Genomic DNA, 144,179 nt, shown 5'->3' on the forward strand with positions numbered 1-144,179 from the left:
GACTCTTGGTGGGTTGGGAGACGCTAGGTAGCATCAAGATAGAAGCTGGTCACCAGAAAAACCAGCCAAGGTGATTATAGAGTTGGAACTTTCAGGGCCTATCCCCCAATTTCCAGGGAGGGGAGAGGGACTAAAGATTTTCAATTAAATAGCCAATGATTTAATCAATCATGCCTACTCAATGAAATCCCATAAAAAATCTTGAAACAACCAGGCTCAAGAAGCTTCCAGGTTGGTGAACACACCAATGTGCTGAGAGGGTGGCACACCCAGGCAGGCCATGGAAGCTCTGCACTCCCTGCGTCCCATACTTTGCCCCTTTATAATAAAGCTTGAGTAGGTAGCATAGCGCTTTCCTGAGTCCAGTCAGTCATGCTAGAGAATTATCACACCTGGGGGTGGTGGTGAGCAGTCATGGGAATCCCTGAATTTGGAGTCAGCGGGGTAGAAGTGTAGGTAGCTTTGGGATACTTTAAACTCCTGGCTGGCATCTGTTGTGGAGGCAGTCTTGTGGGGCTAAGCCCTTGACCTATGTGTCTGCTCTAACTCTAGGTGTCAAATTATAGGACATCCAATTGCTGTCACAGAATTGCTGTTGGAATTACATATCTTTAAATGGTGTGTGTGTGTGTGTGTGTGTGTGTGTGTGTGTGCGCAGACAGAAGTGCACATGCATCATACACACTCTTTTCTCTTACTGTATATTGTATATTTAATAAGGAAAAATTCAACTACTGTGTATTTAAAGTTAAAGAAAAAAAATATGAAGTAAAAAAATAGGCATGTCATATATACCTTTAACCATAGGGAACAGTCTTAAGTACTGAAAGAGCCAGAATTGCCTGTATTTGGAAATTTATCTTTCAGTCTAATAAGAATGTCTTAGTTAATTTTATACACAAAACATTATCAATCTGGGCATTTTCTGGCATATTTCCCAAGAACTTATTTAGAATCTGGCACCCTCAAAATTGAACTTCATTGCTATTTGCCTCAGTCCTGAAAGAAAACACTGATCAAACTTATTCACAGGTGGCATTATAATGACAACCATTTGATTTCCTCAAGTTCAGAATTCAAGACTTTAATAATAACTCATACAGAAGGTACAATTCATGCAAAAAAACCCCACAGAAGCTATAATGCTAATTTCATACATACGTGAACAAAATGTACATTTAATATAGTCTCAAAATAATCCTTGTCTGAAATATTTACTAAATAATAAGAATGAAATAATTTTTGAACCAAAAAAAATGGTCTTTTAACTTCCTTGCTAAGTAGAGCACTCATTTAAATACATTTACCTGAAACTGTTCTTAAATATTTTAAATTAAAGCTAGCATTATCTATTAAATCAGCTTTTAATCATGATCATAGTTTATCCTACAGAAAAAGGTATTATTTATAAGGTCACTTTAATATGACATAAATATATGTGTATGTATGTATGTGTGTGTGTATACTATAAATTAATTTATTTATATCATATATATATTTAGAATCCTAGCTGTTTTTCCTCTAAATTATACAAGTCCTTAAAGTTTTCAATCTGGTAAATTTTTAAATGATATACTCACTCCCTGTGAATGTTAATAAAAACTGGCAAAACTTCTGGAATACTTTCAAGAAGAAAGTAAAATAATTAAAATAACGTGAAATGTCGCTGTCTTCATCTTCCTTCTGTTTGGTTAAAGAAATAATAAACTGCTGCAAATTCTATTTCTCACTCCGCTGCAGGTTCATATTTACACACCATCATAGCATATTTAAGGCATAAACAAATGCCTCTTGAAAAAATGTTTTATTGACAACCAGAAATACAAAACAAATCCTTCACAAGCTACATTGATAAAAGACTTTACTTCTAGCACTAACCTAAGATTCTCGGTAACATGAATAATTGTTCATTAAACTAAAATCTTCACTCTTTAATGACTCTTAATCATCTATCCAGAAGAATAAATTGTTGAGAATAGACTTGAGTAATCATTCACCCATGTCTCCTGTTTTTGAGTTACTGCTGTCATGGAGCAAGGCAGCATAGATTTTAAAATATCACATAAGATTCTTTTGATTCTTCTCTACATCCTTGAATCTACCGAGAAACATGTATCAAAGGCACAGTTCAGTTAAAAACAACAACAGCACTGGTCTGAATTCAACACTGCCTTTTACAATTGACCCTTCCCATTACACAGCAATTTCTTTTTGACATATATGTTATCATTCTAACTCCTATTCTCAAACTGTTCAGGATTTTGCTTAGAAATTTTCTGGTCTATCAAAAAACATCCCCCCAATCACTTTCTAGTTCCTCCTAATCCACCTAAAAATAAGCAATACCTCTCATACGCTGCTGATGGGAGTGCAGAATGGACCACTCTTTAAAGGCCAACTGTCAATATTTATCACACTTACAAAAACATTTCCTCTTTAAACCGGCAATTCTCTTCAGAGAATCTAAGAGTTACCCCTGCAAATGTAAGAAATGACATTTATTCATTAAAGCATTGTTCCTAATATCCAAAGGCTGGAAACAACACAAGTGTCCATCTATAGGAGACTGGCTACAAATCTGAGTATATCCACAAAACGGAATATATGACAGCTGAAAGAAAAAAAATAAAGAATGCGTTAAGTTTAATTAAATAGTGATAAGAAGGAATATCCAGAATATACTGTTAAGTGAAGGAAAAAAGTGCAGAACAATGCAGAGCATATGGAAGAATCTTTTTGAAATCCTGCAGGTAAAAAAGGTAGTAGCTTGGGACTTCCCCGGTGGCGCAGTGGTTAAGAATCTGTCTGCCAACGCAGGGGACACGGGTTCAATCTCTGATCTGGGAAGATCCCACATGCCACGGAGCAATGAAGCCCGTGCACTACAACTACTGAGCCTGCGCTCTAGAGCCTGTGAGCCACAACTACTGAGCCCTCATGCCACAACTACTGAAGCCCAGATGCCTAGAGCCCATGCTCTGAAACAAGAGAAGCCACCGCAATGAGAAGCACGTCCACTGCAACGAAGAGTAGCCCCTACTTGCTGCAACTAGAGAAAGCCCGTGTGCAGCAAAAAAGACCCAGTGCAGCCATAAATAAATAAATAAATAAATAAATAAATAATTTTAAACAAAAAGGTAGTAGCTTGAGGCAAAGAAATGCTTTTTGATTTTGTCAAAGTCATGTAAAGTCTTAGAGTTGAAATTAAAACTATTGTATTTAACTCTTTTTCTATTTCTGAAACTAAATTATAATAAAAGGCTAGAAATACAGGTTTTCCCCCATATCTGAAAGTAGAATGTTTCTATGAAACCTTTCGTAAGCCAAAATGGTATAAAGTGAAGAAGCAATTACCATGAATTTATATGGGGAAAGTTTGAGCATTTCCAGACTCAAAAAATAACCTACCAAATCATACCAAATAACACATAAAACCTAAAATAACACTAGCATATAGTAAAAGCAGGTATGATATGATAAACACACTGCCTGGATAAAGTAGAAATAATGTCTGTTCAGTATAGTTTCACTTACCAGAATCGAGAGGACAGCCAGCAACACACTGGAAGGCTGAGAGGTGGTGATGATGGTGTGTTAGGCTGAGATGTGGGAGGCTGTGGTGGGGGCGTGTGGAGATGGGGATGTAGGAGACAGAGGAAGGGGGTCACCCATTAACATCTCACCGTTGTTTGAATCTGTCAGGGCAAGCAGGTCACTAATGTCTTCACCTTCTTCTATAACTGCCTGCCTCAGCGTCAAATGTTGAGGTTCATCGTCGGCTGTGGCTGATGTGGAAGGCTTGAAACATGACAGTATGCTTGACTGCTTATCCTCATGCATTTTTCTATCATGCAGTTGTTTGTAGGCACTCAGAACATCCTGCAAACTTGCCCTAAACCTACATGCCCTTTCAAAATTAAAGTCATACCTTCTCTGCTATCATTGCAGCACTGTCAATTACAGTGAAAATCTCATGCAAGTGCTTCATGTTGAGTTCCTGGAGGGCTTTACTTTTAGGCTGTTCACTACTGTGTTCCGTTTCAATTAGTATTCGAATAGTATCCTTTCCTCTTGCAATGGCATCAGCTCTTCATCTGTCAGTTCTTAGTCATGGGATGCCAAAACCTCTTCAACATCATCTTCAGGGTCAAACACTTATATGAATAACCACCTCCTGTAATTATTTTCTTCAGTTCCGGGAACTTTTTGGCAGCTTCAGTAACAGCAGAAGCACTCTCTCCAGTAACTTTTAAGGTAAGAACCTGCCCTCACCAATCAAACCATCCATGACTACCTTCAAATTCTACTGTTGCAACACTTTCATCACCGTGGTCCAAGTGCTTTCTGTTTCAGCTTATTAGAAAGACTGACCGATTTCTCCTTAAGTATAAGATAACTTAAACACCTCGCTTTGTACACCCATCAGTCCGCTCAAGCAATAGACTTTCCAGTTTACCCACTGCTGGATGCCAACTGAGACCACTTTGCTACTAACAGAAGCAATAGTAACTTTGGCAGCTTTCAAGATTCTTTCTCTCTGCCTGGAAATAGTGGACCCAAGCAAGTTCAACTCACACACAATGCCCAGTTCGTTCACCCCAATCAAAACACTTAAAATTACATCTGGTTTTATGTTAACCTTTTCTGATACTTTAGGACACTTGCTGACGAATGCACAAAATAAACCGAGATGCAGCACAGATGCTCACAGGCACAGTTCCAAGCTATGGGGGCTAGATGCTGAGATGCTGAGTGTATTTCCAGGGAAGGAGCCTGGCTGTGCCACTCAGGCTGCTGCGTCTGCGCGCTGCCTCGGTAAAGGCTCCCTGCAAAAAAAAAAAACGCTGAAGGCTAAGCATACCAAGTACTATCGCTTTTCGCCGTTTTTTTGTAAAAGTGAAAACCCTCCAGATTTCCTTCAGTTATGAAAACACGTACTAATACAATACAGGTCTTTTCTAAAAGCGAAGTGGCCTAAATTGAATTTTTGAAAAGTGGGGGACACCTGGATATTAACCTGAAAAATAGTTTGGAACAAAAATGAACTTCTTTGCACTGACTTACTTTGTTCCTAAGAAACGTGTTTTGTTAAAATCATTACAGGGCAGAAATACAAATATATATATATATTTAATATACATTTTATATCTATTAAATGAAATGCACATTTATGTTAAAAATCGGTGAACTTCTAACTTAGAGACACAAATCTACTATGATTATAAAGAACAATATGGTTCTCTAAATAAGTAAACAAGGTAAATGATAGCAGAATTGAAAAAAATCTCTGTAATTCCCTTACAAAGACTGACAAATTAACGTGCTAACTGGTGTACCAGCGGGGCGGCAAGGGGTGGCGGGGATCGCCGAGCCGTAGGTGCGGCTCAGCGCCACCACCAGCTTCGCCCGGTTCTGATGCGGCTCCTGCGCCAGCTGGAAGGCCTCCTTAATCGGCAGCAGAACCCGGCAGCAGAACCCCATGGCGCCAGAACCCGGCCGGTAAGAATCTGTCGGCTCTCAGCCGTATCTGGCTCGACTGACCACGGCCAGATTTTCTGCAGACAAAATTCAGACTTCGGTCAGCCGGCCGCGGACAGCCGAGGGCGTGGTTACCGCCAGAAAGCTCAAATAACTCCCGCGGGAAAAGGCAATACCGCGAGAAGAACGCGAGGGCAGGGGCGACTCTTAGCTCCGCGCATGCGCAGAGGGCCGAGCCATCCTTTTTCCGGCTGGAAGTGTGATTTCTGTGAGTGTTGAGGTTAGATGGGAAGTGGTGTTGTGTAGAGAATGGGGGGCGAGGCGCACCGCGAGTCGGCAGGCGAGGCGCGAGGCTCGCGGCGCTCGGCTGGAGGTGAGAAGGAAGAAAGGCAACCTCTGGTGGGAGTGGTCCGGAGTCTGCTAAAGGGAGACATTCTGGGGTTCGTTGGCGGGAGGCACGTTTTGCTTTTGCTCAAGGGGCGAATGGACATCTACCGGGGGAAGGGGTCAGCGATCCGGGATCCGAGGGAAGATGTTCTCGGGCCACATGAAGGGGTCAGGCTGAGGTTCTTAGGCCTAGTTAGGTCCCTAGAGAACTGGAGCAAACGGGAGTCTCCTGGGAAGAGGGTTACATTCTAATCTACTTAAAGCTCGTACCTGCAAGTTCCTACTCTTGAGGCCTAAGTATTACTGATGTGTGCACAATGGCAATACAGGAAACAAAGGATAATATCAGAGACGGAAAGAAGGTAATTTTAAGTTACTGGTTATGGGACAGGTTTGCAATGCCTTCAGGAAGGAATCAAGCTTTAAACATCCCTTTTAAAAATAGAATATCTTTAGACAGACAAAAAGTTGAAATAAAACTATAACTAATACATATGTACTTGACACCCAACTGGAGAAATAGTTATTATATAACTGGAGTCCTTTGTCTGCTCCACCCAGTCCCGTTATGTTCCCTCTTGACCAAGGTAACCACGCTTTTAATTTTGGATTACATATAGTGCTGTTTTGCATAGTTTTAACAAGCAGAAATGTGTATATCCTTTGGCAGCTTTCTTTAACTTAATATAAGATTTGTCCGTGTTATGTAACTCTAGTTCATTCCTTGTAACAGCTGAACAGGTGTTCCCTTATATGCATATATCACTATCCATTTTCTTGCTTTGTATCCCCAGGACCTGGCACATCGTAAATACTTACATTTTAGTTGATTGGATGAATGCTGTAGCATTTGAGCTAAATCATGAAGAATGAATAGGATTTCAGATGACTTAAGGCAAGGGGAATACCAGCCAGAGCGAAAGCAGAAGCATGAAAGTGCATGAGGTATTTCAAGAACTACCATAGTCTTAGAGCTTCAAGTGTAGAATAGTATGGAGATATGGGATGAAGGAGAAACCTAGAGAGATAGGATGAGGCTTTAAGAGGTAAAAATTCATGGCAGGGAATTAAAGACCACACCTGTCAAGCATCATAACAATAATGATCATTGCATTAAGCATGTAAGGCAATCATGCAGACCTGCTTAAAATCCTAACACATTTTCCTAGTCCATTCGTAGCACCACTTTTGTAAACAACTATTTCATACCTTATTCTGTCAAACTTGCAACATTTTCTGCTTCTGACTCCCATTTAGCTGTTACCTTGCATCCTCTTTCAGTTAGAAAAGGACTTCCCCATGCTTTCATCCCCACATCTATCAGGTCTATACCCTAATATATTATGTCTGCTATTATTGTAGGTGTATTGTCTGCTTGAGGAGAGAGAGTAAGCCCTTTAAGAATACTTTTTGGATATAACAGTCTGAAGCATAGCTGATTATGAACTCCCACAGAGAACTGGATTGAAATGAGAATAGTAAAAATATAAAAGAACAGAATGATTTAAAGACAACTGTTTTTGTCTAAAAGAATAATTACTTATTGTAATATAAATGAGATATTAGGGTTTTTTTTAATGTGTTTCTTATTTTCAGGTAGATTTAAGTGTTAGGCTTTATAAGATAAATCTGAATATAGTTTACATTTATGTTTTTATAAGACCATTGTTTCTAGTATCTAACGTTATAAGCAGTTTATTTTGAAATAGAATATCGTTGATCCAATTTTAAAGAATAGGTCATACTAACCTTTGCCTTACATATTACCAAATTGTTCAAATATAGTTTGGTAACTTATTTTTCATTGATTAATAAAAACAATGTACATGGTACAGTTTGCTACAGGTGTCATTCTCTCATTTAATCTTTCAAATACATTTACTGAGTACCTACCATTACAACAAACACTGTTCTAGGAACAGGTCATTATTATTGCACCTTGGTATATAAGAAACTTTCAGCTACAAGTATTTGGTCACCTTAATTGAAATTCTCTCCTAAAGAATGGCTAAGATAGATGCACACCCAATTAAAGAGCATTATTGCTCTGAAATATGGTTATATATCCACAACAGTCAGCCTCAACACACACATCTTAAGCATCAGTGCACACATCTATAGATTTTTGAAGTTTTGGCCAGAAAGGACCTGTCCCAGCAGAACCCATCTGGCTTATGGAATCACACATGTAGTTATTCATGCTAATGTATGTATATGCTCTGATTTACATTGAGTTCTAATTGAGAATATCTCTGTTTAAAGTTCCAAAACTTACGGTTAGACCAAAACCCTGAGGTTTGAACCTGTCCCTCCAAATTCCTATGACTTGCCATTAAGGCACCTTTCAGAGACATAGATAAAGAAAAGAGAGGGCAAACAAAAGACTTTGGAGAACGTTTTAACACTGTTTTTCTTTATAAGGTAAATGTCTATAAAATATCTGGGGAGAGGTGGCATACAGGATAAAATTGTAGTGGTTTGAAATTCATGTGGAGAGAAGGAACATTAAAAACAAGTGAGCATCCTTCAGTATGACAGGAAGAATCAATAAATGTTCTATTTCAGCTGTTAAGGGCAGTTATATATCTGAGTCAGATTGCTTCAAGGCTGTTGTGAATTGCTCTCCAGCTCTTTTTATTCATCAAAGAGATTTAGATGCAGTTGCTTTTTCAGCAGTTTAGTTCTGATTTAATATATTGATGCTGTCCACCATGCTGTGACATCCAGTAGGCGTCTGCCATAAACTCTTTAGTCCTACTAACTACCTTGGCAGACAGGACATAAGACCTCCAAAGAAAAGCTTTGCCTGTTTCTCACACCAGGCCCTGAATTCCCCCATATGTACTCTTTTTAAAGTGTAATCAGGTACCATATACATTAGATCTCTAGCAACTTGTCCTAGTTAAAGCATTCATAATATAATAACTAATCAAGTTGATATTTCCAAGCCCCTCCTAAGGCAACCAACACCTAAAAATGCCACCATCCTAATAAACCCTGACCTTTGCCCCTATTTGTAGGTCTTCCTGTTGACACTAATGCTTTATATTACTAAACACAGAAAACTATGCCAAGAGACTGCTAGCCTAGAGACAAGGTTATACATTTTGATCTCTTGCATATTACAACTTAACCCTACTCCCTATAGCAAAGTTTTCTCAGATGACTCCTGCTGCCACCTTCCTGAAGCTGCATTCCAACAACGTTGTTCTAGAATGCCATTTAAAGCTTTTCGTCTCATATAAAATATCTGCTCCTAAATTCAAGATTTAGTATTTGTCCAGTGCCAAACTGACCAAATAGTCTTATCTTGACAGCTCCCCACGTCACTTTTCTCACTGAATTATACTAAATTGTGTAACCCATCTCACCAGCCACCTTTACCCCTCAGTTCTGACTTGGTTCTATTTATTGGCAGTTCATATCAGAGACATCAACAGAATAACTCAGTACCAGAGTAGGCCATCACAGCTCAGGAAATCCTAGAGCAGTCCCTTTGGCATTATTTGAAGTCTGTCAGCATGTGTGAATTACGTTAACAAAAGCTGGCACCATTGCAAAAAAAAAAAAAGTTGAGCAACATCTATGCTTTATCTATAAAGCATAATCTGTGCCCACAATATTGACAAGCTCCAGCAACAAAAGGATACACAACCTTTGCCGGGATCCTCTTTAAAAATGTACTTGTACATACGATGCAGCAGTCAGGTTCCTTAGTATCTACCCAAAGGAGTTGAAAACTTTTGTCCACACAAAAACCTACAACCAATGTTTATAGCAGCTTTATTCATAGTTGCCAAAATTTGGAAGCAACTAAGATGTTTTTCAGTAGGTGAATGGATAAATAAACTGTTATAGCCAGACAATGAAGTATTTTTCAGTGCTAAAAAGAAATAAGCTATCAAGTCATGAAAATACATGGAGGAACCTTAAATGCATATTACTAAGTGAAAGAAGCCAATCTGAAAAGTCTATATACATATAATTCCAACGGTATGGCACTCTGGAAAAGGCAAGACTGTGGAGCTGAGCTGGTAAAAAAAAAAAAAAAAAAATTCGGTGACTATTAGAGATTGGTGGCAGTGGGAGTGGGGATAGGAAAGAAGGGAGGCAGAGGCACGGGATTTTTAGGGCAGTGAAAATACTCTGTATGAAACCATAACGATGGATACATGTCATACATTTGTCAAAATTCATAGAGTGTACAACACGAAGAGTGAACCTTATGTAAAGGGTGGACTTCGGGTGATTATGATGTGACACTGTAGGTCTATCAGCTGTAACAAGTACCACTCCGGTGGGGGATGTTGGTGATGGCGAAGACTGTGCATAGGTGGGGGCAGGAAATATATGGGAAATCCCTACCTTTTGCTCAGTTTTGCTGTGAACCTGAAGTTGCTCTTAAAAAAAATAAAGCTTATTAAAATTTTAAAAAGTGCAGTATACATGACATACTGTAAGTCCCCTTCAAGTTTACTGTTAAAAATAAGTAATGAAGTCTCAGGGAAGAATCTCACTAAGGCCTTCTCCATCTGGCAGCGTCTTTCTTGTTTCAAGGTCACCATCCACTCTGATGCCTCTTTCAAAGCTGGCTTTATTAAAAGATTAGGCCACCACATAAATACAGTGGTGACAGGCTGATGAAAATCGATGGCATTCAGATAATTTGTAGCACATTTTGCGTGCTGCCTGGTATTCCTGAAACCTATACCTTACTTGTGTACTGTATGATACCGTTTCACTCACAGGTGAAGGATGGGTGATAGCTAGAATGACAAATATTTAGTGTGTCCCCAAAACTGAAGGATTCCAATCTTCCTCTCAAGTGATTGGGGGAATCCATTCACCAGGCAAGTAATAAAAGTTATCTCGAGATACGGGTGTTTCAGCTTTAACACTATGACTTAGAAGAACTCGTGGAATGCAAAATTTATGCTAAAATATAACAGACATTATGTGGAAAATAGATTAGGGCCAAACTATGCAACTTTATAACCAGAACCAAGATGAAGTAAAAATGATCTACCTATGATTTGTTTTAATCAGGTATGATAAGGCAAACAGACACAGAAATGGCTGTCATGAAGTAGGTAGTTTTTATACAGATCCCTAGAAACAGGAGGTAGGGCATGCCGAGCCATGCCATACAGGGCGGCCACATGGGAAGCACCAGGATTGGGCAGGAGGGAGAGGGGGTGGAAGGGGAAATGTGGAAAAGCCTGTACTGTGGTTTTCTCAGGAAGGAATTGGTCAAGCAGGGTAAGCAGGTTTCAGATTGGCTTTCTTAACAGTTTCACCAGGATTCAGGGCATGGGGGCTGTCCGTAGTTCATGGTTACCTGGCCCTGGGGTAGTTAGGGCAGGGGAGTATCTGGAGAATAAGAACCTGATTTGGGAGGGTGGGAAAGTGTGGGTAGGGCTGGCTCTGGACTGGTTAGTTTGCATATGAAAGTTGTGTTCCTGGGTTGAGCTATCAGTCAAGTTGTTTGCTATCTCTAGGAATTACCCAACCCTGGGAGGATTAGTTCCCTCTATGATTAGTGAGACCCCACATGCCAGAGCATCAAGAATTACAGAAAATAAGAAAATCTAGTTAATGCAAACAATCCTGATAAAACTATTAACACTTAAAATGTTTAATTTCTAATAAACACTACAGTAAATGTAAGACTTTACCCTTCCTCCCCCCCCCCCCCCCACAAAGTGGCATTACTTGATGGAGAGCTTTGTAAGGAAGTGCTGTATTATGCTGATAAGACCCAAATATCCTAAGTTCAAAGAGAGCAGTGCGGGAAGTACTTACAAGATGGGCATGGCCAAACTGAGCTAAGAGGAAATATATATAGTGAATGAGCTGTGCTCCTCCATGGTTTCCTGTGTTTAGCTTTGTCAATGTACTTTGCATCTCCTGATGCGACTCCCAGGTCTTACATCATTTTTTCTATCTCCCAATCTTGGTTGAGGTGGTTTGCCTTACAGAAAAAGGCCTAAGCCTATATAACATTGTGTTGAGAGCTACCAGCTTTTTGCTTCAGCACCCATGACCTTGGATTCTGTAAAGGTCCCTATAGCTGGCAACACTATTTCTCTGTATTGTAATGCTTAATGTCATATCTCTGGTCTTATTGCCAGGTCAGGGATGCATTCCAAGACAGTTCTAAAAATATGTCACCAACTCCAACCTTACAGTTGACCTAGCCATGGAAAACCTCATTGGAACCTCATGAGATCAGACAATACTGGCACTCTTAAAAACCCTTCCCATCAAAAAGTATCAGGAATGAAAATCAGGAATGATATATACCTACCACTTCAAGAAAGTCTCTGTATCAGCCAGCAGTTTAGCAGATCAGCTAGTTTCTTTGGTCATCAAGCAGACATAGTCAAGCCACTAACACAAAAGAGGAAAACGTCTCTATGTCAGTGTTTTTCACATTATGCATGTGACCCATTTAGTAGGTCATGAAATCAATTTTGTGAGTCATGACGAACATTTTTAAAAACAAAATAAAATATAAAATATCAGAGTGGTTTGCATGAATCCTTTGCCAGAATTATACACCTTGCAAGGAATACTAAGGTCATAAGTTTCAATATGTGGAAAGATATTTGATGGAGGGGATATGATGAATAGAATGTACATTGATTGCCTAAGAAATGGTTTTTCAATCATTTTCCAATGATGTCTTATTTGGTTTTCATAATAACAAGGTTGATCTGCAGTCTAGTTGTATATTACCATGACTTGCAATTGTATATAAAGTCTGAGATGTTCCACTGAGATTCATTTGCAAACTGCAATTTTGGAAAGATGTTATCTAGGCTGTAAAAAAAAATATATATATATATACACATATACATATTAGTGGCAATTATAGTTAGTGGCAATTATATTTTATTCAAAATTGCTTTTAAAATGGATCATTTCTTTTTTAAAAGAAAGAGGAATAATGAAGCAAAATATGCAGAAGCATGTTCAAGTTCTACTGCTGGATCTGGAAGTATGAATAGTGACAATATTGATAAAACTATTGACTCTAATCTGCAAACACCAACTTCATTTGAGCCATGTTTCAAAAAGAAAAAAGTAACTGCAAGGCGTTATAATGAAGATTATTTAAAATATGGTTTTATCAAATGTGAAAAACCCTTTGAAAATGACAGACCTCAGTGTCTTATTTGTAATAATATTCTTGCAAATGAAAGCTTAAAACCTTCAAAATTAAAAAGGCACTTAGAAACACAGCATGCTGAACTTATTGATAAGCCTCTTGAATATTTTCAAAGAAAGAAAATAGATGTAAAGTCATCAACACAATTTCTTAGCTGCTCTACTACTGTTAGTGAGAAAACCTTATTATCATCATATTTAGTTGCATATCGTGTGGCAAAAGAGAAAATGGCTCACACAGCTGCTGAAAAAATTATTCTTCCAGCATGTTTGGATACGGTGCGTACAATTTTTGATGATAAATCTGCTGATAAATTAAAAACGATTCCTAGTAATAACACAATATCTCTTCGAATTTGTACAATTGCTGAACATTTAGGGGCAATGCTTATTACTGGGTTACAGTCGGGAATGGATTTTGCAATCCAGCTTGATGAAAGCACAGATACTGGAAGCTGCACAGCACTTTTAGTCTATGTCAGATATGCGTGGCAAGGCGATTTTATGGAGGATTTTTTGTGTTGTTTAAACTTAACCTCACACCTAAGTGGATTAGATATTTTCACAGAATTATAAAAGTGCATTGTTGGTCAGTATAAATTAAACTGGAAAAACTGCAAAGGAATTACAAGTGACGGAACAGCAAACATCACTGGAAAACAGAGCAGAGTAATTAAAAAATTGCTAGAAGTTACTAGTGGTGCGTGGAATCATTGTTTTATACATCATGAAGCATTAGCATCCAGAGAGATTCCACAGGAGCTCATGGAAGTATTGAAAAAGGCAGTGAAAGTTGTTAACTTTATTAAAGGAAGCTCATTAAACAGCCGACTTCTTGAAACGTTTTGTTCGGAGATTGGAGCTAATTATACCCACTTACTGTTTCACACCAAAGTTCGTTGGTTGTCTCAAGGGAAAATACTGAGCAGGGTTTACGAACTTAGGAATGAGATCCACGTTTTTCTTACTGAAAAGAAGTCTCATTTGGCAACTATTTTTGAGGATGATATTTGGGTAACGAAACTGGCATATTTAACTGATATTTTTGGCATCCTTAATGAACTACGTTTAAAACTACAGGGGAAAAACAGTGACATATTCCAACAGGCCGAATGTATCCAAGGATTCCAGAAGGCGTTACTGTTGTGGCAAGCGAAGCTTAAAAGCAATCGTCCTAGCTACTACATGTTTCCAAGGTTTTTGCAGCACATTGAAGAGAATGTTATCAATGAAAACATTTTGGAAGAAATAAAACTAGAGATATTGTTGCACCTCACTTCTCTCTGTCAAACCTTTAACCATTTATTCCCAGAAGAGAAATTTGAAACATTAAGACAGAATTGTTGGGTAAAAGATCCGTTTGCTTTTCGAAACCCAGAATCAATAATTGAGTTAAACTTGGTGCCTGAAGAAGAAAATGAATTATTGCAGCTCAGTTCTTCATATACATCGAAGAATGATTATGAAACACTAAGTTTATCAGCATTTTGGATTAAGATAAAGGAAGACTTTCCTTTGATAAGTCAAAAGAGTATCCTGCTAGTATTACCATTCACAGCAACTAGTTTGTGTGAAATAGGATTTTCGGTCTTAACCCAGTTAAAAGCAAAGGAAAGGACCGGATTAAATGGCGCAGCAGATATGCGACTAGCATTATCCTCCTGTGTTCCAGACTGGAATGAACTTATGAATGGGCAAGCACACCTACCACGTTAAATAAATCTTTTTTTTTTAATTGGAGTATAGTCACTTTACAATGTTGTGTAAACAAATCTTACCTGGTTTTTGTTTCTGCAGTTCTCATTTTGTGATTTTTTTATCTGTTGTATTTAAATGTTAATATAGCAGTGTATGTGATAACTTTGTTTTTATTTTTGTTATATTTTAATACTAATAAAATCAGTGTAATTTTATGTTCATTGAACAAAAATTTAATGAACTTCTATTAGAGGTCAGGTACCGTTCTAGGCACATTTGGGATACGAAATGAAGAAAACAGAGACCATTCTCTAGTGGAGCTTATGTTCTGGCAAGGAGAGAGAGAGACAATAAACATAATAAATAACCTTTATAATATTTAGACTTTAATAAGTGCTATAGAAAGTAATAAGAAAGGAAGTCAGGGAACTATTTGGGCACCAAATCATGAAGGGCTCTAGACCACTTTAGGGGCTCTGGATTTTTGTCAGTGAAATGGAGAGCAGTTGGGTTCTGTGGAGGAAAGACATGATGTGAATTAGGTTTTAAAAAACTCACTAAGTAGGCTTCCCTGGTGGCGCAGTGGTTGGGAGTCCGCGTGCCGATGCAGGGGACGCGGGTTCGTGCCCTGGTCCGGGAAGATCCCACATGCCGCGGAGCGGCTGGGCCCGTGAGCCATGGCCGCTGAGCCTGCGCGTCCGGAGCCTGTGCTCCGCAACGGGAGAGGCCACAACAGTGAGAGGCCCGCGTACCGCAAAAAAAAAAAAAAAAAAAAAAAAGAGGTAAAAAACTCACTCTGACTTCTATTTTGAGAATAGATTGAATTATATGTTACCTCTTTAAAGAGGTCTTTCCTAACCACTTTAGTTTGGGTACATCCTTCTTTATTCTTCCTTTTATTTCTTTGTTTTCTTGGTAGTATGTAATTTGTAATAGTTGTATTTATTTATGTGATTACTAGTTCTGTCAACCTCACCTTGAAATGCATGCTCTATAGGAGCAGAGATCGTGTCATCTTGCATGATACATAGTAAATGGACATTCCATTTACATTTGTTGGAGAAAAAAATCAATAACATCTAATACCTGTAACATGAGGTCATAGTCCCAGGAATAATAATTAAATGTATGGCAAATTTCTTTGCCATTTTTACGTTAAAAAATCTGATTTTGTCAGATAATCTCTATAAGCATCCCCAAACGGCATTGATTGATGTTGCTTCCTCACATCATTGCTGGAAATTAAGCAATTTAATTGCTTAATATGTCTTCCTCAAACTAATTTCAACTTCTGCCTCTCTTTACATATTTCCTGACCCCACTGGGTGATGTTTCTTTGGGCGTGGTCTTTCTCTAAAATCATATAGGTTAGCAGCTCCTTTCCATCAGCCACTCTTGGCATTATTGAAACATTTGATTTTTCAGATTTTCTATTCTATTAAAGGTAATAGATTTTCCCCCCTTATTCATGCTTAAAATACAGTTGGAAGACAGTTTTCCATGAATAGCTCACATTTCTGCACAGTCTGGATCCTCTGAATGAAAGTATTTCTGTTTAAGTTAAGAACACTTGTGTAAGGAGACATTCCAGAATGGTGAAACTAGAGACATCTTCCCAAGAAACATCCCAGGGAAGTAAATATAAAGCCTTTTCCTACCTCCCTGGAGACATTTGCGTGCATTCCAGAAGTAATGAGTGATCTCCCTGTAGGGAAGGGTGAGAGGATATACCAGCAGCCCCCACTGTGTGCAGAGCTAACACCTGTGGGAATTGGGGCATGGGAAACCAACCCACGATGCTGATCTGGCTCCTTTTTTTTTTTTTTTTTGCTATGAGTGACAAATTGTATCTCTGACCCAAAGGTCTTGTGTCTTTATGTCAGTATATGTCACTTCTACAAAATCCCTTTTACTATGTACAACATATTCACAGGTTCCAGGGATTAAGACTTGGCTATCTTTACGGGGGACCATTATTCAGCTTATCACAGTCCACTGCCAGTCTGCGAAGACTCATACATCCCACATGAGAAATACCTTCACCCATTCCAAGGCCCCCCAGAGTCTCAGCCCATTACAGTATCAACTCAAGTCTAAAATCTCATATCTAATCATCTAAATTATGGGTGCAGTTCTGATATAATGTGTCCTGGGGCAAAATCCTCTACCTGTGGAGCTGTGAAACTAGAAAGCATGTTTGTGCTCTAGAAATACAGTGGTGGGACAGGCATAGAGTAACAGATCCATTCTCATTCAAGAAGGGAGAAAATGAAGAAAAAGAGTCAGTTAATTACTTTTGAAGTCCACCTAGGCAAACTCCATTAAGTTTCAAAGCCTGGAAATAAACTTACACGGCTCATGCCTCTGCCCTCTGGACCCCTGACTCCACTCTTTGGAGCTTTCCACCCTTGGAATCATCCTTTTTCATGAAGAGTAACACATGTCTGCCACTGGGTGGTTTTTCTCAGCATGTTTTCTGCCTGTAGAATTTTGAGAGTCTTTTCATTTTTGCCCTCTGTCGCTCTTAGTCCAACTTGACAATGTTTCTGTTGGTATAGCCTTCTCAAAAACTTTGTGGGTCACGGAGATTCACTTTACTAAAAAACAGGCTACTCCACAGATCTTTCCTGAATAATTTCATCTGTTTTTGGCTTCTGAGTCTTACACCTCTTCAGAGAGCCCTCTATGTACTTGAATGTACTAACCTTTTGTACTTTCCAAGTACTAGCAAAAGTCTATCCACACTTAAAAATGGTTAAGATGATAACTTTTATGCATATTTTACTACAATTTAAAACATTTTTAATCAAAAAAGAAAAAGCTGTGCAACTACATCATTGGCTTACTCTGCAGAGCATGCTTTCTTGGCAGTGGATCTCTTAACTTCAGCATTGTTTGCAATCTGTGTAGGCTGAGAATTTCCCAAATCAAATTCTGCTTCCTTTTTGTAACAGTTCTCTCTGCTCCTCTCTCACATTTTACTAAAAGCAACCAAGAAGAAACCAGGTCACACCTTCAATATTTTCCTTGGAAATCTCAACCAAATACCCAAATTCATTGCTTAAAAGTTCTGTTTTCTGTATAATTATAGGACACAATCTAAGCTTTCTACCATTATATAATAGATCCCCTTCCCTCCAGTTTCCCAAATCACATTCCTCATTTCCTCTGAGACCTCACCAGCAGTCTTTAACACCCATATTTCTACTAACAGTCTGTTCAAGGCAATCTAGGACTTTTCCATCATGTTCCTCAAAATTCTTCCAACTTCTACCCATTACCCACTTCCAAACCACTTTCATATTTTTAGTATTTGTCACAGTAGAGTTGCCATAGTTTGGAGCTAGAAAAACATCTTTTTTCTGATGACTGAACTCACCTCACCCCTTCGCCAATCTCTCTTCTTCTTTGGGGCAGCCTCCTTGCAGACTCTGGCCAAGACTAGCCAAGAGTAATAATCCTGTGCTAATGATGTCCCAAGCTCAGTCTTGGAACTGAGGACAAAGGGAGGCAGAAAGAGGGATACTTTCAGATACCAAAATCTGTACTCATTTCCTACGGCTGCTGTAACAAATTACCACAATATTAATGGCTTAAAACAACACGAATTTATTCTCTTTTGGAGGTCAGAAGTACAATGATAGTCTCATTAGACTAAAGTCAAGGTGTCAGCAGGGTTTGTTCCTTCTGGAGACTCTGGGGAAGAATCTGTTTCCGTACTTTTTCAAGCTTCTAGAGTCTGCCTGCATTCCCTGCCTCACATCTTCAAAGCCAGCAGCAAATCACCTTCAAATATCTCTCTGCTTCCATCATCACATTGCCTTCTCTGTACGATCACCTCTCTGGGTGATTGCCCTTCTCTTATGATTACATTGGACCCATCCAGACAATCTACTGTAATCTCTCCATCTCAAGATCCTTAAATTAATCGCATTTGCAAAGTCCCTTTTACTATGTAAGGTAATGTATTCAGAGGTTCTGGGGACTAGGACACGGACATCTTTGTGGGGCCATTACTCAGCTTACCACAACCCAAAATAAACAAGGAACAAATAAGCTATTAATAAGTATTTGAAACATTCCTTGAGGGGACACTATGAAACACTGTTCTAAAAACTTCAAATTCATGATATCTCTTGCTTCATCCTCAAGCAACCAAAAATGCCAACTAATAAACAAGACAAAATTTTAAATAAGGAAGTTCAGAAAGTATTGAAAGCTCTTGATGTTCAAGAGCACAAATTTCAGAGAGCACTGAAATCACAACTAACTGCTGAACAATCATTGACAGAAAGACACCGGAACTCACCAAAAAAGATACCCCACATCCAAAGACAAAGGAGAGGTGACAAAGAGATGGTAGGAGGGGTGCAATCACAATAAAATCAAATCCCATAGCTGCTGGATGGGTGACTCACAAATTGGAGAACACTTATACCACAGAAGTCCACCCACTGGAATGAAGGTTCTGAGCCCCACGTCAGGCTTCCCAACCTGCGGGTCTAGTAACAGGAGGAGGAATTCCTAGAGAATCAGACTTTGAAGGCTAGCAGGATTTGATTGCAGGACTTTGACAGGACTGGGAGAAACAGAAACTGCACTCTTGGAGGGCACACACAAAGTAGTGTGCGCATCGGGACCCAGGGGAAGGAGCAGTGACCCCGTAGGAGACTGAATTAGACCTACCTGCTAGTATTAGAGGGTCTCCTGCAGAGACGGGCGGTGGCTGTGGTTCACTGTGGGGACAAGGATGCTGGCAGTGGAAGTTCTGGGAAGTACTCTTTGGCGTGAGCACTCCCAGAGTCCGCCATTAGCCCCACCAAAGAGCCAGGTAGGCCCCAGTGTTGGGTCGCCTCAGGCCAAAAAACCAACAGGGAGGGAACCCAGCCTCACCCATCAGCAGACAAGCAGATTAAAGTTTTACTGAGCACTGCTCACCACAGCAACAGCCAGCTCTACCCACCAACAGTCCCTCCCATCAGGAAACTTGCACAAGCCTCTTAGATAGACAGAGGGCAGACAGCAGAAGCAAGAAGAACTACAATCCTGCAGCCTGTGGAAGGAAACCACATTCACAGAAATATACACAAAATGAAAAGGCAGAGGACTTTGTACCAGATGAAGGAACAAGATAAAACCCCAGAAAAACAACTAAATGAAGTGGAGATAGGCAAACTTCCAGAAAAAGAATTAGAATAATCATAGTGAAGATGATCCAGGACCTTGGAAAAAGATTGGAGGCAAAGCTCGAGAAGATGCAAGAATGTTTAACAAAGACATTAGAAGAATTAAGAACAAACACCTAGAAGAATTAAATAACAAACAAACAGAAATGAACAATAAAATAATTGAAATGAAAAATACACTAGAAGGAATCAATAGCAGAATAACTGAGGCAGAAGAACACATAAGTGACCTGGAAGACAGAATGGTGGAATTCACTGCCATGGAACAGAATAAAGAAAAAGAATGAAAAGAAATGAAAACAGCCTAAGAGACAACTGGGACAACATGAAACACAACAACATTCACATTATAGGGGTCTCAGAAGGAGAAGGGAGAGAGAAAGGACCCGAGAAAATATTTGAAGAGATTATAATCAAAAACTTCCCTAACATGGAAAAGGAACTAGCCACCCAAGTCCAGGAAGCGCAGAGACTCCCAGGCAGGATAAACCCAAGGAGAAACATGACGAGACACATAGTAAACAAATTGGGAAAAATTAAAGACAAAGAAAATTGCTCAATGCAGCAAGGGAAAAACTACAAATAACATACAAGGGAACTCCCATAAGGTTAACAGCTGATTTCTCAGCAAAAACTCTACAAGCCTGAAGGGAGTGGCATGATATACTTAAAGTGATGAAAGGGAAGAACCTACAACCAAGATTACTCTACCTGGCAAGGATCTCATTCAGATTTGACAGAGAAATCAAAAGCTTTACAGACAAGCAAAAGCTAAGAGAATTCAGCACAACCAAACCAGCTCTACAGCAAATGCTAAAGGAACTTCTTTACATGGGAAACACAAGAGAAGAAAAGGACCTAAAAAAACAAACCGAAAACTATTAAGAAAATGGTAATAGGAACATACATATTGATAATTACCTTAAACGTGAATGGATTAAATGCTACAACCAAAAGACACAGTCTCGCTGAATGGATACAAAAACAAGACCCATATATGTGCTGTCTACAAGAGACCCACTTCAGACCTAGGGACACATACTGACTGAAAGTGAGGGGATGGAAAAAGATTTTCCATGCAAATGGAAATCAAAAGAAAGCTGGAGTAGCAATTTCTTATCAGATAAAGGAGACTTTAAAATAAAGAATGTTACAAGAGACAAGGAAGGACACTACATAATGATCAAGGGATCAATCCAAGAAGAAGATATAACAATTATAAATATATATGCACTCAAAATAGGAGCACCTCAATACATAAGACAAATGTTAACAGCTATAACAGAGGAAATCAACAGTAACACAATAATAGTGAGGGACTTTAACACCTCACTTACACCAATGGACAGATCATCCAGACAGAAAATTAATAAGGAAACACAAGCTTTAAGTGACACAATAGACCAGATAGATTTAATTGATATTTATATGACATTCCAGTCAAAAACAGCAGATTACACTTTCTTTTCAAGTGCACATGGAACATTCTCCAGGATAGATCACATCTTGGGTCACAAATCAGGCCTCAGTAAATTTAAGAAAATTGAAATCATATCAAGCATTGTTTCTGACCACAGTGCTATGAGATTAGAAATCAATTACAGGGAAATAAATGTAAAAAACACAAACACATGGAGGCTAAACAATACGTTACTAAGTAACCAAGAGATCACTGAAGAAATCAAAGAGGAAATCAAAAAATGCCTAGAGACAAATTACAATGAAAACACGATGATCCAAAACTTATTGGATGCAGTAAAAACAGTTCTAAGAGGGAATTTTATAGCAATACAAGCCTACCTCAAGGAACAAGAAAAATCTCAAATAAACAATCTAACCTTACACCTAAAGGAACTAGAGAAAGAAGAACAAACAAAACCCAAAGTTAGTAGAAGGAAAGAAATCATAGAGATCAGAGCAGAACTAAATGAAATAGAAACAAAGAAAATAATAGCAAAGATCAATAAAACTAATAGCTGGTTCTTTCAGAAGGTAAACAAAATTGACAAACCATTAGCCAGACTCATCAAGAAAAAGAGGGAGAGGACTCAAATCAATAAAATTAGAAATGAAATAGGAAAAGTTACAACAGACACCACAGAAATACAAAGGATTCTAAGAGACTACTATAAGCAAATCTATGCCAATAAAATGGACAATCTGGAAGAAATGGACAAATTCTTAGGAAGGTATAGCCTTCCAAGACTGAACCAGGAAGAAATAGAAAATATGAACAGACAAATCACAAGTAATGAAATTGAAACTGTGATTAAAAATCTTCCAAGAGGAACTTCCCTGGTGGCACAGTGGTTGAGAATCTGCCTGCTAATGCAGGGGACACGGGTTCGAGCCCTGGTCTGGGAGGCTCCCACATGCCACGGAGCAACTAGGCCTGTGAGCCACAACTACTGAGCCTGTGTGTCTGGAGCCTGTGCTCCGCAACAAGAGAGGCGGAGATAGTGAGAGGCCCGCGCACCACGATGTAAAGTGGCCCCCGCTTGCCACAACTAGAGAAAGCCCTCACACAGAAACGAAGACCCAACACAGCCAAAAATAAATAAATTAATTAATTAATTAAAAAAAAATCTTCTAGCAAACAAAAGTCCAGGACCAGATGGCTTCACAGGTGAATTCTATCAAACATTTAGAGAAGAGCTAACACCCATCCTTCTCAAACTCTTTCAAAAAGTTACAGAGGAAGGACCACTCCCAAAGTCATTCTACGAAGCCACCATTACCCTGATATCAAAACCAGACAAAGATATAACAAAAAAAGAAAATTAGAGAAAAATATCACTGATGAATATTAATGCAAAAATCCTCAACAAAATACTAGCGAACAGAATCCAACAACATATTAAAAAGATCATACACCATGATCAAGTGGGATTTATCCCAGGGATGCAAGGATTCTTCAATATACACAAATCAGTCCATGTGATACACCATATTAACAAATTGAAGAAGAAAAAGCATATGATCATCTCAATAGATGCAGAAAAAGGTTTTGACAAAATTCAACACCCATTTATGGTAAAAACTCTCCAGAAAGTTGGCATAGAGGGAACCTACCTCAACATAATAAAGGCCATATATGACAAGCCCACAGCAAAATGGTGAAAAACTGAAAGCATTTCCTCTAACACCAGGAACAAGACAAGGATGTCCACTCTCACCACTGTTATTCAGCATCGTTTTGGAAGTCCTAGCCATGGCAATCAGAGAAGAAAAGAGAAGTAAAAGGAATCCAAATTGGAAAAGAAGCAGTAAAAATGTCACTGTTTGCAGATGACATGATACCATACATAGAGAATCCTAAAGATGCCACCAGAAAACTACTAGAGCTAATCAATGAATTTGGTAAATTTGAAGGATACAAAATTAATGCACAGAAATCTCTTGCATTCACATACACTAATGATGAAAAATCTGAAAGAGAAATTAAGGAAACACTTCCATTGACCACTGCAACAACAACAACAAAAATACCTAGGAATAAACCTACCTAACGAGACAAATGACCTGTATGCAGAAAACTGTAAGACACTGATGAAAGAAATTAAAGATGATACAAACAGATGGAGAGATATACCATGTTCTTGGATTGGAAGAATCAATATTGTGAAAATGACTATACTACCCAAAGCAATCTACAGATTCAAAGCAATCCCTATCAAATTACCAATGGCATTTTTTATAGGACTAGAACAAAAAATCTTAAAATTATTATGGAGACACAAAAGACCCTGAATAACCAAAGTAGTCTTGAGGGAAAAAAACAGAGCTGGACTAATCAGACTCCCTGACTTCAGACTATACTACAAAGCTACAGTAAAAAAGACAATATGGTACTGGCACAAAAACAGAAATATAGATCGATGGAACAGGATAGAAAGCCCAGAAATAAACCCACACATCTATGGTCAACTTAGCTATGACAAGGGAGGCAAGGATATACAATGGACAAAAGCCAGCCTCTTCAATAAATGGTGCTGAGAAAACTGGACAGCTACATGTAAAAGAATGAAATTAGAACACTCCCTAACACCGTACACAAAAATAAACTCAAAATGGATTAGAGACCTAAATGTAAGACTGTACACTATAAAACTCCTAGAGGAAAACATAGGAAGAACACACTCTGACATAAATCACAGCAAGATGGTTTTTTGATCCACCTCCTAGAGTAATGGAAATAAAATAAAAAATAAACAAATGGGACCTAATGAAACTTAAAAGCTTTTGCAAAGCAAAAGAAACTACAAACAAGGTGAAAATGCAACCCTCAGAATGGGAGAAAATATTGGCAAACGAATCAACGGACAAAGGATTAATATCCAAAATATATAAACAGCTCATGCAGCTCAATATTAAACAAACAACCCAATCAAAAAAATGTGCAGAAGACCTAAATAGACATTTCTCCAAAGAAGACATACAGATGGCCAAAAGGCACATGAAAAGCTGCTCAACATCACTAATTATTAGAGAAATGCAAATCAAAACTACAATGAGGTATCACCTCACACCAGTTAGATTGGCCATCATCAGAAAATCTAGAAACAACAAATGCTGGAGTGGGTGTGAAGAAAAGGGAACCCTCTTGCACTGTTAGTGGGAATGTGAATTGATACAGCCACTATGGAGCAGTATGGAGATTCCTTAAAGAACTAAAAATAGAATTACCATATGACCCAGCAATCCCACTACTGGGCACATACCCAGAGAAAACCATAATTCAAAAAGACATGTGCACCCCAATATTCATTGTAGCACTATTTACAGTAGCCAGGTCATGGAAGCAACCAAAATGCCCATCGACAGACAAATGGATAAAGGAGATGTGATACACAGATACAATGGAATATTACTCAGCCATAAAAAGGAACGAAACTGGGTCATTTGTAGAGACGTGGATGTTTCCAGAGACTGTCATAGAGAGTGAAGTAAGTCAGAAAGAGAAAAACAAATATTGAATATTAACACATATATGTGGAACCTAGAAAAATGGTACAGATGAACCGGTTTTCAGGGCAGAAATAGTGACACAGATGTAGAGAACCAATGTATGGACACCAAGGGGAGAAAGTGGCAGGGGGAGGGGGTGGTGGTATGATGAATTGCAAGATTGGGATTGACATGTATACACTAATATGTATAAAATGGATAACTAATAAGAACTTGCTGTATAAAAAATATATAAAATAAAATTCAAAAAAAAAGAAAAAGAGCACAAAGTTCAAACTATTATTGTGTCCAAGGTCTTTAAGATATAATATATGGGAGTGGGATAGAGAAGGTGGGAGGGAGACGGAAGAGGGAGGAGATGTGGTGATATATGTATATATATAGCTGATTCACTTTGTTATAAAGCAGAAACTAACGCACCATTGTAAAGCAATTATACTCCGATAAAGATGATAAAAAAAAGAAAAAGAAAAAATGATATAGGACCCTAGGAATTCCCTGGAGGTCCACTGGTTAGGACTTCGTGCTTTCACTGCCAATGGTATGGGTTCAATCCTGTGTCAGGGGACTCAGATCCTGCAAGCTGCTAGGCGTGGGAAAAAAAAAAAAGGTATGACCTTAACTTATTTTGTCAAGTCTCAACCTGTACCCTATTTATCAGTCAAAATAAAACTTTACCTTTTTCAGGAGAAGCCCCATGCTTTCCCGTTATTCTGTATTTGCTCAGGCAGTTGGGTCCATCTGAAATCTCTTTTCCCCCAATTCTGTATATCAGCATCCTATTCCTTCTAGAACTTCATGTACGGAGAATAAAAAAGTGTGTATTATTTTATATCTAGCTTCTTTCATTTAGCATATACATTTTTTTACATTCTTCAGTGTATCAGTAGTTCATTCCTTTGCACTGCTTAGTAGTATTTTATTGTAGCCTATATCACAATTTGTTTATTCTTCTCTTGTTGGGTATTTGCGTTGTTTAGGGGTTACTATGAATTAAGCTGCTGTGAACATTTCATGTATAAATCTTTGGGCAGGCATATTTTCATTTTCTCTTTGGTACATACCTAGTAGTGGAATGTCTTTTGGTGAGGTATCTGCTCAACTATTTTAAAAGCAGATACCATTTAAAAATTTGGGTTGTTTTTCTTATTTTTGAGTTGTCAAATTCTTTCTATTTTCTGGATATAAATGTTAAAGCATTAATTGAAACCGTGCACCTCAGATTGCGACTTGAACCCATGCGGCCGGGACTTGAATATGGCCAAAACCCTGCTTGGGACTCGAACTCACGGTGTTTTAATTAGAATCACTCACCTGGTGTCTGGACTTACTGAGGCTCATGTTCTTTGTGTCTCAGCGTGGAAAGAATTCAGTGAGAGACAGAGTGATAGGTAAGAAGCAGATTTATTTAGAGTGAAACACACTCCACAGACAGAGTGTGGGCCATCTCAGAAGGTGAGAAAGGCACCAAGGTATGAGGTTGTCAGTTTTTATAGGGGTGGGTAATTTCATAGCCTAATGAGTGGGAGGAGTATTCCAACTGGTTCAGGAAGGGATGGTGGTTTCCAGGAATTGGGCCACCGCCCACTTTTTGATCCTTATGGTTGGCCTTGGAACTGTCATGGCACCTGTAGGTGTGTCATTTAGCTTGCTGATGTGTTACAGTGAGCATATACTGAGGCTCAGGGTCTAGTGGAATTTGACTTATCTGCCATCTTGGACCCATTTGGTTCTAATCAGTTTATGTCTCATCCTCTGGCTATGTCATTGTTTCAAAGGTTGTGCCCTGCCGCCTTCCCTCCTGTTTCATAATCAGCATTTACTTTATTATGACTTGTGAATATTATTCATGGCTGAGCTTAGAGAATTATATGACTATATATTTTTTTCTTATAAACTTGCTTAACTAGAGGTAGTAATCGTCTCCCTCCCCCTCCCCACCAGCTTATTTGTTTGATTGGTATTCTACATACATTTATGATTATGGTTAAATTCTCTGCAAGACATATAAATCTCACAATGCATTCAAAAGCATCAGTCAATACTTCAGGTGGTGTGTGTGTGATTTCTTTCCCTCTGTCTCTCTCTCTCTTTTTTTTTTTTGTTTCTTGGAAACATCCTTCCTAGAGCTGTCAGCACAATGAATGGAAATTACTTGCTCTCAAGTTCATCTCTGAAATTTCATACTCTTGAGATTTATCTTAAAAACTTCCAGAGAGAAGGTCAAATAAACAGGATTAGGAAAAGGGCTCTAGATTTTTCAATAGTAACATAGAAATCAGAGAACAGTGGAGCGCTGCCTTCAAAATTTTGAGGGAAAATGATTTGCAACTTAAAATTCTCTCTAACCAAACTCTCAATCAAGCATGAGGGTAGAATAATGACATTTTACATTATTATGCAAAAGTCAAAAAATTTAGCCCCTATGGCATCTTCTCAAGAAGCTATTGGAAGGTGTGCTTTAGACAAGGGATCTAGGAAACAGGGCATCAATCCAGGAGGGACAAGAACAGGCATCTTCCTGGGCCACTGCAAGACAACTATGCAGCAAGTTGAGAGCAGTAAGCTCAGACTGGGACAGTAAACTGGACAAAAAAGGGTGTTTCCAAGAAACAAAAAGAAAAGAGAGAGAGAGAAAGAAATCACACACACCACCTGAAATATTGACTGATGCTTTTAAATGCATTGAAAGATTTACATGCCTTGTAGAGAATTTGACCATAATCATAAGTGTACATATAATATCACAAACAAACAAATAAGCCAGTGGTTGGGGATGGTGGGAGGGAGACTATTATTACCTCTAGGGTAAGCACGAAGTTCACAAGAAAGGAAACAGAATCATAGAATACTACAACTCAGCCATGAATAATATTCACAAGTCATAATAACATAAATGCTGATTACTGAGTTAAAGCTTTGGATAAAAAGACTTGGACAATGAAGGGTGCAGAAGGATGCCTTTTGAGGATGTGTGGGGTTAAAGATAGAATTTCCTTTGACGTGGTGGGATGTCATAGAATACCATCCAAAATGGAAACATCAAGAAACAGCATACAGGCATATTATTTGGAAATGTGGAAGTAAATGCCAGGAAAACAAAAACAAAATACCTGTTGAAATAATTTAAAATGCTTATATCTGGAAAGTGGACTCGAGTTAGGGAGGGGCTGGACAGGACAATGAGAGTTTGGGTAATAAACTTTAAAAATAGAAAAGAGAGATTAAAATAAAATATTCCAGAACCCTCCACCCTACCTCTCACGGGTCTCCCACATTTATCACGTCTGCCAGGCACATAGCTATCATTACCGTAGGAATTGAGGACTTGGCCCTCCAGTGAGTTCTGTTAATCTCAAATCTCTACACTGATTGTCTCTGGAATTTTGCATCTATCTGGAAGGGAGATTGCGACCTCCGACAAGCTACTTAACTTCCCTGAATTCACTCACCTGTAAATGGGAGTGATGAACCTAGCTTGGAGGGATATTGTGAAAAGGCAATGAAAATTATGCTTGCAAAGTGGTTGGCACATAGTAACAGCTCAATAAATATTAGCTTTTGTGGTTATTATTTCCTGAAAACAAACACCGTCCACTCATCATTAGTCAGTGAGAAAGAGGGTGTCTGTGAAAGTTGTCATTGTTTGAAGCCAGAAAAATCTTCCTTCGGGAGGCCGAACTCGCCTCACCCCTTCTCCAACCTTGCTTCTTCTTTGGGCCTCCCACCTCGTGGACTCTGGCCGAGATTAGGCAAGGGCAATACTCCTGCCCCCGGAAATATCCCAACTCAGTTCCGGAGCTGAAGCAGAAAGAGAGACAACAAGTGAGCGCCGGTTCCGTTAGGGCTCGGGGAGCCACCTCAGCGCGACGGGAGGAGGCGAGTCTGGGAGGCACCCCCAAAGTGACTGCGATGGAAGCCCGGGGGTGCGCGCGGTCCCGGCGGCCGCTGCCGGCGCTGCTGCTGATCCTGCTGCTGCCGCCGGCCGCGGGCGCTGCGGACGCGCGCTGGAGCGGGCAGGGCACCACCCTGTACCTGCAGAGCATCTTCCTGGGCCGCTGCGCGGAGTACATTGCGGTGCTGAGCCCCGAGCTGCGGTGAGCGCGGCGGCTGGCGAGGGAGCCGGAGAGGGAGAGGAAGGGAGGGGGAGAGGAAGGGGAGGAGGAGGGGGGAGAGGGAAGGAGGATGGGGAATCTACTGGGGAGGGTGCACTGGGTGGGGTCTGGAGGGTGTGTGTGTGTGTGTGTGTGTGTGTGTGTGTGTGTGTGTGTGTGTGTGTGTGTGTGTGTGTGTGTGTGTGTAAAAATGAAGCGGGTGTTGGGGAGCCGGAGAGGGAGAGGAAGGGAGGGGGAGAGGAAGGGGAGGAGGAGGGGGGAGAGGGAAGGAGGATGGGGAATCTACTGGGGAGGGTGCACTGGGTGGGGTCTGGAGGGTGTGTGTGTGTGTGTGTGTGTGTGCGTGTGTGTGTGTGTGTGTGTGTGTGTGTGTGTGTGTGTGTAAAAATGAAGCGGGTGTTGGGGAGCCGGAGAGGGAGAGGAAGGGAGGGGGAGAAGAAGGGGAGGAGGAGGGGGGAGAGGGAAGGAGGATGGGGAATCTACTGGGGAGGGTGCACTGGGTGGGGTCTGGAGGTGTGTGTGTGTGTGTGTGTGTGTGTGTGTGTGTGTGTGTGTGTGTGTGTGTGTGTGTGTGTGTGTGTGTGTGTGTGTGAGAAAATGAAGCGGGTGTTGGGGAGTGGATGAGGATTAGGTAGTGGTGACTTTGGACGACAGCCAGCGTAAGGTTAACCAGAACCCATGACCCAGGAATATGGTCTCCAGCTGGAATTCCCCGAGTCCAGGTACTTTGGGAATTCAAATTTCAGGTCTTCTAATTTAGAGGACTTTTAAAGTTTGAGTCTCTCTTGCCAGCACTGTGCTTCTTACTAATTTTTGCTCCTTCCTTGGACACATGTTTTCTGTTTTCATGAAGTCCCTCTCTTGTGCCAGTTGTTTTTATTGTGACAGATTTTAGGCCAATAAAAAAGAATGGAAAAAAATGGGAACACCCATGGAACACCATGTTACCACCCAGCATAAGAAATAAGTTACAAATGCGGTGGGAAATGGTTTTGGAAAGCTAGGTTGGACTTAAGGAGTTGCAGCGGACACTGGAAGTCATACTTTCTGCCTTAGCAGGAGGTGGAACAGTCTTTTTCCACACTCTGTGCTCACTCCTGATTTTACAAGGTCGCATGTCTGCCTGATCTCACCTGGCCCCCAACCCCAGGATGGACCTGTGTCTAAATGAAGGGGCACCTGAAGCTGGCAGCCCATGTGGTTTATTGGAATCGTCACCTTCTGGCTCTGTGCATTTTCTGCTGTCTCTGTGAGCCTGTTCTAAGTTCTAAGAAATGTGTGTTGAACCTCTGAAAGACACTTCCACTGTCAGATTGCTAAATCCATCACCAAAGTTATTTTTCTTCCTCTTCTGAATTGGGGTTAATGCAAGAGTTATGACAATTTCCTGTCTTTTTTGTATGCCCAGTTCTGCAGAGTTGATATTTGACAAAATCACTAGTAAAAAACTTGGAGAGAGAAACGGAAATATATCACACTGGAATGTGGTCTTTTGTTTTGTTTCTTCTTTTTCTTTTTTAAACTTGTACTTTTCTGCAGGGACAAGAACTGCACAGCGATCTGGGAAGCCTTTAAACTGGTGCTGGATAAGGATCCCTGTTCTGTGCTTCCCTCAGATTACGACCTTTTTATTAACCTCTCCAGGCACTCCATTCCCAGAGACAAGGTAACTCTACTTTCGCCTCGGTAAAGCGTTGCTCTGTCTCTATAGAGACAGTGTCCAGGCCAAGCAGCCAACTCACAATGTGCGCCAGGCTCTCTGGTGGGAAAGTGGCTCTGTCTTCAACGGTGCTCCTGGGTCTCCTGCCTGTCCTGGGCAGAAGGAACTTTCCTAAGTCAAGAAGTCAGTGCAAAAACCACAAGAACATCAGGGCGTCACCACACCTTTCCCACGGGGCCTCTGCACCTGGCTAGTTCTGAACAATCTCCATCCTAACTGGCTCGAAAGACCTGAACCTTGAGTACTTCAGAAAACCCTCTATGTCAGTATCCTCCCGGGAGACCAATCCCTCCTCTTAACGGGTCTTAAGATTATATCCATTCAGGACCAGTTTCTTGAAGAAACTGGTTAACATATAATCATGTGGTTTACATGTCTGTATTCTGTCTGCACTCTAAGCACTAATACAGTGAAAGTAAATGAGAACATCTATGTAAATTGCTTATTTAGAACAGTATCTTGAGTTTAAAGAAAGTTAGATATCATTTTTATTTCTCTGACATAAATTTTTTTTTTCTTAATGAAGGACATATTTTTGACATAAATTTTTTTTAAACGTCTTTATTGGAGTATAATTGCTTTACAATGGTGTGTTAGTTTCTGCTTTATAACAAAGTGAATCAGCTATACATATACATACATCACCATATCCCCTCCCTCTTGCGTCTCCCTCCCACCCTCCCTATCCCACCCCTCTAGGTGGTCACAAAGCACTGAGCTGATCTCTCTGTGCTATGTGGCTGCTTCCCACTAGCCATCTATTTTACATTTGGTAGTGTATATATGTTCATGCCACTCTCTCACTTCATCCCAGCTTACCGTTCCCCCTCCCCGTGTCCTCAAGTCCATTCACTACGTCTGCGTCTTTATTCCTGTCCTGCCCCTAGGTTCTTCAGAACCATTTTTTTTTTTTAGATTCCATATATATGTGTTAGTGTACGGTATTTGTTTTTCTCTTTCTCACTTACTTCACTCTGTATGACAGACTCTAGGTTGATTCACCTCACTACAAATAACTCAATTCCGATTCTTTTTATGGCTGAGTAATATTCCATTGTATATATGTGTCACATCTTCTTTATCCATTCATCTGTTGATGGACACTTAGGTTGCTTCCGTGTCCTGGCTATTGTAAATAGGTTGACACAAATTCTTAACTTGATTTTTTTCATTGTAAAGCCATGTAACATTGATGTTTACAAATGAAAACATCTTAACATTGATTTTTTTCATTTGTAAAGGCAGGTAAATGGAGTTGGGAGGTTCAAACACATAATAGGCTGAAAACATGATTTTTGAGTATATGTTGCCTTTGAACCTTGCAGCCTCTTGGTCAGTAAAAAGGGGAGCTGTTATTTTTGTTCTCCTTCCTCATGGACTTTGGTTGATAAACTCAGTAAATACTGAGCTAATTCCACGTACCAGGTGTTGTTCTCAGAGTTTCAGATGCAACAGGGAACAAAACAGCCTCTGCCCTCGGGAAGCATCCAGTCTAGACAGAGATTGCTGGTTGGAATACTGAGGATCTGATGGCATGATGAGGGGGATATTGTTATTTGTATTATTATTATGTGAAAACATTGTAACTTCATAGTAATGTATTTTTGAGGCACTTTACCCTTTAGGAATTCAATTTGTGATTGCATATCATCCTAACCACAGCTCTGGGAGAAGAGAAAGGGTTCATACTCCCCATTTTCCACATGTGGAAACTGAGGCACAGGGAGATTACATGGCTTGTTCAAGAGCGCACATTTAGTATGTGACAGACCCAAAATTTGAACACAGGTCCCTTGATTTAAAAAAAAATCGATCTATAATTTTTTAACTACTAGGAAAAATATATATGTATGTATGTATCTATATTTTTTCTCTGCTGGGAAAATATTTCATTAACATTTGCATGATACCCTTGGAATAAAGAAAAGAGGGCTGGTAGCACCCTCTGAATGGGTAACTAAAGACAAAAACAAAGAAGGTTCAGTTGTTGTGAGGCAAGTCCCAGGTGAATGAGAAATGGTTGGCCTGACTTGTCTTGATGATACTGTGCCTGAAGAAATCTGTTTTGATTTCATTTTGTGTTGGTTTTTCCTTAGTCCCTATTCTGGGAAAACAACCACCTCCTTGTCACCAGCTATGCGGAGAACGGCCGCCGCTTTATGCCACTGTGCAATGTTCTGTATGGCATGGTTGGAGATTTCTTGAGCTGGTGTCGACAGAAAAATGCCTCTGGTAAGACTTCTGCACAAATCACAAGAAAAGTCAGGGTTCCTATTTACTATGCATATGCCATTTGTGCTAAGTGCTTTCATATGCATTTTTATCTCTTTGGATTCCGCCCCCCTCAAATCCTCTCAGGTAAAGTCATAATAATAATTAAATAATAACAATGATAATAGAGGAAGAGAATCTATCTTTTGCTAGGTACTGTTCTAAGCACTTTATGGGTATTAACTCATTTAATCCCTGCAACAGCCCCATGGGATAGGTCCTATCCTGATTCCTATTTTGACAAACGAGAAAAGTGAGGCACAACAAGATTGAGAAACTTGCTTAGGATTGCATAGTGCGTAAACAGCAAAGTCAGAGTCTGACTCAGAGTCCTGCATGACTCTGCCTCACTATCCCCATTTTCCAGAGGCGGAAACTGAGGCTTTGGGAGGTTAAATGACTTGAAGTACTAGGGCCAGGATTCTCCCCTCTTCTCACTGATTCTGAAGCTGCTCCAGGCCACCAGCAGATATTTTGAGATTCAAATTATTGACTTAAAAAAAAAAAAAGCACAACGTGAAAGCTGAGAGTTAAGCTTTATTTAGGGCAAAATGAGGACTATAGCCCATTAGACAGCACTTCAGATAGCTCTGAGAAACTGCTCCAAAGATGTAGGGGGGAAGATGTTATGTACGATTTTAATGAAGGGGGTGGGTGTGTGACGTCAGGCACACATTTTGGCAAAGACCTGCTGCTAGTCACAAGGAACAGATGTCACCGTTAATAATTTTAGTACTTTCCTAGATATGAGGAGATGCAAGACTTGGGCTCATAAAATCTTCTCCTGAAACTATTTAACTATCTAAAGACCTGTTTTGCAAGCTTTTCCCACAGCACAGAGTGCCTCATTCCTGATCTCCACCCTGAACTCCTCTCAGGGGGTGTTGAAGGTCAGCGGCTGCAGCGGCTCATGATTTAATACTTGGTAGAGGTAGATGGCAAGTGGCAATTTTGTAGTTGGCAAAATCACAGTGAAAGTTAAAGTCACAGGGGCTGGCCTGATGGTAAGGAAAACGCTCTTCATTCATCAACTCCCACGCTAGGAGCTGGTGATGCAGCGGTCTCTGCCCTCAGGAAACATGTAGTTTTGTGAGTGCAGAGAGGTGTGCTCTGAGGCGGGAATGACCCAGAGCTAGGGAGTAGCAGAGGGAGACATAGACCAGAGCCTCGGGAAGCTTCCTGGCAGCTCCATTCATTCATCCATCTATAAAGTTTGTAGAGTGCCTCCTCCTTGCCAGTCCTTGCTCTTCTAGGCACTGGGAACACAGCAGAGAATAAACCAGGAAAGTAATACCTCATCCTTACTTTATAGGGGCAGGGGTGGAGGTAAGATCATCAACAGGCAAGTAAAAACATGTACGTATAGTTCGCCTTAAGATTATAAAGGTTCCAGAGAAAAACAAAACAGGGAAAAGTGGGTAGGGAGTGCTGGCTGGTAAGGAGGGGAGAGGGAAGCATTGCAGTTTTACACAGGCCCGGTGAAGGCCTCACTGAGAAGCTGATGTTTGAGCAAAGACCTAAAGGACTTGAGGAAGAGCATTTCCTGATAGAGGGAACAGCACGTGCAAAGGCCTTGAGGTGGGAGTGTGTATGGCATATTTAAGGAACAGAAAGGTAGGCAGTAAGTGAAGAGACAGGTAGTAGACTGTGAGGCTAGAGGAATAAGGGAGGGCCAGACAGCACAGGACATCGTGAGGCTGCGGACTTTCACTTTGCGTGAGGCGGGAAGCATGGCAGGGTGCAGATCAAATGGACATGGCCATTCTTCCAGTGGACTGTGACCAGGAAGCCTCAGTTTGATGATCCTACAGAGGGTGAGGGAGCATGGAGGAGGGGTGAGATGGAACGATCATGAAGGGAGGGAGACGGTGGTATACTACAAATTAATAGCTGGTCTTGGACCCCCTGGTTCCTGGCGCACAGCTCCTGAAACCCTTGGGCTCTGAGGAGTGATGAGTGTCTTTTGTATGGTAATGGGATGACTGGTGGTTGGGAGTCCCTAGATAGCTTCAGATGTGGGCTGGTCACCAAAAAGATAGAGGCATCATTAGAGAGTTGGGACTTTCAGCCCCATCCTCTGTCCTCTGGGAAGGGGCGGGGGACTGGAGATTGAGTTAATCACCAATGGTTTAATCAATCTACTAATGGTTAATCAGTCTACTTAATGAAATCTCCATAAAAACCCCTCTCTGATGGGGTTTGGGGAGCCTCCAAGTTGGTGAGCACATCGAGATGCTGGTGCTCCCAGAGGGAGCAAGGACGCTCCGTGTGTTTCCCTTCAAGAAGTTCACATTTTGCCCTGCTTTGTTCTCCCTGGAACGAATTGTCAGTTAGCACTTTCTCCTTTTGTTATAGAGTAAATGGGGAACAAATCCCATTATATATCTGCTGAATTTTGTCTTTAAAATTTTTTTTAATGTAATACATTTTAACATTTTCTATATTTTAAATGTTATAAAATTTCTATTTTCTGATTAAGGACTGTTACTTTCTTGGTCTATTTTTCTTGTATTTACTTCTAAGACCTGGGTTAATTGGAGAAGGCATTTCTCCCAACAATGCAAAAAAAAAGTTATATATGTAATAAATATACTTTTTAATATGGACATAATATTATTATATATATTTCTTGGATATATGTGTGTATATATATATATATATATCACTTGCTAGAGCTCCAGTAGAGAATTAACCCAGCTGTTTAGTTCTCTGCTTTCCTCACATTTGTGCCGAGCACAATGACAAATGTCTGCGGGCAGAGCTATGAATGTTAAGCCCATACACATTATGTAGAATGAGTTTCAGTATATTTTGCGGAGCCAGCAAATATTTTCAATTAATTCTTCCTTGATATAATCTTTGAAATAAAATGTGTTTGTCTGTTTTCCCTGTAGGACTCGACTACCAATCCTGCCCTACATCTGAAGATTGTGAAAACAATCCTGTGGATTCTTACTGGAAAAGTGCCTCCATCCAGGTAATCCTGGGATGGCTGGCTGGGTGACTGAGCAGGTGCGGGATCTGTGAACAGGGGACAGAAGGGTTCAGAGGCTGGGCCATTGGGTCATTACTAAACTTCTCTGAGTCTCGGTTTCTACCTTTGCAACATTCTGATTCACGCTCTCTGCTCCATAAAGGGGTGAGGATTTAAGAAGCTAAAATGCTTAATGCAATGCCTGGTACAGAGAAAAAATTCTGAATGTTAGCTCCAGAAGAAGGTGTTAAACAGTCATTATTACTCTGGTGTTGTGGTGGTTGTTAGTAGTTCAAATCAATGTGATTTTGATTGAGGTGTGAAGTGGGGTAACCCCTGCTTTATAGGAGAGCCTGGGACCCCTAAGATCTAGATGTGGGCATCAGAGATGTGCACAAGGTTGATATTAACTGAAGAGGAGGCAATAGGAGACCAGGGATAAGCTGGAGACAAAGAAATGGTCCCCTAAATGTGGGTCTGTTTCTCAGAGGATATTGTCACCAGAGTTGATGATAGCTATCGGTAGCTATAACATGCCAGTGACTTACATTTTCTGTCACCAGTGTTAGACCAAACATTCCAAATAAAGAGGGTGCAGTCCTTAGCTCAAGTACTGAGCAAAGCAGTCAGCTGTATTGACTAGGAGGCTGGTGGATGTGAAGTCCTTCTACCCACTGCCACCAAGCTCCTTTCAGGGCTCTCTGTGTCTCTTCTGGTCCTACTTCCTGCTCTGGACCACCAGGTGTCCGCTGGGTCCACTGTTAATCAGGGTGAGCGAGACTTTGGTCAAATCCTCCACCACAGCTGCAGTTTGGAACTAAGCAGAGGGCCTGCTCCAGACAGAAGCATTCTTATTCCTGTGCTCTCCTGCCAGCTCCGGTCGGAGCCCTCCATCCATGCCCACTCCCCACAGGTTCTGCTTGGACTGCAGGCTCCAGGCAGCTGGCAGTGAATTGCCCGAGCCCCTCAGTGAGGAGTGGGAGGTGGTGGATGCATCATCACTTGAACGTGGGATCATAACGACAACTTGGGGGTGATGTCAACATTATATGTTAAAAAAAACAAACCATATTCTCCCCAGCAGATCTGCCCAACTTCAAAGTGTGCTGGAAGCCACCATCTTATACTTCCTTCAACTCTAGAATGGGAATCTAATAATCATGCCCACATTTTATGAGCCCTTAGAATACGCTGGATGGTCTGAACATGAGGAGAGGTAGTCTAGTATAGTGATGAGGAGAGGGTCTGAACTATAGCAAATAAGTATTCCATAAATGTTAAGTATTATTTTAAGTGATTTGATCTTTACAATCCTATGGGGTAGGGACTCTTATTACCCTTGTTTTACAGATAGGAAAAATGAGGCACAGAGAGGCCAAGAAACTTGATCAGACTTATTACCCAGCTACTAAGTGCAGCAGCCAGAAACCACATTTTCGACCATGACTTCATAGAGCCTCACTGTATCTGCACGCATGTTTTTAATGAAAAACAATTTTTATCATCAATGTAATAACTGCTCAGGATAGAGAATGACAAATTATAGAAAGTATAAATAAGAAAACTAATCATCCATATTCATGCTACCTAAGGGCAAATAGTGGTCATCAGACCTTGACATTTGCAGATTGAACTGAGACTGTTAGCCTACTTGGAAGCAATCTGAGACAGGCGTGGCACGGAGTACATTGTTGCTTTGTTGCGGCTGGCATTCGGCGTGGCTCTGCCGGGCATGTGTCACAGAGCTGCGTGATACCCCCTGCCATCGCCCCCACCCGGCTTCACACTAGAATAAACGTTTTATCAGGGAAATTATATGCTCCAGTAGTGTTCTCAGCTGGAGATTTGGGAACTTCTCTGGACCTGTCTGTCCCTTGGGAATCTCAGGGACAGACAGGTCCAGAGAATATTGACTAGTATTCCCAGACTTCTGCCTATTTATTTATTTATTTATTTATTTATTTATTTTTGCTGTACTCGGGCCTCTCACTGTTGTGGCCTCTCCCGTTGCGGAGCACAGGCTCCGGACGCGCAGGCTCAGCGGCCATGGCTCATGGGCCCAGCCGCTCCGCGGCATGTGGGATCTTCCCGGACCGGGGCACGAACCCGCGTCCCCCGCATCGGCAGGCAGACTCTCAACCACTGCGCCACCAGGGAAGCCATGCCTATTTATTTTTAACAGAGTGGAGCACATGCTCTGTCCACCTAGTCTTGCTTTTTGCTTTGAATGTAAGCACTTTCTATGTCATTGCATATCTTTTGTAGACTTTTATTAATGGCTGGGTAATATTTCAGACATGAAAGGGCCATAATTGACTTATCCTTCCCTGTTGTTGACTGTTTTAGACTGGTTACAAACCATGCTGCAATATACATCTTTGTGCACATCTCTGTGCACCAGGTGATCCTTCGTGCTGTTTACCAAGTATTTCTGGCTCATCTTCTGAGCATGTGGTTTGCACTCATTCTGTCTCTTGAAGTTACTTACGTGTGACTTACACTGGCCAATAGGATGTGAGTAGGAATGACTGTGTGACATCTGGGTGGAAACCTTTAAGAACTGGTCTGTGATTTGCCACTTTCTTCTCCCTTTCCTGATAACCAGTGACTCTGCATTTGTGGAAACTGCATCAGCTTGGGTCCCAGAGCAAGGACATATGGAGCAAAACCCAAACCCCAAATCCAAACACTTGTGATAAACATGTAGTGTGTGCATGAAATAAATCTTTCTTGTTTAAAGCCACTGTGATTTTGAGGTTGCTTGTAATGCCAGCATAAGTTAGTGTACACCAGCTGAAACAATGCTGGAATCTGATACTGGTTTGCATTATTTTATAATGGTAGATTCCCGGGCATGGAATTACTGCGTTTTTGACATTTCAAAGCAATTTGCTTTCCAAGATATGCCAGTTTGCATCCCTCTGGCTCTATGAAATACCAAATTTATCCCATCCTTGCCAGTATTGAAAATTGTCAATTTAAAAAACAATTGACCATTTCATAGCTTAAAAATGACAGCTTACTCAAAATGCTTGTTTCTTTTTGCAGTATGCAAAGGATAGTTCTGGGGTGATCAATGTCATGCTGAATGGTTCAGAGCCAACAGGAGCCTATCCTGTAAAAGGGTAAGAATGCAGCACCAACATGTAAGACAAAGATGCCAAAATGTGTTTTTAGTTGTTTTCAGCGGAGGCTTAAGAGAATCATTCACATCCCCAGTCTAATGCTTGCTTCTGTAAGATCAGGTAGAGAAAAACAATTGAATGACCTGGAGATCAGAACTATGTCCATACATTTATAAAACAACTAACAGCTGATGAATGCCTGAATGAAATAAGTAACCTAAAAATTAAAGCTAAAAAGTGCCTCCCGCAAAGCTTTAAAACAAAAGTAATGTGTAAGTCAACTAACATTGATATGGGAACAGTATCATATTGCTTTAGGACTTTAAGAAATGTCTTTCCTGTTTCTCAGGTTTTTTGCAGATTTTGAAATTCCCCACTTACAGAAGGATAAAATCACACGCATTGAGATCTGGGTTATGCATGAAATCGGGGGAACCAATGTGTAAGTTATGATGCTACTGATCTTTGTGCAAACCTGCTTTTCTTGGATGTAATATGATCCAGTCTGATTTACATTTACATTTCTGGGGAATCAATGGTCTTCTCTGTTTCTAATGTGGTGGGCAGAGAAAGGCAAAGGCTTGACTTTCTGGAAATGCCATGAGTCAGTCCTGAGCCCAGAGAGAAAACCTCCTTTATCCAGATACTCTTCTCAGCCTTTCTGAGTAGGTCATTTGTGTAGGTCAAAGCCAGTTTTTCTCCCTGGTCATTTAAAGCTCAAAAGCCTCACTGGGAGTTCACAGAATGGACTCATGGATCATGTAATGAAGACGTTCTTCTCAGAGAACAACCAGTTTCGCAGCTGGGTCTCAGGTAACTGGCCAAGGAAATACTTATGATCCATATTTTTCTCGGAAGCCGCTAACTCAAGTGGTTATATCAACTCAGATATCAAACAAACTTGAACTCATCCTTCTCATCAACAAAGGGCAGTGCTGGCAAAACTAAAGATAAAAAACGTAAAGCCAGTTGGCTCAGAGACAAGCCAATAAGGCCAAGCCTGGTAAAAGCTGTGCAGCCGTGATGGTGCTTCAGAAGCAGCTGGGGCCCTGTCCTTCAGAGCATTGAATCTACATTGGGGAAAGCGTTGAGTGGATGTGTTATTGAAAGAATGTTCTGGAAGAATCTTAGCAAATTCCCCATTTCAGGCCGCCAGGACCCCCTAAGACTCACCATATAATGAGTGATATTTTTTTTTCTCTTGGGCAGAAGATTAAATTTGCAAATGACTTATTACATAGTCATACCAGAATCTGCTCCTCTCTTCCCAGAAGACAACTTATACCTATTGTTGCATGAAAAACAATGTGTATTGTTTTTCTTGTTGCTGTGAGAAGTTGCTTTTTGTCTAGATATTATGCTTGCTTGTTGTTTTAAGGTATCTATCAGAGAAAGATTGTCCTTTGAATCTTTTTTTTTTAAAAAACATCTTTATTGGAGTATAATTGCTTTACATTGCTGTGTTAGTTTCTGCTGTATAACAAAGTGAATCAGCTATAGGTATACATATATCCCCATATCCCTTCCCTCTTGCGTCTCCCTCCCACCCTCCCTATTCCACCCCCTTAGGAGGTCACAAAGCATGGAGCTGATCTCCCTGTGCTATGTGGCTGCTTCCCACTAGCTATCTATTTGACATTTGGTAGTGTATATATGTCAATACCACTCTCTCACTTCTTCCCAGCTCATCCTTCCCTCTCCCCATGTCCTCAAGTCCATTCTCTACATCTGCATCTTTATTCCTGTCCTGCCCCTAGGTTCTTCAGAACTATTTTTTTTTAGGTTCTATATATACATGTTTGCATACGGTACTTGTTTTTCTCTTTCTGACTTACTTCACTCTGTATGACAGACTCTAGGTCCATCCACCTCACTACAAATAACTCAATTTCGTTTCTTTTTATGGCTGAGTAATATTCCATTGTATATATGTGCCACATCTTCTTTATCCATTCATCTGTTGATGGACACTTAGGTTGCTTCTATGTCCTGGCTATTGTAAATAGTGCTGCAATGAACATTGTGGTACATGACTCTTTTTGAATTATGGTTTTCTCAGGGTATATGCCCAGTGGTGGAATTGCTGGGTCATGTGATAGTTCTATTTTTAGCTTTTTTTTTTTTTTGCGGTATGCGGGCCTCTCACTGTTGTGGCCTCTCCTGTTGCGGAGCACAGGCTCCGGACGCGCAGGCTCAGCGGCCATGGCTAACGGGCCTAGCCACTCCACGGCACGTGGGATCTTCCCGGACCAGGGTACAAACCCGTGTCCCCTGCATCAGCAGGTGGACTCTCAACCACTGCGCCACCAGGAAAGCCCTATTTTTAGCTTTTTAAGGAACCTCCATACTGGTCTCCATAGTGGCTGTATCAATTTACATTCCCACCAAAGTGCAAGAGGGTTCCCTCTTCTCAACACCCACTCCAGCATTTATTGTTTCTAGATATTTTGATGATGGCCATTCTGACCAGTGTGAGATGATATCTCATTGTAGTTTTGATTTGCATTTCTCTAATGATTAGTGATGTTGAGCATCCTTTCATGTGTTTGTTGGCAATCTGTATATCTTCTTTGGAGAAATGTCTATTTAGATCTTCTGCCCATTTTTGGACTGGGTTTTTTGTTTTTTTGATATTGAGCTGCATGAGCTGCTTGTATATTTTGGAGATTAATCCTTTGTAGTTGCTTTGTTTGCAAATATTTTCTCCCATTCTGAGGGTTGTCTTTTTGTCTTGCTTATGGTTTCCTTTGCTGTGCAAAAGCTTTTAAGTTTCATTAGGTCACATTTGTTTATTTTGGTTTTCTTTGAATCTGTTTTTAATGAGATAAGGAAATTGCAATTCATTGTCATCTCAGCACATTATTCCTGTGTCAGGAGAGATAATAAAGGGGTAAGAACACCTGGTTGTCCACATCTGTGCCACAGGATCGAGGTGCAGGTCATGAGCTAAGAAAATGGGGGTCCCAAACTGCTCAGATTTTAGGGGAAAAAATCATAGAGAGTGAAAAATCACATGGCTGATAGCTAGTTGTGTTTAACACTGCTTTGATTTCTTTTATTAAAAAAAAAAAAAGGTTAAATAACCCATTGACTGAGCTCTGTGTCTAGGTGTCCTGAAACCTCCATGTCATTGCTTACCAAAAAGTTCTAAGTAGTGAACTTGGCCCAGAGAAGGACATAGTCCCAGATTTTGGCAAGGTTCTAAAACATGATGTCACTCAACACCTTACCCTCTTCATTCCCGTAATGCCTAGAATTCCACTTCTGTGAAAACTTCCTCCAATGGCTCATTTCCTCCCTGTACACTCCCTCTCTGTTAATTTTATAGTGGGGAGGCTGTTCACCTTCCCACTCCAGGTAAACTGAGGCCGGATCCTGTCTGCAACGTGAATAACATACCTACTCATCACAGCTGGCCGTGTTGTACCCACCTCTCTTTGCCTTTATCAATCCGCCTGCTTAACTCTGACCGTCGAGAGGGCAAGAATCCTTGTTGATGAGAACGTGGGGAGATAGACATCTTATACTCTGTTGGGGTGGTCAACGTGGGGTTCAGTGTGGCAGTGCTACCAAGAGCCTGAAAATGCATTCAAAACCTCGGTGACAGAAAACCTACTTCCAGGAATGTATGCTAAGGAAACAAATAATTAAGCATGTGTATGAAAATGAAACTTCAACAAGGTTTTTTTGTAGTGTCAATGACATTGCAATATAGGAATGAACCTTGGTCTTTAACAAGAGGCGACTGCTTTTTTGAACTGTGTTCTGATTATGTAAGGTAGACCAGGCAGGAATTAAGAATAATGGCAGAGAGGTATATATGTATAGACACAGACATGGGCAAATGCATATTACAAAATGCGCTGGGCAACAGAATCACATTGAAATATTTTAAAAGTCTTGTGGGAATAAATATACTGTAAAAGTCTAGAATGATGTACACCAAAGTGTTAGCAGCAGTTATCTCTAGTGATGTGAGATTTGGGTTTTTTTCCCTTTTGTTGAGTTGAGTTTTCTAGTATTTTTTGACACGTATGTTTTTGTTTCCATTTGAAGCTTAACTTAATACACTCTGGGTTGAACAGGCTGGCACTCGCCTTTGGTCAGGCTCGGCGCACAAGCACAGTGCTGCGTTGACGGGTGGGGCTACGATGAGCCCTGTGGAGCACCGCGCATGCGCCGGCAGAAACCCTCCGAAGGCGTGTGACTCGCAAAACTTCGGGCAGGTTTGAAGGCTCAGAGCACCCCGTCCTGGGCACCCGCGGCTTGACTGCCGGCAGCCTTTTTGGGTCCAGAGAATTTGCCACGTATTTCTCCAGAGAGGAGAACATCTAGGGAGCACACGGTCAAAATATTTTTTGATTAACACAGAAACAGCTCCCCCCATCCTCTTCTCCTTCTATTTTGATAGTTTTTATGTTTTTGTGTTTCAGGGAATCCTGTGGAGAAGGCAGTGTGAAAATCCTGGAAGAGAGACTGGAGAAAATGGGTTTCCAGTATAGCTGTATCAATGGCTACAAGTAGGTGGCATATTATAGTCAGTGTATATATTCAAAGGAGGAGCAGAGGGTTGCCGAAAAGGTTTTTCAGAGATCAGCTCCAAAGGCCGTGGAACTGTGCCTTCTGGGTTGTCACTGGGTGTGGGGACTGGGAGGGCCTTCTGGCCAGGGTTCCACGTGGCCCCCGCCCACTTCTGTCCAGAGTCCTTTTTAATGACGCTAAAGGACAGACAGCAGCCCTTTGTCATTTGTGTATGTCTAGTTTTCTCTTCACTCGCTTACTGCATGTGCGTCATCTGAGAACAGGGACTATGGTCCCTGCATCTCTGGATGCCACACTGCGCATGACATGTGCTAAGGTGGAGTTTGAGATACTTACAGAGAGATGCATGGTGACTGTGGACCAACAGGAAAAGCATCATAGCTACCATTTATTGAGCACGTTATGGGCCAGGCACTTTATATACGTATAATCAGAGATCGTTTCAGGGCATTCCTGATACTTGGAAATGTAGGTAAATTTGGCTCAAACCCTGCAACGGTTGAAAGCCCTCCCCTGGACTGGGAATTACTCACCTTGCTGCTTCCTTCTTCTCTCTGTGTCGGCACCTGAGTCTGCAGGCCTGTTTGTCTCCTTAGGGGCTAGAGTCCAACACCGCAAGGACTTAGTGGCTTTCCCGAACGTTTGTGGGTATGGCAGGGTGCACATTACATCTGCAGTCTTTGCCAGTGTCCGTGACCGTCCAGGCGGCCCTGTTGCCCTCTGCTGTCTCAAAAGTTCCATGGACCTGGTAACTGTCCCACCTGAGCAAAGCCCCTGGAAGTATGGGTCTCCCCCTACTCTGGACTCCCCAGGAGAACAAGCCCCTCAAAGCTGTTCTTCCACAGCTTAAGGCTGTACCATTTTCCTCATCTATTATTGCTAATGCTCTCAGGAATCTCTCAAGTTAGGTGTTGTTATCACCCTCTTTTGAAAACAAAGTGAAGCACATACTCTTTTTTGGAAATATAATCTGTGTACAGAAAAAATGCAGAAACCGTAAGTATACAGGTGGATGAATTTTCACCAGTTCAACATACACATGTACCCAGCATGTAGATCAAGAAACAGGGCACAACCAGCACCCCTAGTCTCCCTTTGGCTTCCCTTTCAGGATCCCCACCTGCCTACAATAGTAACCACTCTCTCGACTTGTAAGAGCATAGGTTAGTTTTGTCTGTTTTTTCAATATTTTATTTTTATTTACTTTTGGCTGTGTTGAGTCTTCGTTGCTATGCGCGGGCTTCCTCTAGTTGAGGCAAGCGAGAGCTATTCTTTGTTGTGGTGGGCAGGCTTCTCACCGCGGTGGCTTCTCTTGTTGTGGAGCACGGGCCATAGGCGTGCGGGCTTCAGTAGTTGTGGCACGTGGGCTCAGTAGTTGTGGCTCGCGGGCTCTAGAGTGCAGGCTCAGTAGTTGTGGCTCACGGGCTTAGTTGCTCCGCAGCATGTGGGATCCTCCCAGACCAGGGCTTGAACCCATGTCCCCTGCATTGGCAGGTGGATTCTTAACCACTGTGCCACCAGGGAAGCCCTAGTTTTGTCTATTTTTAAGGTTTATATAAATATCCGCTTTTCATGGATGGGTAAATTAAGTGTTAAGAGAGGTTGAGCAAGTTCCCAAAGGTCTCCACTCAGTGACAGAGCTGAATTTTGAATCCAGCATTGTGTGGCCCTGAAGATTCCTCTTTTCTTTCTACTATAGAACTCTAATTCTTAATCAAGGCATCAGATTTTAGTAAATTAAATAAAAGGTAATTCTTATCCTAAAACAGCTCAATGATAGAGAAAAATATGGCTAAAAATTCCACAGTTATGACCCCTTTGCTTTGGTCCAGGACCTCCCCCAAGGAAGCTGTCTTTTTATAAGTCATCAGGTCAAGTGTGGGAGCCCAGCCAGGGTCTCATTCCTGACTCACGGCTGTGAGCCTCAGGGTCTCAGCCTGCTTTTACTGGCTCGAGTTTACCCTACCAAAGCTGGTTTCAGGGCTCCTCCCTTGCCTGGCTCAGCCTCCCAACTCCCATTTTTGTACTGCTCGTGGGCTCTTTCTGTGTTAAGGTAGGGTTTTTATTGCTCCTGGGAGCCCAGAGGCGATAACAACAGGCTTAACATGGGAGAGCGAACAAGGTTAAAAAATCAGACTCAAGCTAGATGCCTCTCAAAATTCAGGTGACATTGACCTCTGTCCTGTGGCAGTTGAAAGTTCTCCCCAGAATTCCTGCAAATTTTGGCGATGTCTTTCTTCAGAGCCTCTCTTGTCTCTTGATTGTTTTCTGCTTAGTGCTGTATTGATCCAGACTCAGTGAAACTCAGTGCATCTTTTTGGGGGGACATAACACAGCAATAACAAACTACTCTTGTAAAAAATATCTGAATAGGGCTTCCCTGGTGGCGCAGTGGTTGAGAGTCCACCTGCCAATGCAGGGGACACGGGTTCGTGCCCCGGTCCAGGAAGATCCCACATGCCGCGGAGCGGCTGCGCCCATGAGCCATAGCTGCTGAGCCTGCGCGTCCGCAGCCTGTGCTCCGCAGTGGAAGAGGCCACAACAGTGAGAGGCCCGGTAACACACACACACACACACACAAAATCTGAATAGTGTAGACTGAGAAGTAGGGAGTCCTACGGAGGGGTCACATAGCGTGCCATAGACCGAACCTGTTTCCTGTTCTTCCAGAGTCCCCTCTGGTCCCCCTACCCAGAGATCCTTCCTTGGCCTTCCTCCCACTGTTACCTGGATCCTGTCTTCACTGCTGCTTTCCCTTCCCTCCTGGCTGCCTGGACCCCACATCTTCTACCTCTACTGTACAAGCAATTTAACTTTCTTCACTGAAGCCTGCGCACCAGCCATCACCTGTGTGCTTCGAGTCCAACCTGCCCAAAATTCTTATCAAGAGGTTTTTCCAAGCAAAATCATACATCCTTAACAGAAGTGGTTCCATGCTCGGGCTCTGGAGTGGAGGTTCAAGTTCAGCTCCACAGCTTGCTACTGTGAGAACTTGGGCAAGTTCCTCTGGGCAGCTTTCTCAACTGTAGATTGGAGATGATAATAGTACCTGCTTTGTTTGGCTGTTGTGAGGATTAAATGACATAATCTATGTAAAATATGTAATCAGATTTCTTGGTACATAGTAAGTGCTCAATAAATGCTGGCTAATATTTTTAAAAAGAAACTATGCTCTTTGAGGTCAAAGACTTTGTATCTCCAGTACCTTGCAGGCCCCCCCATAAATGTTTGATGAATGAAAGTCGTTAAAATAATCCCTTAAATATTACTTCTTTTCATTTTATAGACCAGTGAAGCTCTTACAGTGTGTGCAACACAGCAGTCATCCTGACTGTGCCTAAATTCGTAAGTGAATGTCTTAACCCAACTTCCGTGCTTCCCCAAAATAATCAGTCCGTACTATTTACAGAATGCTGGTGGATTGCAATATCATTTTACACCCACCCCCTAAAACGTCTGGCTGCAGTGTAAGACTGGTACTTCTACACTGCACTTCTCTTCATATCTGAGCTGCTGGGTTGGTGCAGGTTTGCTGAACATCTGTGCAGCTGAGCTGAATGAACCCCTGCCATGTACCACAGAGCAGAGTCTGCCCTGATGCCTCAGCTTCAGCACAAAGGCTGGGAATGGGGTGGCAGGAGGACCTATTAAAACTTATTTCTGTTGCCCTTAGAGATGACAGTTATTTTACCAGCAAAATGGGTTTATTTGGGAATAGCAGAGGAACTGCAGTTCGGGACAAGCAGGCTAGAGCAAAAGCCATAGACAAGTCCAATAAATGAAGGAGAGGAACTTTATTTTATAGAGAAAAAGGAGGAAGTAGGGAGAGGGTGTTTTGAATGAAAGTCCGTCAGAGAAAAGTGAGAATTCAAGGTGATGACAGTTTCTCATTGGCTGAGTTGCTGGGGTGGTCGATTTCTTACGGAAGATGCAGTGTACATCTCTCCTGCTGTGGCCTGTTGATGATTGATGATTGTTCCTGTGGATGATTCTGTTGGGGTCTGTAATCAACAATTCTTCCTATAGTTGATGAGTGGCACTGCATGAGAGCTCCCCCTTCTGACCTCCTGACTCCATTTAAGTGGTAAGGTTTACATTTCTCAATCCTAATGTATCTATTTTTAAAAATTAATTAATTTATTTGCTTTTATTTTTGGCTGTGTTGGGTCTTCATTGCTGTGCATGGGCTTTTTCTCGTTGAGGCAAGCGGGGGCTACTCTTTGTTGTGGTGCACGGGCTTCTCATTGTCGTGGCTTCTCTTGTTGCAGAGCATGGGCTCTAGAGTACGGGCTCTAGAGCGCAGGCTCAGTAGTTGTGGCGCATGGGCTTAGTTGCTCCGCAGCATGTGGGATCTTCCCGGGCCAGGGATCGAACTCGTGTCCCCTGCATTGGCAGGCGGATTCTTAACCACTGTGCCACCAGGGAAGCCCTATACTATTAGTATAAATGATAGTATACATAGGATTCTGCAATGTGCTTTTTTCGCATAATAGTGTCTTGGTGTTGTTTTCCTATCTGTGGTGTTCTGTTGTGTGCGCACGTCATGATTTATTTAACCCATTGCCCATAGGTGGACATTTAGATTGTTTCCAGTATTTAGCTATCATCAACAGTGAATAAGATGAAGCCTTTTCCCTCTACTTCCATTTCCTCAGAGTAATTTCTTTCAACATTTTGGTCCATCTCTCCCATACATCCCAGTACACACACATACACATATGTTACCAGGCAGAGATGTTCATCTATTTGTTTTTGGTTTGGTCTTACTTTCATTTATTTACTTGCCTCTGTTTTTGTACAAAGAGCAGTCATGCTGGACAGACTGTTCTGCTGTGGCCCCTTTTCACTTAACGATATAAGGACGTCATCCTTTTCTGTCTGTGCGTACTTTCTGACTCCGTCTTTTAGTGGCTGCGGAGTGTTCTGTAGGATGGCCACTCGCCATTTATGTAACCATTTTTCAGTCATAGGCTGACTTCATTGTAGGTTGTGGTTGTAGTTGTTTATTATTATAAACAATGCTGAAATATAATCCTTGATTGCATGCCTTGAGCTCTTGTTCAAGTGTCTGCGTAGGAAAGATTACCAGAAAGGGAGTTGCTGGGTCAAAGGATGTATTTTTAGTTTGAATTTTGATATGTTTCAACAAAGCTGCCCCAGTGTGCGCTCCCACCAACAGTACATGGCAGGTGCCCCTTTCTCCCCTTCTTCACTAACCCTGGGTATTATCTGTACTTGTACCTGTATCTATACCTAATTTTAGTCAGTCTTCTGGATAAAACATGATGCTTTATTGTTGTTCTTTTGGTTTTTTTTTTTTTTTTTTTTTTTTTTTGTGGTACGCGGGCCTCTCACTGTTGTGGCCTCTCCCGTTGCAGAGCACAGGCTCCGGACTTGCAGGCCCAGCGGCCATGGCTCACGGGCATAGCCGCTCCGCGGCATGTGGGATCTTCCCGGACTGGGTCACGAACCCGTATCCCCTGCATCAGCAGGCGGACTCTCAACCACTGCGCCACCAGGGAAGCCCTGTATTGTTGTTTTGATTTGTGTTGGCAGGAAGATTTCATATGCCAACACCTGAGTTCTCTTCCCTTCCTTTCCTATCTGCTAAAATTGTATGTACCTTTAAGGACCCAACTCCAAATGTCCCTTTGTCTGTAAGGCTTTCCTAATTCTGTAGGTGGATGTAAGAACTCCCTTCTCTGTGCTCCATTGACTTTGTGCACAACCCAACTACAGCACTTCCCTCTCTCCAGTCATGTTGTAATTCATTCCTCACCATCTGTCTCCAACACTTGACGTAGAGATTGCATGAACTTCCTCTTTGTGTGTCTCATCACAATTGCACAGAGTAGGTCCTCCATAAATGTCTGTAGGGTCCATTTTTCCATCTAGAAGGAGAAGAGAACTAATCTGGGCTGGACATCGACTGTATGCCAGGGGCTGTGCTGTGTGCATTGCATAGAACATTCTGTTCATCCTTCTAACTAGTTCATTAGATAGACACAGAGCGGGGAGAGAAAGACAGACAGACAGACAGACAGGCAGGCAGAGAGACTGCTCATCATCCCCATATAGCTCTTCTTCCCATCTTCATTTAGTAATAGAACCCTTGAATGTTAGTTGGCCTCATGGTGGCCAAGAATAACAATTGTACTTCCCAGCCTCTCTTTCCTCTGGGGCCGAGTGATGTGGGTGACTTGAAAGGAAAGAACATTCATTCCCTCCCCCTTTGTTGGCTGGTGTATGGACCCAGAAGGTGTGGTGATGGGCCATCTTCGCTGGGCATGGCAGAGCAAGCCATAGACGGAGGCTGGGTGCCCCCTGCCATGGAAACACAGATCAGCCTGCACAGTTACAGAGAGAGAGACAAACATCTGTCTTGTCTAAGCCCCTGGGATTTGGGGTCCTTTCAACAGTAACCAAACCTATATCTGAACCGATACAGATAGGTTCTGTTACCCTCATTTCAGGGGTGTAGAAACTCTGGCTTAGGGAAGATAATGAAGGATTTGCCCAAGAAAAGACTACCCAGCCAGTGAGTGGGTCTGAAGCGAGTCTATGAGGTTTCCAGAATTCACCCTGGCGACTGTTAGGCTCTTTTGACTAGAAATTGGGATAAGAGAGCCACCAACACCAGCATGTGTCCCAGGGTGGCTGGCGAGGTTAAGTCCTCTCCCACTCTCTGCTGTTCACTGTCTGTGAATTAGGCACGCATGTTTTTGAGTCCTCTCACAGGAAGTAAAGAACAGTCTGTGTACCTGGGTCTTCACTTTCCTCACCTGAGAATGAAATCCACTCTCCTGTCCCTTCTGCTCAGAAACATTCAACGTTCCCTGCTACCGAGTCTGAACTTCTGGCTTGGCCTTCCTGGTTATAAGAACCTCCTTCTAAACACACCACCCACTGCTCCCCACTAGAAACTTTCACTGCAAGCTTGGATCCACTTCCCTGAAGACACCCTGTGCTTTCCTGCCCACAGTCCTGTGGACACTGACCCTTCTGGCCATGGTGAGAGCAATGCAGTTGGAGTCAGATGACCTGAATTTGACATTTTTCTCATCTACAAAACTGAAATAATGGGAACTGCCACATGGGTTTGTTGTGAAGACGGCGCCCAACCTCCCTTCTAGACAGGATACTAGAAAGACTCCCCGGAGCCTGGACCCAGGCGCAGGCTTCAGGTTCCTAAAGTTCAAGTAAGGAGCACATTGGTCGAAACTCATAATCACAAAGCATCGCACACCAGATCCAGGTAGCTCAGCAGAAATGGGATGTGTTGAAGGATATTGGGTCACTCAGAGTCTTCCTGGGAGAGCCAGAGGAGCAGGGCTGGAGGCTATGCCAAAGTCCCACCCAGAACTGCCCTGGGGGAGATCCCCCTGCAGCCTGTTGGGCACAGACACCGTAGAGAGTTCCTATGATGCGCGTGCCTGGATGCTCCTTCTAGAATGTCTGCCACGGCTGCCTCGGAGAGCTGGTGCCAGGGCACCCCCGGCGACAATGAACCCTCGGTGGCATCCGATGTTTCAATCTACTCTGCCCACAGCTATACCCAGATGTGGGTACATCTGGTTGGCAGAGTTTTGGGCACGTGTTTGTGCTCTAACTCCAGGGAGGTTGGGAAATTGCATCTCTGCTTTAAATCCAGTCTCACGGCTTTAAATCTCATCTGTATGCTGGTGACTCCAAAATGAGTATTTCTATAGTCCAGGCCCTGTACTGAGCGCCACACTTGTATATTCAGCAGTTTACTCTGATGTCTAATAGATATTTCAGATGCAACACATCCCAAACCGGACTGAATTGACCCAGGGTGGTAGGCTGAGTCATGGCATCCAAAGATAGGCAGGTCCTAATTCCTGGAATGAGTGGATTTTACTTTATATTACAAGGGGCTTTGCAGATACGATGAAGTTAACGATCTTGAGGTGGGGAGATTATTCTGGACTATCCTGGTGGGCTGTGCATGTAATGTAAGTGTCCTCATAAGAACAAGGCAGAGGGAGATTTGGTTCAAGAGGAGGGGAAGGCAGTGTGGTGATGGAAGCAGAGATTAGAATGATATACTTTAAAGATAGATAAAGGTCAAGGACACAGAGTCTCCCCTCAGGAGATTTTCCAAAAGGAAGCAGCCCCACTGACACCTCGACTAACCCTGGAAACTGGTTTCAGACTCTTGACCTCCAGAACTGTAAGAGAATAAATAAAACTGTGGTGTTTTGAGCCACTGAGTTTATTACAGCAGCAACGGGAAACTAATACACCCCTCAGTTGGTCTACCCATACATCCCTGTCTCAATTGATGGTAACGACCCACCTTTCCAAAAATCTCCAAGCGCCTGTTCCTAAAATCTTAGCGCCATTCTTGATGCCTTCCCTTCTTTCACCCTTCGGCAAAAAATCCTGTTGATTCAACTTACAAATTTAATGGAAAATCCCATCATCTACTGTGACCAGCCTGGTCTGAGCCACTGGGCCTCTTTGAAACCCAGCTACTAAGAAGTTAGCCTTTTATTTTTATTGTTTATTAGGGAAATCTCAAACATGCACATAGTATAAGGAATAGTCCTTTAAAAATTCAGTCATGTCACTCATCTGCTCACAGCCCTGCAGTCAGTCCCACATCACTCAGAGTTAATGCCAAACAGCCTTCCCAGGAACCCCAGCCCCACTTGTCTCCAACTTTTTTCTTCCTCCCCTTCCCTCACTGGGCCTCAGCCACAGTCACCTCCTGGGACTTGACAGCACATTCCCACTACAGGGTCTTGGTCGCTGTTTTCTCTGCCCGGAAGTCCTTCCCCATGTGGCCAGCTCACTCACTTACTGTGTTTGCTCACATCTCAGCTCCCTGAGGCAACCTTGACCTCTGTGTTTAAAGCTGCAGCCTGCACCGTCAGCTCTGGCTCTGCAAACCCCCTCATGTTGCTCTACTTTTCTTTTCTATAGTGTTTGTTTATCATCTTCTGACTTATTTGCTTGTTAAGTTTGTTTTTTATTACCTGTTTCCCATCTGTTAGAACATCAACTCCAGGAGGACAGGGGCTTTTCCTTGTTCTGTTCGCTGATGAATGTGACTCAAGAACCTAGGAGGGAGCCTGCAGCCTGGTAGGCACTGAGGAACGAATGAATGAGTGAACAAATGATTGATTTTTCTACCCTGGGGAGGCATAGATTTGAGACAAAGGATGTTGAAAGGGGCTGGGCAACTGAAGGGAATGACACGGGTCCTGTGAGAGTTTGTCCTATAAGAAGTGAGCAGGGGCAGCATGTGTAGAAGTAACAGATTTTGATTGTAAGAAACAGAATCCAGCTGTGGCTCATGTAGGTGGAAAAAAGGGGAATAAAGTTGTTGGGGGGATTTAATAGAAGAGACTCTCCAGTGAGCAGGGGGCCTCATAAGGTCTGGAGAGGTAAATGTCCTTATTGTTACTGTGTAACTTAGGTCTTTCTGGTTTTACTCTGTCTCCTTAAACACACTTTAAACTTTATGCAGATACAGATGGTGTAAAGTTCCTTCGTGTAAAACCTGTTGCACCCTACACTGCCATTCCCAAAATAGGCAAGTGGGGCCACCCTGGCACTGGTGCCTGCTTTTCCCTCCCCTGCTGCAGACTCTGTACGGTGAATGAGGGCAGCTCTCCTCACCAGTCTTCAGGTCTTTCTGAGCACTTTGCCCATGTCAGCCTGTCAACCTGGTCTTCGGAGTCATCATCTCATTACATCCAACCACATTCTTGGAAGGTGGGCAGTTTGATCACCATTAGTGATGCTGAGGTTCAGAGAGGTTAAGTGACCCCTTAAAGTCACTCAGGACTGGCTAGAGGCAGAAGTGGCACCCAGGTCTGTCGGTGTGTAAAGTCCTTGCTCTTCCCACTGAACCACACTGCCTCCAGATGTTTCTGGGGTTCACACCACAGCAGAGAAGTAAGAGGTTTATAGTTCCTGACCTGTTCTTTCCTTCTTTGGGCATTCTTTCAGTGACTGTTGAACAGATTTATTTATGACAGTTCTTTCCCAAGTCCATTGAACGTCAAGAATAAAACCCTCTTCCACGCTTTGCTGAGGTTTTCTCCACTTTCATTACTTTGGAAGGAATTTTACTAATCTCCTTTAAAAGTGATTTAGCAAAGAATACTGGTAGATAATTTACAGAAGAGGAACCATCAGTGGCAAATATGAAACATTATTTTATTGATCTAATAATAATGAACTACACATTCAATAATGGACAATTTCCATCTCAACTTCTTTAACATACCGTGACAAAAAATAGCAGAAAAAATATATATATATATTTTTTGCGGTACGCGGGCCTCTCACTGTTGTGGCCTCTTCTGTTGCGGGGCCCAGGCTCTGGACACGCAGGCTCAGCGGCCATGGCTCACGAGCCCAGCCGCTCCGCGGCACGTGGGATCTTCCCGGACCGGGGCACGAACCCGCATCCCCTGCATCAGCAGGCGGACTCTCAACTACTGCGCCACCAGGGAAGCCCAGCAGAAAAATATTTTAAAGATGTTATTCAATGCTTGATGGCATTGTAAGTTGCTAAAATGCTTTGGGAGAACAACTTGATAATATGTATCAAGAATTATAAAAATATTCATAATCTTTGACCTAAGTCAGACTTTAGGTACCCTATTCTAAAGACATGATTCAAAATACAGATTCATTCTACATGCTCACAGATGTTCACAAACAATTCTTTTTAATGCAGTATCAGAAGTGCAAACATTGAGAGCTGGAGCTAAGTATTCAAGGGTATGAGAATGGTTACATCAAAGGGTTATACTTACTACATGGAATAGAATGTAGCCATTAAAAACAATCGTAGGTGGTTTATGTCAGTTATATCTCCATAAAGCTGGGGGTGAAAGTGAAACAACCGTAATCACGATAATCATGCAGCAATATGGAAAAATTCTCACAAACAATTAAAGTGAAAAACATGTAGAAAACAACTTTATATGCTTACAGGTTATAATATTGGCCAAAAATTCAGTAGATGGATAATCTACAGGATTGGTGAGGATATGAGACAACAGACGTACTCATGTTACTGACATAGGGTTCGCTGTGTCAGTCAGGGTCAAGGGAAAACATCAGATTTCCCATCTTGCCCTGAATTCTTTCTCCAAAATGTGTTCCCCCACTGTGCCCTGGCCCTAGGCCACAGAAGTGGGATGGCAAATTTCACTTGCTTAGGAATAATGGGGTAAAAGACTTTGAACCTGCAAAAGTTTAGGATCCAAATCGCAAGTTTAGGTACAATCTGTACCTAAGGTACAGGTAAGTTTAGGAACAATCTGTATTTTTTGATATTTAATTTATTTACATCATTTTAATTTATTTACAACATTTTAGAGAGTTTATCATTTAAGAATAGCTCTTGGAATAGCCCTGTGATTCCAATATAAGTGTAACTATTAAATAACTGATTTAAAAAAAACAAAAAAACTTATTTCAGACTTAGGATTTTTAGTTGAAAGTTATAAGAGAATTTTACTAAGTTTTTAATCAGTACTGGAATGTTTAAGAGAATTAAGATTAAATTTTATACATTTATTAGATTTACTAGAATTAAGTATTCGAGAAGGTTTTGCTCACTTAAAGTCATTTAAACTATTTTATAAAGAAAATGTAATGTGTTAAAATGTAAGTTTAAAATAATTTAACCTAAAATAACTTGAGTTTAAAATATTCAGGAAATTGGAATAATTGTGAAGCCCCCTTAAAAGTTATTATCAGAGTTGACTAGGCTTTTAAATTAGAAGAATACTATTCATAAATTAACTAGAAAAGTGTATGGGAAAGTCAAGCTTTTGAATTTATAAATTTAATAGTTAGAATTAATTTTTAAAACCAAAGTAACTGCAAATAATGTGCTTTTTCTCTTCATAAACACCACCCTCAAGCAAAGCCTCACAGTGACATGAAAAGCTTAAGCTAAAATGTGACAAGTGGACCCATGCATCTAAAGTGAAAGAAAACAAAACTATATTCTGTTTGTGCATGATAATAGATGTAAATGATAGAAATAGATCTAAGATAAACTCCCAATGGCTAGGGAAGGGAGTGAGAACTGGAAAAAGACGAAGGGAGACTCATTATTACTGTTTAGTTCTGTATTATTTTATTTTCTTAAAAAGTAAAAGTAAATTTGTCTTTGTCTTAATTGGTTAATTATTTAACAGCAAAAACACTAATCAATTTTGAATGAACTGTCTGGAACATTAACTGAATTAGAAGTGCAATTATAGAAAATATCCAGCAGGAGGAGCCCTAGTACAAATTTGTGGGCTGCTCGAGATTCCTTTAGCAAAAAAGGGGCGAATAGCACTCATATGGAGTAAGCAGCTTTCAAGGACCCCAGCCACTAGTCAGGATCCAGGGAATAAAAACCTCAGATTGTTTCATAATTTTAAAAGTTTGTTTTTTAATTGTTTTCAAAGAATTCAGTAATTTCTGTTTTTAAAAATCTGGTGGTCAGACCCTATTTGCTATGACCAGAGTCCCTATTTTGGCCAGATCCTTTCTCAGTGTCTTTATGTCATGGCTGGTTTTTCCTCACCAGTTAAACTGTGATGATGTAATGTCCATCAGTAGGGAAGTTGGGGAACTTTATGGTACATCCATACAATCAGAATTCACCCATGAGGAAGAATGAATAAACTCCACGTGTACCGATATGGAAGTATGTGCAAGATGTGCTGTTGGGTGAAAAAACAAGTTGTAGATTCCACCTGTACTTAGATAAAAGGATATGTGAGTCTGTGTGTGTGTGTGTGCGTGGGAGTGTGTGTGCACATGTGTGTGGGGGCGGGGAGTGTGTATCGCATTCCTGGAAGGACAAATCAAAACTATCAAGGATGATTCTCTATGGAAAGTGGGAATAGGGAAGCTAAGGAGCTTTTACTTTTCACTTTGTAACTTTCTGTACTAGTTATTTTATTTATCTATTTATTTATTTATTTTTGGCTGCATTGGATCTTCATTGCTGCGCGTGGGCTTTTCTCTAGCTGTGGCGAGCCGGGGTCACTCTTTGTTGCAGTGCGCGGACTTCTCACTGCAGTGGCTTCTCTTGTTGCAGAGCATGGGCTCTAGGCGTGTGGGCTTCAGTAGTTGTGGCATGCGGGCTCAGTAGTTGTGGCTCGCGGGCTGTAGAGTGCAGGCTCAGTAGTTGTGGTGCACGGGCTTAGTTGCTCCGCAGCATGTGGGATCTTCCGGGACCAGAGATCAAACCGGTGTTCCCTGCACTGGCAGGCAGATTCTTAACCACTGCGCTGCCAGGGAAGTCCCATGTACTATTTAAATTTTCTGCAGTGTGCATATATGTTTTTGAAAGTAGGTGTCATCCACCAATACTGACATGTTTTCTATTTCCTTTTTAATTTGCAGGGCAGCAACCTCTACTCAAAGAGAAGCCCTGTCCCTTTATGCAGAACGAAGTGCCAGCTTTGTCTTTCCTCTCTTAGTGGCTTTGGCTTCAGTTGCTCAGATGTAATAACTAGAAACTCAGCTATGTTGCGCTAAGCAGCCTGCAGTCCTGAAACCTGCCCTTGCCCAGTCATCCTTCTTGTTCTGTGTACGCCAGGTGACTCCATTGTCTAAAGAAGCTTCCTGCTGGGAAAACAATGTCCTGAAATGGGTTTTGAATGATATACACGGTCAGGATTTCAGAAATTAAGCTAGTTCTATTTCACCGGTTAAAACTACTGCATTAACAATTTGATTGACATATATACACTACTATGTATAAAATAGATAACTAATGAAAACCGATTGTACAGCACAGAGAAAAAGAACTACTGCATTAGAATTAAAGCTAGTTATTATTTTCTTATTTTCATAATGATACAACATATTGAGGCTCAGACTGTTTGTTATATAAGCAAACATTTTAAGAAAATTTTGGTAGAATTGTATGTATATATATTTATATTTTCTTATACAACCAGCAGGGCACACTGCATGTTTGTTGATAGCTTCAAATATATGTATACTATATAAGTGTATTCATACATGCTTGGTAGGCAAAGAGTTATGTATAATGACATCCATTTAAGGCTTATTTATAATGAGGGGGAACTAAACATTCTACTAATAGGGAACTCTTTGCATATGTTTGGTATATCTGTAGGATGGAATATTATTCAAATAGGAAAAGTTATGTTTACCAGCCCAAATGTCCTTCATCTGGTGAATGGATAAACTAACCTTGGTATATCTATACAGTGGAATACTACTCAGCAATAAAAAGTAACTAACTATGGATAAATGCAGCAGTGTGGGCGAGGCTCAGTTGCAGCATGCCAAGTGAAAGAAGCCAGACCAGAAGGCTACATACCGTATAATTCTGTTTACAGGACATTCTGGAAAAGGTGAAACTATAGGAATGGAGAACTTTTTGGTTTCAGGGTTAAGACTAGGGGGAGGGGCTAACTGAAAAGGAGCATCCTGAGGGAATTTGAGGGGAGTGACAAGACTGTTCTGGATCACTGGCTATGGTGGTGGCGACAGGAATCTATATTTGCCAACACTCAGAACTGTATGCCATAAAGTCATTTCACTGTTTGTAAATTAAAAATTTTCAAAGAACATTTCGTGACATAGAAAAATGCCAGCGATCGGTGTAAGACATAGGACATAAAACTGTTTATATGATCTAATTGTCTAAAATATAATACAAATGTAACATTGTGGATGTATGTTTGTATTATACGCATATTGTAAATGAATGAAAGGAAAAGAAATAAGCCCAAAAGTGGAGCAGTGATCTCTGGAGAATGTTCTTATTAGTGATCCCTATTCTTGACTTTTGACTTTTTGTGTTTTCCAAATTTTCTCTAATGAGCATGCATTACTTTTCTAATCAGAAAAAGAGAAATAAACACATACATCATCTACGTGTGGTAATTTGACACAACACAAAACATTTCCAGAAGAGGAAAAGAAAACCAAAACTCCTCACAGACACTTCCTGTTCTTACTCCCTTTTTCACCTAAAGTGAGCATGGGAGCTTTAGATGTGAGAACTCGCAGATTCTCGTGCCCCAGCGGCCAGCAACTGGGAGTGAGAGCTCTCACATTCTGTCGTTTCCTGTAAACCTCTGGAGAGAAAAAGAATTGCCCATTGCGGGCAGAGCCATTCCTCAAACCTGCTGCCCTGACTGCAGAGCTCTTTCTTCCTCCTGACAGAGCCTCTACTCCATTTTATGTAACCACTTGCCCAAGTGTTCACTGTAAAGCTGGGAATCCTCACAGCTTGACTGTTTTATATAACACACATTTACAATTCAATCTCGTGCGTTTTTAGAGATCACTTCAGACACTGCGCTGGGCAGGGAATCTCACTGGGAATGATTGCACAGGTCTCCCAACTAGCTCCCTGTGCCTCCAATCTCTCTCTTGGTTCCTTCTTATCTCCCATCACTACCCCTTTCTTGTGGGGTCTACACACCCAGCCGCCCCACACCATGGTGCTCATTCCAGGGTTCGGGAGAGGGCAGGTCCCTTGACCATCACCATCAGTCACCTTCATCATCTCCATCATCTTAACAGTCATCATCACCACCATCATTATCACCATCATCATCACCATGCCTAGTATTTATTGAGTTCTTACCATGAACCGGTCACTGTTTCAATTTTTAATCATTCTTTGAATTCTCATTACTATCCTTATTTTGCAGATGAGAAAACTGAGGCTTGACAAGGTTAAATCACTTCTGCAAGGTCACCCAGTTAGTAATGGAGGAGAAGTGTTACAACCAGGTGGACTGACTCCATCATTGAGGTGCTTTTCTCCATCTGCTGCACTAAATAAGGCCCCAGGAATGTTAACAACACTTGGATTCTGCTCCAGAACCCTCCGAACTCACTTCCCCCTTCCTCTTTCTATTTCCTCAGTCTTCTTAGATCTCCAACCCCACACTCCACCTACCATTTATGTCTTTGCTTTTCTTTTGCACTTTGACACCAGTCTCTCTTGTCCCAAACTGAACTCCCATCTTTTCTACACCTGCATCTCTCCTCCTCACCTCAGCACATTTAAGGACACTTGTCAGGGTGACATGCCTTCTACCTCACCTTCCCAGAGCTGACATTGTCAGATCCCTATTCAGACCGCCTGAGCATTGTAGGTGGGCATTAGACTTAGAGCTAGAATCCTTCCAGGTGTGCAGATGAGCATGAGGTATTACCAGTGTCAAGATTTTTTTTTTTTGTAGCTGAGGCCCATGGGTTTTGGAGAAGCCTGGTATGGATGGTTGAAACTTGGGATTTTTTTTTTTCTTTTTATATAAATGCTGAACACGTGTATCCTTTGTCATGAAATACCAGGTTATGGATGTCTTACCTTAGCTTCAGAGAATACATGTGACCAAGGTTTCTAGAAGAAAGAAGGAAAGAAAGAAAGGAAAGAAAGAAAGAAAGAAAAAAGAAAACCTTCTCTGTAATGTTTCACAACGCTGTCCCAGTTCACTCACCATAACAACCCATGTGCCATGACAAGAAGTAGAGCATTATAAAGAGAGGCAGGATGAACAAGCTTGCCAAAGCAACTTTTGTTCTCAATTCAGCCTTGGAATTCATCATTTCTTCTTCTTTGTGTAGGTTCCAGAATTTTATGATACCTCTCCCCCTACCCAATGAGCTCTAATAGGTTTCCAGAGGGATCCAGACCTTACCATGTATCTTATTATTGAGGATATCACTTGAGTTAGCGCCTCTTCCCACCATGTCTAGCAACAGTAGATTAGACAAGTGTCCAAACGACATAAATCCTACTGGCCAACCGGAAGAAAAAGGAGGTAGAGCCAGCTTCAAGGGTTGTGATCTGTGCAGTTACACAGGGACCCATGCTCAGAGGGACCCATGCTTGGTTTACTGTTCTTCTGTCTCTGTCTTTAAATTTTTAATTTTTGAACAAGGAGCACAGCATTTTCGTTTTTCACTGGGACCTGTAAATTATGTAGCTGGTCCTGAGTGGAAGTAAAGCATTCCAAAGCAAAGGGAGCCTTATTCTGTCGAAGGTGGCCCTGTTATATATATAAGAAATAGGTGATGGAGGCCCTGACTGTGCCCAATCTTGATCACAGGCTTTCAGCGCTTAATGGGAGCTGAAAACACCCCTGTTGGCTCCTCTTCAGCGTATTTCATATACCTGGGGAATTTTTTATCTTCTAAGTCCCGCTTCCCCAAGAAGGAAGCTAGCAGCATGCTTTCCCAGTCTTCTTTGAAGCTAGGGTGCAGACATGTGACCTGTACTTCGCTGGTCAGGTGCTCATGCAGGAGACTTCCCTTCAGGGGAAAGAGAGGTGAACATGGAGATGCCTCCAGGATTTGGCCTGATCAGAGGGGAAAGGCATGAAGAGTGGGGTGTTATTGGTGCCTTGACTGGTGCAGGCTGAGGCGACCGTGCCCAGCGGTCACTGGGCTCAGAATCTCTGCTGGGTGGATGGACGTTGTTAATTTGGGTGTGGTTTCAGGTTTCATAGTCTGGAAGTTTCATTCCCTGACTCTCCTGGAGATTCTATGAGTGCTTTCTGCTTACACTGGCTGGAGTGGATTCTGTTGTTTGCAACTGATAAGCTTCTGACTCTAACTGAAGCCCTCTCCAGCTCAAGGTGAAGGTTAGAGATGACTTGCTCAGCCATGTCTCCATATTTTGGGAGCTTATGAGGTTTTTCACTGATGAAGAGGAGCATCCCTATGTGAAATGGCAGTGGTTGCCAGTGTGCGTGTCTGGGCTTGCCAATTTCCTGTGGTTTCTGGTGCCCTTGTGGTATACTTTCTTTCTAACTTGCAGTGGTGGACAGAAGTGCTGAGTGTCCATCACTTTACACTTCTGCTGCTGAGGTCTGAGCCACCATCTCTTCTTGTATGAATCTCAACAACTCCCCTGCTGCCCCTCCCCAAAAAAGGATACTGTCTTAGTCCACTTCGGCTGCTGCTATAATAAAATACTACAGACTGGGTAGCTTAAAAACAGTAGAAATGTATTTCTCACAGTTCTGGAGGCTGAGAAGTCCAAGATCAAGTTACCAGCAAGGTCATGTTCTGGTGAGGACCCTCCTCTTGATACGTAAGCAGGGGCATTCTTGCTGTGTCCTTACATGGAAGAATGAACTAGGGGTCTCTCTGGAGCCTCTTTGTAAAGGCACTCATCTCGTTCATGAGGGCTCCACCTTCAAGGCTTAAGCACCTCCCCAAACCATCACTTCAGCCATTAGGATTTCAACATTTTGGGGATGAGTTTTGGGAGGACCACAAACATTTAGACCATAACAAGCACTGATGCCCAAGCCAACTCAGAACTCTTCATAGCTCATCCATCTTGCACTCCACCCCTTCACCTTAGAGGGTTCAACCAAACTCTATCCACAAAGCCATCTGGCTCTCCCTGTGTGCTCAGAATGCTCTAACCTTCTGTTCCACCCACTACATCTCTGCCAGTTATCTCCTGCTCATCATTTAGATCTCAGCTCAAGGGTCTCTTCCTCCATGAAGCTTTCCCTGACCACCATTCCCACTCTAGGTCAGATTCAAAGTTCTTTTCCTTATTTCGGTTTGTAATTGTACGTTTGTTAATATGAATATTGATTAACATCTGTACCTGCCCACTTACAACAAGGCCAGGGACCAGAGGTAGCATTAAAAATAACCATCACTAAAAAAAAAAAAATAAAAAATAACCATCACTGTGGCACAGGCCTGACCAATCAGAGCAGACACTAAATGTCCTAATCAGGAAGGCCACTAGCTTTAACAACTGGTCAGCCATGGTGAGGGTACCAGTAGCAGCCACAGCAGGGATGGGATTAACTCTCCTCATTGTATCTTCAGCCCCTGGCCCAGTGCATGGCACATAAAAAAATGCTCAATAAATATCCCTGTGAATAAATGATTGTTCTCTGTTGTTGATCCTAGATTTGCTCCAAAGCAATTCTCGGACCTAATGTGTTGGACCTTTTGTGACTGCCTAGCCTGCCCTTACTCAGGACGTGGACACCAGTTAGCCCTGCTCCCTGAAGCTACTGGTCATGCTTTCCAGCTTCCATATAGAGCAGACACTCAGGTACCTGGTAGAAGAGTAGATTCCTCCCTCCAAGCCAGGACACTCGGGGGACCACGGTGTGGTAGGACACTGGCTACACAGGGAGTGGATGGGGCTGGGAACCAGGTCAAGCTCAGAATGGGCTAAGTAAACAGGGTATGGGAAGAAAGACGGTAGAGGAACGAAATCCAAGAAGAGCTGGCATGATGTAGAATGTTCATTGGTGTGGCTACTGCTGTGAACTGTGAGTGGTGTCAGCATCTTAGAGAGGCTGTACCCAGCTGGGCACTGTCAAACCAAGTAGCTTGCCATAACCCAGATGTGTCCTGCTTTCCCACTCCTTGGGGTCTTGAATGCGATGGTCTCTCTGCACTGATTTCCCTTCCTGCTCTGCCATCCATTTGTCAGATTTTGAGGCCCATCTTAAGCATCACCTTGTAAGGGAGTAAAATTTTCCACCCCAGAATATCTCTTTGGCATGTGGATTACCTTGAGCTGAAAATAACCAAGGCCCAAAAGACTCAGGAAGAAACTTTGAAATTCCCCCTAACTGCCTAAAAGAATTAAGAAAGAGGGCCAGTTCCCTAGAATAGAGCTATCACCAGAGATACCTGCAAAGATATGGGCTCAGTGTGGAGGGGGAAACTCAGCAGGGCTTAGAGAAAAGACAATGGGTCCACTCTGTGACCCGTTGTCTCTGCATGACCCAGCAAACATTTATTTACCAGACATTTGCTTTACTATCTTCATGTGAATTGCATTTTTACCCTTTGAAGTCCCCAACCACTACCCTCAATGTCCTCTTTCATCTTTAGCTGAAGGTAGTATTTAAGGTGAAGACTTCAGTCATTTTGGTGAGTTGCTCCGTTTATCTGGGTCTCTCCCATGTATACGTTATTAAACTCCTTTTTGATTTCTCCTGCTAATCCATCTCATGTCAATTCAATTCTTAGGCCAGAAGCACCTAGAAGGGTAGAGGAAAATTTCTTCCTCCCCGACAGCCTCCTGCGTCCTCTGGTACCTCTACCACCAGAGCCTTGGCTGTTCTTTGCTCCTTTGCTGCCTCAGCCCCTGTGCATTCCCCTAAGGTGGTCCATCTTCACTGTCTTGTCATCGTTGGGACTGTGGTTTTTTGAAGACTTACTCATCATTTCCTCCCTGGCCTGACCTTGCCTGGATAAAGTGGACATTCCACATGTGGCTTTAACGAGAGAATGGATATGTGAATGAACTGGGTTTCAGAGAAGAAAACATAGGGTGGGTGATTCTTTAATTTTCTTTTAATGTAAGTTTTGTTGAAGGAGGTCAGGGATGGTACAAGGGAAGATTAAAAGCATCACATGTCAGGCTTCCCTGGTGGCAAATTCGTTGAGAGTCCGCCTGCCAATGCAAGGGACACGGATTCGTGCCCCGGTCTGGGAAGATCCCACATGCCGCGGAGCGGCTGTGCCCGTGAGCCACGGTCGCTGAGCCTGCGCGTTCGGAGCCTGTGCTCCGCAACGGGAGAGGCCACAACAGTGAGAGGCCCGTGTACTGTAAAAAAAAAAAAAAAAAAGCATCACATGTCATACTTTTCTGTATTTATGCTATACTTCAATAAAACATGTGAAATATATGATATATTCTAGTGTGGGTGAGGGGAGTAGAAGGGAGGATGACAAGTGGCATAAGAACTTGGGATTCCTAGAAAGGAAGAGAAAGGTCCCTACTGACTTCCAGTTCAGCTTGTCTCAGGGTCAGCTGGCTCCTCAGGCTAATCCCATGGAAGCCCCAGCCAAGGGCATCTCTCAGGCCAGGCTTGGAGAACACAGTGTCCACTGCCTTTGGGTTGCCTGGGTTACCAGTGGATTTACACAGTCATTCACAGCACACCGGCCTGTGACTTAATTAGATGCTGTCATTTTGAGCTCCGCGGAAAAGAAAGTGTTTTATTTTTTAAAAAATAAAAATAACTTTACATTTTTAATGACATCTGATCACTTGGAAAACTTTAAACAATACAGAAAAATTAAGGGAGAAGGCGATAAATATCCTCTATCATCCTATATGCAACGTAGCAGATTTTTCTCTATATACATTCAAACACATACTCGTGTTTTTTGAACACATGAAGCTATGTTTGATATCAGGAATACAACTGAGAGCAGAATCGTTCAACTGCAAGTTCTAGGCTTTTTACACATTAACAGGCTGATTTCAAACATTTCCTGATCTGTTTCCTCTCCAGCCTAACTTCTACAGTGCTCCCAGAGCAAGCACCCTAAGTGAGGGTCCTGACCGAATGATCTGATCCCCTACTTAAGATGTCGTAGGAAAATGGGGTGCGAGAGGATGGTCACATCCCAGGTCTCCAGTGAGTCCCTGGGACTGGCCGCCAAATGAGGGTCCTTGGCTTCATGCAGGAAAGAATTGCAGAGCGAGCTGAAGTAGAGTGAAAGCAGATTTAAAGCAGAAATACACCCTCTACAGACAGAGTGTGGGCCATCTCAGAAGATGAGAGGCCCTGAAATATGGGGTTGTTAGTGTTTATGGGCTGGGTATTTTCATAGCCTAACCAGTGGGAGGATTACTCCAACTATTTTGGAGAAGGGACAGGGATTTCAAGGAATTGGGCCACTGCTCACTTTTGGCCTTTTATGGTCAGCCTCAGAACTGTCGTGGCACCTGTGGGTGTGTCATTTACATGCTAATGCATTACCATGAGCATATGATGAGGCTCAAGGTCCCCTGGAAGTTGAATCTCCTGCCACCTGGGCCTAGTTGGTTCTAACCAGTTTATGTCATGTCCTCAGCGGCTGTGTCCTTCTTTTAAAGGTTGTGCCGTGCCCCCTTCCCTCCTGTCTCACAAACTCACCAGTGCAAAATAAAATCCATAGTTTTAAATCTAAGATTCAAGGTCTTTCCACTTGCCCCCAAACTGCCTTCCTCACCTTGTGTCCCCAGAGACCCTCCATGCTCTGCAGCCGCCTATTCTCAGTTCCCCATTCTCAACAAAACCCTCATATCCGGTCCCTTCACTCACCTCCTCCTTGAAGCCTCACTTTGTTCCAGTTTCAGATACATTTGTTTTTAATGTCTCTCTGAAGGACGGTGACTTCATCCATTGTCTTTGTGTCTGTCAGAAGGCTTCACCCTGAACTATGATGACCCAGTGAGCATTTGATATGTGAAGGAATCAATACTGAATTTGCATTTAAGATTGAGCAAGATGATCAGGTTTGGGGAATATGAAGAAAAATCCTACACTACTCATGGGGCTTCCCTGGTGGCGCAGTGGTTGAGAATCTGCCTGCTAATTCAGGGGACACGGGTTTGAGCCCTGGTCTGGGAGGATCCCACATGCCGCGGAGCAACTAGGCCCGTGAGCCACAACTACTGAGCCTGCGCATCTGGAGCCTGTGCTCCGCAACGAGAGGCCACGATAGTGAGAGGCCCGCGCACCGCGATGAAGAGTGGCCCCCGCTTGCCACCACTAGAGAAAGCCCTCGCACAGAAACGAAGACCCAACACAGCAAAAATAAATAAATTAATTAATAAACTCCTACCCCCAACATCTTAAAAAAAAAAAAAATCCTACACTACTCTTGTTGACCGCAAGTTCACGTGTCCGAAGCACAGTGAGGCCAAATGAAAGGAAACATCGGAGTTTGGAGCAGGGAAAGGTTTATTGCAGGACCGAGCAAGGAGAATGGGTGACTCATGCTCAAATACCCCAGACTCCTCAATGGGTTTGGGGGAATAGGTTTTATAGGCAAAATTTGGGGTGAGGGATGCAGGGTGTGTGACTTTCCTCTGATTGGTTGGTGATGAGATAACAGGATGGTGTTCCAAGAATCTCAATCATCAGCCTTCTGGTTCCAACCAGTCTGCGGTCTCAGTGTGTAGTTACCACCCAAGTGGAGGGTTCCTGTAGAAGAGCTCAAAGATGTATTGTCATGTATGTCCCCTGGGGAGGAACTAGGTCTCTGTTTTATTGCCAAACTATTGTTTCTTAACGGATTTTCCTTTGTTTCTATAACACATTCTCTCACTTCCCAGATTAGCAACTGTTGAAATCTGCCCTTTGGTTCAGGGAAGGTCTAGGGGGCTGAAGACTTTTTCCTGCAAATAAGAAATGGGGACACAGAAAGGATTTTGTACCCAGGAGGGCCCCACAGTGTCCTGCTCCATTTCACTACTCCTCCTGGGTTTCCCCTTTACTAGCCACACAGAACACCTCACTTCTGACACTTCTGGTTGCCAGATATGTGGGGTTTTTCCCACATCAAGGAATTCTCTGACACCAGCCGCGTGTCCTACATTTCAGCTTGATTCAGATGCTATCTACCTGGAGACAGCGTTAGATTCCACAGGTTAAGGGCTCAGTCCCACAAGACTGCCCCTCCCCTCCTCCACCAAGCCAGTTGTCAGCCCATGTTTGTTACTGAACCAAACTTGGGTCTGGTGGTCCATGCACACTAAAGCCAATCTACTGACACTGGGTCGTGGTAAAGCAAAGTGCAGCGTGTATTGTAAGATGCCATACAAGGAGTCCAGAACAGCTAGTGCTCAAAAAAGCCCGAACTCCCTGATGCGGTTCAGCAAAGCAGTGTTAAAGGCCAGGTAAGGGAGGGGAGTTGCAGGGTATATGGTCAGCTCGTGCACAATTCTCTGATTGGTTGAAGGTGAGGTAACAGGGCAGTGTCATAATGATAACTAACATGATCAATCCTCAGGCTCCAAGAAGTCTGGGGGCTACGTGCTCATGGTCATCAAGTAGTCAACATCTTCCATTTGCTGGGGGTTTTAGCATCTGAAAAAACAACTCAAGAAATGTGCATCAGATACTGTTAACTAGGTACTTCAGAGAGGAGCTGCGGCAGAGGATATGGGGGTGGGGTCTGTCCTGGGAAAACCCCATAGTGTCCTGCTCCTTTACAGGTTGTCACCTGTGCTTCTGACTGACCAGCTATAGACCAGCGGTTCCTATGACCTCCTCTTTGTGTTTGATTCATGTGCTGAAGTGGGTCACATGACTCAGGTCACATAACTCTAGTGTTTACTCACTAGATTACCATTTAATACAAAGTATGTAACTTAGGAACAGACAGATGGAAGAGATGCAGAGGACAAGGTACGGGGAAAGGGCACAGAGCTTCCACGCCCTCTGCAAGCCCCACTTCTGCCACCTCTCTGTGGATTCACAAACCTGGAAGCTCTCCTATGGAGCCTTCCTTACACAGGCATGATTGATTAAATCATTGGCCATTGGTGATTGGACTCAAACTCCAGCCCTTCTTCCCTCCCCTGAGGTCAAGGGGGTGAAATTGAAAGTTCCAATCCTCTAGTCATGTGGTTGGTTCCCCTGACAAGCAGCCTCCATTCTTACCTGTTGGCTTTCCAAAATTTCACTCATTAAGATAACAAAGACACATTTACTGCCCTCCTCAGGAAATTCCAAGGTTTTTAGGAGCTCTGTGCCAGGAGCAGGGATGAAGACCAAACCTATATTTCTTATTATAAATCACAATATTACAGGGAACCAAATGGGGTTGCAGCCCAACATTGTGGCTAAGAGCAGATTCTGTTAGGTGTGAATGAAAAATATTGCCCCGCCGTATCAGTAAACAAAGGATGTTGCAGCCTTCAAGCCATCAGCCACTGCAGTCACCTTCCAACGATGCGCCTTGAGGAGACTCAGGTCGAGACAGCACAAGATACTGGCCGCAGACGGCTGAGGTGCATATCAAAAGAAGATTTCAGTGAACCCAGACTCTTGCATCTTCCCATATATAGAAAAGCGCTAAATTCCTTAACTCAAGATATCTGGATTTTTTAAATTAACAGTAATCTTTTGATGTTCCACTACCTGGTCTTTGCTGCGGAAACTCCTCTGTATCCTGGCTCCTCCCTTACCTCTTTGGAGCAGTCCCTCAGAGCTATTTGAGATGCTGCATTCTGGGCTTAAGTCCTCAGTTTTGTCTGCCGAATGAAACATAATTCTCAACTTTTACGTCGTGCATTTTTTTCAGTCGACATAGGTCTGGCCAGTCCTGCCTCTATCACTTGCTAGCTGTGTGGCCCCGGGCAGATCATGTATGTCTCCAAGTTGCATCACCTTGTTGTAAATAGGGATTACAAGTACTCAGAATGAAATTGGTCCATGTGCATAAAGAACCCAGGACAGTGCCAGGCCTGTGATAAGTGAGCACTGTGTCAGTGTTAGTTGCTAATATTGTTATTGAGACAGGAGGGAAGGGGGTAGGGCACAACCTTTTAAAAGAATGACATAGCCATTGAGGCTATGACATAAACTGGTTAGAACCAATTATGCCCACGACGGTGGGAGATTTGACTTCCAGTAGAACGTGAGCCTCATTATACGCTCACTGTAATGCGGTAGCATGCTATATGACACACCCACAAGCGCCATGACAGTTTCGAGGCCAACCATGAAAGGCCAAAAAGGGGGCTGTGGCCCAATTCCTGGAAATCTCTGCCCCTTCCCCAAATAGTTGGAATAAGCCTCCCACTTAGCTTATAGAATTGCCCAGCCCATAGAAACTAACCACCCCGTATTTCAGGGCTTCTCGCCTTCTAAGATGGCCAACACTCTGTCTATGGAGTGTGTATCTCCCTAAATAAACCGGCTTTCCCACTTAATTCTTGGGGCAGAGTCCCCTGCCTGCCCTCTTGTATCTCTCACAAGGGTCCTGTATTAATAAATCTACTTCTTGCCTATCCCTCTGCCTCTCGCTGAATTCCTTCTGCGTTGAGACATAAAGAACATGAGCTTCAGTAAGTCCTGATACCAGGTGAGTGATTTTAATTAAAAGACAGAGGGTTTGACCCCCGGCCCGTGGGTTCAAGTTCTAATCTGAGTTTTGGCTGGTTTCAAGTGCCAGTCTGAGGTGTGCGCTTTCATTATTACTACTAGAGATGTTTGATACTTATCTAAACACTATCTACCAATACAGTACTTTCTAGTGCAGTCCAGAGATTACTGTGCAGCAGGCACTGTGCCAAGTACCTTCATAGGTGCCCTTTTTAGTCCTCACCGCCCCATGAGATCAGTTCTATTATATCCTGTTTTACGAGGAGAAACTGTAGAAGGAGAGAGTTTCATTACATGGCTAAGATCACACAACTCCAGCATCTCTGAGAGTTCCTCCTGCCCTGGGCAGGGATGGTGGCAGCCAGCCTTAGCAGAAGTAGTGATATACCAGCTCTGCTTCTTCATGAACTGACATCCAGTGCTAGCACCAAGCCTGGCACTTAGTAGGTACTTAATGCATATCTTCTGAGTGACTGAATAATGATTGGCATTTGACCACAAACGAAATGCTTACGAAAGGCCCCAGAGCACAAGAGAGAGAGCTGGGCAGGCAGGTTGAGGAACTGAGTACTAGTCTATTCTGTTCTGTTCTGGGTCTCCTTGGTAGCCACCCTAAAAATTGGTCATTTTCCCTCTAGCACGACATACTTTATAACAAGTGACTTTCGGAACCTGAAGAGGAATGGTAGAAACTATGATGGTGAAGATGGTTAACTTAAAATGATAAAATTTGCAGTTACTTTACCAGCAAAATGGGTTTATCTGGGAGCAGCAAAGAATTGCAATTCAGGACAGGCAAGTATGGCAACCATATGCAAGTCCAGTAGAGCAAAAGAGAGGGAACTATTTTATAGAGGAATAGGGGAAGTTAAGACGGGCTGTTATAAACAAAAAGTCCACTGGAGGAAACTGGGAGTTCGAAGTATGGTGGCTTTTCATTGGCTGAGTTGTGACAGTCTCTCATTGGCTGAGTTGTTGCCAGGCGAGGAGAAAAATTTTCTCCCTTCTGCTGGCAGTAGTAAAGTAGTGTCATTTCCTGTAGGAGATGCAAGATACATCTCTTCCTTTTGGGATCTGTATTGACTTAGAGTGGTACCTGCATGAGAATTCCCCTTCAGCCCTCCTGACTCCGTTTTAGTGAGGTTTCCCTTTATTAATTTTGACATGATACTGACAGCTCAGCAAGTCTCAAATGCCTTTGACTCCCACAGAAAGGAAGCCAAAATCTCCAGCGACCCTGGCTGAGGTCGGTCCGTGTCAACGTCCCTCAAAAACTTCAGAAGCAACAGGACAAAATAGAAACCCAATTTGAAAAGGAATTTCAGACCTTTGAGATAAAGTGTAATGTTTATGAGCCTTTCCTTGCTAAGATATTCACTCTGTATGGTGCACGTATTAATGTAGTGGAGGGACGTGCACAAAGATGAGAAAATGTGATGTTAAAGAGGGAGGACCTGGATTCTGAGGCATCTGAGGTAAATTAAAAAGAAAAAGAATGGTAAAAAATCCTAAAAACATTCCTGCATATTGATTGATTTAACAAATATTTTGGAAGGCACAGGACTTTGATCAAAAAATGAGGTGACCCTCTCCTGGTGATCTTCAGAGACGTGTAGTGGGAGTGAGCACATCTTGGCCGGCTGATCAGTTACATGTCTGAAATTCCCCTTGAACACAAATGTTGCGGACTAAATTGGGTTCCTCCCCGGTTCATGTTTTGTTATGGCAGCCCCAACAAACTAATACAACAATGAATATTTCAAAAGTAAGATGTAGAGGCAGACCTGTGCTGAAGTGAAAACCAGCTTTCTCAACTCCTTCTTCTGTGAGATAATGAAAATTGAGGTTTGCAAGAGTGCTAAATAGATACGGTGAATAAAGAGTGTCACTTAGAGAAGAATTCGTGGCCTCACTCCATGTGGGACAGTCCAAAGCAGAGCTGAACCAGCCCTGAATGGTATTCTTCCACTTATTTAGTCTTTCCAAAATTCCTCAGTGCCCGAAAGTGGAACTCATGAAAACGAAACTTCACTGAAGACTTTGCAATTGCTAGAACTTCATTTATAGGCTTTTGAAACACAGAGCACAGTTTTACACTTTACACAAGGAGACTTGTGGCACCAAAGAAAAGGGTAAACTCAAACACTTTACTGGCCAGCAGGGCTCAACTATTGTTGAGACTGGGAAGCTGTCTTTTTAAGACCTGGCCAGGGTTCTGAACATCCACATTAATAACCAATGAAGCAGGTGGCAGGATCTGCACTATGCTAATTTCAACACAACTATTCATTACTTATAGCCTTATGTTTCTGTGTTTTCTTGGTAGAGTCTATCCCCAAATTCGTCCCAATAATAAGAAGTGTGTATGTATGAAATCGCTTTACTTAGAATTTTAGGAATATAGTTTTTTTTCCCCCAAAAGATGTGGATTGAAGCAGATTCCCCAAATCATATTTTCATTGTTATGTTATTTTCGTCCTTTCAAATTCCCATTGTCATGTAGCTGTTAAAGGGTCGCTGTCAAAACTACCCAAAGTCTTCACTCAAATGATTTATTTACTTGAGAAAAATGCATGTCAAAAAGCCATTCCAAGTGTGTGTGTTTCTGACCTGTGCGGAAATAGAAAGGGTTTAATTTGACTTGTATCAGCTGCACCTGCATGATTTTGTGATAGAAATGTGACGTGATAATTCTAAGATGCGGCTTGTAAAATTTTGCTATTTGGGAATAGCTGGCACATAGTTAAAATCTCTTGGAAGAACACATTAAGCTTGTTTGGACTGGATTCTGTGTGACACAGTGATCTGCACAGAATTATAATCAGAATGGAGTTCTTGTTTACCACTGCTGTTGTTAGTAGAATTTAGGAGGGTTAGAGAGAGGTGGGGAGGGAGAGAGACTCTCCTGACCCTGATAATTAAACTAGGAATTGCTCTCTATTTTTATGTGTGTGATGGAGACACAGGGTGCTTTGGGATGGCAGAGTGGGGACCTAACTCGATGTAACATCAGGGAAGGAAGGCTTCCTAGAGGAAGTGACCTCTAAGTGGAGATGGGAAAGATAAGGGCTATTCAGCCAGATGAGAGGTGGGGGCATGAGGAGGTGCGTTGAAAGTATTTCCAGGCATAGAGACTAATATGTACAAAGGTTTATGTCCTCAACTTCTTGAGCCTGTCTTAAATGTTTGCACTTTGTTTATTTAACACGTTTATACTACTCAGCCGATAGTTGTTGGTTATCTTGATTAGGAGTCCTGGGAGAGGTAGTGACTGTTGGAGGTGTCATATCCAAGAACCCAGGACTGTTTGAATCTCTCCCCTCTCCTCCAGTGGAGTTGCCAAACAAGCTACAGGCAAGCCCAAGCACAGATTGGAAACTGACAATTATTATTTAACCACTCGATTGTCAGGCTGCTGATTAGGGACAACCCTGGCTAAGCTGAGTGAATGTGCCCCAGAGCACATCACTCTCATGATGTGGTCACCTCGCCCACGAGTAAAAGTGGCTCAAGAATTCCTTGCTCCCAGAAATCATATCAGGATCTGCTCCTTCCTGAAAGGGGGTGACAGGGCATTGGGGTGTGGAAAGAGGTGAGGCTAGGCAGATTAAGTAGGGAGAAATGCTGAAACGTTCTGTCTGTACCCTCGATAATCTTCATGAAAAGTCACAGTGATAGACATGGAAGCAACCTAAATGTTCATTGACAGATGAATGTGTAAAGAAGATGTGGTGCATATATACAATGGACTATTACTTAGCCATAAAAAAATGAAATTATGCCTTTTGCAGCAAGATGGATGGACCTGGAGATTATTATACTAAGTGAAGAAAGCCAGACAGAGAAAGATGAATATTATATGACATCACTTATATGTGGGATCTAAAAAAATGATACAAATGAACTTATTTACAAAACAGAAACAGACTCTCAGTCTTCAAAAAAAAACTTATGGTTACCAAAAGGGAAAGGTAGGTGGGGGAGGGATAAACTGAGAGTTTGGGAATAACATATACACACTACTATATATAAAATAGATAATCAACAAGGACCCACTGTATGGCACAGGGAACTCTACTCAATATTCTGTAATAAACTATATGGGAAAAAAATCTGAAAAAGAATGGATATATGTATATGAATAAGTGAATCATTTTGCTGTACACCTGAAACTAACACAACATTGTCAATCAACTATACTCTAATATAAAATAAAAACTAAACAAAAAAAAAGGTCACAGTGATAGATGCCCAGAAGCTCTCAGACTTCAAAGGGGCTCACAACGTAGTTGAGGAGGGGTACAACTGACAGCATTATTGAGAGTATGTTTGTCAATGGTCCACAGGGGCCACATTTGACCCATCACTTGCTTTTGTACAACCCAAAAGCCATGAGGGGGTTTTACATTTTTAAATAGTTGAAAAAAGCAAAAGAAGAACCGTATTTCATGACGTGGAAATGACATGAAGTTCAAATTTCAGTGTCCGGAAGTAAAGTTTTATTGGAACCCAGCCACGTTCACTTGTTTACATATTGTCTGTGGCTGCTTCTGAGATACAGTAGCAGAATTGAGTAGTTGCAACAGAGATTGTATGACCAGCAAAGTTGAAAGTACTTATTATTGGGCCCTTTAAAGAAAATGCGAACTGACCTACGACCTAAAAGTCTGAGGCGGGCTTCCCTGGTGGCGCAGTGGTTGAGAGTCCGCCTAACGATGCAGGGGACACGGGTTCGTGCCCCGGTCCGGGAAGATCTCACATGCCGCGGAGCGGCTGGGCCCGTGAGCCATGGCCGCTGAGCCTGTGCGTCCGGAGCCTGTGCTCCACAATGGGAGAGGCCACAACAGTGAGAGGCCTGCGTACTGCAAAAAAATAAAAAATAAAAAAGTCTGAGGAAGTCAGTAGCCCCCAGCCCAGTTGCTACACTGGGAGAAGCATGGACAGTCTGGTTGGTGCCTCATGGCTCCACTCTCTCCTTCCTTCAGACACGTGATGCAAACCAATAATATTACCTTTCCTCCTAACATTCTCAGCTCTGCTGTCACAGCTGTGACAAGCCCGTGACAAGCAGTTTCTCAGCAAGAAGGAGGAGAAGGTCTTTTTTCCCCAGGCTTTTGTTGAGCTGTTTTCCCTGGAGAGCTTGAGAATAAAGGAATCTCTTTTATTAATTGTGCCAGATTAAGATGTTGACTGACTTAACGACTTAGTCAGAAGTTATACTGACTTTCCTCAAAAGCAGACCCGGTGACAGAAAATAAGTCCAAGTAAATTCCAAGTCAGTTTGGGAAGTGCTCCCAAGAAACGCTGGTGAGGGAGTGGAAAGTGAGTCAGGGAGGGCAGCAAGGCAATCCAGGTTATCAGGGGAGCAACTGTAGACAGTGTAGAACATACTTCAGAGTTTCTGCACCTGAGAATGGGAGGAGGTTGAGATATTTTTCTACCCATCAGTCATGGATGGAGGACGGCTCCCACGAGGACCTCTGGTCTACACCATAGTGGCAACCGCCAGCAGGAGCAGAGATGGGACACCAATGGTGGCAGTGTGATGCCATTTGCTCTTTTGTCCCCGAGCCTGTGCCTGTGGCAGTTGCACAAATCTCTGGCCTGAGATCTGTGACAGAAATTGCCAGTCATAAAGGATATCGGTAAATTATTACAAAACAAAAGTATACGCATGGGCATCGCAACAAAGCACGTCAGGGATTATTGGAATTTTTCTAAGAATCTAGAGTCTCTGGTTTTGAAAACTGCTGCAACATTCCAAAGCAAATATCCACAGGCTTAGAGATAAAGCTAAATGTAAAGATCGATGCAATGGACAGAAAATAAACGGTATGTTCACATGAAGCTCTAGATGAACTAATGATTAATGAGAAACCATTTTAAAGAGGGTTTTCCCCTGTAATTTAAGGTACAGTGAAAGAATGAATAAAGAAGCACTTAGAATTATGTACAAATCATGAAGCCACTTCCGGTTTGTTACACAAGTTACAGAAACCATCAGAGGAAGCATCAAAATGCTATCGTATAGCTTAACACTTGAAACCGAATTCAGACTTACACGGAAGTTCCTTGAGAAACAGCCAGTACAAGAGGAACACTCTGACCGTCCTCTGTCCTCCTGCAAGCAGGAGTTAAATCTCCCACATGAAAGGTACCCTCCCTGTCCCAAGAGGTTAGAAGGCATCCTTATCACCAGAAATAGAAAATTTGGACTAAGCAGGCTGTATAAACAAAGCCTGTTACTTCTTCACTAATTTACTACTCTAAACCCAAAACCCTTTTTCTTGTTAGTTCTTTACAAATTACTGTGTCTACAAGGTATAAAAGCTTTCTGCTTTGGTCACTTCTTTGTGTCTCATAATTTAATGGGGCTCCTGTATGTATGAAATTAAATTTGTTTTTCTCCTGTTAATCTATCTTATGTTCATTTAATTATTAGACCAGCCAAAGAATCTAGAACGGAGGAAGGGCAAAATTTCCACCCTTACAGTGCCCTCTTGTTATTAGAGACATTAAAAGTCAAAAGCGTTCCAAGTTATACAGTTAATGGATCCAAGCCATATACCCAAGGGTGGTTTGTGCTGTTTTCAACATCCACTGAAGTCTTCCAAGGGGCATACTTCTTTCATAGCCATAGGAGGTGCAAGATGTAAGATGTTCTTTATTTTGTAGGGCACATCTTGACATGCCCCAGACCACTGGCTCACTCTAACTTTACTGCTGAATCTTTATAGGGTTGTTTTATCTCCCACATTCTAGCTTGCATGTGTTTTACCAGGGCATCTAGGAGACTTTCTACTTCATACTACTAGTTTTAGCCAGCATGATATCAATATAAGGGGCCAGACTGTTGTTAGACAGAATGTTTAGACAATCAAGATCTTTTTAGACTGTCCAGGGATCTAGAGCAGTAGAGCTACCATAGCCCTTGGGCAAGATGGTGAGCCCCTGCATGTTCCAGGTGAGCGTGAACTGCTTCTGGTCCTTCTTACCAAAGGAGATTGAAAATAAGGCATTCGAAGCATACCAAGTGCCCAAATCTGCGATAATTTACTCTAATAAAGATACTACCGGGCTTCCCTGGTGGCGCAGTGGTTGAGGGTCCGCCTGCCGATGCAGGGGACACAGGTTCGTGCCCCGGTCCGGGAGGATCCCACATGCCGCGGAGCGGCTGGGCCCGTGAGCCATGGCCGCTGAGCCTGCGCGTCCGGAGCCTGTGCTCCGCAACGGGAGAGGCCACAGCAGTGAGAGGCCCGCGTACAGCAAAAAAAAAAAAAAAAAAAAGATACTACCTTCCGGCATTGCAACTACGAATTGGGATTATCACTTGATTAAATATATAATAGCCTGCTGCCTTCTGACATAATCCATCTAGTGTTTGGTTTTTGCAGGGTCTAGACTGAATTAAATGAGGATATGGTGGAATAATCCACCCTACTTTATTTTTTTGAGACTTTGAGGGTGGTCTTAAGCTCTTGCATTGCACCTGGGATGTGGTCCTGCTTCTGGAATGGAGGTCAGTTTCAGAGGCTTCCATTTGGTCTTTCCTACTGTAATAGCTATTACAGGTCAAGGAACCAATGTGAGAAGGGCTAGGGAAATGACCACTGGATGGGTCCCTGGACAATGGGACCCACTGTGATAAACTTTGGCCAGGAGTCCATTAGTTACCTGGCCTCAGTAAGCCCTTATTTAACTAAGGGGGGGCCGTGACTGTGTTTTGGGTCTTGTAGCTGTGACAGTTCAAATTTTATAGTCAGTGGTCATAAGAAGGTCAGAATATTTCCATTCTTCTAATGTGCAGTAACTCAGATAAATGGCCATAGGTCATTTTGAAGGAAAGGTTGAGAGAATCACTATTTTATATACTTGCTGTGGCATTGCAGGACACTTCCTCCCCCTTAAATAATTGGATCTGGGTCTGAGGTTCCAGATACAGGTCTGGGGATTGGGTGAATAATTGCGATCCCCCACTGTAATAGCGGACATCAGCCTTTGGCTCATTTGCTCTATATCACTCTTTTTTTTTTTTTTTTTTTTGTGGTACGCGGGCCTCTCACTGTTGTGGCCTCTCCCGTTGTGGAGCACAGGCTCCGGTTGCGCAGGCTCAGTGGCCATGGCCCACGGGCCCAGCCGCTCCGCAGCATGTGGAATCTTCCCAGACCGGGGCACGAACCCATGTCCCCTGCATTGGCAGGCGAACTCTCAACCACTGCGCCACCAGGGAAGCCCTATATCACTCTTGATTGTAAAGGTCAAGCAACATTCTCATTGATTGCCCACAGCTATATCTTGTTCTAAGGAGCTATAGGATCTATTAGCCTCTGTGGCAGATTCCTTCCTGCCAGGCCCCCATTTGCCATGTCAACTCATTGCCACATGGCAGTCATATCTGCCTTGCCTATGCCAGTTAAGTGTTGCCTCCCAGTCTCTGCAATTCTGGACTCCTGTTTTTCCTCCTGGCGCTAGGAAGCACAATCCCATGGCAACATCACTACCACCATCCCTGGCCTTCAGAACACAGGCACTTATGAGCTTCTCCGTGAGGACAGTACCCCCATCACTAGCACATTCTTTATTGTTTTAACAAAGAGCATCTCTGGGCGCTCTGAGGGAACATAGTCAGCTGGATGTGTTATATATTCTTTCCAGCATGCCCATCTCTCTGAGCCTTTAACCCCTTTCTTACTACTCTGCCAAAGTAAAATAATAAATAAATCTTATCTCATTTACTTCAGGGCATCTTTTATTCCAGATTTCAATGAACCATTCCAACAATGTTATTAGGACTAGGTCCTAGGTGTCCTTGTCAGATTGTTAAATTTTGAATTATGGGAGAGCGTCCCCTTATCAATACATTTTGTTTTCTTTTTTAATTAATTAATTAATTAATTTTATTTGTTTTCAGCTGTGTTGGGTCTTCGTTGCTGCGCATGGGCTTTCTCTAGTTGCATTGAGCAGGGGCTACTCTGTGTTGTGGTGCACAGGCATCTCACTGCAGTGGCTTCCCTTGTTGCAGAGCACGGGCTCTAGGGAGCGTGGGCTTCAGCAGTTGTGGCACACGGGCTCAGCAGTTGTGGCTCACAGTCTCCAGAGTGTAGGCTCAGTAGTTGTGGCGCACGGGCTTATTTGCTCCGCGGCATGTGGGATCTTCCCGGACCAGGGCTCCAACCCGTGTCCCCTGCATTGGCAGGTGTATTCTTAACCCCTGTGCCACCAGGGAAGCCCCGAACCTAGTTATGATCTAAAAGCAACGAAGGGAGTCAGGTCCTGAAGAGGGCAAGAATCACCCTGCCATGTGAAGCCTGTGCACATCTTCAGAAAGGAAGAGAAAGTCAGTCCTACCAACTCTGGGGGTTCAAGGTTTTCAATCACATATACAAAGATGTGCCCATCCTGAGTCTCAGGGTCTCACTCCTTGCCTGGAAGGGATGTAGACCTACCAGGGCTATGAATTCAGATTTCTTGTCACTCTGCTCTGCTCACGGTGAACATAGTGGGCTCACATGATGTTCAGCACAGTCTGCCCTGCAGCTGCAGGAGGTGAGTGTCTCCTTAAATGCACCATAGAGGTCTTCTAGCCTCCCACCATACCTTAGTTGATAGCTGGCTGACCTGATTCTATCATTTTCTTCCCTTAGCACTTTGGGGGTAGCAGAAAGCAATCTCCACATTCCTTATAATACTATTTTCCTTACATCTCTCAGTGGCTCAGATAGTATATAAATGGATGCATCCATTTCACTGAGCCCATGAGCTTCCCTCCTGTGATGGTCCTAGTGATTGTAATGCCACTGCATGTCAGGGGAGGGGTACATTGAGACCAGGGAGGGAAGAAGCCAATAAAGGATGGATTTCCAGGCAAATTGTCACTGAGGGCAACTGGAACTTGATCCTGCAGGCAGCTTTGGGCTGACAGGGTAGAACACTTCAGAGACACATGTGAGCTGAGGTCTTTATTCTTCATTCCAGTCAGTCATTGGTTGAGGGCTGCTCCCAGGGAGGGTGTGAATTCCTGGGCACTTTCAAGCTACCCTGTGTGTGGATAGAGCAGGTATTGGAAGTCAGAGAAAGCTCCCAGACAAAGAGTTGCAGGTGCCTCCCCTGGGCAGCTGGACAAGTGCCCAGAAACTGCCCAAGTGGGTAAGCATCACACACCAGCATTATCTGCTATGGTTGGTTTCTTTCTCACTTGATTTAAATACTTCCCAGTTGAGATAAGGGAGTTTATTTAGGGATTCTCTCTGGGATCCTTTCAATTTTGCCTCTGCCTCAAAATCCCTTCTTGCTGCAGTACTGCCTAATTCATGGCAGACTTCCTACTCTATCACTTTCCTGGTCACTTTCTTATTTTTCAAAGCAAAGGATACCTTTGAAAATAAAGGTATTTATTTCATTAAAATGATGGAGCTTCCTTGTTTAAAATGATAACAAACCCAAAATGTAGCAGATGTGGCTTTCTCTAGCAAATGACAGTGAGGAATAGTTAGGAATCCATTCCTACCCCTTCAGGTGGAAGAATTTTAATATGTATCTCTGCTCAAAACTAGAGAGAGGTTCATTAATTATTTGTAAAAGATAGCAGGATGAAGAAGATACAGATCTTAAACCTCAAGGAACTACTATTCAGAACTGTGCTGTCCACTATGGTAGCCACTAGCCCCTTGTGTCTACTGAGCATCCCAACTGAGATGTCTTATAAATATAAAATAAACACCATATGTCAGAAACTTAGTACAAAGAAAAAAGAATGTAAGCAATCACATTAATAATTCTTATATTCACTGTATGTTGAAATGATGTTTTGGATTGGTTGGGTTAAATAAAATATATTATTAAAATTAATTATGCCTGTTTCTTTTTGCTTTTTTAAAAAAAATATGGCTACTGGAAAAATTAAAATTACATCTATGGCTCACATTATATTTCTACTGGACAGTGCTGATCTAGAAAGAATTATCACATGGCCCGCCATGAACTACAATGTGAGTCAAAAGTCCACAAATTTGAGCCCTCAGGACAGTTAAGCTATTTCTGAATTCTTGAAGAGGGAACAATTAATTAAAAAATGAAACCATTGTGCACTTCTCACCAATTTACCTGTCACAGTAAATTATTTCATTCACCAATTAGAGCAAGTCATGTAATCTCACCAAATCTGTGTCCTAACTGAAAGGGAACAAAATCCAGTATTAAAGATTGGTGACATGTTGATAACTGTTTAAGTCAGATGAAAGGTGTAGCGGGGTTCATTTCTGGTCTCTCTACTTTTGTGTGTTTGAAAAGCTATGTAAAATCTAAAAAGAAGCAAACAAACAAAACAAAACACTAAAACAAAATGAAACAACAACATAAAACCCCAGCAGAGTATTAATTACCATCCTAAGAGCTCCAGTTATATTGCTATAAAAATCCCAGCCCTATATCCTAAAGGTTTTGTGAATAAGCTAGAAGACCAGAAATGACTGGACAATATTAGCTAACAATGATGACATATTTGCTGTGTGTCTGGAGCAGTTCTAAGTGTTTTCCATGCAGTACCTCTTTTGAGCCTCGCACTGCAATTTATAGTTAATAATATCCCCCCTCCCCCTTTTTAAGGTGAGAAAACTCAGGAGCGTAGAGCAGGAAAATAAGTCAGCGAGATACCACATCTAGGAAATTACAGAGCCAGGTCTCAAACCCAGCGAAGTAATTCTAGAACTTGTACTCTTAACAACTATGTTGGATCATCCATGTAGTTACTATTTGCCAGAATCATCCTCATCATTATCAACTTCTATCTACAGGCTCTAATTAATGTATTTCTTTAATTGCCAAAAAATTAAGAAATGTATTAAGTGAAAGTACCTTTGCCACATTTCATTCACTAGAGATAACTGATCTGAGTGTAGTGGATACTTTTCCAAATTTTTCCTATTTACACATAGCTTATATTAGAGTGCTTGCTTCGTGCCAGGCAGAGTTCTAACTGCTTTACATGTATTAATTCATTAATCCCCACATACATGTTGATTTCAGGGGCGAAGGTCTGAGACTTTCGTTACTGACCAGTTAGTATGAACCCTGGCTGCAAGATTCCAGAAACCTGTACTGGAGCTCAAGTGCTGCCCTGCAGCCCTGGTCTGCTCCCTCTTGGTGTGGACTCTCAGGGATGGGCTGAGGTCCAGGGAGAACAGTCCCAGCATCCCCCACAGCCCCTCCCAGGGCTCCAGGAGACCAAGCAGTCCCATGTCCTCAGCTTTAGGTCCCCGATTTCAGGAGCTTCCTTCCAAGCAGTGAGACTGAGTTCACATGGTGAATAACTTGCCTGTGAAACCACATGGCTTATTTCCTCCTGCTGACCCTGCCCAGAGACTCTGGGAGAAGTATCTGACCAGTGACAAAGATTCTCCTTGACCTCACTCTAGTCAGGCTCCTCTAAACTCTCAAGACCCTGACCTGGGGCTCTGATCTTGAACTCTGTTCAGTCCAGTTTTAGCAAAGACTCTTGCTAAAGCAGAATGCCGCTGGGTCAGTTTAGCCAAAGTCCCCCACCTTTGATGGATGGTCAAGTTCATCGCCTCCCACCCTCAAAATCTTATCACCCTACCCTGTGAAGGGGAGTAGAATATGTCACCCCAAAATGTGCCTCTTGGGCCAAAGGATTACTTTGAGCTGATTAAGAAACAGCAGACACTTGAGAAGCTCAAAAACTGAGGATTAATTACCCTTTTGTAAGGGAAATTTACATTTATAAAGGAAATCTCCATTTGTAAGGGTGTCTCCCACTCTGTACCAGGAAGAGAAAAGCTATATCTTTGGTTTAAGAGAAAAAGGATTAAAAAAAAGAAGAGTTGAATACCACCAGGAATATTTGCTATTTGTTCCAGCTGAAATCTGATAATAAGATATTTGAAAGAATTTTTTAAAATAGCTCTATGGTCAGAAGTTAGCCACATTGGCAGTTGATATTCAGAGGCTGATCGGAGCTATTTTTAAAAGGTCTCTGTTCTGTCTGTTTTATTTGATGCTGCTCCTCCCATGGGAACTTCTCAGTCGGAACCCCCTTCTCAAACTCCTGCTGACTCTATGCTCTGTCAACTCTGCCCATCTCATTGTTAGCGTGATTTTGCTGAGGATAATTTGGAACTTCCTTGGCCTCTTTGGGAAATGGAAGTGCTCCCCAGAGTGGCTCCTCTAAACATCCTTCCTCCTCATGTCACCTTCTGTCTTCCATCCAGCTCCCTTGAGTCCTTTGATACAGGTCTGTTCAAGTGAGGCAGGAGATAGATGGGCCTCTGGCTGATCAGCTGGAGTCTGTCCCCTGCGGACAGATACTCCAAGATAAAGATAATGGCCGGAGCAAGGAGGAGCTGAGTCCTCCCCAGATAAGAGATAAAGAGTCCAAATATTTCTCACTCTTGAGGTCAAGGAGACCTCCCAAACTACGCAGGCACAGAAAGGTTCCTCAGAGATCAGAGAAGGGATGTGTGTGTGTGCCAGACCATAATATGTTCTGTCAACTTCCCAGAAACCCTTGCACTGAATCCATCTTGGCTAAGCGATGTGCGTGCCCACGGGGGAGGACCCTGAGTCAGACCAAAAATGGACTCAGAGTCAGACAAAGCAAGATGATTGGCCAGAGGAAACCCAGAAGAGCTGCCCCCGTATAAGTGATTTAAACAACTCTCTCTCTGAGACTGATCGTGTGTGTCTCTCCACACATACTTTTTTCCCCCAATGAACATTTTACTTGTTTCACTACTTTCCGTCTCTTTGTTGAAACTCCTTTCTCCAAAGTCGACGAGCCAGGGCCTTGTTGCTGGCCACCGGTCCTTTTGTCTAGTGGTTAGGATTAGGTGCCCTCACTGCTTCAGACTGGCTTCAACCTCAGGTCAGGGAACTGAGATACTGCTTCAAGCCGCTACAGGCCAAGGCCACCAAAAATCACAGCCTCTTCCATCCTTCTGTCCATGCCTCCCAGACTTTTCCTTCTCCCGCCCCTCAATTCCTACAGTCACTTGAACTTTGGCCCCCCTTCTCCACTGGGGGCTCTCCAGGGACTCAAGCAACCCCAAAAGCAACTACCTGAGCTATTTGGAAAAAAGCAAATGAAACATCTTAAAAATTGAACCCACCAGCTTGGCTTAGCTAGGTCACATTGTCCGAGAAAATGGGACCTGGAGTTGTTTAAGGAAATCCCTGACCTCCTAGCCAATCATGCCCCGTTTCCTTGTTACCTCTTCTAATATTGTATAAAACTTCCTCTTGCCCAAGATCTTTGGAGAAGATTGCTCCACAGCTTGTGAGGCACAGCAGTCTCCCAATCCATGGCTTGTCTTCCCTTGATAAAAAGACATCAAACTCCTTACTAAAGTGTATTATTTTTGTTATTTGACAAGGTCTTCGCCACAAATATTAGTTAAAAGTTTTGGCCATCTGAGTGGGTAAACTTAACATAGTCCATCTGCCAGAATCACAGTTTGGATCTAACTGTTCTTTTATAAATCGGTGACTTTTGTATCATTGTACCTGTCTCATGACCAAAATTTTAGAACGAAAGCTGTAATATCTCTGTGTCTGCCTTTACATGAATGTTATAGACGCGTGGTGTTTTTCTACCTCTAGGTGATGTTGCTGGTTCTTTAATGGTTTGTTTTACAGATTTAAGGAAACATTTTTCTCTTTTCTCTTAAGCTATCTATAACTTACATTAACTTGGTAAATCGTACCTCTGTAAAAAGAAACAGAAAGCAGAAAAGTGGTTGCCAGGGGCTGGGGGGAGGGGAAAACAGGAAGAGGTTTGTAAAGGGGTACAAATTTTCAGTTTTAGGATGACTATGATCTGAGGTGACTATAGCTGATAACACTGTATTGAATAATTAAAATTTGCTAAAAGAATGGATCTTAAATGTTCTCACTGGAAAAAAAAAGTTAAATTTGTGAGGAAATTGTGTGTTTAACTTGATGGGGGGAATCCCAAGTATATCAAATTTTCAGGTTGTACACTTTAAATATCTTACAATTTGTCAATTATGCCTCAGTATAGCTGAAAACAAAATCACAAGAGAATCTTATCAGTGGAGAAGGCACTCACTTAAATCTGCATAACAAACGTTGCCCTTGTTTACCATGTTTTTCCTGATAACCTCCCAGAACTGTCTTCCCCCCACTCCCCTTTCCCTATTAAGGTGGAATTTAATTCTGAATGCTAAGCCACCTCAGGGAGTTACTCATTTTTTTCCCTGGGTATCTCCCATGTATGCATGAGGTATACATGTGAATACATCTGTTTGTTTTTCTCTGTCTTTTATTACAGGGCCCTTGGCCAAAAACGTAAAGGGGTAGAGGCAAAATTATTCTTTCCTCCTCTGTACCTGCCTTTAGCAAAACCCCTAAAGTCAGTTTAGCCATAACCTTCCCTATTCTTGATGTCTTTTGTTGGTAATTTTCCACCCACTGACCTCCCCCTATGCCTTGGCTATAAGTCTCTACTTGTCCATGTTCTATTCAGATTGGAGTCAGCTCTATACCAAGCTCTCTTTTTCCCATATTATAATAGTTCCTGAATAAAATTTGCCATTGCTGTTTTAACTTCTGTCTGGTTTTCTTTGAACCCAGTAACATCTGGAAGTACTCTCTTTCCTTCTCCCCAAGATCCACTGACAGTCTTTTTTTCTCCTGAATTTACTCATTGAACTTTTTCTATTTCCAACTGTGCTGTTTCCCCTCACTCATTCAGCAAATATTTTCTTTTTAATTTTTATTGGAGTATAGTTGATTTACAATGTTGTGTTAGTTTCAGGTATACAGCAAAGTGAATCAGTTATACATATATCCACTCTTTTTTAGATTCTTTTCCCATATAGGTCATTATAGAGTATTAAGTAGAGTTCCCTGTGCTATACAGTAGGTCCTTATTAGTTATCTATTTTATATATGGTAGTGTGTATATGTCAATCCCTAGCTCCCAATTTATCCCTTCCTCCCTTTCCCCCCTGGTAACCATAAGTTTATTTTTTCTACATCTGTGACTCTATTTCTGTTTTGCAAACAAGTTAATTTGTACCATTATTTTAGATTCCACATGTAATATTTTTAGATTCCACATATAATATTTCCTATTCAGAAGAGAAAAAGCAATGCTTTAGAAGAAAGGTCGTGCTGGTCCAGGAAGGGAGGAGTGCTGAGTAGGCTAAATAATACATGGACCATTTCCGTGTATTATTATGTATATAATGGTGAGTACTATAAATAATACTCACCATTTCCTTAGTCATGTTATGTTTACATCCTTGCTTCTCTTTTCTCAACACAACACTGAAAACCCAGAATTTCTCATTTTTCACAGATCATCCTAGTTCTTCTCTTACAACAACTCATGGCAATAGGGGAGGGAGGCTTGTATAAGACCAGAAGGTGAATTGCTGCCAGTTTACAAGTATGCTAAAAAGCCTTAGTTTTTTTTTTTTTTTTTTTTTTTTTTTGCGGTACGCGGGCCTCTCACTGTTGTGGCCTCTCCCGTTGCGGAGCACAGGCTCCAGACACGCAGGCTCAGCGGCCATGACTCACAAGGCCCAGCCGCTCCGCGGCATGTGGGATCTTCCCGGACCGGGGCACGAACCCGTGTCCCCTGCATCGGCAGGTGGACTCTCAACCACTGCGCCACCAAGGAAGCCCTAAAAAGCTTTAGTTTTGTCCTTAGAGAAATGTGGAACTATTGAAGACTAAAAAACTTGGACAAGGGAGACGGATGATCAGATCTGTGCTCTAATCATTAACTCATCCAACAAATATTGTGTGTCTATAAGTTCCAAGCACTAACTGCTAGGATTACTTCAGTGAGCAGACAAAAATCCGTGCCTTCTTGGAGTGCGTATTCTAGTATGTGGGGGAGATGAACAATAAGCAGTCTTTATAAAGAAGTAAATTGTATTTTAGAAGGTGATGCATGCTATCAAGAAAAACATAGCAGAGAAGGATGATAGAAAGTGTTGGGCTGGGGGTTACTGTTTTATATAAGGAGGTCTGGAAAAACATCCCTGAGAAGATGATGTTTGAACAAAGATTTGAAGGAGTGGAGGGATTAAGCCAAGCTGATCTCTGTGGAAAGAACATTTCAGGCAAGAGCCTCAGGAGCAAAGGCCCTGGGGGGCTGTGTGTCTGAATTATTGGAGGAAATGCAAGGAGACCAGGATAGTGGGATCAGTGTGACAGAGGGAAAGAAGACAAATCGGGTTGGATCTTGCAGGCCATTTTGCAGACTTTTCTCTGAATATGATGGAAAGCCATTGGAGGCCTGTTGGAAGGAGCCTTCTGGCCACAGCATACTGATGCCCCCAAATACTGGTTGAGGATATCAATCAAATACCGATCCCTAAGGAGGTGAAGTACTATTCTGGTAGAGTTTCATCTGACAATGGATTACTCTCTACCTCTATGTCTTTGAAATAATGTCATATCTAAAATACAAGACACTCTACTCTTCTTCTAAAATGTCAGATTACATGTTTTTGAGCTTTTGTCAAAGCTGTGTCTATCCCTGGGGTTCAGAAAGGTCTGGGCTGATGGCATGGGGCTTTTGGAAATCCATTGTGGGAGGGGTTATCAGATAACAAAGGAATTCTGGAAAGTGGAGAAGAATTAGAAGGTTATCATTATATCTGTAGTAGAGATTTGTTGTGTGTGTGTGTGTGTGTGTGTGTGTGGACATCATACATCCTGTTTGGCCCATAGTGCCAATTGGTTTCCTTTGTCCCCGTGTAATTATTTAACAGCATCTCTCTCTGGGAGGGAGAGCCTTAGGGACAGGACACAGAGCCACGAATAGCATCGTGGGGGGACCGAGCTACCAAAGAGTGACCCAACTACGGCATAGATGCAGGTTCCCAGTGAGAGAGGTCATCAAAAGCAATGATGGGGCAAAATCAAACTGCTTTGCAGGCAGGGCCAGTCTACTCCCTCAGGGTCCTAGCAGGACCCAGATGACACACTCAAATTTGGATAATTTGAAGAAGATTTAACAAAGGACCATTTACAAAGATATTGAGAGTGTGCAGAAACACTGCCTAAAGGGACCAGCGGATGAGGTGGCCACAAGAATCTGGAAGGAAAGAGTCCCATGGAGAGGTCACCTTGAGAGCAGCAGTGACCTTCTGTCAATGAATCCGGCAGGTGGGAGGCCACCCTGCAAGGAGGGAGCCAGCCGGGGCAATGGCTGTGGTCTGAATGTTTGTGTGCCCCCAATTCATATGTGGAAATCCTAACCCCCAAAGTTGGTAGTAATAGGAGGTGGGGCTGGTGGGAGGTGCTTAACCATGAAGGTGGAGCCTGATGAATGGGATCAGTGCCTTATGAAAAGGAACCCACAGAGGTCTCTCTCCCCTTCTGCCATGTAAGGACACAGCAAGAAGGTGCCATCTGTGAACCAGGAGGAGGGACCTCACCTGAACACGGCCATGCGGGTGCCTTGATCTTGGACTTCCCAGCCTCCAGAACTGAGAAAGAAATTTCTGTTGTTTAGAAGCTACCTGGTCTTTGTGTTTTGTTATAGTAGCCAAATGAACTAAGACAGGAAATACATAGCTTTCTCCTTCCTCCCTCTGGGAGAGCCTGCTGGGGTAGGATGGGGGCAGAGAGCCAAATGGAAGTGGGTGGAGAAACTGGAGGATCAAGTGGGAGGTGTCCAGCCCTCAGCCTTTTCAGTACATGTCACCAGTGGGGGCTGAGCAAGAAAGGAAAATCCTGACAGAAGCCACCAGCCATAGGCAGACATTGTGACCGGAGATGCAATACTCCCCATGAGGACCCATAGAGAGAGTGAGGTGGAGACTCTTGGAAAGGAGGTGATATTCTACAAAATACATGGAGGCTTCAAAAGGCACTGAGATAGAGGTTCTTAGGGTTACAGTGACCCCAGTGTGAACTCTGGCCTCAAGAGACCCAGGGAAACAGTCATGTGTAGCTTGGAAAGATTTCTGAATTTCCAAATAGTCTTTTAGTCATGCACACATCTACCAGGGCTGCTCTCTCAGAGCATTTCCGGTCTGCTGGCTCTGTTCTCAGGGTCCCTGGGGTGGGTGTGGAGGGGCCAATGCCTAGAGGAAGGATGTTGTCATTTACTCTGTGTGGTTCTGAGTCATATGAAGAAACAACAAAGGATGCAGCTGCCTACACAATTTTGTTGATTTCTCCACTGGAGGGTGATTTGATAAGCATGCTTGATGAGAAACACATGCTGCCTCAAGGGTCCATTTTTCTAATATATTACAAGTTGTTTTAGATTACATTGGGTGATTTTTATGTTATCCCTGAAAAGGCAATACTTACTCATAGTTCAAAAGTAAAAACAACGTAAAAGACCTCACTCCCACCCTTGTCACCTGTTTTGTCCCCTTCCTTTCACTCTGATAACCACTTGTTTCTTTGTGAAAATACAAGAACATATGAATGAATATTATTACTCTCTACCTTTTCTTACACAGAAGGGAGTGTTCCATAAATAATACCTTGTATCTTGTGTTTTTCTGCTTACTAATGTATCCTAGAGATTACTTTGTATCAGCACATACAGCAATTCCTCACTATTTTTTTTTACAGCTACATAATATTCCATGGGAGAGATGTTTCATAATTTATTTAACCCATCCCCTGTTGGGGACATCATTTGGTTTGTTTGCAGTCATTTCTCTTATTAACAGTGTTTCAATGAGTAATTTGGTATACCCATCATTTCTTTTGTGGGCAGGGATATTTGCAAGATAAATTCCTAGATATGGAGTCAGTGGGTCAAGGAGTAAATGCATTTGTAAGACTGATGTATTGGTATATTAATTCTTTGCTGGCTATGGTGTAGCAGTGAATTGAACAACCACATATTATTTCCAAATGAAAAGCTCCAAAGATGAAACTAAATGCTGAGTCCAGATAGAAACTTCAGTCAGTGTAGAGTGCTGCTTCTTAAGAAGGATGAACATCTTGGAGTGTTTATGTATCCCTGAATGCAAACTTGATGTGTACTCCGAGAATCCAATTTGAAGAAAATCTAGACATTTGGTTATTACTGCAGATAAACACTACACCCCACCTCCAAAGAAACAAATTTCTTAATTATTTAAAAGACTTCAGGGCTTCCCTGGTGGCGCAGTGGTTGAGAGTCCGCCTGCCGATGCAGGGGCACGGGTTCGTGCCCCAGTCCGGGAGGATCCCACATGCCACGGAGTGGCTGGGCCCGTGAGCCATGGCCGCTGAGCCTGCGCGTCTGGAGCCTGTGCTCCGCAACGGGAGAGGCCATAACAGCTAGAGGCCCGAGTACCGCAAAAAAAAAAAAAAAAAAAAAAAGACTCCAGCTTTTAATTTCAATGGTCTAGAGGTTTCAGGGGACAAAGGTAAGGTAATCTGAGAGCTGGGAATTCCTCCACCAGGGCAAGTATTATGTTGATTGATAGATGCTCTAGGGTTCCAAAGATGGTCTGAAAACTCTCATTCCTTGAAACAGAGGCATACACTTCAAAATTACACAGTAAAATAAATCTTTATTTTGCAAGTAACCATGGACTTTGGAAAAAAAAGGAAATCCAAACAAAACACACCATTAACAATAACAACCAAATGTGAAAAAAATCACTTTCCAGTGTTTTTGCTAATACACAGCAAGGTGGTTTTTTTTTTCTTTTTTTTCTTTTCTTTTTTGCGGTACGCGGGCCTCCAGCTGTTGTGGCCTCTCCCGTTGCGGAGCACAGGCTCCGGACGCGCAGGCTCAGCGGCCATGGCTCACAGGCCCAGCCGCTCCATCGCATGTGGGATCTTCCCAGACCAGGGCACAAACCCGTGTCCCCTGCATCGGCAGGCGGACTCTCAACCACTGCGCCACCAGGGAAGCCCACAAGGTGGGTTTCTAAATGACCATAGGGCCTTCTCAGGACAGACACCCCACTCCCACCCACCACCATGCTCTCTGCCTGCCTCTTGTTTGTAGAAAACCTTTAGCTTCCTAGGCCTTCCTCAAGTTCCAGAGAATAAGTTTAATCAGGGAAGTGAGAAAATGCAGAAACATAGGAAAACACTCAAGCGAGACAAAATAAAAACAGTTTAGCCATTAAACAAAGTCGAGCATATTTAGTTCCTCCCCAGGGGCTCTAGATATTATTCTGAGTCATGTCCTTTGAGTTGTCTTGCAGAGACTGAAACCCCCACCAGGTGGAAGAAGTTAACTGTATGCTGCCCACAAGCCCATTGACTCCAGACAAGTTGGAACCAGAAGTTTGATGATATTGACTCCCAATTACCTCACCTCAAACCAATCAGAAGAATGTCCATGAGCTGATCACATACCCTGCAACCTCCTCCCTCACTCTGTCCTTAAAAACCTTTCCCTGACAACCATCAGGGTGTGTGGTTCTTTTGAATACTAGCCATCCAGATTCCTTGTTTGGTGCCTACAATAAATGCTGAACTTTCCTTCACCACAACCCAGAGTGAGTAAATTTGGTTTTGCTGTACAAAGGTGAGCAGACCCAAGTTTTGTTCATAACAAGTCGAGGGAAGTTGTTCTCACAAAAGAAAAACACAAGAAGTCCTGGACTTTTAAAGGTTGTGAAAATAGACTGTGCTATAAAACTTAACTATTAAAGACCCTCAGGAGAAGAATGGGTTTAGCCCCATGAAACACCCAGTTAACTGAGAACTTTTCTTACCAATCTCCAATATTTTGGTTTTAGCTATTTTTGTTTGTGGCTAAAGGTTTGAACTGCAGGGCAGGGCTGGGGTTGGGATGTATTTGAAAAAAACATATTGAAGTTATATTTTGAGTACAAGCTACACCCAGGAAGTGACACTCAACCATTTCCTGCAGCTGAGTGGAGATGTGATGAGAATGTGGTGGATAGTTTAAGAAAGACTGAAAACCATTCTGACTTAGAGTGTGTTACGTACTTCCTGGCCTTGTGAAGCTGGTACCCTGAATAGCATGTGAATCCTTTCTAGATGAGTCAGGCCATCACCACGAACTTGGGTTATTATAGCATCCTGCAGGTGTGTCAGGTTGTTATTCCTGTTGGTGGCCTCAGAGGATGAGGTTTGGAGTGACTTTCACAGTTTTTCTGTGTGACATACAGTTGTGCAGTGGCTGATCAGTTCTCTTTCCGTGATGGTCAGTCTTCACAGTGCCTTTCTGGGCCCCAAGATGCACCCCAGTTCCACTATGTCTCTGTCTTGTAACCTTAGCTAAGGAGATGGAGCTTCTCCTGTCTGTCAGAGGACAAAGCATACAGCTCCAGGACTGTTGTAAACAGTGGTCCTCCTGTTAAAACATCTGTGCAATCTCACCCTCTTTTCAACACTTCTTCCTGTTAATATTAACATTACAGAGAATCATTTTCATTTTCAGGTAATTCATTAGAGAGTAAATGTTCAATTTTTAAAAATATAATAGCACAAGCATTTTGATTAATTATATTCAATATCAATTAATGGTTTTAATATGTATAAGGTATTTGGTGTCATTCCTATAATGAAACAGAACAGAGTGTTTCCCACCTGAGTCATGTGTTGTCCATCACAAGTGGTATGCTGGTCTTCACTGTGGGTGGCACCGTGGAGTTACAGTCTTCACAGTTCAAAGTCTTTTGTACAGTATTGTCTATAGGAGTCAATGCCTTGAACTGGATGGGTCTTAAGTTACTTGGTCTCTGCCATAGTCAGGGTTCTTAGATATGTAAAACAGAACTATCTCCCCATAGTGCATTATAAGAAATTAAGTTCCAGAATTTCTAGGAGGGTGAAGGAATTAAGAAAGAACCAGGAATAATACCTAGATTACACCACTGGTCCAGTAGAGAGCTTACTGCCCAGATTTCTGCACAAAGGAACTGAAACCTGGACCATGAGGTATGAAATGGGCTGGCTTCATATCAGATCCAGGAGAAATGGGAGGAAGCTGCACTAGAGAATGTAAATGCCATGGGGGGCAGGGTCTTTCTTTTAACATTTTTATTGAGATATAATTCACATATCATAAAATTAATCCTTTTAAAGTATGCAATTCAATGTATATTTTAAGTATATTCACAGTTTTGCAGCAACCTCACAATCTAAGTTTAGAACATTTTTATCAGCCCCAAAAGAAACCTCATACCCACTGGCAGTCACTCCCCATTGCCCCTACAATCCAGCCCTAAGCAACTGAAATGGAGCACGACCCTGCGGGGCCTCCCCTGGTACAAATCCTTTCCATGTCCCCTGTCTCTTGTTTGTAGGAAATAGGCTTCATTCAGCCTCCTTGACCTTCCCTGAGTTCCAAAGGGCAGATTCAAATAGTTGCTAATCAGGGAAGGGAAGGAATGCAGAAACAAGGGAGGAACAGTCAAGAAAAAGTAGTACAGCCTTGGGTCAGGGTCCTGGTTCCTCCTCAAGGAATGTGTCTAACAATACCTTTGAGTTCTTCTGCTGGAAACGAGGCCCCCACCCAGGTGGAGGATGGTGACTTGAGGCTGAACACAAGATTTCTGGACCACCACCCTGTTACCTCCCCACCAACCAATCAGAAGAAAGTCACTACCCTGTAGCCCTCACCCCAAATTTTGTCTATTAAAAACTTCTCCCTGAAAACCATCAGAGAGTTCAGGTTATCTGAGCATGAGCCACCTGTTCACCTTGCTTGGCCCAGCAATGAACCTTTTTCTGTTCCAAACTCTGATGTTTCGGTTTGCTTGGCCTCACTGTGCGTGGGGCACACAAACTGGCGTTTGGAAACACAACCACTAATCTACTTTCTGTTTCTGTAGATTTGCCTGTTCTGGACGTTTCATATAAATGGAATTATACAATATATGGTCCTCTGTGACTGGCTTTTTTCACTTAGCATAACGTTTTCAGGGTTCAACATGTGTTAGTACTTCATTCCTTTTTATGGCTGAACATTATACCATTGCATGGGTATGAAACCGAACAGGACACTGTGGGACTCCTGGGCATGGAAGCCTTTCTGTGTCTCCCATTTCTTGTTTGTAGGGAACAGCCTTCAGCCTCCATGACCTTCCCTGAGTTCTTAGGGCAGGTCCAAACAGTTGCTAACCAGGGAAGGGAGGGGATGCAGAGATAAGGGAGGAGCAGTCAAGAAACAATAGTGCAGCCTTAGGGCAGGGTCCTGGTTCCGCCTCAAGGGATACACATAACACTATCTTTAAGCTCTTTACAGAACTAAAACCCTCAACAAATGGAAGATGTTAGCATTCTTCATTCCAGAGAAGACCACCTGAGGCCAGATTAAAGGAGTGCACACCCTGCACACACCCTAATCCTTACCGCAACCCCACCCTTGAACAACTGCTATAAAACTCCTCACCAAATCCTCCCGGGTTGGGACACACAATTTTGAGGGGCACGAGTCTTCGGTGTCTCCCTTTGCCTGACAAAGCAATAAAGGTATTCTTTTCTACTTCACCCAAACTTTGTCTCCAAGATTCGATTTGGCACCAGTGCACAGAGACCAAGTTTTCAGCATCAGGTACATCACATTTTGTTTATACATTCATTAGTTGATGGACATTTGGGTTGTTTCTACTTTTTGGTTATTATGATAATGCTGCTATGAACATTGGCCGGGCAGGGAGTTTCATCTGGTTTGTTCACTGCTGATATAGTAGTGCTGGCGTATGGTAAACTCAACACAGGTATTAATTAAGCAAATTGAAAAAATGAATTAATAGCTGTCTGATGAAGACATAAGTTTTCCTTATATAGTAAGCATGAATAAAATATCTTTGTTTGAACATTAAATATGGCATACAGTTTCTTTCTTCTTTCCCTTCCTTCCTTCCCTCCTCTCTTTCTGTCTCTCTGTCTCACTCTCTTTCTTTCTTACTGAAAAAAAAGACCCCTATCTTACACTACTCACAAAAATTAACTCAAAATAGATTAAAAACTTAAATGTAAGACCTGAAACCATGAAGCGCCTAGAAGAAAATGTAGGAAAAGGGCTCCTTGACATGTGTCTTGGCAACGATATTTTGGATATAGTACCTAAAGCACAAGCAACAACAACAAAAATGAGCAAAAGCAGCTACATCAAACTAAAAAGCTTCTGCACAGAAAAGGAATCAATCAACAAAGCGAAAAAAGCCCTGTGGAATGGGAAAAATATTGGCAAACCATATATCTGATAAGGGGTTAATATCTAAAATGTATAAATAAGTCATACAACTCAACAGCCAAAAAAATATCAAATAATCCAATTTAAAATGATTTCACTTGTATGTGGAATCTAAAAACAAAAATAATAAACTCATAGAAAAAGAGATTAGATTTATGGTTACTAGAGGCAGGGTTTGCGGGGAGAGGGAATTGGAGAAAGGTGGTCAAAATTCCAGTTACAAGGTAAACAAGTACAGTTGACCCTTGAACAGCATGGGTTTTGAACTGTGAGGGTCCACTTATATGCAGATTTTTTCAATAAATATAGCACCTATATTTTCATTTCACAGATCTTTAAATTAACTACGTATGGGGAAAATTTGTGTTCAGAGACCACAATACGGAGAATAGAAAGAACCAGGGTTTGAGTGCTGATTCCATCCAAACTATTTCAGCTTCTTGCCCTTGGGTGAGTCTTTTATCAGTTCATTTGTTTTACTTCAGAGATAGCAGTATGTGGTTTTTTGACTACATGGCAGTTGATCCCTAACCTCCACATTGTTCAAGGGTCAACTATACTAGGGATGTAATGTACAGCATGATGACAAGAGTTAGCACTGCCGTATGATATACATGAAACTCCTAAGAGTTCTCATCACGAGGAAATTTTTTTTTCTCTTTTTTCTTTCTCTCTCTTCTTTTTGTATCTATATGAGATGATGGAAGCTAACTAAACTTATTCTGGCAGTCATTCTGTAATATATGTAAGTCAAACCATTACGCTGTACACCTTAAATTTATACAGTGATGTATGTCAATTATATCTCAATAAAACTGGGAAAAATGAAGACAAACACACTGAAAAAAAAAAATGGGATTTTGAAATTCCACTCTGGCTGTGTAATTCTGAGCAACAGCGTTTTTTTCGGTGTCCAGTGTGCCACCCTATCATTCTAAAAGGAAAAACGGTTAGTGTGAAATTTAAATGAGATAATACTGCATATAATAATGCATGTATGGGATAATATAGGCACACGTTAAAGTGCTAAAAAAAAAAAGGTAGTTTCTTTACTCTTACCTTTAGGCTGTTCATAGCTGGTAGCTGGAAAACCAAGCTCTAGGACTCTATGTAAAATATGATAAAATAATTTATGAATGAGGACCTAGTGAAATTCTAATTTTAGTTTATTCACTATTCACTCACTCCTGCTACTACTCTTCTGTCAATGAGCTTGTATCATGATGTGCATAACAATCAATTATCCTTAGTTAATAAGAATTCTTTCTCCAGAATAGAATATAGACCTGTACAGGGCAGACACCTTGGCTTTAAAGTCTTTATATTCTTAGAATATAGTCCACAGCCAGGTGCATAGAGTAGGTTCAATGTATAGTTTTGAAGTGTGAACATGAGTGAACAAGTAAATTTTTGTGACATTAACTTTAGTGTTTATGACCATTTTCTTTTTTGTGAATCGTTTTCAGACTTAATTATAAACTATGCATTTATATATATGTGTGTGTATGTATACAACTGTATATATTTTGTCTGCATCATATATACGAAAGCATATGTACAATCTGCTGAATATACTTATGATTGTACCTGTACTTTTAGCAGAAGACTTAAAGCAAGCAGTGATGTCATAAGTAGTTTAATAGCTAGAAAAAGATAGTAATACATACTATGATAAAGACAATCATCTATAAAGCAAAGCAGAAAAAATTGTCTATTCCTGAGGGGAGATAACTGAACAGATCATTTAAAGGGTCAGTTTGTCTTACATCTTGTAACCATTTTACCTTTTGGGAAATTTTTTCTAGGTGAATTTCAACTTCTCCAGAGGTATTGATACAAATGCAACAAGTAGTATGAGCAATAGCACAAACAACTCCTTGTTTAGCCAGCATAGGATCTAAGGCAACCCCGTTATCTAATATTACTTGGGCTAAGGAGTTTAGGCATGTCTGTTGTGCTGCAATGCTTTAGGTATCTTGGTATCCTGCTAACATGGATCTCTTGACTCTGTAATGAAGAGAAAAAGGAGGTTAATCTGTTTCCTTATATACAGACAATGCATAATATAAACCCAATACAAATAAACCTTCTATTTTCCAGCTATGAAGACATTTATGCGCCCATCCTTGGGAAGGCGTGTCAATTTCAGTATCACACGTGAAGACAAAACCTGGGGAAGTGCAGTGACCCCTCCCGGAGTGCTCTTACTGGAAGTTTTGTCAACACAACATCAAACCATGTGTCATTTCTCTTGCAAGCTTTCCGAAAGTCATTTGTGTGGTATTTAACATGTGGGAGTTGCTGGCATAATTTACTCACCTTTTACTCTTCAAGACTTTATTCAGTTTAAGTAAGGGGAAGAACAAAGCAGTCTGGGGTTATTGTGCTTGATCTCTAAGGATTGAGGATGGTATCAGACAAGGACTGGACATGTTAATCTGTTGAAAAATTTGAACTTGTAAAGTTAGGGAGGTCGGTCTAGGTGGATGGTAACATTAGGAAGACCTGAAAATTTGGTGACAGGTATTATGAGAGGCTTATATCAGTCTTGTATTGACCTGGGAATTTGATGACAGATCCAACAATTGGTTAGACTGCCCTCAGTAGCTATACTTTGTGACAACGTTGCTAAAGAATTTTCTTTCTGTCCTGTAAATTGGGGCAAGAGTTAGCTAGAAGTAAAACAATAGCTTTCAATTTTGATAGGGAGACAAACATTTGGTAAACAATTCAACTGAGCTAGTAGGATGGATCATACAGGCCTGGCCCGGATTCTTGGGTTACAGCTGTCTACTACTGCTGTCGCCTTCTTCTCATCTTGTGATCCTTAAAAAAATTAGGCTACTTCATGTTACGTTTAGAAATATTTAATTTGTAAGCACTTGTTTTTAATTCAATCAAATACACCTCTTTTACCATCCAGAGGTAGAAACATATATTTGTAACCTACATACAGACATCTAGATAGACGTAGAGATCACATAGTTTTCATTTTAAAACTTAGTCATGAATCATGCTTTTCAATATAAAACTCATTGGCTCATAAATAATAGTAAGAATAAGTTTACTTGCTTGAGTTTTCAAAGGCCTCCCCACCCCCGCCTTTTTTTTCTTTTAGTTTTAGGTTCTACTAATTGAGTCAAAGCCATAGTCTCAGGCAGTGTGGGATGTGTCTACATTTCAAGGACATGATAAAAGAGTTACAGCTTTAATCTTTCTCCTAGGAATAGTTTTGTTTTCTCAGGGTGAGAAGTTTGAAAAACTGTTTTATCATGCTAACTTTCTCTAACTGCACACACAAAAACCAGTTTGGGAATGTCAAAAGAGCCCCATCTTGGCCATTTCAGGGTGAGAGAATTATTGTACTTACAAGTATTGGGTCCATCTCAATTGTACATGAATTCAGCTGGAGTTCCAGTGGGTGGCTGAGAGATGGTAGGCTTTAGAAGCACAATTTTCCATTTTCTTTCAGTTTCATTTTACTGTAAAGTACAAATCCTTCCAATTTTAAGCCACATTAAAAAAGATTAGCCAACTCAGTTCACTCCAAAGTTCCCTCTAGGTCTTTCCTTCCCAGAAATGCCCTCTAGGTTCCTTGCTTAGAAATTCCCCTTACGTCCTCTGCCTAAGAACTTCCTACGAGGTCCCCTGCTAGGAACTCCCCTCTAGCTCCTCTGCTTAGGAAATTCCCCTTAGGTCCCTTTCACCTAGGAAATATACTGGTACCCCCTTAAGACTCCAAGTCTTAAGATAATAGCTCAAATAAAAGTTTTGGAACATTACCCAATACAGGGAGATCCAGATATCAGGAAAACTCACTGAAGCACCTGAAGAGTGATGTGAAGCTGGGGGTAGGAAGGGCAGGGGTGCTCACAAGGGGCCCATGCTTGGTACCAAAGTAGACTACAGGTGAGTTTTTCTGATAACCAGCAGACTATATCAAACAATGTCGATGGAAATAATCAATAAACAATTTATAATAGGAATAGAAAAGTGTTTTATTTGAGCCAAACTGAGGACTATAGCCCAGGAGACTCAGGCTTAAGAAGTAGTTGAATTGTGTTCCATTAGACTACAAAATGGGGGAGTCTTATAAAGGCAAACCCCCCCAAATTACACGTCATTTGTCAAGAATCATAATTGGAGCTGGCAAGAAGTAAGGATGCTTGATAAAACGATTGGTTGGGGTCTGAAATGGTTGCACAGTTACAAGGGAAGAACTTGAGATCATAAATTTGCAATTGGCAGCTGGCAGCAGATGTAGTTTTGAGAATAGTTGGTGGTGTCCTTGAGTCTGATTCAGTTCAGAAAATTCAGTTCTCAGTGTTGCAGGACTGTGTCTGAAACCACAGTGGCCACCAGGCTTCATTTTGGATGCCTGGACCACAGTTATTCCATTTTGATTTTTAAATGCATTCTTTTCTTTAATGGTTAAAGCAAATGCACAATGTATGTTTTAACAGGCCACAAAACAGGCTGTTCTAGTTAGCATAAAGTTTAAGTTAAATCGTGTATAAGCCAGAATGACTTCCTCATACCTTGATATGGGAAAATTTCTTCCATTTTTTTTTTTTTTTTTTTTTTTTTTTGCGGTACGCGGGCCTCTCACTGTTGTGGCCTCTCCCGCTGCGGAGCACAGGCTCCAGACACACAGGCTCAGGGGCCATGGCTCACGGGCCCAGCCGCTCCGCGGCATTTGGGACACTCCCGGACCGGGGCACGAATCCGTGTCTCCTGCATCGACAGGCGGACTCTCAACCACTGCGCCACCAGGGAAGCCCCTCTTCCAATTTTTTAATGATTACATATAATGATTACATACAAAATATTTTGTAATTCCCAGTTCTTCAGATTTTTGTCCTTTATCTTCTAACATCAAGAATAATATTTTATTCAAATTCCAGAAGTTATTGTAAGAAAATCTTAAGGGATGTGCCCAGAGGACTTTTTTTTTACCATAGCATAGCGAAAGATTGGAAATAGTTGAAATTGAGATAATGATCAAATAAACTATGGTAGCACAATACTGTGGAAGACTATGCATTATTAGAAATACTACTTATGAAGAATTTTTGGTTTTATTTTTATTATTTTTAATTTTGTGGCCGCACTGCGCAGCTTGAGGGGATCTTAGTTCCCTGACAAGGGATCGAACCCACGCCCTTGGCAGTGAGAGTGCAGAGTCCTCACCACTGGCCCTCCAGGGAATTCCCTGAAGAATTTTTAAAGAGGATAAAGTATCTGTGTTAAAATTCTAGGGTATAAATGTTAGGAAAATCGTATATATATATATGTATACATATACATAACAACAAATTGTTAATATTAATGATATTTATTTCTGAATGAAGTTATGAGTAATTTTATTTTTGTCTTTGTAGTCTTCTTAATTTAGAAAATTACATATGAGCACAAAGCTGATATTATAAAAAAAAATTATTTTTAGAGCTGTTATTTTTCAAGAAGGGATATCTTTCTAAAAGATAAATTTGAACTTTGCTTAGACTACTAATTATTAAGTAAAATAATCAGAATTTTACAATTTATTAGGTTGAAATAAATTTAGGTTCGGAAAACAAAACAACCAAGATGTTCTTCAGTAGTGGAATGGAAAAATAAACTGTGGTACATCCGGACAATGGAATATTATTCAGGGCTAAAAACAAATGAGCTATCAAGCCATGAAAAGCATGGAGGAATCTTAAATGGAGGTTATTAAGTGGAAGGAAAAAAAAAACAATCTGAAAAGGCTATATGCTGTATGATTCCAACTATATGGCATTATGGAGAAGAGAAAACTATGGAGACCGGAAAAAGATCAGTGGTTGCCAGAGGTTAGGGGGAAAGGAATGATGAATAGGGAGAGCACAGAGGATTTTTAGAGCAGTGAAATTATTCTGTATGATACTATGATGGTGGCTACATGTCATCATGTATTTGTCAAAACCTGTTCAGTATGCAACACCAAGGATCAATCTTAATGTAATCTACGGCCTTTGGGTGATTATAATGTGTCAATGTAGGTTTCTGGATTGTAACAAATGTGCCCCGCTGGTGGTGGAGGTTGAGGGTGGGCAATGCAGCAACACAGTGGACGCGTGGGAGAAGGGGGTATATGGGAACTCATTCTTTTCTGCTCAGTTTTGCTGTGAATCTAAAACGGCTCTAAAGACTTGTTTATTTAAAAAAAACAAAACAAAATTAGCAAACCAGTGAATGATTTTCAGTACCCTTACTTTCAATGAATTCTATTTGGTGCTTTCTTTTGAGTGTTCTGTTTATTTTGTTTTTAGCCTGCTCTGAAAATCGCTAGGTTGAGAAAACATCATTTCACAGTTGCCTCTTAGATATTCAAGAATGTGTTCCTCCTCCCAGCTGAGATATTTGACCTTTAGCCTCTCTGTGTTGGAATATAAGAATGGAAAGCACAAGTGTCCCAGGGAATCAAGTAAACATCTTATAAGAAAATCCGTTGAGAAAATTTTGGCATGACTTTTGGGGTGTTCTGGGTGGTTTGAAATGCATATGTGGAATGACTAATGTATAAACTTTGCCCAAGTTGCTATGAGTGGGCTAAATTTGACACCAATGAGTGTGCTTTTCTGTTGTCTTTGAAATTCAGCATCTATTCACCCTTCTTCTGGGGATGATATCCTGATTGTCCTGTGGAGAACTTCCCCTCATGTGGGGCTCTACCCCCACCCAGTTCAGGCAGCAGGAGATTCAGACCTAGTCCAATAAGAGCATGCCAGGCCCTGGCCACAGTGATCAGCTCAGAGCTAATGGCAAGGATTTTCTTAAGTGATTGGAATGAGAGGTGTGTGTGTGTGTGTGTGTGTGTGTGTGTGTGTGTGTTTTCTCAGCTAAGAGGCAGTATGGTGTAGAAGAGCATGCATTCTGCACCCCATGGCTTGGGTTTGAATCCCAGTTGTCCAGTTCCACTACCCACTGGCTTGGTGACCTTGGGTAAGTCACTCATTCTTTCTGAGTCTCAGTCTTCCCCTGTAAAATGGGGCCAAGAATGCTCCCTATCTCATGGATTGTTATGGGGATTGAATGGGTTAATATTTGTAAAGCCTGGCATGATGTTTGTCTCCTTGGTGTTTTCACTTGGGCATGTGATGGGCATCTCAAATTTAACACTCTCCAAATGAATTCTTCTTTCATTGTCTTCTGCAGCTCAGTGAATGACATCTCCAGCCTTCCTGCTGCTCAAGCCAAAAATCCTTGGAGTTGTCTTTGATCTCTCTCTTTTTCTCTCTCTGTCTTTTTTTTTCCCCACTGTGCTGCACAGCACGTGGAATCTTAGTTCCCTGACCAGGGATCAAACCTGTGACCCCTGCAGTGGAAGTGCGGAGTCTTAACCACTGGACTGCCAAGGAAGTCCCTCTCTTCGTCTCTTTACTCCATAAACAACTCTCAGTTCTGCCTTCAAAATATACCCACAATTCAGCCAACATCCCCTGAAGTCAACGTGGTTCAAGCCACCATCATCTCCTGTCTGGATTACGGCACCATAGCCTCCTAAACGTTCTCCCTGCTTCTGCTCTCACCCACTTTAGTTTATTCTCAACAAGCTGCCAGAGTAAGCCTGATAAAACTAAGTCAGATAATGTCACTCTTCTGCACCGTGAGTGTCCATCTACCCTCCCTACCCCCCACACATGGCATCACATCTCCTGCCTCTTCTCCCACTTCCTCCCATCTTGCTCTCTCTGCACCTAGCACCTGTTACCTGCCCTTGCTCTTTTCTTCCCTCTGCTGGGACCCTGTTTCCCCCCATATCATGTGGCTACCCCATCTTCCTCAGATCCTTACTCAAATGGCATCTTCTCAGTGAGACTTTCCTTCGCCCTCATTCCAATGTTGCAATCCTCCCTCCCACCTCCCTTGTCCTTATCTCATTCCCTGATTATTTTGTTTCTTAGCTCTCATCGTTACCTCACATGCCCTATGGTTTACTTACATATTTTGTCCATTATATGTCTGCCCCCTCCCATTAGAATATACGTTCCATAAGGATTGAATTTTTTAAACTGCTGTATACCCAGTACCTCAAACAGTTCATGGAAATGCCTTCAACGTATACAGTGATGTATGTCAATTATTTCTCAATAAAACTGGGGAAAAGAGGTTAAAAAAATGAAACAGTTCATGGAACATAGTAGGTGCTCGGTGAATATTTAATGCATGAATGGATGAATATATGAATGAACGAAGAAAGATTTGCATTGAAGTGTGATATTCATCAACACGCAGTTTTGTAGTGTCTACTAGGTGTCAGAGACTTGCTAGTCATTGGGATCGTACCTGAGAAAAAGACTGCTTCGAATTAAAGTCTAGTGAAGGGCAAGAGGAATGAGGAAACTGATCAAAAACAAATGAACAGAAAAAACAACCAGGAAGTATAGGGTGCATGTGGAAACTCATGACAGGAATGAGAGAGCTTGTAAAAGATTCTAGACATGGGGTGTGTAAGCTGTCATCTGAAAGTTCAGGAAAGAGCAAGGAACTAGATGAAGAGGTGGAATGTGGGGAGAGCTGAGAAGTTGCTAAATCTGTTAGGTTAAGGTTAGCCCTAACTGAGGAAGTGGCTCTGTTGATAGATCATAACAAGCAAGCCAGGGCACTGCAAGAAGAGCAGACAGCTCAAGTGAATTGAAAGCAATCCAAGGCATTCTGCCAAGTCCTATTAAATCTGTTTCATTGAAAATACAGAATAAAGAGTGAATGACGTGGCTTTGTTATGTTTCAAGATATGGGAGGAGAAAACGTGCAGCTTTCCTTTTCACAAGACTACGAGGAGAAAACAAAAACCCAGATGACAGGCTGTGCTGTGTTTGACATCAATGAGTGGGCGTTTCTGTTGTTTTCGATATTCAGCATCTATTCACCCTTCTTTTGATTTGAAAACACATTAGGGAGACAAACGCCTTCCTAGGGAAAGAAGTCCACCCTGAGCTTCCAGGTGATGCTCAGAGCCTCATGGCTGCCACGGATGCATGCCCAAGAATGTGTTTCCAGAAGTTCTCACGCTGGACCACAAATCCTCTGTGAGAACAAGTTGAGTCTGTCAACTCTGGGCCAGCACAGAGTGGGAACCCATTAACTATCTGCTGCCTAAGGACGTAGAGGTAGGGTTGGTAGGACAGGCTTGAAATGAGATTGTCTGGGTTCAAAACCCTTGTTGATTAACTAACTTTGGCCAAATTACTTACCTTTCTTTTCTTTTTTTTTTTTTTTTTTTTGCGGTACGCGCGTCTCTCACTGCCGCGGCCTCTCCCGCAGCAGAGCACAGGCTCCGGACGCGCAGGCCCAGTGGTCACGGCTCACAGGCCCAACCGCTCCGCGGCATGTGGGATCTTCCCGGACCGGGGCGCGAACCCGCATCCCCTGCATCGGCAGGCGGACTCTCAACCACTGCGCCACCAGGGAAGCCCCAAATTGCTTACCTTTCTAAGCCTCCGATTCCTCATCTGCAATATGGGAATAATAAAGTATTTACATGATGACAATATTGTAGGCTATTGTACACAAAGTATTCGACACTAATTGATGTTAGTAATTATTACTGGAGGAAAAAGAATTATGTAATTAATCATAGCCTCTCCGCTCCCCTCCCTTCAACACTGCACTTTACTTCTCAGATGAACAACAAATGCCCACTGATGGGTGGGTTTTAGCTGGTGAATCTGATGGAGAGGGAGTTGTTCATTCTGCAGGCATTGCTTGAGTGCCAACTGCCTACTAGGCATTGTCCTGGTGCTAGGACAAAACATAAGCTCTTGTGGAGCTGGGCTTCTGGTGAGAGGCATGGGGAGAGGAGGAAGCCCCTTTTCTAGAGGCTGTACCACGCGGAAGTTGGTTGCTCTTTGCTTTATGCATACACTCCCAGGTTCTTACAGCCAGCCTGAACACTGGGAGAGTACCGGATAAAATGCTCAGCTCAAAGAGCTACCTAGGGATGGGGAGCTGGGATTTGAGCCTGGGCTTAGTGTTTTGGGGAAGGATATATGGCCTGGCAGAGACCACATTTGCACAGTGAGGAGGAAAGAGCAGAAATTTAAATATATATATATATATATATAATATTATATATTATAACTACTTTTAAAGCTGTCAGAGATTAGAAAAAAAGGCTGGAAGGAGAAATACCAAAATGCTAATGGTAGTTGGGTTAGGGTTTTGGAATGGGAGTAGAGGCAATGTTCTTCTTTTCTCTATTTCCAATTTTTTAAATGTGATTGTATTAGTTGAATGATTTAAAAATGACTAGTGAAGCTGACCAAGGAAAAAAAGAGCTTGAAACCCACATTCTAGGACCAGCACTTCCACTAACCAGGTGTGTGGCCTGGGGGTGGTCACTCCTCTGGTGCCCCAGACATCCCATCGTCTGCCCCCAGTTCGCCCTACAGGTCTGTTTCCATGTCTCTCTCTCTCTTTTGCAAACCTTCCTTGCCCTTCCACAGCCTCATCTAGTGTTACTGTCTCTCCAAAGCCTTCCGAAAATCTACTCTGACTCACCGCCATCCTTCCTGTCCTCACGCAGCTCCCCCATTATTAGTGCTTCTTTGTTGAACACTTGCTAAGGGGTCACTCAGCTATTCTCTCTATATGTTACCGGATTCAATGCTCAAAATAATTCAGTGATGCACGCAGATTTTTTTGTTTGTTTGTTTTTCAGTACGCGGGCCTCTCACTGTTGTGGCCTCTCCCGTTGTGGAGCACAGGCTCGGGACGCGCAGGCTCAGCGGCCATGGCTCACGGGCCCAGCCGCTCCGCGGCACATGGGATCCTCCCGGACTGGGGCACGAACCCGTGTCCCCTGCATTGGCAGGCGGAGTCTCAACCACTGCGCCACGAAGGAAGCCCGAGGCTTTTTTTTTTTTATTGAAATACAGTTGATTTACAATTCTGTGTTAGTTTCAGGTGTATAGCAAACTGATTCAGTTATATATATGTGTTTTTTTCAGATTATTTTCCATTATAGGTTATTACCAGGTATTGAATATTGTTCCCTGTGTCAATGGTTAATCATCATTGTTTATCTATTTTATATATATGTAAGTATGTATCTGTTAATCTGTAACAGTGTGTATCTGTTAATCCCATACTCCTAATTCATCTCTCCCCCCTCCCTTTCCCCTTTGGTAACCATAAGTTTTGTTTTCTATGACTTAATTCCTGCAGATCTAGTCTCAAGCAAACCCTGGTCTAGTTGGAGAGGACACCTTGAAGAAATTCTCTGGTCTGGGTGATCCACACCAGAGCTTTTGGGTTCTGTATTGTCCCAGGAGATCCACTGGCATCTGTGTTCTTCTGCTAGGAAAGTGTACAACTTGGAGACCTAACTCAGTTTGGGAGCTCAGTGGGGTCAGGAAACGCTTTCTGAGGAAGTCACATTGAAGGAGCTCAGCAGGGGTTGGGTAGGGGTGGGGAGGTAATGGCATCTGTGAAGGCCCAGCATCAGGAAAGAGCTTCGGTTGGTTGGAGACAGAGAGAAGGGCCCCAGGACTGGAGTGCCATAGGGGCTGGAGGGCGAGGTGCCCCTGGAGGCTGGAGGCTTCCATGCCTGCTTTCTGTGTCTAGAGCAAGCAGGAAGTTGGAGTGGGTAAAGTAATCAGAGTTAGGTTTCAAAAGCTACATCATCACAAAGCATGGCTTAAAAGAAGGAAACCCTCGCTGACTGACTTCTCTTTAGCTTCCTGACCCCTTAACAACACGCTGGGAACCTCTGATGTCCCCACCCCATCCTCCCTCCTGGTCTCCTGAGCTGCACTGGCCCCACCCACTCTCAGCAGGTGACTTTCTCTATTCACTGAGAAGCAGTCAGAAGCAACTGGCCATCATCAACAATCTAGAAACAATAAATGCTGGAGAGGGTGTGGAGAAAAGGAAACACTCTTGCACTGCTGGTGGGAATGTGAATTGGTACAGCCACTATGGAGAACAGTATGGAGGTTCCTTAAAAAACTACAAATAGAACTACCATATGACCCAGCAATCCCACTACTGGGCATATACCCTGAGAAAACCATAATTCAAAAAGAGTCATGCACCAAAATGTTCATTGCAGCTCTATTTACAATAGCCCAGAGATGGAAACAACCTAAGTGTCCATCATTGGATGAATGGATAAAGAAGTTGTGGCACATGTATACAATGGAATATTACTCAGCCATAAAAAGAAACGAAATTGAGCTATTTGTAATGAGGTGGATGGACCTAGAGTCTATCATACAGAGTGAAGTAAGTCAGAAAGAGAAAGACAAATACCGTATGCTAACACATATATATGGAATTTAAGGAAAAAAAATGTCATGAAGAAGCTAGGGGTAAGACAGGAATAAAGACACAGACCTACTAGAGAATGGACTTGAGGATATAGGGAGCGGGAAGGGGAAGCTGTGACAAAGAGAGAGAGGCATGGACATATATACACTACCAAACATAAAATAGATAGCTAGGGGGAAGCAGCCGCATAGCACAGGGAGATCAGCGCGCTGCTTTGTGACCACCTAGAGGGGTGGGATAGGGAGGGTGGGAGGGAGGGAGACGCAAGAGGGAAGAGATATGGGATCATATGTGTATGTATAACTGATTCACTTTGTTATAAAGCAGAAACTAACACACCATTGTAAAGCAATTATACTCCAATAAAGATGTAAAAAAAAAAAAAAGCGGCCATCCACACGTAGTCGCTGTCAGCAAATCCACCAGCCCTCCTCCCCTAAAGCTATGTCCTCCACCTTCCTTCCGTGAGGGCTGCAGCACCTGCCACACCAGCTCCTGCCTGGGATTCCTCTCACCTACATGCGAGCTCTTCTGCTCCAGCAATTTCCCCTCTCCTGCATTATCAGTTGTTGCCTGTCCACTGGGTTACCCTGTCATCCTACAAACATATTATACAGGTCTCTGCTCAATATCATGTCCTCAGTTCCTTTTGACAAAAAAGGCTCTTCCAAAAAAAGTCAACCAACTTACTGAAGCCACCTTCTCTTCTCACATATTCTCATCAACCTACTCACATCCAGCTTTGTCCTGGACATTCCTCTAAAACTGCTCTTGCCAACTGCACCAGTAACTCCCAAGTGGCCCTCCCTCTGGTGTCAGGGGTCTCTCTGCCCAGTTCTCTCTGCAGGAGCTCTCCTCATCTTTCTGATCTCTCTACACACATGCCCCATGGTGGAACCCTTTCTTTCTGTGTCCGCAGACACTCTCTACATGATCTCATTTATCCTCTTGGCTTTAAAAACTAACTATATGAGAAAGGTTCCCATATTTATGTCTCCAGGGTTGACCCCTTGCCTGAATACCAGATATTTATACCCAATTAGCTACTCGATGTCTGCTCTTGGGGATCTAATAGGCATCTCAAACTTAACACCTCCAAAACCAAATTCTTTCTTCATGCCTTTTCCCCCAAACCAAATCTATTTCACCCCTAGTTCTCCCTTTGCTATACATGGCAATGCTGTCCTTTCTCTGGTCAGTTACTCAAGCCAAAATTCCTGAAATCATCTTAGACCCCTCTCTGGTAAACCCCACATCCAACTCATCGGTTAATGCCATTGCTTATGCTTTCAAACTACATCAAGAATCCAACTTCCTTTTTTCTTTGCTGCTTTTGTTACTACTCTCCTGGTTAAAGTCATCATAACTGGTCTCCATCTTTCTATCCTTGCTTTCTCACAATTTATTCTCAGTGCAGAAGCCAGATTGAGCCTTTAAAATGTCATGCCTGATCAAGTCACTCAGTGACCTTGAATAGGTTAAAAATAAAATTCACAGTCCAAAAAGTCCTATCTTGTCCTACAGGGCCATGGGTGACCTGGCCTCCTCCTACCCTCTGAACTTCTCTCCTGCTCTGCCTCCATTACTCTTGCACCCCAGCTCCAATGGCATCCTTGCTGCTCCTGGAACAGGCCAAGGGCTTTTCTGCCTTAGGGTATTTGCACCTGCTCTCCCCTCTGTCTGGAAATTGTTTGCCCCAGGAAGTCTCTTGGCTTGATCTTCCACTTGCCTTAGGTCTCTGCTGAAATGTCACAGATGCTCCTAGTGCTAGGAAACCTTGAGAGAGGTGATGCAGGGGGCATCTGGGAAAAGCTACTGGATTATTTGTTGAACCACTACTTTGAGTACTTACTGCATGACAGACACTTCCAAGCAACACCTCATGGATTACAAAACTGCATCCCCTCCACAGCCTCAGGGAGCAGGTAGGAATAGCTAACACTTAGTGAGTGCTTACCATGTGCCAGGCTAAACACTTCGTAAATATGAGCTCATTTAATCCTCATAACAGCCCCATGAAGTGAGTACTGCTATGGTGTCCACTTTACATCTGAAGCACAGAGAGGTCAAGTAACTTACCCCACATCACCCAGCCAGAGCTCAGTTTGAACCCATAGCTTAATCTGATGCCGATGGAGAGAAGGCATAAGGCTTAAGTAGATCCTTTACAGGGGGCTGAGCAGGTATTCCTCAACGTTATAAGTAGAGGTAGAGCCTTCCTTTGCGGGCCGAAGGCATTGCATGTACACAGGTACGGAGGCAGACAGTCGCCTTGACACTGTCCAGGGAGCAGGTGTGGGTAAAGTGTAAAGTGCGGCTTGATAAAGGGAGCAGACTGACGACTGAGGAGTATAAGGCTGTACTCTGTCTGTTCTTTGAGTGCCTGTCAAGTAAAGTCAAAGTGGTGGCTCTCTGCTCAGAAGTCGGGAAGTGAACGGCTGTAGTAGGTGCTGAAGGCTTTGTTTTTTTTTTTTTTTTTTAACATCTTCATTGGAGTATAATTGCCTTACAATGGTGTGTTAGTTTCTGCTTTATAACAAGGTGAATCAGTTATACATATACATATGTTCCCATATCTTTTCCCTCTTGCGTCTCCCTCCCTCCCACCCTCCCTATCCCACCCCTCTAGGTGGTCTCGAAGGCTTTTTAACACCTTGAAATCCTTGTTGGTCGAGCGACCGCGATCGAAGAACTTTGAAGGAGGGGATGGGGGTGGGAAAGGAAGCGGAGAAAAGGCAAGTGAGAGATAAAGGGGAAGTGCAGTTTCAGAACCAAGCTAGCTCTCTCCTCCCTGCCCGCCCAGCCTCCAGCAGCCTCTTCTCCAACTTCGCCCGGGCGACCCGCGTTGGAACCCATGGCCGACTCCAGACCCAAGAAAGCCAAGATCTGTCTCTGCATATTTCTATGTCTTCTGGTGGGGGGGATCATCGCGGTGGTGGTCGGAGTCCGGATGTGGCGCCACTCGTCCGAGAACATGAAGTGGAATGGGACGGGCAGCACTGCCCGTTTTCAAGAAATCATCCTGGAGCGATGCTACAAGTACACCCAGTCGGTGCAGCCGGAGCTCAGGTGAGTCGGCGTCTTTGGCGCATGGCGGGGCACCGCGCGCGGTGGTGGCTGGGCACAGCTGGGCACAGCCGGACCGTGCGCTCCGAGTAGCCGTCAGGATTGCCTGAAACAAAGCATCGACTGTTCCGAGTCAGCTGAGAGCCCGCGGGGCAGTGCTGAGTAGGGAGTCCGGGCTCGCGAGTCCGAGCGCCAGTCCCCAGAGGTGCAGGCGGGCGGTGGCGAGCGCGCTGCTCCTTGGCCCTTGCGCTCAACTGGCGGACACTTGTCAGAGACGCCCGGAGCCCGGCCCCATTTGGGACCGCAGCCCCACTCGGCCAAGAAGCCGGGAAGTTGCTGGCGTTTCCTACATTTCATGGGGTTTGCGTTCGCCATCTCTGACCCAAAAGCGCCCCGGACAGTTACAGACACCTGGTGAAGTGGCTTGCGGAGCCTGAGGTGGGAGGATGGTGTCTGAAGGGCCCGATCACTGAAGTTAGTTTCATTCATTACTATAAAACAACATCCCGATTCTTTTCGTGCGCCCTGAAATGAATGTGACCACAGCGTCCAATAACAAAGCAAAACAAAGCGGTAACAACTTAAAAAAATTTTAAAGATAAAACACACGGTAAAGTGCATCTGCTTAATGATTCCGTTCAGACCCTAGAAACACCACCCACATCAGTCTACGGAACTTTCCGGAAGGTTCCTCGGGCCCTCTCCCAGCTAGCTTCTAATCTCTCCCCATAGTGAAACGCTTTCTTGACTTCCATTCTCAGGGCTTGGTTTCACCCGGAAAACTCATTTTTCGAAGTTGTACATAAAGCAGAATAAGCTGGGAAGTAAAACGTTGCTTCTCAGGCTGCCAAAGGCGGACAGGGGAGCGGCGATTTTCATCTGTGTGCCTGAGATCAGTTCCGCCTCCAAACACCCGTGATCCCAGGGGATGAGCCCTGAGACGCACCAGGGAATTCCTAAATTTTATGTTTGTATCTGTTTTCTCTGACCCTAAAAAGCTTGGTTCCTAATAACATTAATATAATTATGTATTCGTTTTCATATATACAAATAATATGTATGTATGTATTATTATTATTACTAACAAAATATCTAAATGTCTTTATGGTTCTTTTTGTCCTTAGGATATAGGATACATCCACTAGTGATGAATAGTGATGTATAGAGCATGTACCACTGTCTGACACCTTATTAAAGGCATCCTTCTGGCTGTTGGGTTGAAAATAGATGGTAGTGGGGCAAGGACAGAAGCATGGAGGCCATGGAGTTCTTGTAGCAGTTCAGGTGAGAGGTGATTGAGACTTGGATAGTGATGGATGGTGATGAGAAGGGGAAATATTCTGGATACATTTTGAAAGTAGATTCCATGTGATTTGCTATGGACTTGTGCATGGGATGTTAGAGAAAAAGAAGAAATGAGATTTGTGGGCTGAGTTACCAGAAAAATGAATTTCCATTTATCAGAAAGGGAACTACTGGGATGAAGCAAGTTGGGAAAGAAAACACTGGTCTGGCTTTGTACATAGTAGTTTTGCAATGTCCATTGACAATCAAGTGCAGATATTGAATAGGAAGCTGGTTTCTTTGAGTCTAGGGTACTAGGGAGAGGTCTGGGCTGGAGATATAAATGAGGAAGTCAACTGTGCAGAGAAATTCAAGCAGATGTTTTATAAGGAGGAAGTGTTAATTGTCTTATTCAAGTGATTCCGACTGGTTAAGTAAGATGAAAACTAAAAATTGACCAATGGATTGATGACTTTGACAAGATCAGTTTTAGAAGAGTGGTCATGGTGAAAGCCTGTCTGGAATGGATTCAAGAAAAAGGTGGGAAGAGAGAAATTGGAGACTGTACATAGACAGCTCTCGCCAGGGGTCTTGCTGGAAAGGAGAGCAGAAATAGTGTGCTGGTTGGATAGATAAGGAGGGATTCAAGATGGAAGAAATTGGGGTTTGAGAGCCAGCTTCTTTAAAGTCGACTGAGAAGTTGTCTAAGTAAAGAATGTTTCCTGGGCTTCCCTCGTGGTGCAGTGGTTAGGAATCTGCCTGCCAGGGCAGCAGACACGGGTTCGATCCCTGGTCCTGGAAGATCCCACATGCTGTGGAGCAACTAAGCCCGTGTGCCACATCTACTAAGCCCGCGTGCCACAGCTACTGAAGCCCGCGTGCCTAGAGCCCTTGCTCCCCAATAAGGGAAGCCACCGCAGTGAGAAGCCCGCGCACCACAACGAAGAGTAGTTCCTGCTTGCAGCAACTAGAGAAAGCCCAACTAGAGAAAGCCTGCATGTGACAATGAAGACCCAATGCAGCCAAAAATAAAATAAGTAAATTTATATTTACTTATATAAATATATATTTATATATATATATTATATAAAAATATATATATATTATATATATATAAATATATATATTTATATAATATATATTTATATATATATAATATATATATATGTAAATATAAGTAAATAATATACTTATATATAAGTATATATAAGCAGAAACTAATACTTAAATAAATATAAGTAAATATATATATAAATATATAAGTATATATAAGTATATATAAGCAGAAACTAATACTTAAATAAATATAAGTAAATATATATATATATTTATAAATATATATATTTATATATATTTATAAATATATATAAATATATATTTACTTATAAAGTAAATATATATTTACTTTATATATATATATATAAAGAATACTTCTAGATTTCTACAGTTTCCTTAGGTCTTTGACAATTGTCCTACCAATAACAAATTCAGCAACATTTTTTTTTTTACATCTTTATTGGAGTATAATTGCTTTACAATGGTATGTTAGTTTCAGCTTCACAACAAAATGAATCAGTTATATATATACATATGTTCCCATATCTCTTCCCGCTTGCGTCTCCCTCCCTCCCACCCTCCCTATCCCACCCCTCCAGGCGGTCACAAAGCACCGAGCTGATCTCCCTGTGCTATGCGGCTGCTTCCCACTAGCTATCTACCTTACGTTTGGTAGTGTATATATGTCCATGCCTCTCTCTCGCTTTGTCACAGTTTAACCTTCCCCCTCCCCATAGCCTCAAGTCCATTCTCTAGTAAGTCTGTGTCTTTATTCCTGTTTCACCCCTAGGTTTTTCATGACATTTTTTTCCTTAAATTCCATATATATGTGTTAGCATACGGTATTTGTCTTTCTCTTTCTGACTTACTTCACTCTGTATGAGAGACTCTAGGTCCATCCACCTCATTACAAATAGCTCAATTTCGTTTCTTTTTATGGCTGAGTAATATTCCATTGTATATATGTGCCACATCTTCTTTATCCATTCATCTGATGATGGACACTTAGGTTGTTTCCATCTCTGGGCTATTGTAAATAGAGCTGCAATGAACATTTTGGTACATGACTCTTTTTGAATTATGGTTTTCTCAGGGTATATGCCCAGTAGTGGGATTGCTGGCTCATATGGTAGTTCTATTTGTAGTTTTTTAAGGAATCTCCATACTGTTCTCCACAGTGGCTGTATCAATTTACATTCCCACCAACAGTGTAAGAGGGTTCCCTTTTCTCCACACCCTCTCCAGCATTTATTGTTTCTAGATTTTTTGATGATGGCCAGTCTGACCGGTGTGAGATGATATCTAATTGTCGTTTTGATTTGCATTTCTCTAATGATTAGTGATGTTGAGCATTCTTTCATGTGTTTGTTGGCAGTCTGTATGTCTTCTTTGGAGAAATGTCTATTTAGGTATTCTGCCCATTTTTGGATTGGGTTGTTTGTTTTTTTGTTATTAAGCTGCATGAGCTGCTTATAAATTTTGGAGATTAATCCTTTGTCAGTCAGCAACATTTTTAAAGTGACTCACCTGGGTCATTTTTACCAAAAAATTCAACTTGGTTTTCATAGAAAACATGTTTTTTTCTTTTTCCACTTATCCAATTTATTTATGAACAATTTAATGAAAGCATATAATTAAAGCAAAAACAACAAGCATAAACATATTCAAGAATAGGTAAATAAAAAACCAAGTAAGTGAAAATGAAAGTCCTTGGGGATACAGAGAGTAGCCTATTAATTGTGTAGAAGATAGGCAACTTGTACAGAGAGAACAGAAAGTGGTTCAGTTAAATACTGGTCAGTTAAGAGACTTTTTTGCAATAAATGAATTTAGAAGTGGTCATGCATTTTTTTTTTTGCCATTAAAGATCTATTTCTTGCCTTAGACCTAGATCAGGTTAGAAAACAACCAGGACAACATTTTCTTTAAATGAACTGTGGTGGAAAGAACAGATGCAAGATAGTGAGAACAAAACAGGAAACTGAATGAGAGATGAATCAAGAATTGTTTTCGTGTGTGTGTGTGTGTGTGTGTGTGTGTGTGTGTGGTGTGTGTTTGTGTGTGTGTGTGTTTCAAAGACTAAGGGCTTGGAAGGGAAGGATTGATTATATCCACGAGTTTTCATAGTTGATATGAGTCGGGAATGGGGGCTCATCTTTTTCAAAAAAATATCACCAGTAAATACCTGCTCTGGAAGCAGGGGGATGATGAGAATCTTGTTATTAAAGACAAAAAATAAAGTGAAAACTGAGGTCAGAAACTTGAAGAATAAATAGAGCGTGAGAATGACATTCTTTTTTCTTCCAATGACATTTTTTTCTAATTATAAAAGTAAAACATGCCCATTTTAGAATACTTGGAAAAATATTTTTAAAATATAGTGAAGAATACAAAATCACTTAACCCCCCAAGTGGAATTCTAAATAGTGGGGCATACCACAATTAAAAAAAAAAAAGTAAGGAGCTTCACAAAAGGAAGCTATAGACCTGCTTAAATGAATGGCTTTAGCTTAGTAGTTTTATAGACATAATTCAAATTTCTTCCATAATGAGGCATTTCAAGAATTGCTAAATTTAGTTCTCCACTTCTTACCTGCTGTATCAAACATGACATATCCACATAGCAGAAAGCTGCCTACCTCTTTAGTCTTTGGATGTTTTTGAAGCAATTAGTAAAGCTTGATTTGAAGAGATACGCAGTTACTTGGCCATGGTCCAGATTTGTCTTGATAGTTCAAAGGTTTGTTTTCTCTTATTATGACTAACAAGCAAATGTTATAAAGTCATTTCTGGCTTTGGTACTTCATGGTGTAAATATTGTGAAATTCATAATAAATTTGCTTCCTGCATTATCTTGGTTTCTAGGAGGAAACATCTGTTTATGAATTAAGTTGTCTAGAGCAGTAATGAAATCTCCTTGGGGATTCTTTAAGTAAAGAAAGACGGAAGACATACAGTTGAAACTGGGAGAGATTTAAAACTACAAAGGACGATGTGAGACTTAGATGAAAGACAATTAATTGCATTTTGGGGATCTGATTTCATGTTTTAATACTTCTTGGTAAAAATTTTAAAAGGTGCTTTGGAAACCAAGGTTATGAACATATCCTTTTTTTTTTTTTTTTTGCGGTATGCGGGCCTCTCACCGGTGTGGCCTCTCCCATTGCGGAGCACAGGCTCCGGACTCGCAGGCTCAGCAGCCATGGCTCACGGGCCCAGCCGCTTCACGGCATGTGGGATCTTCCCGGACTGGGGCACGAACCCGTGTCCCCTGCATCGGCAGGTGGACTCTCAACCACGGCGCCACCAGGGAAGCCCGAACATATCACTTTACAGCTAAAAATTGTACTTTTTGTATTTGACGGGTCTAGTTTTCTTCATTCTTCCCATTCAAGGGACTACTTTCTCCTTCTTCAATATTCCTTATTCCCCAGGTCATATCTCCTCTCCATTCTTTTCTTAAAAAATTAAACATGTTAAGTTATGAAAATGTTAAATGCACTGAAATATTCATAGAACAATGTTACAACTAGCCATTTACACATCGTGCAGAATTAACAGACAATAAAACTTTTGTCATATTTCTGTCAGATCTTTTATTCCCTAGTTTTAAAAGAAATAACATGCTATAGATAAAATCAAAATACCTCCCCCCTCACTTTTCTTTTCTTCTTTCTCAGAGGCAAATACTACTTGTTTCACTTGTATCTTTCTAGAAATGTTCTCTGACTATATAAGTGTATATTCATGTATTCTTTTTTTCTATACACATCCTCTCTTCTGTCTCACTTTTTTTTCACTTAACAGTTTATCTTAATTATCAATGTAGTTCTGTCTCATTCTAATAATATTCCTCTGTATAGATTCACCATATTCTAGACTTGTACTCATGGACATTTAGGTTGTTTTAAAACTTTTGCAATATATTGCAAACCATGCTGCAATAAAATACTTGGAGATGTAAGATAGAATCCTAGAAGCAGAATCACTAAGTCAAAAAATATACCATTTTACATTTTGAAAACATAGTCAGATTTCTCTTTATAAGGCAATTCTCTTCATGAGGCGATGAGAGTTTATTTCCTCATACGTTCACTACACAGGATGTTTTCAAACTTTCTGATTTTTGACAATCTAATAAGGGAAGATGTTACTGAATTTTAATTTTAATTTGTATTTATTTTGTGTTTTTGCCCTGTAGAATAACCTTTGCTTTTTCCACTTACCAATATGTTTTGGTGATTTTGATTACATTATTTTAGAGATTCATTCATGTTGCTATATGAGCACTAGTTCATTAATTTTAACTGCTGTATAGTACGCTGCTGAATGACCGTAACCTACACTTATTAACAGATTCCCTTACTCTCGGTTTTTGCTGACGTAAACAATGCTAAAACCTACATGTCTACTTGCGCTTATGATTTTTTTCTAAGATGTTTACTTAGAGGCAGAATTCCAAATTCATAGAGTATGTCATTTTCACCTTTACTGGGTGTATTAATTTCTTAGAGCTGCCATAACAAAGTACCACAAACTGGGTGGCTTAAACAGTGGGAATTTATTGTCTCACAGTTCTGGAGGCCAGAAGTCTGAAATCAAGGTGTCAGAAGTGTTGGCTCCTTCTGAGGGCTGTGAGGAAGACTCTGCTACCTGACTCTCATTTCTAGAAGCCTCGGGCATTCCTTGCCTAGCAGATGATGTTCTCTCTGTCTTCACGTGTTCTTCCTTCTGTGTGTGTCTGTCTCTGGATCCAAGTTTCCTCCTTTTCTAAGGACACTGGTCATATTTGATTAAGGGTCACCCTTACTCTCATCTTAACTTGATCTTCTGCAAAGATCTTATTTCCAAATAAGGTCACATTCTGAGGGACTGGGAGTTAGGACTTCAGCATCTTTTAGGGGACACAATTTAGCCCATAACAATGGGTGTAACAATGAAGATGCTTTTGGCTGCAAGTAAAAGAATACTCAACTATAAGAGGTTTAAAGCAAGAGATTTTTTATATATACACATGACAAGATATCAGAAGTGGGGTGGTCCTTGGTAGATTCAGCAGCTCACTGATGGCCCAGGATCTTTCACTCCTCCATCTCCCTAGCGTGACTTTCATCCTTGAGCTTCTTGTCACAAGATGGCATCTGCAGTTCCAGGCATTATGTCCTTAGAGAGTGATACTCAGGAACAGAGAGCAGGAGGATGGGCAGGAGTGCCCTCCTTGCAAGTCTCTTTATCAGGGAATAGCATCTTTCCCAGAAGCCCTTCCTCAGCTGCCCCTGTGCTTCCCCTTGAATCTCACTAGCCAGAATTGGCTCACATGGCTGCCCAAACTGTAGAGGAGGCTTGCAAAGTGAGTATTTGATATTTGGAATCACTATGATAGGAGACATGCTTTACCAGTAGGGAAGAAGGGTGAGGAATATCTATTTGGCTTGGGAAGCAACAGTGTCTGCCACGTTACATATGGCCAAACAGGTCTCCAACTTTGTGGTATCAACATCCTTTCACAAAGGCAGTGTGAATTTACTTGTTACTGTACATCCTCACCAGCACTTGGAATTGTCAAACAATTTTCCTCATCTCTTTGTGGCTCTAATTTTTGGTTCCCTGATTACTAATGCAATTGATCATTTTTTAATGCGTTTATTGGTATTCTGGTTTCTTCTGAGGAATGCCTATTTTTGTCTTTTGCCTGTTTTTGTATTGAATTGTTTTTCTTCTTTATACGTTCAGGATTCTAATTTTTTGTCAGTTATGTGGATTGCACATATGTTCTCCCAATCTGTGGTTTGACTCTTGACTTTATTTATTGGGTCCTTTGTCTTACTGAAGATTTTAATGTAATCATATTTATTATTATTATTTTTTTTGCGGTATGCGGGCCTCTCACTGTTGTGGCCCCTCCCGCTGAGGAGCACAGGCTCCAGACGCGCAGGCTCAGCAGCCATGGCTCACGGGCCCAGCCGCTCCGTGGCACGTGGGATCTTTCCGGACCCGTGTCCCCTGCATCGGCAGGCGGACTCTCAACCACTGCGCCACCAGGGAACCCCCATATTTATCTTTTATAGTTGTGCCTTTTGTGTGTTATTTAAGAACTTATTTTCTACCAGAGGTAACAAAAGTGTCACATATAATCTAAAAATTTTAAATGTTTGATTTTCATTAAGCGTTTTATCCATATGGAATATATTTTTGTGTGTGGTATAAAGTAGGAACCTAATTTCATTTTTTTCCCTACAGATGGATAGTCAGTTGTGCGAGTACTAATTATGAAATAATCCATCCTTTATCAAGGGTTTTATAATGCCATTTCTGTTGCATATCAGCTTTATCAGTTCACTTCTGGGCTCTAATCTGTTTTATGATCTGTTTTTCTCTATACCACTCCACATTGTTTAAATTACTAATGTCTTGACACTGAGTAGGGTACCTCTACCTTCTGTTAGTGGACATTAGTTTACATGTTTCTGGAAGTTTATATAAACAGAATCACGTACTACATATTCTTTTGTCTCTGGCTTCTTTCATGGTCTTGGCATAATATTTTTGAATTCACCCATGTTGTTGTACATATTAATAGTTCCTTCCCTTTTATTGCTGAATAGTAGCCCATTGCGTGTATATACCACAAGTTGTTTATCCGTTCATCTGTTGATGGGCATTGTATTCACTTTTTGGATACAGTATTATGAATAAAGCTTCTATGAATATGAGTATACAAGTTACTGTGTGGACACGTGGTTTCATTTTTCCTGGGTAAATGTCCAAAAATGAAATAGCTGAACCATGTAGTTTAGCTATTTAAGAAACTACTAAACTGTTTCACAAGGTAATTGTATAGTTTTATGTGTTCATTATCAGGGTATGAATATTCTAGTTGTTACACTTCCTTGTTAGAAGTGTTCTGATGGCTTTGCAGTGGTATTTTAATGGTGGTTTTAATTTGCATTTTCCTCATGGCTAATGATGTTGAACATTATCTCATGGGCTTATTGAAGTATGTATTCAAATCTTTTCCCAATCTTAAAAAAATTAGGTTTTAGTTCTTATCATTGAGTTGTAGGTGGTTTATGTATTCTGAATACAAGTCCTTTATCAGATGTATCCTGAAAATATTTACTTCCACTTTATGACTTGCCTTTTCATCTTCTTAAATGGAGTCTTTTAAAAAGCAAAGTTTGTTTTTTAAATCTTTATACGGTCCAACTTGTTCATTTTCTCTTATATAACTGTGCTTTAGGTCTTTGATCCATTTCTAGTTAATTTTGTGTATGGTGTGAAATAAGGGTCAATTTCATTTTTTTCACATATGAAAAACCTATTTGCTGTAGTATCATTTACTGAGAAAGCTTTCTCTTCCCCACTGAATCTCTTTGACTCCTTTCCTGAACGTCAGTTGACCATGTCTGAGTCAATTCCAGGTGCCATAACAGAACACCACAGACTGGGTGGCTTATGAACAACAGAAATTTATTTCTCACAGTTCTGGAGGCTGAAAGTCCAAGATCAAGATGCCAGCAGATTCAGTGTCTGCTGAGAACCTACTTCCTAGTTCAAAGATGGCCTCCTTCTCTCTGGGTCTTCACATGGAGGAAGGGAGGGAGGAGCTCTCTGTGTCTCTTTTATAAGGATGCTAATCCCGTTCATGATAGCTCCACTCTCATAACCTAATTACCCCAAATGCCTCATCTCCAAATACTATCACCTTGGGAAATAGATTTCAACTTACAAATTCTGGGGGACACAAAATTCACTCTACAGTACCATGTATGTATGGGTTTCTTTCTGAACTCTCTGTTCTATTTCCTTGATCTATAGCTACCCTTTCACAACTCTTATATTGTCTAGATCACTGAAGCTCTTTAGCAAGCCTTGAAGCCGAATAATATAAGTCCTCCAGCTTTTTTCCTTTGATTGCTTTGGCTAGCTTGTATTTTCACATAAATTTTAGAATCAACTTGCCAATATTTTTAACAAAGCATGCTGAAATTTTGACTTGTGATTTGGTAACATCTTAATATTGAGCCTTCCAACCCATGAATATGGGATATCTCTCTATTTTCTTAGTCATTTAAAAATTTCTCTCAGCAATGTTTTGTTTTCAGAGTACAAGTCTTGCATATATTTTGTTAAATTTATGGCTCAATAATTCCCATTTTTGCATTCCTATAATTATATATATGTATATATCCTACTTTGATATAATACGTAGAATATAATTTTAATATATAGTATATAGTATGTAGTATTTCATATATAGCAAATGTTATAATATATACTACACAGTATATTATGTATCCTGATCAATACCTCGACCCAAAGCCTTCTCGATCTCAGTTAATGGCAACCCCATCCTTCCAGTGTCTCAGGCCCCAAACCCTGGAATTATCATTGACTCCTTATTTCGCTAACACCATGCATCTTATCTGTTAGGAAATTTACAATGAATCAAGAATCTATCACTTCTCACCATCATCACTGCTACCACCCTGGTCCAAATCACCATGGGCACTTGCCCGGATTACTGGTCTACCTTTCTTTGCCTGTTCCCTCTTTCAGACTATATTCAACAAAGCAGTCAGAGAAATCTTTTGAAACTTAAGTAATATCATGTACCTACTGTGCTCAGTATCCTCTATGGCTCCTCAGTTCACCGTGAGTAGCTTATGAAACTCTACTCAGTGGGGCAGCATTACCTTTCTGACCTCATTTCTATCTACTGTCCACCTTGCTCACTATGCTCCAACCACACTGGCTTCTCTACTGTTTCTTGAACACACCAGGCACTCGGGCTGTTGGGAAGGTTGTTGCTTCTGCCCAGAACGCTGTTTGCTTGGATGTCTGTATGACTAATTTCTTTGCTTCCTTCAATTCTTTGCTGAAAGGTCATCTACTGTCCTACTTGTTTAATGCCAAAAACAGACACCTCCTCCCCCATAACCTCTGACACTCTTATCCTATTCTATTTTTCCTTTTTTTCATAGAATTTATAAATTTCTAGGATACTCTACAACATTCATTATCTTTATTGTCAGTCTTGCTGAAAATTGGTTTATTGTCAGTCTTGCTCTGGTAGAATGGAATTCTCACAGGACAGAGACTCTTGTGTATTTTGTTCACTGGTATATCTTACTTACTCATAAACGCGCCTGGAACATAGTATATGCTCAATAAATATTTGCCAGATTGATGAATTAATGATTTCTGAGCTTTCCTTCAGCCGGAAGAGTCTGATTTTAAGATCCTACTTAGGGAAGTCCTAATTGCCTCAGTGAACCCTGACAATTACCCCCTTCCTCCACTAGGTGGCAGTCTTCACCTTCAATGCAGGCTTCCAGCAGCCTCAAATTTGAGACTTCATCGCTGAGTTAACCTGCACGTTTTCTTTGGTCCAAGACAAGCGGCCCTGCAGGACATAACAGCAGGAAAATTCACAGACTGAGTGTAATTACCCCTTGAGATTCAAGTGCTTTTAAGGAAGAGGGTTTGGGATGTGAGCACTTTCCCCGGGGAGCAACACATTACGAAGGTGATGTTGCTGCGTTGATGGGGACTTTGAAATATAATTGTCATTTACGGGAAGGATGTAGGTTTAGAGAGAGGTGACATTACAGAGTTATGAAGCCTGAACTAGGCTGACAGCATACAAAATGGATTTAACCACCAAATATATCTTTTTTTGGTTTGTTTTTTTGTTTTCTTCGCTTTAGCATAAAACTTTAACACTTTCTGCCCCGTCCCCTCTTATTCCACTTACTTTCTGTCCCTATTCTGGTCTTCAAATTCTCATTTGACCTACAGGGAAACGACAACCCCTCTGGGGTCTTGGGTCCTCCTTTCTGTTAGGACCCACTTCGTTCTGGGGATAGGTAGGGACATGATTTAACATTTCCTGTGGGACGCAGCATTGTTTAGCAGGGAGAGCAGAGTTTGGACCTAAGGCAGCTGTGCCACTTGCTGACTGGCTTTGGGCAAGTTACTAAGCTCTGAGCCTCAGTAGCAGGGGATTGTACCCCTGCCCCCCATGGGGCTGGTGTGAGAGTTAAATTGGATGCATACAAAGTGAGCGCCAAGCGCAGCGCCTGGCACAGGGTGAGTGCTCTGTGGTGTCATGCCCCCTCCTTTCTCCTTCTAGCATGACTTCTGGGCACAGGAGACAACCTACCTAGGTGGGTCAGAGGGAGGGAGAAGGGGTGGGAAGTGAACAAGAGGGAATACTCTCGGGGGATAAGTAATGGCATCTGCTGGAAGGAGCTGAGTGGGAGGAAGGGGGAGCACACCCCAGTGACCTTGAATCCTGACATCTGTGCCCGGCCTGCATGCCTTGAGCCTCCAGGTCACCAGTTAAGGAGGCAAACAGAAAACAGCTGTCAGGCTGAGAGTCCAGCTCAACACGGAAAGTTGCTTATTAACAAATCATGTCTTTCAGAAGCTGCTTCTGGAGCTTGTCAGGCATAAACACTGATGAAGGTGTGATGATTTTTACAGGCCTTTCGATTCTGTAATGTCCCATTCAGACGGTGGGTTACCGTCAATACCTCCCCCAAACCACAAGACCAGCCACTACACGGTGGTTGAACAAGGTGGTTGTATTGCTCTTTGCAAGAAGACTGAGCGCTCACCATAGGGACCCAGAGGGGCAGGGCAGGGCTCTGTCTGAGGATGGTAGAAAGGACTGGTAAGATTCAGGCTTATTTTATGAGATTTGGCAAAGGTTCGAGGAGGCTGGCTTTGCTGCCAGGAAGCAGAGGGGAAGGGGGTAATTCTATGATAGGGAATCTTAATAAATCTTATCTATCAGGCTGGAAGAATGAAGGAAAGCTGAAGCTGTAATTGGTAAAGAAGCAGCAGTCGCTCATATGAGCCACAACGAATGGATATTGGGTCACTTCATTTGTGTGTGTGCGGTTTGGACATTGCTTTTGTCTGTTCACACGGCGTGCTGTTATGGTCACACAGTGACCTTACCTGATGCCACTGTCCTGGAGTTGTGGTCCACAGGAGAACACCAAGGCCTTCCTACCAGTGCCAGGCCAGCTCCCACGTGTCAAGGCTGACTTTCTCTTTTTCATCACCACCGTCTCCACACACATACAACCTGGTGCACTCTGGGCCCCAGGGAGGAAGGAGCTAAAGTAGCTGGCTTTACTTATTTAGGAAGAGGGATGCCCGTGAGGGAATTAAAGGAAGGCAAGAGAGCTGCTGGGATCTCCTTGACAACTGGCCCTCTGGGCAGATACGCTAGTGATATTGGTTAGAATGAAGAGACTTATCTCTTTTTTGTTTTTCTTTTTTTCTGTATGCGGGCCTCTCACTGTTGTGGCCTCTCCCGTTGCGGAGCACAGGCTCCAGGTGCGCAGGCTCAGCGGCCATGGCTCACGGGCCCAGCCGCTCCGCAGCATATGGGATCTTCCCGGACCGGGGCGCGAACCCGTGTCCCCTGCATCAGCAGGCGGACTCTCAACCACTGCGCCACCAGGGAAGCCCGAAGAGACTTATCTCTTGAATGCCCTCAGCAGGATGTCATTTGTTAAAGGATCACTGATAGAAAATAAATGCAGTATGTGTGAGGTTTGAGTCCCTGAAAAATCATGGAAGCTGTAGAATTCTCCAGAGAATAAAATGGAGATGCCTCATCACTTCACTCCTTCTGGCTGTGTGAGGAACCTTGCAAAACCTCATTTGGTAACTTCATCTATCATTCTGGGCCAGGAAGGAGGACAGGATGGACCCTGGGGGCTATACAGGATGCCCCGACCTGTCCTTGCTTTGTCTGAGCTTCTCAATGACCCGTCTCCTTGAAATTATTCACAAAGTTTGATTCTGGGTACAACCTGGGATAAGTGAGAGGGTGATCTGACAATCCGATTTTGCTTAAGGATGCAAGGAAGTCTTTAGCGTGGAAAGAAAGATGCCCTGGAAGAGGTACATGGCCCTCTTCTCACCTCACCCCATATTTCATGTCATTAGGTCTTGAGAAATGGGTCTGGGTCACCAACACTAGGTCTCCCCTGGTGTTGAACTGAACTAGATGAGGAATGAGAAGTGTCACCTTTTGGCCCAGAGATGTGGGAGACGGCACAGAAATGGTAGGTGGCGACCACGGGGGTTTGGACCTGAGCTGTTCCCATGTTCTAAGACCTTCCAAGAGTCTCAAATGCTTGGTCTAACAGCTGAAGCAACTTGAAAAGAAAATGAAAGTTTCGCCATGCCTGCCATTGTAATATATGCTTATTATAGAAACATTCAAAATATAGGGAAGAAAACGTCACAAAACAACCCTTATACTCCTAGCAACAAGATATTACTATTTTTAAGACACGGTTTGATTACTGTGGGGGTTTTTTCCACTTTTTAAAAATTGATTGTAATCATACCAGATCTTCAGTTAAAAAAAATTTAACCTCTTCTTTTCTAGGTTACTTGCATAATACAAGAATCCATTTCTGTTGTAAGCCAACAGAAAAGTATAGGATGAAAGTGGAAATTCCCCTTTATTTCTCTTCCCAGAGACAACTCCAGTGATCAGTTTGCTGCCATTCTTTTTCTATTTCTCTAAGTTTAGACCTACTTTTCCCACTTAATGTAAAATAAACATCACCCAAACTATTCCAAGCTCCAAAGTATAAAAACTTTGTTCAAAGACTGCTTTATATTCCGCTGAGCACAGGCACCCTATAAAGCATCTCTTTTTTGTTGGCTACAAATCACCAATCACTCTGGAACCCACCAAAGAAAGCAAAGCCAGCAGGTGGTCAAAGAGAAACCCACCGAAGTTATAAACATATATCGATTTTGCGTGTGTCACAATTGGGGGAAAAAACAAAGAAAAATCATTCTCCAAATGAGGATCCTGATTCACATTTAATCAAGTTTTTGTTTTTCTTTTTTAAATCTGTTTCTATCCTCGGTAGTAGAAAATGGGAAAATGTTCTACTCTTTATTGTGTTTGCAAATTTTAGTGCCTTGGGCAAGCCACCAGTGCTTTAGTTGTGATGAGTTTTGTTCTTTGTCTGCTCTAGACCTTGACATGAGTGCCTTGAAGATAGAAATGGTGTGTATTTATCTTTTTAGCCCTGTGTCTGTCGTGAAGCTAGCAGTAGGCCCTCGGTAAATATTCGTGGAATGAAAGGATGGGTGGAGGAAGTAACCCAAGTGCCCATGATGGGTGAAGAGATAAACAAACTGTGGTGAATACCTACGATGAAATGTTATTCAGCCTGAAAAAAGGACATTCTGACACATGTTACAACATGAACAGACCGTGAGGTAATTATGCTCAGTGAAATAAGTCCGTCACAAAAAGAAAAATACTGTCTGAGTCCACTTATAGGAGGTAACTACAGTCTTCAAATTCATTGAGACAGGAAGTAGGAGGGCTGTTTCCAGGGGTCTGGGAGGAGGTGGGAATGAGAAGCTTTTGGAAAATTACAGGTTCTGCTCTCTTCCCCTTCCCTCACCCTGCCTTGGCTGGTCCAGAGCCAGGCACTGTGTGTTTACCAAAGCTCTCCAGGGGATCCTCATGTGCGGCCAGAGTTCACAAGACCCGGTGACGCCCAACAACCCTCTGGGCCAGGTGACCATGTGTAGGGGCCACAGGCATGGCCTGAGTTCTCAGGAACAGCCCGCTGGGCTGACAATTCCCTTCACAGTGAAGGGTAGGCCGCCCTAGAAGTGTCACAATTAAAGCCTCTAATTTTGGAACAGAGGAGCTATTGAAGAGAAGAGCGATACTGAACTCTAGAAATGGTTCTTACTTCTCCCACGCTGCCCCTTTAGCTAGAGACATCTGCTTCCATCCCCGCAGGACGCAGGGATCCTGAGGCCCTCTGTTTCCTTGAAACCAGCCTGCTCACTCGAAACAGCTTTTGCTTGTCTGCCATTTGATTTGATGGAAGAGTGCTCTACCCGGGGGGACAAAAATGAGGACCGTGGGCTTTGCAAATAAAAATAACTAAATTAAGGGCTCACATTTTTCCAGCCACACTTGTGAACTTGAGACCCATGTCTGCAATGACATGTATGAATGAGTACTGCGGACATCTCTGTACCCTCCGTCCTAATTTCTTTTTATTTTTATCTATCTATATTTCTTTCTTCTTTTTTTTTTTTTGTCTGTGCAGCGTTGAATGCGGGATCTTAGTTCGCTGACCAGGGATCAATCCCGTGCCCCCTGCAGTGGAAGTGTGGAGTCCTAACCACTGGCCCGCCAGGGAATTCCCTCTATCTTTCTTTCCATCCATCTATCTTTCTACCTATCTACCAATTAAAATGCTTATTGCTCATCCACGGTGAAATGTTTACTTTTGATTTTTTAAAAATTTTTGTTGAAATATAGCTGATTTTCAATGTCGTGTTAGTATCAAGTATACAGTAAAGCGATTGTTTATATATGTATATATGTATAGATATATATTCTTTTTTAGATTCTTTTCCATTATAGGTTATCACAAGATATTGAGTATAGTCCCCTGTGCTATACAGTAGGTCCCTGTTGGTTATCTATTTTATTTCTAGTAGTGTGTATATTTTAATCCCAAACTCCAAATTTATTACCCCCCACCCCAGATTTTAAGGATGAAAAGTGGCTTCATAAAGCCTGTCCCCAACCTTCTCATAACCTCTCCCCATTTCCTCTCACTTTTGGAGCATGTAGGAGGCTCTGGTCTCAGACAGTGAAAGGGAAGATGGATGAGTTATAAACTCTTCCAAGATCTGTTTCAACTATGATGTTCTAAACTCTGCTCCTTCTAAACAAGAAACTTTAATTTTTAACCTGGGGTTTCTTGAATTCTTAAGGTAATGTGTCTTGAAGGGGTCTATATACCTAAAAAGCATAAAAACTTTTAATTTTTAACCTGGGGTTTCTGGAATTCTTAAGGTAATGTGTCTTGAAGGCATCTATATACCTAAAAAGCATAAAAATCTTCTCGGAGATCTGTGAGTTCTCCCGTTTTTGGTGGTGAAAGCATCTGGTGTATGGTAGGTGCCCAGCGCGTGGTGATTTCACTGAACTGCCAGTTTTTTTGTGGTGGAAAATTCTCTTGTCCTTCCACATCAAGGAGATGTCTCTCCTCTTCCACTCTTTGTGGCTGAGGAGGGAGGCAGAAGAGTTTACGAGGGAGTTGGGATCAGAACAGGAAATTCCTGTGAGGGCCACTGCATTACATGAATTGAAGTAAAACATGGTCTTCTAAAGTAAAACAGCCTCCAAACACCTTTGCTCTAAACTTCCCGTGATGGTGCCCCGTAAACTTTGATGTCGAAGTACATTATGTAAGAACGTTTTTCTCTCACATATATAATGTATGGGCAGAGCCAGGTGGATAATGGTTTCCCAGCAGAGCTTTCACAGGTCAGCAGTGATGCAGGTGAACGGTCCCATGCATGCTGGGGAAGGGGAGGGGTGTCCATGAAAGAACCGGGGGCCCGGGGGACAAGCCAAGTGTTATCTCATTTAATCCTCCAAAACTTCCCAGGCATGAAGTATTCTTATCTCCCTCTTACAGATGAAGACAACAGGCTGGAACAGTTTAATAGCCTGCCCGGTAAGGCTGTAGCCATGTGGGAGGCACCCACAGATTTGGGGTCCAATCCCGCTTTACCACTTACCGATCATGTTACCTCGGGCACATTGGTTAAATTCACAGCCTTAAAGTTTCCTCTTTATCAGTAAAATGGGACAATGGTGGTACCTTCCTGGGACAGAGCCTGCAGGCCAGTCCCTTCTCTAGAATTAAAACTGTGCTTTCATGATTTTTTTATTCTAAATTTTTGGGATTTTTCTTATTTTAATTTTTTATACAAATTTTAAAGGTCGCTTTCCATGTACAGTTATTATAAAATATTGGCTATATCCCCATGTTGTACAATACATCCTGGAGTCTACCTTACATCCAATAGTTTGTACCTCCCACTCCCCCACCCCTATATTGCCTGTCCCTCCACCCCACTGGTAACCACTAGTTTATCCTCTGTATCTGTGGGTCTGCTTCTTTTCTGTTGTATTCACTCGTTTGTTGCATTTTTTAGCTTCCACTTATAAGTGAGATCATACAGTATTCGTCTTTCTCTGTCTGACTTACTTCACTTAGCATAATGCCTTCCAAGTCCATTCATATGGCTCCAAATGGCAAAATTTCATTCATGTTCATGGCTGAGTAACATTCCATTGTGTATGTATACGCCACATCTTCTTTATCCATTCATCTGTTGATGGACGCTTAGGGCCTTCCATATCTTGGAACTTGTAAATAATGCTGCTATGAACACTGGGGTGCATGTATCTTTTCAAATTAGTGTTTTTGATTTTTTTCAGATATATCCCCAGAAGTGGAATTGCTGCATCATACTGTAGTCCTATTTTTAGTTTTTTGAGAAACCTCCGTACTGTTTTCTGCAGTGGCTGCACCAATGTATATTCCCACCAACAGTGTAGGATGGTTCCCTTTTCTCCACACCCTCACCAACATTTGTTGTTTGTGTTCTTTTTGATGATAGCCATTCTGACAGGTGTGAGGTGATATCTCATTGTGGTAAAACTGTACTTTTTGATGTGGAATGGCCATCAACATTAAAGGCTGCCTTTCTCATCTTGCCTTGTAGCAAAGTGTGCCCATGACTACATTTTAGCAAATATGATAAGAGCAAATAGCAAGAACATCTTCTAGCACGTGTCCTTAAAAGGCAGCTGGCACATGGCCATTGCTGCGGTTACTTCTCCCTTCTCTTCCTTCTCCTCCTTTCTTGTTCCCTAACCTTTCCTGCTGGCTGCAATGTAGTCATGATGGCCGGAACTGGAGCAGCTATTTTGGACTGAGAAGATGAGTCTCCAACATACACAGGGTGGCTTTGGTGTAAGGCCCTGTGTCTCACAGGTATCCTCTGATTCCCTGGCTTATCAGGAGGAATAATCCACTCGACTTGGCCAGCCTGAGTTGGGAAGGCAAAAGACCCTCTGGAATGGCTGCTTTGTTCGTGCCCTGCAGGGCCAGAGCAGGCTCAGAGGGAATAGAAAATGAGGGGCTCGTCTTTACTCCCCCAGGTTTAGCTGCCTGACCTGGTACTGTATTTGGGATGCCGGGTCCAAAGGCTGGAGTTTGTCCTGATAACCATGTCTGAGCACTCCCAGTGGAAACCCACTTCCTTCCCCCCAGGAAATGATGGGCTCAGGTGCACTAGTTAACACAGACACAGAAGGGAAGGTCCAGCTGCAATCTTCTCCAGCATCCCTCCCTCCCGTCCATCTCTGCTGCTTTGCCAGCCTGCCTTTTCACTGCCAGGGGCTGTTTGGAGAGGACATGGGGTTGGAATTCCTATTTCAGAGACTTTGCTCCATCTTTGGGGCTGGCACGGAGTTTCTCAGAGTGACTTTTTCAAAACCCAAAATCAGATGAGGTCACTTCCATGCTTAAACCTATCCACTGCCTTCCCATGGTAATTAGGTAAAATTTGAAACCGTTTCCTTGTCTGAAAGACTGATTATTTTTGTTGATTTCTCACCACCTCTCCCCTTGTTCTTTTCTCACTTCCTCAAAATCAGCAAGTTCTTTTCTGCCTCAGGGCCTTTGCACTTGTGACACCCTCTGTCTGGAATGCACTCCTTCTCAACATTTAGTCTCAGGGAGCCCTCTCCAGACCAGTGGTCATTGCTTCAATATTCCCCACTGATTTCCTGCATACTTATCATAATCCATACTTATTTCGTTAGCGTATCTGCTTGTTTGTATAACCAGAGAGTAAGCCCCACGAGTGCAGGGACCTTGTAGGGCAGGGAGGGTGATGCTCATCTCATAAAACTCTTGTACACATGAGACGTGATGGTGTATATGAACCACCTGGCACACAGATATTTTTGGGGGGTAATTATGCTCTAAACATATGTTTGAAATCTAATTATTCATCTTTTATTTTATTTCCCATGTTTTATCTCACAGAGGTAGAGACTGCCAAAAGATCAGGGAGGCATTCAGGAATGCATTTATCTCTAAGGACCCCTGCAGTGCGACAGAGGAAGACTACCACCCACTGATGAAGCTGGTGAATCAAATGGTGCCTTGTGACAAGGTAACTGGGTCAAGTTATGGATTTGAAAACTGAAGATAAAAGTCAAAGGGAAGAGGTCATGGGACTACATTTTGACCAGGATGAGGGAAGAGGAAAATCTGTTTATTAGGATGTAGGCATGGTTGGCAGGGAGGGAGCTTGGGGTCCATTGGGAGACCAGGATGTCATTGGGATTTAGAACATCTGGGGACTGGAGAGAGAACTGGGGACAGAGAAAGAGGAAAGGAGAGTCGGCCAAAAATCAGGCAAAACAAACCTAACACAAACCCCAACCCAATCCAAACAAAAATAATCCACCTTATAGAACTGCAAAACTCTCCCTGACCTCCGATGATGATGATGAGGACAATGCCATTTTGCATCTGCTGAGGGCCTTTTTTTGCTTCCAAATGACTTTCTGAACCTTTATTCTGTTAGGTTTTCACAGTCAACTTGTGGAATAGGTAGGTCAGACATCAGCAATCCCATTTCACTAGAGAGAAAACTGAGGCGTGGCAAGTTTAGGTGGCCAGTGATTACGCAAGTTTGATGGTCTTGAAAGTGACCAGTTGAAATGTAAATGGCCCAAGATTTAGAGCCATAGAGGCCTGGGTTTTAATACATTAATTATACTGGAAAACGTCTGTAATGGAGTGCATCCTTTCTAAAGTCAGTGTTTAAAGTGAAAATTCAATGTGCCCCAAATCATCTTCACGAAGCCCTTAAGACAGCCACACATTACAGTCTCCTCCCATTGTTAGAGCTGGAGCGACTATGGAACTCCGGGGTGTACACCAAGCCCAAAGCCCAACACAGAGTAGCTGCTGGTAAATCATCACCAGGGGACACTGGCTGAATAAGTGACTGCCCACAGACACGGGACAAACACCTTATTTGCACTGTCTCATTTCATCTCAGCATCTCAGGACTTCCTTACAATTATTATCAATACCTTTTACAGATTGGGAATGTGAGACTTAGCAATTCTTTGGCTGTCCAAGGTCAGACAGCCAGTGAGCAGTGATGCTGGGTTTCATAAGGCAGCATGACTCCAGGGCCCCGGCTTCAAACCTCCACTGCCTCCTACTAAGAATGAATAGATCCATGGAGCAGAAGATTGTTCTGAAATTTGACTTTCTGCACCTTTACAAGGGACCCTGCAAAAACTCACTATATTTGTTCTTTTCCTTTTTTTGTAAGGGGATAGGGGAATTTCGGGGAAAAAAGCAGGGGTTATGGAGCTGTTTAAGAATCAAAGGGCACTTCTCCCAGAAAATAGCACTTAGAAAAAATTGTTTTGCTGAGAACTTTAAGAATTTGGGACTACCTAATGCCTCCCCCAGATGTGTTTGGAGCTTAGGTTTATTATAAGATTTTGATCAGTGGCTTTGAGACTTTTTTCCCTGCAATCCAGAATAATAACTTCACTTTACATCATGACCTAGGGAACACACACACACACACACACACACACACACACACACCCCCTCCACACATGTACTCTCTCTCATTCTCACACACAGAGATCCGTGAAACCCGCAACACCTACTCTTACTATAGGTGATTTATTCTGATGTTTCCTATGTTTTCTTTCATTTAAAAAGATGCAAATTCGGTGGAGTTTTTTTGACTTAGTAAATTGATCTCAATAATAGATTGTCTTTATTCTCTCTTAGACAGTCTTTTGGAGCAAAAGCAAGGAGCTGGCGCACCAGTACACGAAGGTCCAGCGAGATATGTTCACCCTGGAAGACACACTGATGGGTTACATTGCAGATGACCTTAACTGGTGCGGAGTTGCAGGCTCTTATGGTGAGGATCTGGTCCACTTGGGGTCGCCTGGGGACGTGCAGGGTGCAGGAGCCCTGAGCTCTGCTAGGGATTCCAGAAGATAAGTGTGGAGGAAGGAGCCACAGGAGCCCACCCTGATGGCATCTATACCCTTAATGACAACTCAGGCTCATGTAAAACAGAATTCTGTAGACCAACTCATGTTTTCTAGAAAAATTGACTTTAGAGTTTAGGGCTGTTCATGCTTCCTGATTCCCTCCTTTCTGAGTGCAAGAGTAGCCTGCTTCTGAATTGTTGGTGTTTTACTTTCTATAAGGGCATCATTCAGGACCAAAGAATTCTAGAACAGAATGAGGACTCTGAGGCAACCAGGCCAAAGTCCTTGTTCCACAGAACAGCCATAGGGACCACATGCTGGGCTTCTCTGGGTCTAGGGCCAGTGTGTGGCTTTGCCATTGATCAGAAGTCACCTTCCTTGCCCAGAAAGACCCAGAACACCTCACTGTGGGGAGATGTTTTCTACTGAGAAAGCCTGATTGAGCTCATTTCACTTCTTTTTTTCTCTTTTTATTTATAATGTGGATATTTTTACTTTATATAGTTTTATTCTTATTTTTATTGCTTTTGACTATTTAAAAAAACTTATTGTAGTAGCTTCTTCAACCCAGATTTGCATTATTTCCAATTACAAAAAAGATGTACTCTTTTTTTTTTTTTTTTGCGGTACGCGGGCCTCTCACTGTTGTGGCCTCTCCCGTTGCGGAGCACAGGCTCTGGACGCGCAGGCTCAGCGGCCATGGCTCACAGGCCCAGCCGCTCCACGGCATGTGGGATCTTCCCGGACCGGGGCACGAACCCACGTCTCCTGCATCGGCAGGCGGATTCTCAACCACTGCACCACCAGGGAAGCCCAAGATGTACTCCTAATCGAAAAATACTTGCATATACAGAAATGCATCAAAGTAAAAAGCAAAAATTCCAGTTCCCCCACTCCTCAATTTTCATGCTCCTTCCCAAAGGGGGACTGTTGTCAACAATTTGGTACATACCCTGCATTTCCCTGCGCTCACATAAATACATACAGATCTTCCTTATGTCCCCATAAACCCATCATAAATTGAAAATATCATAAGTCAGGAATGCGTTTAATCCACCTAGCGTACTGAACATCGTAGCTTAGCCTAGCCTACCTTAAATGTGCTCAGAACACTTCCATTAGCCTCTAGTTGGGCAAAGTCACCTAACGCAAAGCCTATTTTATAAGGTGTTGAATAGCTTGTGTTATTTGTTGAATACTGTACTGAAGGTGAAAAGCAGAATGGTTGTCTGGGTGTAGAGTGGTCGTATGTGTCTTGGTTATTTACCCGCTGGCTGGCGTGGCTGCCTGGGAGCTGTGGCTCACTGCCGCTGCCCAGCATCACGAGAGAGGATCAGACCCCATATCACCACTCTGAGAAAAGATCAAAATTCAAAAGTCAAATTATGGTTTCTACTGAATGCATATCGCTTTCACACTGTCAAAAAGTTGAAAAATCCTAAACCCAAGCATCGCAAGTCGGGGACAGTCTGTATACTTGAAATGTACACATACTGTTTTGCAATTTGCTTTATTCATTTAAAATTAGTAGGTATAAATACAACCATATCTTTTGAAAAGGCCTCATCTTATGTGCTCTATGGACATATCATAATTTATCTGAACAACCTCCGATTGCTGCACACTTAGGTTTTTCAGATGTTTTTGCTGTTACAACCACCATCGCAAGGAGCGCTTTTGTACACGCACATGAGTGCACACACACACAGGCATGCTTGTGGAAGTATTTCTGAAAGATAAATGACTACGGGTGGAATTTCAGTGTGGAATAAATTGTGGTGGAAAGTGACAAATTGGTAACAATTTATACTCTCAAAATATATGAGATAATCTGTTTACCCAGACCCTCACCAACACTGGACAATAATACTTTAAAATGTCTTGCCATTTTGATAAAGAAATAATACCTCGGCTCATTTTTGCATTTCTTTTGCTGTGAAGCTGAGTATATTTGTATATTTAATGGTGGATATTTATTTCTATTGTAAACTGGCAGTTCATATATATTAATCCTTTTTATTGGGATGTCTATTATTTTCTTATTTATAGAAGTTCAATATAAATTAACAATAGTAGCTACTACTTATGGGCCGTTGTTCTATGTGCTGTATGAATATTCACCCATTTAATACTTCACAGCCCCTGTGATGATCTCATTGTACAAAGGAGGAGTCTGAGGCACAGGGCTGTTAAGTAAGTTGCCGGCTAGTGAGTGGCAGAGCTGGGAGAGACCCACGATTACTGGCTGTAGAACTCGTGTTCTTAACCACGTGTCATCCTGCCTGTTTTCTGGCACAAAGGTGGCAAATCTATTTTTCTCAGTTTCTGTTTCTTTTCTAATACTGTTTATATTGTCTTTTGCCACACAGAAATGCAACAAATCTGTCTATCCTTTCCTATTTGGCTGTTGGGTTCCATATTTTGCTTAAATTTTTCTTACTCAAGATTGGAGAGTTTTCTATATTTTCATCCAGTGTTTTTATTTTGTAACTTTTCAATTAATCTTTAATCCAGACTCTTTGCACCTAGAAATATGGCATATAAATATATCTCTCCATTTACTCTTTTTCTTTTTGGTTAACTTTTATAGTTTTTACCATATTTCTTGCTTTCCTTTTTAAATTTCCCTTATTGCAAGTTAGCTTTTCAAGGTCATTCATTTAACCCTTTTAGCTTAAATGTATTTCCTGTAAACTTTGCTTTTAGTTTTATTTTTCAATATACCACGTCAGCTTTTTCTTAGAAAAGATTGGAGAAATAAAGAAATCTATTTCTCATCAGTTTACCTTTCAGAGTTCTTTATTTTTGCTTTCTATTCAACTGAATCCTGTATAGGTTGTTTTATTCTGTCTACTTCCTTCTCCTTTGGCCTCAATTTTTATTGATTTTAACCTCTTTTCCTTATTTTATTTGCTGTCTTTCTGGTTCCTAATTTTTATATTTTAATTGTTCTATTGTCTGGCTTAAACAATTTTTCCTTAATTTTTTTCTACCTTGGTTTTGCCTTGTTTACTTGTTTTATTATGAAAGTCATAGTTTCTGTTATAAGCTTCTAATCTCTCCCTTTTTTTAACTTCTTATTCTGCTTTTTTTATATACTTAATTTATCTTACTTTATTGTAAAATTTCTCTCCCTTCTTTTTCTCTGTGATGTTCAAATTTTATTTAATGGGCAGGTGGCAAGGGGAAGCATCCTTGTGGGGAGAGGGTAGGTGAAACTCAGAGACTTCTCTCCAGATATGGTTGTGAAGATAAAAGAGCTTTATGTTCATGAAAACCTATGAACAGGGGCACCCTTGTAGCACCTTACAAAATTATGTTCATTTCATCATCGTCAACAGTTTTGCATCTATTGGAGATGATTCAAATTTATCTTTTGACTCTGCAGTAATTATTTACATCTGTACATGGATTTTTTTTTCTAATTTGTGCTGTTTTGTTTTTAATGCATTTAATTATTATAAAAAGTCCCAGGATTACTTCCTCATCCCCGGAAGTGTTTCTGATCTAGAAATTTCTTTCTGGTCACTGGCAGTCAAGCCCACGTCTGTGGTTATATTAGTTTCCTGTGGCTGCCGTAATGAGGTACCACATATTGGGTGGCATTAAAACAATAGAAACTTATTTTCTCATGGTTCTGGAGGCTAGAAGTCCTAGATCAAGGTGTTGGCTGGGCTGTGCTCTCTCTGAAGGCTCCAGGGGAGAGTCCTTGGCCTCTTCTAGCTTCTGGTGTTTGCTGGCAACCCTTGGTGTTCCTTGGTTCACGCCAGTCCCTGCCTCCATCTTCACATGGCTGTCTTCTCCCTGTGCGTCTTGTGCTTGTCTGTCTCTGTGACCAAACTTCCCTTTCTTATAAGTAGAGCAGTCTTACTGGATTAGGACCCACCCACCCTAATGATCTCATTTTGACCTGATTACATCTGCAAACACCCTTTTCCAAAAAAAAGATCACGTTCCCAGGTACTGGGGGTTAGGACTTCAACATATCTTTTGGGGGTACACGATTCAACCTATAACAAAGTGGAAGTAGAAAGATGGGTATTTGTGCAGGGTCAGCTGTACGCGTACCCACAGCAGAAATAGGTGGCTGCTGCATGCCTGACCTCTGGGACACCAAGAGAGGGTTCCAGGGCTTCTCACCCCACACTTCCCCTACCTGCTGGATGAGGCAAAGTTGAGGTGAGACAATCCCAGACTCTGCCTTCATTCTCACTCCATCCTCCTCTGGCATACCCAATCTGTCACCAACCTAGTCATTTACCTAGCAGTTCATCCTTTCTTTCTTGTGGCTGTTACAATTGCCTGAATCCAGATCACTAATGCCCCCTCCTTTCTTGCTGGACTGTTGTCGGATCCTAACTGCTCACCCCTGACCCCTTTATGTCAGCCTCCGTCTGGATACCATAATGGAATTGTTTCTGTCTCTTACTTAAAACCCAAATAGCTCTGTTTGCCTCTAAGATACAGTCGGAATTCCTTGGCCTGGTCTGGCCTTTGTCTTTCATATGCCTCATCTTCCATCTATCCCCTCCTTATCCCTTCTACTCTGGCGGTACAAATCTAAACCCGGTGCCTTTGCACATGCTCTCTCGGCACGGAGCCCCTTTCTCTAGCGCGTCTGTCTGAAGACTTCTATTCATCCTTCAAAACCAAGTTCAACGTCAACCTTCCCACATGGTGCTGCACACCACCCCCAACCCAAGTTGCTCTTTCTCTGAATTATTTGATTATAGTAGATTATGTGACCTCTGAAGGCAGGGACTTTATCTAATTCATCTCTCTATCTCCAGAGCCTAACACTCAATAAATGTTTGTGTAGTCAAATGCAATGGATAAAGCAAATGTGATATATATATATATATATACATATATATATATACACACATATATATGTATATATATATGTACGTACATATATATGTACGTATATATATGTAAATACACACACACAATGGAATATTATTCAACCTTTAAAAAGAAGGAAATCCCATAATTTGTGACAACACTGTGAAACTGGAGAACTTTATGCTAAGTGAAATAAATCAGACAGAAAAAGACAGATACTGCATGGTATCACTTATATGTGGAATCCAAAAAAAAAAGGTGGAACTCATAAAGACAGAGTAGATAAGTGGTTTCCAGAGGCTGGAAAGTGGAGGAAATAAGGAGAAGTTGGTAAAAGGGTACAAATTTTCATTTATAAGACAGATAAGATCTGAGGATCTAAGGTGTAACATGGTGACTATAACTGTTAACTGTGTATTGTGTAATTGAAATTTGCTAAGAGAGTAGAACTTCAAAGTTCTCATCAAAAAAAAAAAAAGAATATGAGGTGATAGACATATTAATTAACTTGATGGAGAATCTTTTCACAATGTATATGCATATCAAATCATTACACTGTACCATTTAATTATCTTACAATTTGATTTGTCAATTATACCTTGATAAAAAAATTAAAAAAAAATAAATGCTGGTGCGTTAAAGCAGATATCCTTGGAAGAAGTATCACAGAAACTATGTGTTCGTGCCTTATGTCTGTGGTTCCTCACTGACAGCTAAGCCTGTCTGGATGGGGCGAGTGTAGAAAGACTCTGAGGGCATCTGAGCCTAAGGGTGTGGAGACAGAAGGTGGTGGGGGAGAAAATTATCTCTAATTCTTCCTGGAAGCGGAAATAATACAGGGGGGCTTGTCTCTGTCAGATGAACTTTTGCTGTAATTTCCCAGAATGATGACTCAAAGCTGGTCACTGTGTTCCTGTCTGGGATTTGGAGGGTAAGGTAAGGACTTGGAAGGGATTCAGGGGGCACTTAGTTAAATTGGGTTGAGATGTGTCCATTTTCCATCCTCCATCTTGGCGGGGATGCCACCGGAAAGCAGCTCCACTGGGATCCAATAGCCCGCGAAGAACAGAGATCAATTATACCTTTTCTTTTCCACTTTAATTACTTTTCTGTAAACTATGTCTTTTAGAAATGAACTATCAATCTTGTCCACACTGGAAGGAAGACTGCAGCAACAACTTTGTTTCTGTATTCTGGGACTTGGTGTCCAAAAGGGTAAGTACCACAAGTGAAATTCTAGAATCTTGGAGACCAAAGAGCTTAAGAGGTCATCCAGTAAGTGGTTGGTTTTAATGCACTTTGGGTCACAGGTCATTTTAGAAACAGAAGTTTAGTATTCTTTCCTCAGAAAAATGTTCATAAGCACATGCTAGAATATTTTCATGTGTAATTTGTGGGCATTCGTGGAAGGTCGCTGAGCTTTATTTGAAGACTTCTTGCTCTTATCCATTTTTTGGCTTTGGTTGCCCATCTATGGGTTTTTTAAATCCTCTGATCCTGGTATTGGCCAATCTTAGGTTCCTGGGACAGTCTTAATGATCTACATTTGCAGACCGTTTACTGTGTGCCAGGCACAGTCCTCAGGTCTTTACATGGATTAAAATCTTTTATCCTCACCGGGACCCTATGAAGTAGGCACCATGAGTATCACGTCCATTTCCTAGGTGACAAAATGGAGGTGCAGGTAAATAAGCCTTCTACTAAATGTACACAGTAAGTGGCAGATCTAGGTGTTTATCCAAATTGTCTGACTCCAGATCCAGAATCCAGGCTGGGAAATACCATCCTCCCGGCTATCTGTTTCTGACCTCACTCTAAGCTGCCTTTGTACATATTTATTTTTCTTGTAAGTTGCTTATTTTAAGCGGACTAGGGGAAAAAAGGGAAAGAAAGGAAGAAAGGAAAGAAATGAATGGGAAACACGGGAGAAAATGAAACTACACTACTTAGAATTCTCCAAAATTAAACTCAGACATCGGAGGAGCTGGGCGAAGTGAGAACTCACATATGTTAAGTGCCTATTCATGACAAGTCCTGGGCCAGTTGTGTCACCTGCGTCATTTTGTTTAGTCATCACAACAGGTGGCACGAGAAGGTACAAATGTCCATGTTCCAGGTGAGGAAACTTAAGAGGTTAAGTGACTCATTCAAAGTCAATGGGCTAGTGAGTAGCAGAGCTGAGAGCCTCACCTACCTTAAGGAGATTCAGGTAAACCCTAGTATGGTTTACCTGAATGCATTCCTTTAACAAATATTTGTAGAGTACCTACTACGTGCTGTGAAAATCAGAGGCCCTGCAGAGTTTTTGGTTGTCGTTGTTTGTTTGCTTTTTCTGAGAATAGTTTCTATTTATGTTATCAGTCTGTGATCTGTTTGGTGGCAGTGCTGTTGCTGAAAACGTTGAAAGCCAAGTCACATTTTGTATGTGACAAGCACCTACTTGTGTTCCTCACACTGTCCTTGGGGCCAGGAGCACAGGAAAATGAAGGAAGGTGTTCTACCATTGTGAGCTCCCCTGGGACTGAACCTTTATCTTGGCCAAGTTCTCATAGATAGATGGATGTAAATGGGCTTCTTTCATCCGACTTGATCTTTTCTTTTTCTGACACCAGAGGCAGTGCTGCTTGGTGGTTCGGATCCCCCCGCCCCCTCCGTCCCCCCTCAACCCCCCCACCAGCTCATTTCCTTGCTTCCAAGTGACGTGACCTTGGGGCAAACTCACCCAAGATTTACTCTGCGGGGGCTGTTGAGACTTACATAGGACAGGGTTAGTGCTTGGCACCCATCTGTTGGGTTAGCACTTGTGACTGATAGTAATCGGGCCTCTGTTCTCTGCTCATCACCCCCAGGAGAAAGACCGACACCGCACAGGGTTTTCACAATTCCCTTTCAAATTGTTCAGTAGTGTTTTATCTCCTGCGGAGTAAAGGCTGGATTCCTTGGCAAAGCGTTCATGGCCCTCTGTGAACTAACTCATCTACCTAGCTTCAGCATCCACCGAAGTTTTCCCCCAAACATCACTCCTCTCGCAAGCTCCTGGGCCTTTTGGTTTGCGTCTGCCTCGACCTCTACCAGGCAGAATCTGATTCATCCTTCAGGACTTGGCTTCTGTTGTCCTGGGTTCTTCCATACTCTCCATCGCAGAGTATTTGGACTTCTTGCCTCCCCTTTCCCTTGCCTCTTCTCCATGCGTGGATTCTCCCTGGGCGCCCACTCTGTGCTGTGCCCTAGCTGCGAGGCTCCAGCGCTGCAGTGGCGAGCAGGACAGCCAGGCTCACAGCTCTCACAGAACTCTCAGTACTGGTGGCTAACCCCGCGTTAAGCTCAACCTCACGATGCGGTATAGTTGTATCATGTGTGAAGGAGACCTGAGCTAGTCCCAGGGACCTGGATAGGCCTCCTGGAGGAAACAAGTATATTGCTTAGTTTTGTTCATCCTGCTTTCCCCCAGTGCCCAGGGAAGATTCCAGCGGAATAAAACCCCTTGTTCAAAAATATACACTCATCCATTCCCCGTTTCTCTTTATGCCATTGCAGGCTTCAGTGTCACCATCTCTCCACAGTTTCTTTTTTCTTGGCGTTTTCTTTTTTCTTTCTTCATTTCTTTTACTCCTTACGTGTCTGCTCTGCTCCCGCTAAATGAAATGTGCAGTGTCTACAGTGCGTGGCCCCAAGAAAGTGCTTTTACCTTCCTCCTTCAGTGATTATGTTGCTGTTACTCATCTGGACTTCCACCTTTTATTTCTTTTTTTTTTGGCCACACTACGTGGCATGTAGGATCTTAATTCCCTGACCAGGGATCGAACCCACACCTGCTGCATTGGAAGCACTGAGTCTTAACCCCTGGACTGCCAGGGGGGTCCCTGGACTTCCACCTTCTGAACCACCAATTTAGCAGTGATGATGCTGAACTTCATTGTTCAGACACAGATTGGAGCAACTGCTTCCAGAAAACCCTCATGGGAAGCATAATCCCTCCAATGGCTTGGGATGAAAATTACACAGATCTGGCCTGACCAAGCTAGAGCCATACAGGCCGTTCCTCCTTCACCAGATGATGCTAAGAGCTGTTTGGGATGGAAGTGCTGGGGCGTGGCACTTAAGTTTGCATGCTGAGGAATGGTGTTTCTGTTCTTAAGTTTGCAGAAAATGCCTGTGGTGTGGTCCAGGTGGTGCTCAATGGATCCATCAGTAACGCCTTTGATAGAAAGAGGTACTTATTTCATTGCATCCTATTTGTAAGGGTTAGCACAGTCTCCTATTGGCCACTTCATCTTTAGAAGAAGATGCTTTTCATGTTGAAGGCCAGTACTGAATCCGGGCTGAAAAAGGTAAAATGTTTGTATTCTATGGTGAGCTTTGTCTTTCGAAGTCAACACTTTTGTCTGGTTTCTCCATTGTTTAAAATCCTCCAAAAGTCCTAATGGTCCTTGCATGTGTCCAGCTCCTCCTCTTGGCTTTACGACGCCTGCTATAATCTTCTCAGCTCTCTCCCATGACACTCCATCCTGCCCATTTTCCACCTTTGTTCACGCTGCTCCCCCATATGACCCGGCCCCTCCTTCCTTCTGACTGTCTAAAGTCTCACCATCCACGAAGATCTGCCCGACTCCTCTCTCCTCCCTGGACTGTATGAATCCCAAGTCAGCAGTAAGTCTACTATTGGGAACAGTAGGAGCTCTGCTGGGCGTTTGACCTTCATTACCTCTTTGCAGACAGTGTCAGTGGTTTATTATAGTGGTTAAAAGCGGGGCCTCCAGAGGTCATGACATCTCACCTATGTGACCTTAGCAGGGCCCCTGTAGTATGTATGTACCTGAGGAGGTGCTGGTGATATGAAGATTAACTGGGATAATATATGAAAATGCTGAGCCCTGTGCCTGACAGAGAAAGTGCTGGATGAGTATCAGTTATTGTCCTCTCCTTTGTTTTTTATTTTTTAATTAATTTTTAAAAATAATTTAATTTATTTTTGGCTGTGTTGGGTCTTCGTTGCTGCGCGGGCTTTCCCTAGTTGCGGCGAACGGGGGCTACTCTTCGTTATGGTGCATGTGCTTCTCATTGCGGTGGCTTCTCTTGTTGTGGGGCACGGGCTCTAGGCACGCAGACTTCAGTAGTTGTGGCATGTGGGCTCAGTAGCTGTGGCTCGCAGGCTCTAGAGTGCAGGCTCAGTAGTTGTGGCACACAGGCTTAGTTGCTCCACGGCATGTAGGATCTTCCCGGACCAGGGCTCGAACCCATGTCCCCTGCATTGGCAGGCAGATTCTTAACCACTGTGCCACTAAGGAAATTCCATATTTTTAATTAATTTTTCTTAGAGTATAGTTGCTTTACAATGTTGTGTTAGTTTCTGCTGTACAGCAAAGTGAATCAGTTATACATATAAATATATCCACTCTTTTTTAGATTTCCTTCCCATTTAGGTCGCCACAGAGCACTGAGTAGAGTTCCCTGTGCTATACAGTAGGTTCTCATTAGTTATCTATTTTATACATAGTAGTGTATATGTCAGTCCCAATCTCCCAGTTCGTCCCACGCCACCTTCCCCCGCTTGGTAACCATAAGTTTGTTCTCTACTTCTGTGACTCTATTTCTGCTTTGCAAATAAGTTTATCTGTACCATTTTTCTAGATTCCACATCCACTCCTTTAACCACTGACTCTGGTCACACTCATGCCTTCCTTCTCTAACCCCCTTCCGTACTTACAGTTTTTACCACGTTGATTACCTTTCCAGTCTCTCTTCTTCAGTCTTTCCCCGGATAAGTCTGATTGAGAGGAGGGAGCCTGTATTAATGTGCCCCAGGCACTCCACGTGCCCCAAATTAATTTTCCTTCTCTCCTCTTTCAATGTTTAATTCCACCAAGAAACATTCGTCCTTCTATCTTCTTCTGACCCCAACCTTGTAGGTTTTTGGGTACAAGTGTTAACATTCCAGAATTTTGTAATCTGATATTAGGGATCCAAGTACTTGTAACAGGAGTGGTAGAGACTAATGGGGAGAGTTTAAGGCTGGGGTTAGAGCAGGACATCGGGGTCTTTCAACGATGTGCTTCTCAAACTCAGAGAGTGAGTAGATCACCTGGCGATTGTTCGGCTGCAGGTTCTGATTCAGCAGGTGGTGGTGGGCAGAGATTCTGCAGGTCTAATGAGCTCATTACGTTGGTCTAAGGCCCACTCTTGGAATAGCAAGTACTTAAAGAATCAACATCAATGTACAGATTAAGAATCTTCTTTTGAGAATCTTACTCATTTAGGGTCACACTGAATGAGTAAAGATGCCTGATTTTAATGCAAATCATGGATCACTTCCAAAGGGTAAGTTCTAACCAATGGCACCCCGCCTGTTGGCTTTTCACAGGGGCTGTGGATGCCTGAAAAATTTAGTCTGGGGTTAACAATGTTCTTTGTCTCTCCCATCTTAGCACTTTTGGACGTGTGGAAGTCCATAACTTGAATCCAATGAAGGTTCATACGCTACAGGCTTGGGTGATCCATGACCTTGGAAAATCTCCCAGGTATATGTTACTACCTTGTACCCATATATTCTCAGGGTTATTTCAGGAATCAGTCCATGAAAGAGTCCACAGTCACAGAAATGCATTGAGAAAGGACTGGCTCAGGAAATGAATGGGGCCTTACTCTACATTTACCCCATTCCAACAGTCTCTTAATTTTATTTCCATGGTAGGTATCTACGTAGTTCATACCTTTGGCTCCACTGCTGACCTGTGAGCTCTTAGAAGCTACCTCTGCTTCACCTCTTTACCCCAGGGCCTTGACCAGGGCCTGCTACCTGGAAGAAACCAAGAGACTCAGGAAATGTTTGTGAGCTCTTGCTATTTTAACACTTTCTTCTTTTTTTTCCCCAGTGACTCCTGCTCGGGTTCCTCCATAAATGATCTGAGACAGATTATAAGGCAAAGGAATATCAAATTTACTTGCCAGGATAACTACAGGTAATTGATGTCTTCTTGAAGAAAAAATGGCTGTCTTGTCATCCACAGGCATCTTCCCTTGGGCCTTGATGGTGATCTGGGTGGTGACCTATGGTGAACTCT

General features: G+C 42.2%; 3 protein-coding genes and 1 long non-coding RNA gene across 14 annotated transcripts in view; 3 read left to right on the plus strand and 1 right to left on the minus strand.

Annotated features, from left to right (window-relative positions):
• The first annotated feature begins 5,379 nt into the window (after positions 1-5,379).
• FAM200B (family with sequence similarity 200 member B) lies at positions 5,380-14,952 on the plus strand. The gene is given in 2 exon segments (XM_033856874.2): positions 5,380-5,851; positions 11,997-14,952. A coding segment is annotated over 1 exon segment (1,971 nt). The 5' UTR covers positions 5,380-5,851; positions 11,997-12,780; the 3' UTR covers positions 14,752-14,952.
• On the minus strand, positions 9,635-17,573 carry LOC117312388 (uncharacterized). Its single transcript, XR_012331943.1, has 3 exons — positions 15,292-17,573; positions 12,173-12,255; positions 9,635-9,896 (listed from the first exon to the last, which is right to left on the minus strand). It is a non-coding gene; the product is annotated as an uncharacterized lncRNA (long non-coding RNA).
• An 11,084-nt stretch (positions 17,574-28,657) lies between these two features.
• BST1 (bone marrow stromal cell antigen 1) lies at positions 28,658-63,760 on the plus strand. Of its 11 annotated transcripts, none has more exons than XR_012331939.1 (11): positions 28,658-28,984; positions 30,542-30,668; positions 32,819-32,954; positions 35,888-35,970; positions 39,016-39,092; positions 39,442-39,534; positions 43,526-43,612; positions 46,921-47,718; positions 49,013-50,645; positions 52,655-52,742; positions 57,033-58,538. XR_012331939.1 is itself a non-coding variant. In XM_033856877.2 (10 exons), exons 1-10 carry the CDS (start codon positions 28,800-28,802, stop codon positions 63,657-63,659), a joined length of 990 nt encoding a protein of 329 aa, XP_033712768.1. In that variant the 5' UTR covers positions 28,658-28,799; the 3' UTR covers positions 63,660-63,760. The 11 variants fall into 11 exon arrangements, 6 of the variants coding, with proteins under 6 accessions (XP_033712768.1, XP_033712767.1, XP_033712766.1 ...); XR_012331941.1 differs by having other exon boundaries at positions 50,455-50,645; XR_012331940.1 differs by lacking the exon at positions 49,013-50,645.
• A 45,905-nt stretch (positions 63,761-109,665) lies between these two features.
• The window catches only part of CD38 (CD38 molecule), a 41,778-nt gene continuing 7,264 nt past the window's right edge, over positions 109,666-144,179 (plus strand). Inside the window, exons 1-7 of the mRNA XM_019928450.3 lie at positions 109,666-110,003; positions 130,277-130,406; positions 132,062-132,197; positions 138,248-138,333; positions 141,258-141,331; positions 143,544-143,636; positions 143,991-144,077. Of these exons, the coding sequence (XP_019784009.1) occupies positions 109,789-110,003; positions 130,277-130,406; positions 132,062-132,197; positions 138,248-138,333; positions 141,258-141,331; positions 143,544-143,636; positions 143,991-144,077 (821 nt within the window). The 5' untranslated portion in view covers positions 109,666-109,788. The remainder of the gene's footprint in view (positions 110,004-130,276; positions 130,407-132,061; positions 132,198-138,247; positions 138,334-141,257; positions 141,332-143,543; positions 143,637-143,990; positions 144,078-144,179) is intronic.

This window comes from Tursiops truncatus, chromosome 5 (genome assembly GCF_011762595.2).
Source record: "Tursiops truncatus isolate mTurTru1 chromosome 5, mTurTru1.mat.Y, whole genome shotgun sequence".
Taxonomy (NCBI): Eukaryota; Metazoa; Chordata; class Mammalia; order Artiodactyla; family Delphinidae; genus Tursiops; species Tursiops truncatus.

Bases quoted from the DNA above. Each gene is read 5' to 3' on its own strand.
- BST1 (XM_033856875.2), top strand. From the start codon at position 28,800: ATGGAAGCCCGGGGGTGCGCGCGGTCCCGGCGGCCGCTGCCGGCGCTG. The intron at 28,985-30,541 runs GTGAGCGCGGCG...ACTTTTCTGCAG, and splicing joins GTGCTGAGCCCCGAGCTGCG to GGACAAGAACTGCACAGCGA. The intron at 35,971-39,015 runs GTAATCCTGGGA...TTCTTTTTGCAG, and splicing joins GGAAAAGTGCCTCCATCCAG to TATGCAAAGGATAGTTCTGG.